Here is a 144,179-nt window from a genome sequence, read left to right as displayed (position 1 = left end):
AAGTACTCACTTCAGCTGATGGCTGGTTTAAAACCTAAGGCAACTCTCATTAGGAAATATGTTTTCATCAAAAGATCTATTCTAGATCACAAGTGTGAAGAGGCATATTTGGAAGATCTCCATGTTTCCCAGTGTTTGTGGAAATCTGGAGCTCTTCTTTCTTTATATGCTAGAAGCTTTTCCATGAGAATTTGGTTATTCACTCTGGCTATTACCACCTCTAGGGATGGTGGCGTAGGTGACCGCCATTCCTTCGCCAATGAGATGCAAGCAGCATATAAAATATTTACCACTATTTTTCTCAGCTCCGGAGGGAAGTGTTCAATACCAATGCTGAGCAGTGCTAACTCTGGTTCAAGGGTAATTATAGTTTGCGTAACTTCCCTAAGTAAGGATTCTATATTTTTCCAATATGGTATTATAGCCTTGCAGCTCCATAGAGTGTGGAGGAGGCTCCCAGTGTTTTGACAATTCCTCCAGCAAATTGGGGTTATATTTGGGTGCATTTCGTGGAGGCGAATCGGTGTTAGGTACCACCGATGAAGGATTTTTTGGGCGTTATCCCAGTGATCTATGCAGGCAGAGTATTTACCATTATATTTAATTGCGGGACGCCATTGACTAATTGAGTATTCTTTCCGCAATTCCTGTTCTCAGCGTACCATGCAGGGCAATTTGGAGTTCATGTAGAGAGGGTTCGCAATGTTTTTTTTTTTAAACACAAACCTTTACAACCCCTGTAAACCTGGAAATGTGTTTATTCTGTGATGATCCTGCTATCATATACTTATCCCGTAGCGAACAACAGATTCTACACAGCTTGTTACATCACTACTGTATGCTGTAAAAATGTAGTGCTCAAGGCACAGCACACATGGGGCATCCACAATCTTAATGTGTTTTTTTTTGTCAGCTTTTTGCCTGCGTAACACACATGTGCAGCAACAAAAAGTTGGGCTTTAATGTTCACACGCCACACGGGGCGGCTGATGTTTTTGTACTGAGATGGCGCTCACAGCACAGTGACTGAGCTATTGATCCCCACCAACAATCAGTAGCTGATGGGACCAATGATCATGTAAACCAGGGGTGGGCAACATGTGGCCTTCCAGCTTGTTTTGGAACTACATTTCCCACGAGGCATTGCAAAACTGACAGTTACTCCAAGAGGCATGATGGGACTTGTAGTTCTGCAACAGCTGGAGGGCCACAGCCTGCCTACCCCTGATGTAAACACTGTGACAGCCAAACAGTGGTCACATGATTTCTGAACCTTCTTGCCATGCCCCCTTCCAGCGTATGAACCCTATTAAAGGGATGTTGGGGCTGGAAGGGTTTAAATAAGTCTCTTAGGTAACAGCTTGTTGAAAAAAATGTATCTTATTAACTGCTTGTTCCAGTTTTGTTTTTTTGTACTGTTTCTAGAATAAAAGGGAAATACAACATTTGAATCTCTTAGTTTAAATATCTTCTCCACATTTGGGGTCATAAATACAAGAACAGCAGAACAAAAGTTAGTACCTACAGATTTACAAAGTAAATATTATTTCTCTCTCATCCGCGGAGGGGCACAGGAAGTCCTGAGCCCTGGGTTAGATTGCCACCCACAGGAGAACTGAACAGTGGCAAACTAGGCTAGTCCAGGATAACGCCTCCCACTACCAAAAGCTACCTCAAAAGCTTAGGTTGCTGGGTGCATTTATTCCTGGTTTCTGACAATTTTGACACAGAAAGGGTTAGCACTGTCAGACCAAGCGCTGACCTCATCTACTTAGTAGAGATTCACATGCGTTCTCTTTACAGGGTCAAGGAAGCATCTCACCGCTGCTGCCCCTGCTTGAAAGGGAGCTGCATGGAACTTCACTCTGTTCCTACGGTACTGCTTGCCTGCAGTCACTTCATCACTTCCAGCCATCTGGGTTTAACCACTTAACAACCGGCCCATAGCCGAATGACGGCTACAGGGCGGTTGTTTAACTCTGGGAGGCCGTCATATGACGTCCTCCCAGAATTCCGCTCTCGCGCGGCCGTTTGCCACGTGATCGCTCCGTCAAATGACGGAGCGATCACTTGTAAACAAACCGGTGTCATGTTATGACGCCGGTTCCTCCCTCCCCCTCTCTGTACCGATCGGTACAGCGGAGGGGGAAGAGATCGGTGTCAGCAGCGCTGTGGGCTGCATCTGCAGTGCCCACATCGCTGCTCACCGAAAATTAACCCCATCATACCCTGCCATTACTCTGCTGCAATACACTGCTGCAATACTCTGCTGCAATACTCTGCAATACCCTGCAACAACACTCTGCAATGCTCTGCAACACCCGCCAATACCCTGCAACACCCGCCAATACCCTGCAACACCCGCCAATACCCTGCAACACTCTGCAATATCCTGCAACACCCGCCAATACCCTGCAACACTCTGCAATGCTCTGCAACACCCGCCAATACCCTGCAACACTGCAATGCTCTGCAACACCCTGCAACACTCTGCAATGCTCTGCAACACCCGCCAATACCCTGCAACACTCTGCAATGCTCTGCAACACCCGCCAATACCCTGCAACACTCTGCAATACCCTGCAACACCCTGCAATACTCTGCAACATCCTGCAATACCCTGCAACACTCTGCAATACCCTGCAACACTCTGCAATGCTCTGCAACACTCTGCAATGCTCTGCAACACTCTGCAATGCTCTGCAACACCCGCCAATACTCTGTAACACTCTGCAATGCTCTGCAACACCCACCAATACCCTGCAATACTCTGCAACGCCATACTCTGAGATATCCAGTCATACTCTGAGATACCCAGTCATAGTCGGAGATACCCAGCCATCCTCGGAGATACCCAGCCATACCCAGCCATAGTCGGTGATACCCAACCATAGACATCCCCCCCCCTCCCACCGCCCTCCGGTGCTTCTACCGACTCGCCAATACGATCAAAGCCAGAATCTTTTATTTTTTTTATTTTTTTTTCAGGCTTCCCAGCTTAGAGGTGAGATGCGGGGTCTTATTGACCCCATATCTCACTGTAAAGGGGACCTGTCATGCCATATTCCTATTACAAGGGATGTTTACATTCCTTGTAATAGGAATAAAAGTGATCAAAAAATTTATTTTTGGGGAAAAAAATGTCAAACTAAAATAAATAAAGTAAAATGAACAATACATTTTTTTTTTTTTAAAGCGCCCCTGTCCCCATGTGCTCGCATGCAGAAGTGAACGCATACGTAAGTCCCGCCCACATATGAAAGCGGTGTTCAAACCACACATGTGAGGTATCGCTGCGAACGTTAGAGCGAGAGCGATAATTCTAGCCCTAGACCTCCTCTGTAACTCAAAACATATAACCAGTAAAAAAAATTTAAATCATCGCCTATGGGGATTTTTAAGTAGCGACGTTTGGCGCCATTCCACGAGCGTGTGCAATTTTGAAGAGTGACATGTTAGGTATCTATTTACTCAGCATAACTTCATCTTTCACATTATGCAAAAATTGGGCTAACTTTACTGTGTTTTTTTTTTAAGCACAAAACTGTTTTTTTTCCAAAAAAAAGCATTCGAAAAATTGCTGCGCAAATACCGTGCAAGATAAAAAGTTGCAACGACCACCATTGTATTTTCCAGGGTGTTTGCTAAAAAAACATATAAAATGTTTTGGGATTCTATGTAATTTTCTAGCAAATAAATTATGATTTTTACTTGTAGGAGAGAAATGTCAGAATTGTCCTGGGTGCTCCAGAACGCCTGATGGCGCTCCCTGCATGTTGGGCCTCTGTATGTGGCCACACTGTGTAAAAGTCTCACACATGTGGTATTGCCGTACTCAGGAGTAATAGCAGAATGTGTTTTGGGGTGTAATTTGTGGTATGCATATGCTGTGTGTGAGAAATAAACTGATAATATGACAATTTTGTGAAAAAAAAAAAAAAGTAAAAAAAATCTTGATTTTGCAAAGAATTGTGGGAAGAAATTACAACTTCAAAAAACTCATCATGCCTCTTACTAAATACCTTGGAATGTCTTCTTTCCAAAAAGGGGTCATTTGGGGGTATTTGTACTTTTCTGGCATGTTAGGGTCTCAAGAATTCAAATAGGCCGTCAGTACTTCAGGTGTGATCAATTTTCAGATATTGGCACCATAGCTTGTGGACTCTATAACTTTCACAAAGACCAAATAATATCCACCAATTTGTACTTATTTTTACCAAAGATATGCAGTAGTATAAATTTTGGCCAAAATTTATGAAGAAAAAATTACTAATCTGCTAAATTTTATAACAGAAACAAAGAAAAATTCATTTTTTTACAGAATTTTCTGTATTTTTTCTTTTATAGCACAAAATATAAAAAACCGAGCGGTGATTAAATACCACCAAAAGAAAGCTCTATTTGTGTGAAAAAAAAGGACAAAAATTTCATATAGGTCCAGTGTTGCATGACTGAGTAATTGTCATTCAAAATGTGAGAGCACCGAAAGCTGAAAATTGGTCTGGTTATTAAGGGTGTTTAAGTGCCCAGTGGTCAAGTGGTTAATGAGTATCTGAGGCCTTGCCTCTTACCCTCAGCCTATACGTTGCCTTAATGTTATATGGTCACAGCATTTCTGATTGTAGACACAGAGGGGACAGTACCAGGTGCCCCCCAGGTCACATACTACTAGACGTTCTGGTGCTGCTTGCAGACCCTTATGTGCCAATGTCTGCAGATTGGAATTACATTATCTTATTGTTCCATTCTCAGTGTCACAATTCCCCTCTCAGCTGAGGTTTTTCCAGTCATGTAAGATTTTTTTGACCATAATCACCCAGTTATTTGTTGGCTCTGGAAAGTGGTTAATGCATGAAACTAGAGGATCAGCCTGTTTCTACCAGTGCTATCGCCATCCTTGTTTTTATTTTTTAAATACCTCCTAAGCTGCAAGGACCCTTTCCACCCACTTTTCCAAAAGTTTCTCTTTGGAGATTGGAAACATCCTGATAAGCTGTTTGCTTGGCCTTACATCTATTCAGTGAAGATTTTGTACACTGTGGATCCAAGCAGGGTCCCACCTTCACAAGGCACTTACTATTCCAGGACCCAACTGACAAGCAATAGGAAGCCCTTTCTAGAGCTGTGTTCTGCTCCCATTCAAATCTAGCTGTGACTTTAACTTTGTCAAACCATGTCTGACAGGTCTAAATCCTTTAACCTTTTCGCTACCAAGAAGGTAAAGCCTTTAGAGAAACACCACTGGCTGGCTCCGTATGCCTTATGTTCTGTATACAGTATTACTTTCTATAAGCTCACAATATACCACAAATTAGTGAAAATGGCGTAGGGGACCCTTCTGTTATAATAAATAGCTGTGATTACCAACCAGCAAGCCGCTGATTGCAGTCATACATTAAAAAATTATGGCTTTAGCTCTGTTCCCTCAATCTCTTTATCAAATTTTAAATGTCAAGGGCCTGTTGGGATCCCAGATCTATCACTAAAGCAACCCCCCCCCACAGAAGAAAAAACAAATCACATTTATATAACCTTATTCGCAGCAGCATGTTCCCATAAAATGTATGCCTGGGGCATTTATTATCGCTGCACAGCACTGCAGATCGAATATTACCACAAGGGACAGATGTGTTGCTTATGTTCAGTTTTCTGTACCTTTTGATTTTCTCAGTTTCTCAAAAAGGTTCAAATTAAAATCTACAAATACTTGTTATTTATTAACTCAATACAGGCATCTTTTACAATCAGTAGGAAATTCGCAAGTTGTATTGTATGTGTTATTAATAATTTTAGTATGTTTTTATTGAAAAATAGAATTTTTGTACTCACCGTAAAGTCCATTTCTCTGAGTTCATTGACGGATACGTTAACCACTTGCCGATTGAGTCATAGCCGAAAGATGGCTGCAACATGGTCGGCTAGTTCTGGAATGGCATCCAGGGATGTCCTCCTGAACTTACGGACCCGGTGCATCACAGATCGGTGTAAAGGCCCGATGACATCGGCACTTTACCACATCATCAGTTCATCCAATGACGGAGCGATCACTTTTAAACAAGCCGGCATATGTCCGGTTCAGCTTTCGCCAATCAGTACAGTGTGTGAGGAGAGGAGCTGCATCTGTGGGCTGGATGTGAAGTGCCCACCTCGCTGATCTGTGCCCCTTCTTGTTCATGCTCTCAACCAAATTGTTAAACCATCAAATGGCTGGTGTCAAAACGAATTACGTGTGCAGTACCATGGCAATTACAGATCAGAGGCTGAGATGGCAGCTTCTTTGAAAAGAATAGGAGGGTTTCGTTTCACTTTAACCTCTGCCGCTGCCATGGTGCTGAACAGTTATGATATCAGCCATTGGATGGCTTGGCAATTTGAGTGAGAGCACAAGTAACTGTGACCGTTATCATTCACGCCATGCCTTGATTGTAAGGCCCCTTTCCCACTGGGGCGGGAGCATTGTCGGCGGTAAAGCGGCGCTATTTTTAGCGTCGTTTTAGCGGCGGTATTCGGCCGATAACAGGGCAGTTTTAACCCCCGTTAGTGGCCAAAAAAGGGTTACAACCGCCCGGCTGCCGCTGCTGTCTGATTTCAATGGGTAGGAATGATGAATACACCGCTCCTTCACTGCTCCAAAGATGCTGCTAGCAGGACTTTTTTTTACCGTCCTGCTAGCCCTCCGGCTTTCACACTGGAGTGAAAGGGGCCGGATTTTTTCAGGCGCTATTTTTAGCACTGTAGCACCTGAAAAACGCCTCAATGTGAAAGGGACCTAATTGTTTTGGGCAACAGTTAAATCGATGTGCTGAGCAGTGTAATACCCATCTCACATACACCCAGCTTTACTTATGAGCATTGCAAATCATTGCATTCTTTTTTTATGAATATTTTACAGTGTCCCTACTTTTTGGGAATTGTTGTACAAATACAGTATTGTGCAAATGTTTTAGGGTCAAGGGTCATAGTTAGAGTCAAAGGTCAGTGTACTTTAGGTAGCATGAAAAAAATTAACAAAAAAGAAAAATACGCACTATTATTTCTGAGCCCTATTATGGGTGCAAACAAAAAATATTTACAGCTAAATTTTAAAAGTTAAATTATTTTGCTAGTTTTCCTTTAATAAAAATAAAATAAAAAATCTAACGATATCCATGACTATATAAACAAGGCCTTATGGCTTCACAGCCCGTTTCCTACTGTGCATGCGCGCTGCGCTTTGTGAATGGCCTAGCGGCAGGGGAAGGAGGAGGGGGGGGTAAACCTCCTGCTGACTTTGCTGTGGCGAGATCAGCCAGAAGTGGGAGCGGGTACCTGTCTAAACTATGTACCCCCCCCAAAGGTGCCAAATGTGGCAACAAAGGAGGGGGTCGCTTTTGGTTGGAGCTCCACTCTAATACTGTGACCTAGAGTAGTGAAGTGGCTTCTGACCTGTCCGTTTTGAAAAGTCAGTTGACCACAGCAGTACAGCCAACTGTCAGTTCAGTAGAGGGTTGTCACGGATAGAGCGAGCAGGACCTCCAAGCACTAGCTCGGGGCTCTATCATCCTGTTTCAATACAGACATCCTTGAACAGACAATTAGAAGAATGGCCTGGACCACAGTTGAGCTGCAACTGGAAGACAAATTTTGTGATGTAATCATTGAGGTGGATGATGTCCAGTTCAAAGCCCATAGGAGTATTCTCTCTGTATGCAGCACTTATTTTAGGTAAGCATATATAAACCATTACTGCCACAAAAATTAGATCCATTTAGCTCTAATCAACTGCAGCCAACATTAGCACTCAGTGAGAATCGACCTCCATGTTGTAATGGCTTCCCATTGCCTTCTCCTGTATAGTGACAGCTGGCTTTTACTGTTCGCCGACTCAGTCCAACAAGTATGGCCTAGCCATAAGGTCAGGGATGATTAGGCCCCAGCATCTAAGTAAAGCTAAATGGCATTTCTGGCCAATAAAAGTGAATAACAATGTAAGATCTTCATTTAACAATCCCAGGCTGGAGCTGAAGGCTTGCTGAAATCTCATGCAATGCTTTGTAGACTGCTGTATGAGGCTCCTCAGGTTGGCATGCCTAAGCTTTGTCAAAAGTTTTTATCAGTCTTTCATCCAAAAGCAATCAAATACTGTATTTATTGGCGTATAACACTCACTTTTTCACCTTGAAAATCATGTGCAAATAGCACGTGCGTGTTATACGCCAATACAAAAATTTAAGTTGTTTCCTGAAACTTCCCTCTTAAAATGAATGTGCGTGTTATACGCTGCTAAATACGGTAGATTAATACAACCTTCCACTGACTGTGTGAAATTATCTAACATTTTTTGGGTTATGATTTGATCTGTTTGGCTGTTTTTATTGCTGGTTGCAGGGCTCAACAAATTTGCTTTGCGTCTAGGAGCCAGCAAAAAAAAGTTAGGCGCGATTCCAGTACAGGTTTCCGCATAGCATTCCTCCCACAGGCAGTTCACACTGCCCTATGCAGTCAACTATTGTTATGTCATTGTTAGAGGATACAAAGATATATAAGATAGAAGGTGAAGAGCAAGTGAACCTGTCTGAGGTAGAAGAGTCTAATGCAGCATTAGCCATGGCCCAAACAAATACATCCCAAACAAATGAACTAAGACGTTCAGAACGTATCAAAAAACCGACCCTAAAGATGCTGGAAAACTTGGAGCAAGAAGCAGCATTAAAAGGAAAAAAGTTCACCAGAATGTATGATAGGTGGAAATCTTACATTAAAGATGTTCGTAGAAAGCTAAAGCAAGTAAGTATAAAAGGAAAGTTGAGTGATATGATAGAGACTGTAGAAGAATCTGAATCAGAGCTTATGGCAGCATATGTCAACCTGCGGTCATCCACGACACCTCCCCAGGATATTGTAAGGAACATGGACACATGTCCTGCAGTCACTAAAGATTTAGTAAAGCTCACGAGAGAACTATCATCTGAAGCTAAATATGATGAAGTTAAGGCAAGAAAGAGAATGAACAAGCTTTTTATGAGAGCCTATGCTAGGTCTTTAGGAGGAACTACAATCACAAGTAGGACTTCTTCCACTAGCAGAAGTGCCAGTAACATGTTAGAGTCCTCAAGTACTTTAATAGCAAAAAGAAAGGAACTTGTTGAACAACTTGCTGTCAAGAAAGCAGAAACTGAGATGGAATCTGCAATCGAGGTGCAGCGTATGCGAATAGCAGAAATGGAAAGGCTGAAGGAAGTCAAAATTATATAAGCCAGACTAAGAGTACACGAAGAGGACATGAATAATAATCATAAATCCAAATCTGTATTAAGTGAAGATGCAGACTCCTACTTCCTTTCATACGCCCAGGAGAATGGAAGGAAATCGCCAGCATGTAATGAAGAAGAAAGTCATTGCCCTTCCATCCCTGCTCAGGAAAATGAAAAGAGAGACTCGATTCAGAACTAAATGAAAAAATAAAACAGGATAATTCTGTTCCTAGATGTCACTGCAATGATCAGGAGAATGTTGCGACTATGGTCCCAGCAAGACGACAGAGAACAGTCCCAGCAAGACTTCCTGTTCCAGAACCTACGGTATTTTCAGGAGACATGCTGAAGTTCATAGAGTGGAAGGCAAGTTTTGAAATGATCATTGAGCATTATTGCTCCAGGTCAGTTGACAAGTTATTCTACCTTCAGAAATATGTTGGTGGAGAAGCAAAGAAAGTTCTCGAAGGTAACTTCTATAGAACAGATGAAGAAGCATACAAGCAAGCTTTGGAAAAGTTAAATGCAAGATATGGTCATCCTTTCTTAGTACAAAGATCCTTTAGGGAGAAATTGAATAACTGGCCTAAAATAGGTCCTAAAGAACATTTCAAACTCCAAGAGTATGGTGACTTGCTGCAAGCATGCAGCAATGCCATTCCACATGTACGAGGACTAGAAGTACTGAACGACAATCTAGAAAATCACAGGATGCTAGCTAAGCTACCTGAAGAAGTGGCTTCTAGATGGAATCGCTATGTGACTGAACAGTTAGATCTAAGTAAGAACTTCCCAAGTTTTGAAAAGTTCATTGAGTTTGTTAATAAGGAAGCACGAATAGCATGTAATCCAGTAACAGCATCTTATGCCCTAAAATCCTTAGAAGAAAGGCCTGCGAGAGATATAAGACGTGCAAGAGCAACTATATATATATATATATATATTTTTTTTTTTTTTTCTCTTTCTTTCCTTCTTCCTCTTCTTCTGATACCTTGTGGGATCCCCCGTAGTGTATGGAGTAATATATCCCCTACTTGAAATTTAACATGGAGGGGTTAAAAATTTGCTCTTTCAATGCAAGAGGCCTTAAAGTGTTTGTATGGTCAATTTTTTAACTTTTACCTACAGGAAAGCCTATAATAAGGCTTACCTGTAGGTAAAAAAAATATCTCCTAAACCTGTACGGTTTAGGAGATATTCCCCTCGGTATGCGCCGCTGACTGCAGCGGCGCATGCGCACAAGGGGGTTCTCTCCGTGGAAATCCGGCAGCGCTCGTGCGGCCGGACTGAAATCTCCCGCGCGCATGCGCGGGAGTGACGATATCGCGGCTCCGGCCACTCACAGCGCCGGAGCCGCGATACCCGGAAGAGACGTCGAGGGAGCATGTCGGCTCCCTCGGCGTGGATCAGGCCAGATGTCGGGGCCTCGTTCTAAGGTAAGTATTTCATAATGAGCTAGTATGCGGTGCATACTAGCTCATTATGCCTTTTGCTTTGCAGGTTTAAAAAAAAAAAAAAAAAATTGCGGGTTTACTACCGCTTTAACTCTCCCTCAAAAAGAAATCAAATTTTAAACTTCTTCCATAAACGAAAGGTAGATATAGTCCTTCTACAGGAAACGCATTTTCATTCAGATCACATTCTGAAATTAACTAATAAGAACTATGTTAATTGGATTCATGATACATTTCCATATTCCAAGTCAAGAGGGGTATCAATAGCGTTCCATAGAGATATGTTATATCAAATAGTTCAGGAGTATAAAGGGAAAGATGGTAGATCTTTAGTTGTAAAGGTTAAAGCGGAGGTCCACCCTAAAGTGGACCTTCCGCTCATTGGAACCCCCCCCCCCCCCTCCGGCACCACAATTGGCACCTTTCAGGGGGGAGGGGGGTGCAGGTACCTGTACAGTACAGGTATCTGCACCCACTTCCGGCGTAGATTCTGCAGAAGGTAAGCCCCTTTCCACAGAATCTACTCCCCTTTCCCAAGGTCCCCCGCTGCCTGCTGGGAAACACACCGATCCCAGAGACAGCGGGGACCATCCTTATTGAGCAGCGTGACTCGCGCATGCGCAGTAGGGAACTGGGAAATGAAGCCAAAAGGCTCCACTTCCTGATTCCCATACCCAACATGGCGGCAGCACCCGAGAGACAATCGAGAGATCGGCTTCGGGTGCCGACATCGTGGGCGCGCTGGGCAGGTAAGTGTCATTATTTTAAAAGTCAGCAGCTGCAGTATTTGTAGCTGCTGGCTTTTAAAAAAAAAAAAAACGGCGGACTCCCGCTTTAAACTATTTGATAGGATGTTTACAATTATTAATCTCTATTTACCAAATTATGAACAAGTTAAAACTGGGATAAATATTTTAAGGAACGCAATGGACAGTGCAGAAGGAACAATAATAATTGGTGGAGATCTGAATTTTATAATGGATATGAAAATAGACACTACTAATACCCACCCTCAGAGGAAAAATAAACAACTAAAAGAATTTAAAGAACTACTAGATAAATATTAACTGATTGATATATGGAGAGCACAACATCAAAAGGAAAAGAACTACACATACTATTCAAATATTCATGATTCTTATCATAGAATAGATTTTTTTTTTTTAATCAAACTGGACTACTGATGACTCCAATAACAGACATAGGAAGATTTTTATGGTCAGATCATGCACCGATATATCTGGAATTAAAAATAACGGAATATAAAAAAAACAAGAGGGATGTGGAGTTTGAACGATAATCTACTTAAAGATAAAAAATGTGAGGAGGATATTCAGCGAGCGATAAAGGAATTTCAGTTAATTCATGATAAAGATGATACCTCACTTCCCATGCAATGGGAAACATTAAAATGCGTGTTGAGGGGACTGTTCATCAAGCACGGATGTAGGGGAAAAAGAACAAAAAAAAAGATCAACTGTTGTTGGAAATTGGGATATTGGAAGGTAAACATAAACAGAGCTTGAAGTCAGAGGATAACATACTTTTAAAAGACAAAAGAATCGAGCTGCAGGCCATGCTTGATGAAGAGTCCCTTCCTTTAAGGGACAAGAACAGAACACAATGGTATCAATATGGAAATAAAACAGGGAAATTACTAGCAAGAACATTGAGAGAACAACAATCCACGACATCTATAGTAAAGATTTTAAAAACAAACGGGTAAATAACATACGATCCAATTGAAATTATAAAAACATTCCAAAATTATTATGATAAATTATATAATATAGAATTACAACAGGAAAATAAAAAAGAGGAAAGGGCTGAAGAGATTAGAAAATATGTCAATGAAACAGCTTTACCCAGATTCCCTAGAGAAATAACTGAGGAAATGGAAAAAGAAATTACAACAGAGGAGGTTCAACAGCCAATAGTCGAACTGGCCCTGGGGAAGAGCCCAGGACCAAACGGCTATACAGCAAGGTTTTATAAACGATTTCAAGATCTAATTATACCTTTACTTAAAAAAACATATAATTCTATAACTAAAACGCAGACTTTCGTACCACAGAGTACTGAAGCTCATATTATACTTATTCCAAAACCAGAAAAAGACCATACATTAAGTAAAAACTTTTGTCCTATTTCATTAACAAATATTGATATTAGATTATATTCAAAAATTATCTCTAATAGATTAACGCCAATTTTGCCGAAATATATAAAGCTGGATCAAACGGGGTTCACAAAGGGGCGAGAAACCAGGGATAATATAATAGACATTAACGTTGATGGAATATGCTCAGAGGGCCGCCATCCCAGCCTGTCTTTTAACTATAGATGCTGAGAAAGCTTTTGACAGGGTGGGATGGCGGTTCTTAGAGGAGGCATTAATACAGATAGGACTGGGCCCAAGAATGCTAGGTAGGATTATGGCACTATATGCCAACTCAAGAGCTAAAGTAAGAATAAATGGAATACTTTCAGAGTATATAAAGGTATCAAATGGGACCTGTCAAGGTTGCCCCCTATCCCCTTTATTATATATAATAGTGATTGATATAGTGATATAATAGTGAATTACTAATTAATGCAATTAGGAAAAATAAAGATATACAAGGGATCAAAATTAAGGATAATGAATATAAGTTGGCAGTATACGCAGATGATTTATTACTGTATGTAACAAACCCTATTATAACAATCCCTATTATAATAAAAGAATTTGATAGATTCGGGGAATTAAGTAATTTTAAGGTAAACTACGATAAATCAGAAATGATGAATATTACATTAAAAGAAGAAATGCAGTTACTCTTACAAAAAGATTTCCCGTTTAAATGGCAGAAAGAGTCGATCAGATACTTGGGAATCATGATTCCGAAGGATTTGAAGCAGATACAGGAATTAAATCACAATATGGTTATACGCACAATAGTAAAACAAATGCAAAAATATGAAAAAATAACATACTCATGGTTAGGGAGAATCAATATAGTAAAAATGGAGTTATTGCCAAAGATACTATATGTATTGCAAACATTACCTATTGTTCCATCCAGGAAGATAATGATAGATTTAAGGAAAGCTATAAGCAGTTTCGTATGGGCAAAAAAAACCTCCCGAATAAAAAGAGAAACACTAACCAGAACAAAAGAAAATGGAGGTTTGGCATTGCCCGATTTTTTAAAATATATGCAAGCAGCATCACTGGTTAGAATTATAAACGTATAAACTGGCAACATGATATGAAAAATAAACAATGGGTAAAATTTTTGCCTTGGATAAAACCTGAATTAAGAATAAAAAAAAAGAAGGAATTGCCAATTTTTGTGAGAGCTACTTTAAAAATCTGGGATGCGGTGTTGAAAAAAGGAAAGCTATCCTCCAGGACTGAACCTCTGACTCCATTGATGTCCAATCCGGAATTTAAGCCAGCATTGGAAAGCATAAGCTATTTGAAATGGAACAAGATGGAGAATATAAGATTGGTCCAGATCCTGGTGGATGGAAATATGCCAAGTTTAATTGATCTTGGATTAGAATCTAAAAAATATTGGTTACAATATCATCAACTAGAAACATTTATTGAAATAAACAAAAATTCAATAAATAGACCATTAACTAAGTTTGAGCAGATAATATTGAAGGAGCAGAACCAAAAGAATAAACTATCTAAAGTATATGAATTGTTGTTACCCACGGGAGATATTAGAGATTTAATAGGAATAAGAAAATGGGAAGAAGAATTAGAAGAGATAATTACAGAGAAAGAATGGAATTTTTTTTTTAGGAATAATACATAAAACCTCAACAGCGTTAAAACATCAAGAAAGAAACAATAAAGTGACACTGAGGTGGTATTGGAGTCCAGTGGCATTAAAAATAATTAATAAAGGAAATACAGAGAAATGCTGGAGGTGCGGGATAGAAAAAGGGACATTGGAACATATTTGGTTTGGCTGCAAGAAAGTGAGAAATTTTTGGATAAAAGTTTTTGAGATATACCAAAAAGTGACTGGAAAAGAATTAATTCCAGATGTAAAGGTAGCATTATTCTCTCTTACGACAGATACATTGGATAGTATGAAAAATGGGATAATACAACATATGACAACAGCAGCTAGAACAATAATAGCATGTAAATGGAAAGAAACAACTAGTCCAACAGTGTTGGAATGGATATGTGAAATGAACGAAATATGTTTCATGGAAAAACAAATAAGAGAAGAAGGATATATAAAAAGTCAGATACCAGCCGTATGGAAACAATGGGAAGAGTTTCGGTCCTCAAATGGAATGGTAGAATATTTATAATTTAAAAGAAAGGGGGAGGGAAGAAGAGGGAGAGGGTTAAAAAGGAGAAATAATGACATTAGGGGGGAGAGGGGGGAGGGGAGACAGGGGAGGAAGGGGAAAGTCTAAGAAAAGGAATAAGGGTTGCGTTTTTTTTTTTGTGTTTGTTTGTATTTTGGGTGGTAACAAATGAGGAGTATAATGGTTGTGTTTTATGTATGATGTTATAAATGGATCAGTATCTATTATGGTTATTATAAAAATAATAAAAAGAAGATTTGAAACAAATCTTAAAAGGAAGAATAAAAAGGTATATGCCTATGCACTACTGGATGCCCAAAGCGATGTCACCTTCATTGATCAAGAAATCTGCAAGAAATTACAAGTGGCTACAGAACCAGTGAAGCTCAAACTCACCACAATGACGGGGAGAGACAAATTAGTGAACAGTCAAAGGGTCAAAGGATTGAGAGTTAGAGGACTTCATTCAAACCTCACATTGGATCTACCTCCAGCTTATACGAAAGACAATATACCTCTAGATTGAGATTGCATACCTACTTGTGAAACAGCCAATAAATGGGAACACTTATCTGTCATATCTCAAGAAATGTCCCCACTGAATGAGTTTGGTGTTGGACTGTTGATAGGTTATGATTGTCCCGAAGCTTTGGTACCACGAAGGGTAATCGCAGGAGGACAGGGTGAACCCTACCCTGTTCAAACTGATCTAGGATGGGGCGTTGTTGGAGGAAAACAGCAGATTGCAAACTCAAGACAGGTGACAGGATTGTGTCATCAAATATCTGTCCAAGAGTTACCAGCTGTAAGTTCAGCGGCAGTAATCAAGATTCTTGAATCTGACTTTGCAGACATAAGTTCTAAAGAAAAGAGTGTATCCCAAGAAGACATAAAGTTCGTACACATTCTAGAAGAAAGTATTCAGCAGAACCAACAAGGTTATCTTGAAATGCCCTTACCCTTTAGGGAACGACCTCTTATGCCAAATAACAAAAATCTTGCCCTAGCGAGATTGAAATGTTTGAAGAAAAGGATGGGACGAGATCTCAAATTCAAGCAGGATTATTTGAAATTCATGGAAGGCATCCTTGAAAAAGGACATGCAGAAAAGGGTAATAACCAACCTAAAGAAGGAGAAGTGTGGTACATCCTACATAAAGGTGTTTACCACCCAAAGAAACCAGATAAGATTAGAGTAGTATTTGATTGCTCAGCAAAGTATGATGGTGTTGCATTGAACGATCATCTACTAAAAGGACCAGACCTTACAAACACTCTGCCTAGAGTACTCTGTAGATTCAGAAAGTATCCCGTAGCGGTCATGTGTGACGTTGAAAAGATGTTCCACCAGTTTCATGTGAAGAATGAAGATAGAGACTTCCTGAGATTTCTATGGTGGGAGGACGGAGATACAGATACAGAGCCAGCAGAATACAGAATGAAAGTATACTTGTTTGGAGCAGCGTCGTCTCCAGGTTGCGCCAATTATGGTATGAAGTACCTGGACAATAAAAATGAAAAGGATTGCCCATCAGCAGCAAATTTTCTTAAGAAAAACTTTTACGTAGATGATGGTCTTATAAGTTTAGAGTCCTCAGAATCTGCAATCAAACTAGTGAAAGAAAGCCAAGAGTTAAGTGCAAGAGGAAACGTGCGCCTTCACAAATTCATCACAAACAACAGAGAGGTACTGGAATCCATCAGTGACACTAAACGTGCATCAACAATGAAGAATGCAGATCTCAATTATGATCATCTTCCAGTTCAGAATGTACTTGGATTGGGATGCAATGTAGAGAATGACGAGTTCTTCTTTGAAACACCCAGAAGAAATGTACAAGTTGGTGACATAGTATTAGTGAAAGATGAAGATTTACCTAGAAGTCCATGGAAATTGGCCAAAGTTCTAGAAGTTCAAAAAGATAAAGACAGACTCGTAAAAAGAGCATTGTTACAAATAGGAGACTCAAAACTTGACAAAGAGGGAAAAGGTCTCAATACTCCGCTCAAGTTGGAACGTCCTATACAGAAGTTAGTTGTTCTTCTTGAGAGTGATAAAAGACACTTGGAAGTTGAGAATCTGATGGAAAATTCTGTTCTCCACATTATATACTGTATATACTCAAGTATAGGCCGACCCGATTATAAGCCAAAACACCAAATTTTACCACAAAAACCTGGTAAAATGTATTGACTCGAGTATAAGCCTGGGGGTCAACAATGCCCATCTGCACCCTCACTGTACCCATTTTCAGCCTCACTGTGCCCATGTACCTCATCTGCCAGGTCAGTATTGATGTGGAGGGAAAGTCATATTATGCTGTACATTGTCCCCTCCGATTCATAGCAGGGCTGTGTGTATAGGAAGTCCGTGGCATCCACTGTAACAAAGCTCCGCCTCCTCCTCGCCACAGATGGACGAGGAGGGGGTGGGACGGCGCAGACTTCCTATACACACACTTCCTATACACACAGCCCTGCTGTGAATTGAAGGGGATAATGTGTGGCGTAATATGGCTTTCCTTCCCTCTGCATCAATACTGACACAGCGGCAGATAACCTGACTCGAGTATAAGCCGAGGGGGGCATTTTCAGCACAAAAACTTGGCTTATGCTCGAGTATATATGGTACCTGTGGCTTGCAAGAGGTACTGCTGCGGCTTGCCAATTGATTGCAGCAGTACCAAATGCAGCATGGGCTCAGTCTTAAGCGTATGCAAAGCCATGTGATTTATTATTATACACAGAAGTGCCATCCTCCAAGCCTATCGGAAGATCCATACCTCTGTACAGTCCTGGGGTTGGGGGTAAACAATGCAAGAGTCTGTTCATTGCACCCATGATGCACTGATTGTGATTGTAACACCCTGCAGGCCTTAATGCGAACATTTAATAAATGCACTTTTTTTGTTACATTTTATTAACCCTTTTCCAATGGCTGTGCGCATATATGCAGCCTCACAGAAGTGGGTCTTTACCTGCCACATATGTATGCCAATGTTTAATCTATTTAATCTATCAATTTAATCTATTCACTGAGACCTGTGAAATGGGATGACTACAAGCCCATCTTCCATCACGGCAGGCAGCGTTGCAAAATGCATTGCACGAATGCCATACTCCAACCCTATCTGAAGGTCCATACCTCTGTATGCTCCTGTGGTTAGGGTTAAACCTATTTTTATTGAACCGGCTGATGTCTCTCGACACTTGGCCTGTGTGTACTAGGCATTACCACTGTCAGTCTTGCACTCTGTCAGGAGTCTTGCAGACCTGTGAAATAGGATGACTACAAGACACATCTTCCATTACGGCAGGCAGCGTTGCAAAATGCATTGCACGGATGGCATACTCCAAACCCTATCTGAAGGTCCATACCTCTGTATGCACCTGGGGATAGGGGTAAACTCATTTCTCTTTCGTTCATTGATGGACACAGCACCAGTAATCTTGACCGTAGGGCTATTACTCCACCTTCAGGAGACGACTAGGCAGAGCATGTAATACATGTGAAAACAACAGAACTTTACAGTTCCGCCCAGGGGACAGTCTCTCTGGTAATAACCCCTCAGCCTGCTTCCTGCAGCTCAGTTTTTTTCTTTCTAGTGAAGGAGAAGGACCTAGGCTCCCTGCTGGGACCATCGTCATGCCCCTCAGGCTCCAGGGGTGGCCAGTGAGCGCAATGCTCCGGGGCACACATATGACTGGACTACTGATGTCTTTGTCACAGTGTGCCATGACCAGCAGCCACCCCGTACTGCTCGCGTGTGGGTCTGTAATGGGATGTCCCATGCTCGTCCGGATGGTAAGTACAGCTCTTCCTGCCTCGGTGGGATTGAGCAGCTGGGCATTCCCTGGGAGGTTGATTAGGGGATCCCTCTCCTCCCCCTCTTCTCTCCCTGTCCCTACTTTACCTCTTCCCCCTCTGTGGGGGATGTTGCATGACTGGGCTGCTGAGCGGTGTGTGTACCCGAGCCAGGGGTCCTCCAGGAGGCTCTGATCCTGGATTGGGGGCTGCGCTGGTTGTCTGTGTCCCTGGGTTGTCTGTGGTCTCTCTGCTGGTGTCTGTGGGCTCTGCATGTGCTGTCGCCATAGCGCTGTCTGCCGCCATTATCTCTGTTCATTCTCTGTGTACAGTTACTTGTCAGCCATTTTCTGTGAGTCTATGTGGAAAGCATGATCGGCGGGCATTATCCCGAAGTTCGGTGGCCATTTTCCCTGTGATTGTCCCTTATACAGGGTGCCCGGTGGCCATTTTTTTTGTAGCCTCAGCATGATTTTTCTCCCCAGCGCTGGTTCCTGTACCTCAAAACAACGCGCTTTTTTTGCTCTGGACACCTGGGAGCTGACACTGGACACAGGCACCTGTAACAGCATGGCGCAGCACTCGGTCGGGGTGGTGAGTCCAGCGGTGGAGGCCCCTCAGTCTGCAGCAGCTAGGAGGGTGGGATTGAGCTCCATGTCTCAAGTCCCCAAGGGTGGCAGACAGGTTGGGTCAGCATGGCATCAAAAACTGGTGTTTCTTCCCCAGATCCCTGCAATTGCAACCAGCAACAGTGCAGTGCAGGTCCTTTAAACGTTCGTTGCCAGGGTGGAGGCGGTGTGTGGTCGCAAAGGTAGTAAAAAATGGCCCCTGCCCTGTCCTCCAGGGAGAGTTCTGACTCACACTCGGGCCCCACAGTGACTGGCGGCCCCTGCTCTGATGTGTCAAAAGACGCTGACCAGGACCGATCGGACAATGAGGATGATTCCCCATCCGGGTCCGCGCAAGACAAAGTGCTAGTTGGAGCACTTATCACAGCTGTGCGTGATACTCTGAAAATTCAGGATACAGCAGGATCCTCTGCTGAAGTAGCGGTCCCTTTTGGGTCCCGTAAGCCAGCCCGTACACCTAAGGTGTTCCTGTATCTGACTTATTTCGATAAGTTCATATACAAGGAATGTGGAAGCCCGTACCGGACCTTTTCGGTCCCAAAAAGAATGGTGGTGCTTTACCCCTTTGAGGAGAGCCTTCTTAAGAAATGGTCCACCGGTCATGGACCCCTCAGTATCCAGGTTAAACAAAGTAACCACGATCCCGGTAGAAGGGACTCCTGCATTTAATGGGTGTTGAATCCTGCATTTGGGTGGGTGTTGAACCTCAAAAAGTCGGTCCTTATGCCGACTCAGCACCTGGGGTACCTAGACACTGCTGGACTCTGTGGAAGCGAGAGTGTTTCTCCCTGCAGACAAACTGCAGACTCTAAGAGCCGTGGTGAAGCTGTTGATGAACCGCAGGTGGTCGTCACTGCGCTTCTGCATGCGAGTCCTGGGCCTCATGGTGGCCTCCTTCGAGGCAGTATCGTACGCCCAATTTCAAACCAGAGTCTTGCAGAAGGAGATATTGACAAAATGGGACAAATCTCCATTATCCCTGGATCGACAGATTCAGGTGAGCCAGATAGTCAGGGATTCTCTTCTCTGGTGGCTGAGATCTCCGGTCCTTCGGACCGGGAAGTCGTTCCTACCTCTGCATTGTACAGTGATCACAACGGACACCAGCCTGACTGGCTGGGGTGGAGTACTGGGAGTACAGTCGACCCAGGGCCTCTGGTCGAAGGGAGGAATCCAAGTTGCCGATCAATGTGCTCAAACTTCTAGCGATCAGGCTGTGCCTCTCCACATGGTCGATGTGACTTCATTTTATCAGGATCCAGTCAGACAACGCCACGGCGGTGGCATATGCCAACCATCAAGGAGGAACAAGAAGCCTGGCTCCAGCATGGGAAGTTGCCCGCATCCTTCGGTGGGCAGAGCGGCATGTACCGGCCCAGTCGTCCATATACATCCCGGGAGTAGAAAACTGGCAGGTGGATTACCTAAGTCGTAAGATTCTGGACCCAAGGGAGTGGTCATTGCATCCGGAGGTGTTCAGGTTTCCTTGCCTGCGGTGAAGCACACCAGATGTGGATGTCCTGGCCTCTCGGCTCAATCAAAAGGTGCAGAGGTTCGTATCCAGGACAAGAGATCCTTGGCCGGATGCGTCAGACACGTTGGTGGCTCCGTGGGCACAGTACCGACTGATCTATGCCTTTCCTCCACTAAAACTATTACCACGTCTGCTCCAGTGATACTGATTGCCCCAGATTGGCCTTGGGGTCCTTGGTACGCCGACCTACTACGCCTGGTGGCGGACTCTCCCTGGAGGTTACCAATGTGAGAAGACCTTCTGTCTCAAGGTCTGATTCACCATCTTGCTTTACCGTCGCTGGTTTTAAGGGCATGTCTGATTCAGTGATTTCAACTATGTTGAGGGCACAAAAATCTTTGTCTTGGAAGATATACCATTGTACATGGAAGGCTTATATCTCCATGTGTGAGGAGATGGGGTGGCGTCCATGCACTTATTCTGTTTCCAGGATCCTGCTGTTCCTACAGCGAGGAGTAGACCAGAAACTGGCTTTAAACCCCATCAAGGGACAGATATCAGCCTTGGCTGTCTTTTTCCAATGACCCCTGGCGTCTCATTCTCTAGTGAGCACCTTTGTACAAGGGGTCCGGCATGTAGTCCCTCCGGTGCCTCCACCCTTTCTTCAGTGGCATTGGAACCTGGTGCTAGCGGTACTTCAGAAACCGCCATTTGAGAACCTCAGGGAAATTCCCTTGTTGACTCTTTCTCAGCTGCTGACTTTCACTTTTTTTTTCAGAGAGAACATCTTCTTTAAACTGAATAATCTTAGGCCGAGTTCACACTGGGGCAGCTTCAAAGTCACGCGACTCTGAAGCTGCCTCATACAGAGTGGCTTGCAAACAACTTCTGTAATAGAAGTCAATGCAAGCCGCTCCGAAGTCGCCTCAAGTAGAACAGTTTTTCTCAGTTGGAGCAACTTGAGTCACTCTGATTAGAATGGTTCCATTGCACTGCATGGAGCACAACTTGTCAGGCGGCTAAGTCACCTGACAGGTTGCCTTAGTGTGAACTTAAGGTACCTTTCAATATCCGAGAGTGTTTACCATTAATGGCTAACTCAAGTTTGTTTCTCTATGGGCTCCCTGACCATAGTCAACATTCCTTGCCAGAGCTTTCTTGGGGAAATTCATTTGACAATGTTGGATTTTTGCCAACTCCGACCAGTATGTAAGCAGGGGCAAGCTGCGGTACATCCTTCAATCTGAAGGTGGTACTGGGCTATGTCTTCAGGTTGGCTGGAGTCCAGTGGAGAGGAAATGTATCCTATCTTGAGCTCTGGGTGGCCATCTTGGGGAGTCCTACCAAATTATCATGCCCTTCTGGACAAAGTATAGGGCAAATGTCATTTGCCCCACCCACTTTGAGGTAGTAAGGTAGGGAGAGAGTTCAACTGGTTAGAAAAAGCGCAGGTGCACATATAGGGAGAAGTTCCAGAGGAGCGGGGACGTGTAGGTTAGCTTTTGAGGATGTCTCCATTGCACCAGTCTTGAACAGGCGGCCTCTGACCATCATATACTGCAGAGGCCTAGCGGAAGCCAGTATGACAGAACCTTACCACCACTCCTCCGATGAAGCACTCCTCTGGTACTTTTATTATTTTGCAGTATTTATATAGTGCCAACAGTTTTTCTCTGCATTTTACAACATGAGGGTAGACAATACAGTTATAATACAATACAATACAGGAAGAATCAGAGGGCCCTGCCAATTAGAGCTTAAAATCGAAAGCCACTGTAAGGAATGAGCTGAGAAAGTGGAAATACAGTTGTTAGGTAGAGGTGGGATAGGCTTTTCTGAAGAGATGAGTTTTCAGGGATCGCTTAAAAAGTGGACAGAGTAGGATATAGCTGGACAGATTGGGGTAGGGAGTTCCATAGTTGACCTGGAGTTAGTCTGGTTGCAAAAAATACAAGTCCATCTAGTTCAACCAATAAAATAAAATAAAAATATACAATACTATATACACAATCCTATACCCACAGTTGATCCTGAGGAAGACAAAAAAATCCCATTTGTGAAACAAAAAAAAAAAAAAAAAAATCCCAGTAAAGCATTATGCAAATTGCTCCAGAGGAAAAAATTCCTTTGTGATCTCCTAAGAGTCAATTGGATATTTCCTGCATCAATTTTACCTATGTTAATATCAAGTAATATTATGTACATTTAGGAAAGAATCCAGGCCTTTTTTTTAAACAATCTACTGAGCTGGCCAGAACCAGGGTGGCAGAGAGAAGTCCTGGAAGCAACCATGGCAGGAGATCACAAGGGAGCTATAGAGCAGGAGATCTTGGGAAGAATGAAGAGAACAATCAGGTTGGTATTTTGAGACTAAGTTAGTGATGTAGCTGAAGGCCGGGTTGTGGATGGCTTTGTAAGTTATTGTTAGTATTTTGAATTTAATTCATTGGGAGAGTGGCAGCCAATGAAGGGATTGGCAGAGAAGGATGTCAGATCACTGAGTCGTTTGTAAGATGAAGGGGAAATAGTCTATGGAGAGTTAAACAAATGAGGAGGGAGTTGCAGTAGTCTAGGCGAGATATAGCCATAGAGTGAATTGGAAGCTTTGTGGTGTCATTGGTTAGAAGGGGCGTATTTTAGAGATGTTGCGGAGATTGAGACAGCAAGCTTCGGACAGTAATTGGATGCAAGGCCAAAAAGAGAGTACAGAGTCCAGGGTAAGCTAGCACAGTGGTTCTCAACCTGGGGGTCAAATTATGGATTTCCAGGGGTCAACGAATCCTGGGCCGTTCCTGATGTCTGCACCACTCTCCCAGCCTTTTTGTGGCCACCCAGCAGGGCTGTCCCTGGAGCCTGTGGCCTCCCAGCTGGGCTGTTCCTGGAGCCAACAGCCGCCCACTCAGCCTCTTTGCAACCACCCATTCAGTTTACGGCATGGCTGGGGGACAGAGATTAGAGGTCAGCTGACTGGTGAAGAATGTGAAGTGGAAGGGATTGGAGAAGACCCTATCTCCTGATTTCTGGATAGGTGTCACTGCTATGAGACACCACAAAGTTGGAGACACAATGAGTAACACTACCTGTGATTATAGTTGCCATTAAAAGTCCCCACTACAGTTCTCAGATCAGCAGATGACCTTGATCAAGAGCACCTAAGTTGGCTGATCAGGACTCCCCCCCCCCCTCAGCATTGCCACTCATTCCAACTCCCCGCCAGAACTGCCACTCATCCCATTCCCCCAAGCAGTAAGAGAAGGAATAAAAATAGAATACATGGAAGGGAAAGGAAAAGAGGGGGAGGAACACAGAAAAGGGAGAGAAAGAATAAGAGAAAGAACAAGAAAGACGACTAGAGAGTGATAGGGGAAAAAAACAAGAAATTAGGATAGAGACAGATAAAAGGGAAAGAAAGGAGAAAAAAGAGAGTGGTACATCCTAAAATGTACCATAAGAGCTTTTAATACTGTATGAGTGGAAGGAACTCAAGGAACCTTAAATGTCCATGGTTTAGGGGCGCAGATTACTTGTCTTGCCTTGGGAGCTGACAACCCACGCTATGAAAATAAGTTTACTGTTAGGGGTCCCCACAACTTGGGAAATTTTATCAAGTGGTCATGGCACTAGAGGGGTTAAGAACCGCTGATCTAGCACAAGGGGATGGGTTGATGGTTTTGTCATTGATACTGTGAAATTATAAATGCAATTTGTAACACCATTGAGTAAAGTCAACTTCCTTACCAGTATTCTTTAGATAAGGAAACTGTATACTTCACAGCTTATGTGATGCCAATGTTATATTGGACTGTTGAAGCTCGATGATTGCCTGTTGAGTTTTGTTGACCTCTACAATATAAAACCCATTTTCTCTTCTTCCTCAGGTTCGATTGGCCTTAATACACAGGGAATATTTATTAAAAAGTGTGATGACCAACATCCACATAAAAGACAATGAACAATGTAAACATATTGTCATCAGTGTGCTGAGGCTAAAGGATGAATTAAATGTGAATAGACCCTCCAGGTCAAACTTTAGTAACCCGCTGACAAGGCCACATCTGCCCAGCACAATTCTGTATGCCATTGGTGGCTGGAGCTGTCAGAACACTACCAAAACCATGGAGGCCTATGACTGCAGAGCGGACTGCTGGGTTGACATTACCTATGACATGGAAAGCCCCAGGGCCTACCATGGCACAGAATATATGACTGGGTATGTCTACCTGATTGGAGGGCTTAACGGCAAAGAATATCTTAACAGTGTAAGAAAGTTTGACCCAAGGAGTGTGGTTTGGGGCTGCATGCGGTGAGATGGGCATAAGCTGAGCTCCGCTGGAGGTGATAATTTTCTTTGATCCAGACCTCAACAAACAGAGCCATCGGACCGGCAACTTATCTCCAACCCCGCAGAATACCAATATACAGGGACAGCCATCCGTGGATGCATAGAGGGACATTATCTCCCTCCTTCCTACCAAGCAGGACTGTCAGGAAAGGCTGGCTGGGGACAGTGGTCCGTCACCTGTCTGTGCGCGCCTGAGCGTGTCCGCGCTGGTGCGCGTGTTCGCGATCGCGCAGTTGCGTGGGTGAGCGCGTGTGTGCGTGCGTTCGCGTGCGCGCGCGCACGGTTACCGGCGCCAGGCGGGCTATTTAAACCCAGTTCTCCCTTCAGATCTTGCTGCTTGATCTACAGCGTTCCTGAGACTATTACCTGAATCTGATCTGTTTGTGTATTGACCCGGCCTGACCTGTGACCTTCCCTGCCTTCTGCCTGCCTCTGACCTCCGGCTTGTCTACGACTCTGCACCTGTCTCATCCTCTGGTCCATCCGTGCTCATCCGTTACCGACCCGGCCTGCTCCACGTACCTGCCTTTGTCTGCTGCATCTGTTCCTGTACTGACTGTCTGATTTGACCCGGCTTGCCTGACTTTTCTGCGTGCCTGCCCCTGAGTGATCCACCTGTTCCTGTTGGTCTCCTGCTGTCTACTGGTTCCTGTCCACTGCCACTGGGGCCTGCTTGTCCAGCTACAGTTCCTGAAGCCCGCTTGATCCATCCTCCGGCTGTTGATCCTGCCAGGCACTCGTGCTACCTTTTTCTCCCGTGCCTCCTGTCACCACTATCAGGGGCCGTGAGTCGGGGACACAAGAGAGGTCTCCTTCTGCATTCCGGGCTCACCACTAGGTACGTGACAAGGACATTGCAGATTTGGCAGCATCCATAGTAAGTACCCTCTCCAGAGAGATCCATGACCTTAAGCAAAGAATAGATACTGTGGACTTGTGGGTAACCACGGTTGAGACCCCCTCAGTTGCCTTGGATTCCAGAATGGCGGCACTGGAGGAGTCGCAGACCAACTACCAGCAACGTTTAATCATGCTACAGCTATCTGTCGATGATGGGGAAAACCGTTGTCGCATAAATAATATCAGGCTGCACGGTCTTCCAGGAGCCACCTCTGGGGGTGATCTTAGAGCTACTGTCACAGCCATTTTTAATCGTCTGTTGGACAAGCCGCCCACGGCAGAGCTGGAGTTAGACCAGGTACAAAGAGTACAGGGACCCTGAGGGGGGACACACTTTCTCCGAGAGACGTTCTGGCCAGGGATCATTTTTATACAGTTAAGGAGGAAATAATGCGGCAAGCATGGGCAAAAGGCCGGTGCACTTTGATGGCGCAGCTGTACATCTATTTCCGGCTCTTTCACTGCTTACTCTTAGGATGAGAGGTGTGCTACGCCCATTACTGGAAGCCATAAGGAATGCAGGGGCCACGTACAGATGAGGTCACCCTTTTCATCTTGCAGTCCTCAAAGAAAATGGCTCCTTCATCCTGCGCTGGCCCGACCAGCTCCCAGATCTGTTCCCCTTCCTGGAAATCCCGGAGGTACCCATTCCTGACTGGCTGGATTTTCCTATCACATTTGGTAATACCTGGCCTGCATCTCTGAGACCCCAAAGACCCAGAAGACGACAACAGCACTCTGGTGTACCAGGTGGCCTTTGGAGGGAGACGACCGTGAGCTCCGTTCTCCCTGTAACTGGATAGGCTATAGGTATCTTTAGTACTGTCAAATCAGGCCAAGGTCTGCCTAACCAAGTAGATGGTCTGCACAACTCTGAGCCTTTAGAACATTCTTCATGTCAGGTTTTTGCTTCTGGGGCTGGACGGGGACTGACTTGCTGCACCCACCCCCAGTCACTATATCCCAGGTATTTTGCTTTTTGTGTTTTCCTGGCATGTCACTGGGGCGTGTGGTGGGTTATCCCCGAAAGGTTATGGAACACTGAGTTTTGAGTTTTCTGTATTATCTGTATTCATTGAGTTCACATCCAAGCCGATTGTGATTGCACAAGATAAATATCAGAAGGGGTAAATTGCTACTCAGTTTCCCACTTGAGCCAGTACTCTGGTTTGAGTGAGGTACATCTGAGGCCCCAGTCTAGCGCTTCCCCATCATGGGTTTTCACCTGACAGCACGTCTCCCATTGCTTTACAAGGTGAGTCTTCCACTCCCCGCATATAGGCCGAGCATACTTGCGCTAGGCTTAATATAGCCAATACTAGAGCACCCTATACATTTTCTCTCTCTCTTCTGTGAGGACTACTCCACGTCATTCTGGTCACATGATTAAATTTACTTCCCTCAAAGTCCGGGGTCTGTTCATGCCTAAGAAGCGATCTAGACTTCTCTCTGATCTCAAAAAATGTCATACCCAGGTGGCGTTCCTGCAGGAGACCAACTTTAAGCAACAGACAGTCCTCAGGATTTACAATCGAGACTTCCCAAATGCATACCATGTACCCTCTCCAAGGGTGCAAGGGTGTCAGTTTTTTGTATTGCTAATTCGGTCCCATGGACCCTCCTGGAAGAATGTGCCGACCCCCAGGGCCGATACTTGCTCTTAAAAGGAAAGATCAGAAGTACAACAGTGACCCTGGTAAATATTTATTTTACAAATTCAGACCACCTGGCCTTTCTGCAGTCTCTAACCCCAATTATATTGGAATTCCGTGAGGGTATCTTTCTGTTGGGTGGGGATTTTAATTATGTGCAGGAGCTATTACTCAATGTTTTGATAGGAGTGTCTCACTTTTCCTTCTCCTATCTTAAAAAAACTAAAAAGAAGAATTGTTTAGTCTGAATCTGGTCGATTCATGGAGAATTATGCACCCAGAAGATATGGACTACACCTATTTTTCTTCTGTGCACCATACATATTCCAAGATTGACTTCTTCCTGATTCAGCATAAGCACTTACCTCTTGTTACCTCCTTTCAGATTGATTACATATCTTTTTCTGATCATGCCCCAACCCATGTGACTTTGAGTTGGGAAGCTGCCCCCCTAACCCCCCCAACTTGGAAACGCAATGAATCATTGCTACAAATCCCCGAAGTACGTAGTGACTTAGAGAAAATTCTCTCAAATTATTCCTCTGAAAATGCTGACCCGTCACTGAGCCCGATGACCATATGGGAAGCGTATAAATGTGTGGTACGGGGTGAGTTCATAAGGATGGGGGCTTTAAAGAAGCAGGAAAGATGTAGTCGGATTGATTCGCTAATATCTCAGGTGCGCTCTCTCGAGCTATTACACAAAGGTTCTTTGGCAGAAGCTCATCTTAGGGCCTTACTGAAGGCCAGAGGGGAGCTGAAAGATCTGCTCTATCAAAAGACTGCTCAAAGCTTTGCCTGGGTGAGACGCTCCCTATTTGAATTCTCGAATAAACTGGGTTCGATGCTTGCTAGAGCTCTACCTGGCCCAAAGAAGAGCACCTTCATCCCATATATTACAACTAGACAGGGCTCCAAAGTACATACCTCCAAGGACATAGCAGGGGAATTTTGCGACTTCTATCAGAAGTTGTATAACCTGCACCCAGGGGAGTCTGCCGAGACCTCAGCAGCCAAGACAGAGTCAGCTAGTGAATACATCAGAGCCTCTGGTATGTCCACACTCCTGGACGAAGTACGAGACTCTTTAGAGTCTGAAATTAAAGCTGAGGAATTCTATGTAGCCTTAGCTCAAACAAAACCATGGAAAGAGCCGGGGCCTGATGGCTTCACTCTGACTTATCATAGCTTTGCGACCTCTTTGGCATCACATTTCTTGACAGCCTACAACACTCTGAAAGGGGATAGTTCCATGCCAGTGGATTCATTGAGGGCATATATATCTTATAACCAAAGAAGGGAAAGACCTGTTCCAGTGTGGGAATTACCGTCCAATTGCACTTCTCAAACCGACTTCTACAGCATATCCCAAAATTAATACATCTAGACCAGGTTTCGTGCCGATGAGAGAAGCAAGGGACAACACAGTTAGGGTCTTCAATCTTATCCACACAATCTGTTCCACCAGAAGGCCCTTTCTTTTGCTTTCAACAGATGCAGAAAAGGCCTTCGACAGGGTGGCCTGGAATTTTATGCGGGCCACCCTGGCCACATTGGATTAGGCCCCAATATGCTCAGATGGATTTTATCTCTCTATTCCACCCCGTCAGTGGCTGTATGGGTAAATGATTGGCGCTCTTATTTTTTCACAATGGTGAACGGGACAAGATAGGGTTGCCCACTGTCTTCCCTCATTTTTATTTTGACCCTTGAGCCTTTTCTTTGCTACATAAGAGATGACCCAAATATTATGGTTGTGCAGAAGCCCTCAGGGCATTATAAAATTGCGGCCTACACCGATGACTTGATCTTCTTCGTCTCCAACCCATGCGTTTTGCTTCCCAATATTCTAGCGGCTCTTCGGGTGTATGTAGAATTGTCAAACTTTAAGATCAATTGTGCCAAAACTGCAGTGCTGAATATAACGGTCCCTGACTTTGAAGTTCATAGCATGCGCACTTCCTTTGCGTTTCATTGGGCAGACAAATCAATTGGGCATTGACATCACTCCGGACTTGGCACACCTGTATCCCTCCAATTATCTACCCCTGCTACATAGACTGAAAACTGACCTCTGCAACTGGCACTCCCTGACCTTGACGTGGATTGGGCGGTGCAACGCCTTGAAGATGACGGTCCTCCCGAGGACTTTGTATATACTCCAAGCTATGCCGATTCGGGTTCCTTTGACATTTTTCAAACCTCTTCGGGCGATAATTAGAGACTTTATTTGGGCCCATAAGTCACCCAGGACTAAAATGCAATTATTATCTATGCCAAAGGAGAAAGGGGGCATAGCTCTCCCCGATTTCTTCAAGTACTACAGGGCAGTGCACCTCTCAAGGACAGTAGACTGGCATTGTAATAAGGATTCCAAACAGTGGGTGGGGATGGAGATTGAGGATCATCCTTCTCTTGATATCTCCTTGGCTCACTTCCCCACCTCCAGAAGTCCTGAGGAATCATCCCATGATTGGCGCCACCCTCATGGTAGTCAGGTCGATCTTTCGCAACATGGGTCTCTAACGGCTGCCTTCCCCTATGACCCCTGTAATAGGAAATCCTGATTTTATACCAGGTCTCACCAGCAGAAGGATGAGACAACTGATTTTATTAGGGAAACACCACCTAGTTGATGTCTGCCCACGGGGGGAGTTCCCCTCGCTGTCAGCTATTTCTAGACTCGCAGATCCACCATTAGATAATCTAAGCCTCAACCAACTCGGACATTTCTTGCAGTCTCTGCAGAAGGCATCACATACCCCATGTGATCTCACCCCTTTTGAATCATTATGCAGTACAGGGTAACCTTCTCGACATACGCTTTCTCTGCTATATAGCTACTTGACAACTCAGACCGATGAGCCGGCCCTGACATTTGTTCGCCAATGGAGAAAGGACTTAGGGATTCAGTTTTTACCATTGCAGGTGGAAAGAATCCTAATCTTGGCACACAAGTCCTCCATTGCGAACCTAAGTTCACCTTTAGAACATTGTACACCAATATTTAGGATGTAACATGTAACATGTTCCAAGCTCCTGCTCCCCTCTCCCCCATGATCTCCTGTGACAGCGGGTCGGAGTTCTCCTCTGCCTGCACAGCCATGCACTAATGCATAGAGATCTGTGGATGAATAAACTACAAGTCCCATGTTCCACTGCAACAGATGGCTTGAAGTTCTCAATTGGCTAAGGTTGTGCTGATCAATGCACAGGAGCACAGTGTGCAGGAGCCTGGCATTGAAACATAAAACAGCAAGGGGTGTGGCCTTGAAAGGAAGGGGTGGGTCATATTTAAATGAGATTGTGCACAAGTTTAGTCAGGTCTAGGGCAGCACAAAACCTAAATACAATACTGCAGTGGGGTGCAATGCATTGCAGGAGCCTGCAGGAAAAAACTAAAATATAGGCATTCATTATTTTTTCCTAAAAGTTAAACTCTTTAACATCTCATAAAGCACAATATATGTTCTCCAATAGTGCTTGACTGTCCACTTATGGATTGTTTATAAAGCTGGCCATATACAGAGCAAATTTCAGCCTGTTCCTGATTCATATCCCTCAAATAAAAAACCAAAGCAGCCAGTCAGAAAATTGTCAGCAGAACAGCAGCTGCATCTAAATCAGATGTTAACCAGGCAAAACAGCCGCAGCAGGAGATTTATCCATTCACACTGTAGAGCATGGCTGGAAGAATGTGTTAGATTCATATGAAATCTATCTGTGTATTATCAGCTTAAACGAGAAGTCCAGTTGAAGCTCATTTGGCTGGTGACCCATTTTCAACAGAGAGTGGACTGAAGCCAGCTCTCTGGTGACATCACAGAAATCAGTCCAGCGTGCCGCTGAGAGCCTGAGATGGGATTTCCCTGTCCCTCCACAGCTCAGCACTCCAGTGAGTGAGGAGGGAGCAGAGCGGAGAGCTGCTGATTGACAGTCAGCGGAGAGCTGCTTGGGGAGCTGCGAGAACCGAGCCATCGGCGGTGTTCGATCGCTTGGTTCTTAGTGTAGAAGCGCCGGGAGACAGTTGCTGCATCCACTGACGTAAGTATGAAACTGCAAAAAAAATAAAAAAATCCCTTCTCTTTTAAGTCTGTTAATCCTTTCTAAATTAAGATCTACAGCCTTTTCTCTCTAGCTGTAGCATTTCAGTGATCACCAACCCACCTCTCCAGTGAAGCCTGCTAGAAAGCCTGTTAACCTATTCTATACCATGCTCACCCACATTCTGTCAGGCATTTCTTAGACAAGACAAGTAAAGAAGATGTACCAAAGCCAGTGAGAAGAAAACTGCAGTAATTGCCAAAAGCAACTGTAGCGCTAACATCCTTGTTTATTGATGTGATAATGCATGCTTTAATGTGAGGTATATGGACATTACTGTGGTTTCGCACTAGAGCCATCTAGTGACCAAATATGGGTAATGCACCTGTTAATCATTTACCTGAGAACAACCTAAAGACTTGTACAGGAAGTGACTGTCTGTTTTGGATTCGGAAGGTTGACCTCGTTACCCAGGAGTCCGTGTGTGACCTACCCATGAACACTCTCTTATGCAGTGCATGCTGGATAGGGGATATAAGGGATAACAGCGGCCATTTTAGGTCTCTTGGGACCACGCTACCTGCCTGTGCGGATCTGTGGAGGGGTGTCCCGAGAGGCAGCGGCCGACAGCTATCGCAGAGCGCTGGCCTGTTTGTTCTTGTGAGGTGACCTGACGGAGCCTGAGAGAGGGTAGCCTGATTGAGAAGGCCCAAAGATATTCAGCGGAGAATCGGAGAACCAGATCGATTCGGTGGAGCGATACAGAGCATCTGGCTCAGCTGACGGAAGGACAAGCGACAGTCACCGTACCAAAGTGATCACACTGAACTCTGATCCAATTGGTGAGTGGGTTACGACCCACTGTTTGTTAATCTTTGCACGTAGTTAGACTCGCATACAGGCCTCACGGGAATCTGCAGTTCCACGGAGGCATAGCAGAGGCACCACTGACACTGAGCAAGCTTGGGGCCTATTTACTTTGGCGCCTCAAAGCATGTAAATAAGTTACTGGAATTACATCAGGGGCATTTCAGCTTAATCTTCCACATTACTTGGGATTACAAATACAAAGGAGTGACTTGAGCTAGTGAAGAAGAAAAACCCCCCCCTGGATTGAAGTACTTTAAGTGAGGCCTCACGTATAGCCTTTTAAAGCAAGGGGAGCTCCCAGGTTTATATAAATAGATTTACATATATATGTTATATTCTGTCTTATTGAAATATATTGTGCCGTCGTCCTATGTTGGGATGACAGCACAATTACTGTAACCACCTGTTGAAATAATTACAGTAAACAATATTTTTGGTTAAGTATCCAGTTGTGTGGTGTATTGCTTTTCCCCACCAGGTGGAGCCAGTGGATCCTGAGGGTACAATAGAGGTACTTTGCATTGTTGTATATTGTACTGTGTTACATTGCACCACAGCTGTGCCAAGGGGATTGAGCCAAGATAGTGGGGTTTCTAGGTAGAGTGCAGGCCCAATTAAAACCAGCAGCTCCTTCGGGGGTAAGTGCTACACAACTATTTTGTAACTGCCAAATGTACAGTATATTGTATTCTTTGCTAAATTTAGTGTTTAATACAGATTAACTGTAAATTGTTATCTTAAAATGTTTGATTTGTAAGGCTCGGGTATCAGTCATATGGTACAGTCATGTCAGGCCTTGTGGAAAAAGGTTAGAGAATTGCTGCTGTAGATATCTGCTTTATTCTTGCTTCACGTTCCTTTGGACCAGTCTTTGTAAATCAGCCACATTGGTTGGGATTGATGAAGTATACTAAAAAGCCCACTAAAGCATCCATCCATGTTATAGCGGAGCTCCACCCAAATGGTGAAGCTCTGCTCATTTGCCTCCTCCCCCCTGCACATTTCGGGGGGGAGCGGGTACCTGATTTTGACAGGTACACATTCCCAATTCTGGCTGACTTTGCCACGGCAAACGCAGCCGGAAGGCTTCATTTACAGTTTCCCTTAGCCGAGATGGCGGTGGCGGCAGCACCTGAGAACCGTTTGAAAAATCAGCTTAGGTGATGACACCGCTGGATTCATGGACAGGTAAGTGTCCTAATATTAAAAGTCAGCAGCTGCAGTATTAAAGTATTTGTAGCTGCTGACTTTTATTTTTTTTCTGAAGGAGCCTGGAGCTCCGCTTTAAACAAAGTTTGGATAAATTTCCTGCTGCCAGCTATTATATTCTGACAGCTGGCACCTGCGGCTGACAGAATACCAGAATAGTGACTACAATCACTGTTCGCCCAACTTTTTTTCATGGATGACCAACACGACTGTGTGTTTTCTCCACTGTCAGGTATGTCAAAGCTCATTAGTCACTGAATAAAGTTGAAAAACATGTAGTGTTACGAAGCCTTGAGAAGCAGACTAGTTAAGGTGAAAGACAAATGCCTGGGGAGAGAGATGCGTGACAGATTGCCCCTGGCAGAGTGAAAAAAGGTTGTTGTTTTTTAGAGACATTTATTTGTGGTTATGTAATTTAATTAACTGCTTACCTGTCCCAGTCCATCTGAATACCCGAGTACCTGTCACAGTTCATCTGAGTATCTGTCAAAGTCCATATGAGTACCTGAATACCTGTCACAGTTCATCCGAGTACCTGAGTACCTGTCAGAGTTCATCTGAGTACCCGAGTACCTGTCACAGTCTATATGAGTACCCGATTACCTATCACCGCCCTTCAGAGTACCTGAATACCAGTCACCAGGCCATCAGAGAACTGGTCACCAGGCCATCAGAGAACCGGTCACCAGGCCATCAGAGAACCGGTCACCAGGCCATCAGAGTACTCAAGTACCTGTCACCAGCCCATCAGAGTACCCAAGTACCTATCTGCAGCCCATCAGAGTACTGAGTACCTATTTGCAGCCCAAGCCTCATAGAGTATACATTGGGTTGTTTGCTTTCCAAAATGGGGTCATTTTGTGGGTAATTCCATTGTCCTGGTGCTCCAGGACCATCAAAAGTGTGATGGGTAGGAATGAAATGAAATGTGTCATTTATGCGTTTTCATTTTTTTCCAAATTTTCCAAAAACTTCTGGAAAAAAATGAACCGTTCAAAAGACTCATTATGTCTCATAGATTATACATTGGGGTGTTTGCTTTCCAAAATTGTGTTATTTTGTGGGCAATTCCATTGTCCTGGTACTCCATGGCCTTCAAAAGTGTAATAGGTGGTTGTGAAATGAGATGTGTCATTTTTGCTCGTAGAACGCCTGAAGGTGCCACTTCAATGTTGGTGCACGGTATGTGGCCAGGCTGTGTAAAAGTCTCACACATGTGGTATCGCCATACTCGGGAAGAGTAGCAGAATGTATTTGGGAGTGTAATTTGTTGTATGCATATGCTGTGTGTGAGAAATAACCTGATAATATGACAATTTTGTAAAAAAAAAAAAAAAAATCTTCATTTTGCAAAGAATTGTGGGGAAAAAATTTCAACTTAAAAAAACTCACCATGCTACTTACTTAATACCTTGGAATGTCTACTTTCTAAAAAGGGGTAATTTGGGGGTATTTGTATTTTCCTGGCTTGTTAGAGCCGGTTCACACAGGGGCAACTCAGGATCCGACTTCAGGTCGCCCCTAGTCGTGCTACATGTAAAAAACGATGTAAGTGAATGAGAGCTGTCTTAATGCCCACTACTGAAGTCGCTCCAACTTCAGAAAAGGTTCCTGTACTACTTCTATCCGACTTCTAGGTGACTGGTACCCATTGATTTCAATGGAAGTCGCCTCCAAGACGGATCTTTATCTATATTGAGGTGACAATGTCACCTCTCATAGAATAATCAGCTCTCGAGAGGGAACTCCACGCCAAATTTTAAATAAAAAACCAGCATGAGTTCCCCCTCCGGGAGAATACCAGGCTCTTATGTCTGGTATGGATTTTAAGGGGAAGCCCCCCTAGGCTGAAAAAATGGTGCGGGGTCCCCCCAAAATCCATACCAGACCCTTATCCGAGCACGCAGCCTGGCCGGTCAGGAAAGGGGGTGGGGACGAGCGAGAGCCCCCCCCGTTCCTGAACCATACCAGGCCACATGCCCTCAACATGGGGGGGTTGGTGCTTTGGGGAAGGGGGCACCCTGCGGCCCCCCCCCACCCCAAAGAACCTTGTCCCCATGTTGATGAGGACAAGGGCCTCTTCCCGACAACCCTGGCCATTGGTTGTCGGGGTCTGCAGACAGGGGGCTTATCGGAAACCGGGAGCCCCCTTTAATAAGTCGCCCCAGGCCAGGCGACTTTGGCCGTGGCCAATCAGAGAATAATGAGCTCTCAAGGGGGAACTCCACGCCAAATTTTAAATAAAAAACCGGCAAGGGTTCCCCCTCTGGGACCATATCAGGCCCTTAGGTCTGGTATGGACTTTAAGGGGAAGCCCCCCTATGCTGAAAAAATGGCGTGGGGGTCCCCCCAAAATCCACACCAGACCCTTATCTGAGCAACCTGGCCGGTCAGGAAAGGGGGTGGGGACGAGCGAGCGCCCCCCCCCCCTCCTGAACAGTGCCAGGCCCCAGCCCTCAACATGGGTGCTTTGGGGAAGGGGGCACCCTGCGGCCCCCCACCCCAAAGCACCTTGTCCCCATGTTGATTAGGACAAGGGCTTCTTCCTGACAACCCTGGCCGTTGGTTGTCGGGGTCTGCGGGCGGGGGGCTTATCGGAATCTGGGAGCCCCCTTTAATAAGGGGGCCCCAGATCCCAGCCCCCCACCCTATGTGAATGAGTAAGGGGTACATCGTACCCCTACCCATTCACCTGGGGAAAAAAAGTGTCAATAAAAAAAAACAAAAAAAAACAGCATGCCCCGGGACTTGACATCATAAAGGGGCGGGGTCACCATGTGACATCACCCGGTGACCACACCCCATACCTATATAAGTCACCGCGCACGCCGCACTTTATGATTTTTCATTGGATACTTATCACATTAAATTAATTGATCATTTATCACACATGCTTTTTATATGATTTGCTTTTATTATAATGGTACGGTAATTGTACAGTATTTATACATAGAAGGGAAGTGCAGCAGTTTATTGGATATGTCACTTGTGTGACATCACCCTTTAGGATGAACTTGAGACAGATAGAAAAAACCTTTTAATTAAGATATGCATAATTTAAAATTCCGGTCAGGGCTCTACTGTTTGCCACAGTGCTGTCAGTCCGCAGTTTGAATATGATTACAGTAGGAGAAGACAGATTTCTGACTTCACCAGTGTGCACAGGCTTCAGGCAGGTTGTTGACTGTCTGCCATAGAGAAGAATTTGGAGACTGACCATGCTATCTGGCCGGTGTGCCTGAAGTAAACTCCCCTGTTTTCTTTGTAGTTATAGGTAAGCCTATAATAAGGCTTACCTATAGGTACTGTAAATATCTCCTAAACTTTAACAGTTTAGGAGATATTTACTGTATACACCACCAACTACATCATCAGGGCATGCACTCTGAAGGAACGGCCACCCGTGCCGTTTCTCCAAGGCCCTGTGATGCGAGTGACATCATCAGCCAATCACAGTGCCAGAGCCCACGAACCTGGAAGAAATACTGGGGAAGATGTCAGCCGTCTTAGTGGTGTGTGGGCGCCACTGAGAGGGCTTTGTTCTATGGTAAGTATTTCATAATGAGCTAGTATGAGATGCATAGTAGCTCATTATGCCTTTGTCTTAAATGTTTTTTTGTGGGCTTACAACCTCTTTAAAGGCTGGATAAACACAATTAAAAATCCTTGGGTAAAAAAAAAAAACCCTAATGTATGTATGTATTTCAACTGTGTATTTCCTAAAGCTGATCTTCAAAATGCATGTGCGTTTCTTCAAGATGAGTAAATTGTGACCTCAACTCAACAGTAGACACTTAAGCCGCGTACACACGGGCGGACTGTCTGGCCAACTAAGTCCGTCAGACAATCCGACGGACAGTCCGTCCTACTTTCGAATGAACGGACTTGACCACACACGATGAACAAACAGTCCGTTGAAAGCTTGCGCGATGACGTGTACAGCACGTACGACGGGACTAGAAATAGGACGTCCAATACACAGCAATGCAACCTTCCGCCGTGTAAATCCTTTCTGAGCATGTGCCATACTTAGTCCGTCCAACTAGCCTACTCACGAGCGGACTGTCCGCTGAAACCAAAGTTGGACGGACAATATTACGGAAATTCCGAAATACTTAGTCCGCCAGACTGCACGCTGAAAAAGTCCGCTGAAGCCCACACACGAGCGGACTGTCCGCTGAAATGTGTTTCGGCGGACTAAGTTGGACAGACAGTCCGCCCGTGTGTACGCGGCTTTATATGTAGTCGTATGGGTATAAGCTAGACATGTGCAAAAGGAAAAAATTAGTTTAGTTTAGTTTCGTTTTAATTAGTCAATTAATTTCGTTTAGTTATATTCATTAAATTCTTTTCGGATTTTGTTTCGTTTTCTACTGCATTCGAAAAATTGGTCGCATTCGAAAATATTTCAACCAAATTCGAAAATATTTCTACCGGATTCAAAATTATTTCAACCGCATTCGAAACTATTTTAACCGGATTCGAAAATATTTTGCGACCCGATTTTAGGGCCATGCATCTCGGGGTCACTTGGTGCTAGAAACCCCAAATTTGAATGTGAGAATGTGCAAAGTCGGGTCGCAAAATGTAATTCTCTGCTGCAGAAAAGTGCTTGACATTTTGTGACCTGAATTTGGGGCCACTTATCTCGGGAGAAACCCCAAATTTGGGGATGTTGTAGTGCTAGGTCTACTGTGTTTGTATACCTAATTTGGGGTTTATAGCTATAAGTGGCCCTGAGATACGTGGCCCCAAAGTCGGGTCGCAAAATATCATTCTCTGCTGCAGAAAAGTACTTGGCATATTGCCCATATGTGGGGTCACTTGGTGGCAGGTGACGTGGCAAGTGGACAATCCACAACTTGGCCACGTGGCACTCGTGGCCGGTCACATGGCACTTGTGTCAGGTCACTTGGCACTCGTGGCCGGCCACGTGGCACTCGTGGCAGGTCATGTGGCAGGTGTCGTGGCAAGTGGACAATACACAACTTGTGGCAGGTGACGTGGCAAGTGGACAATACACAACTTGTGGCAGGTGACGTGGCAAGTGGACAAATACAATACACAACTTGTGGCAAGTGGACAATGACATACAGCATATGCATTTGCCTTGCGATCGACATCCGTGACTTCTTCAATCAGGCATGCTGACAAATTCATTGATACCATAAATATAGATGAAATAAGATGTGTGTGTTTTTTTTTTTGCACTGGTACACTGCAAGTATGAAAAGTTGATGTGACAGATGTATATAAGTAAGTAACTAACCATCTTCCAAAATTTCTAATTCAAATAAAAAAATTAGAACAGAATAGAAAAAATATATCATTTTATAGAATAAAGTAGAATATACAACCATCTTCTGAAATTCAAATTTGAATAGAATAAATTTGAATTTCAAATAGTATGAATTCAAATTTTTAAATTAATTAGTTTTAAATTTGGATAGAAAAGATTATAATAAAATAGAAAATAGACTAGAAAAATGATAGAACAGAACAGAATAGAATATATTATAGTTTATTCTGTTCTGTTCTATTGTTTTTCTAGTCTATTCTTTTATATTCTATTAAAATCTAAATCATTATATACTAAATTCGAATATCGGAAGATGGTTTATATATATATATATATATATATATATATATATATATATATATATATATTTCTTTCCGACATTCGAATTTCATATAGAATGAATTCGAATTTGAATATAAAAGATTAGAATAGAAATAGAGAATATACTAGAAAAATGGAACAGAATAGAATATAGATACTATCTATTTAATTTTAAATTTTTTTGAAGATTACCATTTGTTTTAATAAGATCTCCTGCAGACTATTAGCATCTATTTCATTTTTTTGCAGATCTCCTGTAGACTATTAGTATCTATTTTGTTTTTCCACCAGATCTCCTGCAGACTATTAGTATCTATTTCATTTTTATTTTTATTTTTTTTGCATTAGAACAGCCATTTCCTTTAGTTCAGCAGATCTCCTGCAGACTATTAGCATCTATATCATTTTTTGCAGATCTCCTGCAGACTATTAGCATCTATTTCATTTTTTTTTTTTTGCAGATCTGCTGCAGACTATTAGTATCTATTTCATTTTTATTTTTGTGCATTAGAACAGCCATTTCCTTTAGTTCAGCAGATCTCCTGCAGACTATTAGCATCTATCTCTTTTTTTTTGCAGATTACTATTTATTTCCATCAGATCTCCTGCAGACTATTAGCATTTATATATTTTTTTGCAGATCTCCTGCAGACTATTAGTATCTATTTCATTTTTTCATCAGATCTGCAGACTATAAGCATCTATTTATTTTTTACTGGTCTCCTGCAGACTATTAGCAGCCATTTCCCTGTGAATAGAGATATAAGCGGTGATGTCTTTCTTGTTGTCTCTTCCTCATACCGTTCCTCCATTCATAAATGAAATAGATGCTAAGAGTCTGCAGGAGATCTGCTAAAATAAAAGAAATGGCTGCTCTAATGCAAAATAAGAAAATAAAAATTAAATAGATGCTAATAGTCTGCAGGAGATCTGCAAAAAAAATGAAATAGATGTTAATAGAATGCAGGAGATCTGATGGAAATAAATAGTAATCTGCAAAAAAAAAATGAAATTGATTCTAACAGTCTGCAGGAGATCTGCAAAAAAAAAAAAAGAAGAAGTGAAATGGCTGTTAATAGTCTACAGGAGATCTGCTTAAAAAAAGAAATAGATGCTAATAGTCTGCAGGAGATCTGGTGAGAAAACAAAATAGATACTAATAGTCTGCAGGAGATCTGCAAAAAAATGAAATAGATGCTAATATTCAGCAAGAGATCTTATGGAAACAAATAGTAATCTGCAAAAGAAATTAAAAATGAAATATATAGTATCTATATTCTATTCTGTTCTATTGTTTTTCTAGTCTATTCTCTATTTCCATTCTAATCTTTTATATTCAAATTCATTCTATACGAATTTGGAATGTCGAAAAAAAAAAGAATAAATAAATATATATATATATATATATATATATATATATATATATATATATATATATATATATATATATAAAACCATCTTCCGAAATTCACATTTAGTATATAATGATTTCGACTTTAATAGAAAAGATTTTAATAGAATATAAAAGAATAGACTAGAAAAACAATAGAACAGAATAGAATAAAATATAATATATTCTATTCTGTTCTATTGTTTTTCTAGTCTATTCTCTATTTCTATTCTAATCTTTTCTATTCAAATTCAAATTCATTCTATACGAAATTCGAATGTCGGAAAGAAATATATATATATATATTATAAAACCACCATCTTCCGAAATACGAATTTAGTATATAATGATTTTGATTTTAATAGAAAATATTTTAATAGAATATAAAAGAATAGACTAGAAAAACAATAGAACAGAACAGAATAAAATATAATATATTCTATTCTGTTCTGTTCTATCATTTTTCTAGTCTATTTTCTATTTTATTATAAGCTTTTCTATCCAAATTTAAAATTAATTAATTAAAAAAATTGAATTCATAGTACTTGAAATTCAAATTTATTCTATTTGAAATTTGAATTTCAGAAGATGGTTGTATATTCTTTCTATTTTATTCTATTAAATTATATTTTTTTCTAATCTTTTCTATTTGAATTAGAAATATTGGAAGATGGTTACTTACTTATAAACATCTGTCACATCAACTTCTCATACTTGCATTGTACCAGTGCAAAAAAACACACACATCTTATTTTATTTATATTTATCACATCAATGAAGTTGTCAGCATGCCTGATTGAAGAAGTCACGGATGTCGATCGCAATGCAAGTACATATGCTGTATGTCATTGTCTACTTGCCACGTCACCTGCCACAAGTTGTGTATTGCCCACTTGCCACATCACCTGCCACAAGTTGTGTATTGTCCACTTGCGATAACACCTGCCATGAGTGCCACGTGACTGGTCACGAGTGCCATGTGACCTGACACGAGTGCCACATGACCAAGTTGTGGATTGTCCACTTGCCACGTCACCTGCCACAAGTTGTGGGGTTCTTAGCACCAAGTGACCCAGAGATATGGACAATATGTCAAGTACTTTTCTGCAGAAGAGAATGACCTTTTGCGACCCGACTTTGGGGCCACGTATCTCGGGCCACTTGTAGCTAGTAACCCCAAATTTGGTATGCAAACACGGTAGAACTAGCACTACAAAATCACTAATTTTGGGGTTATTTCAACCAAGTTCGAAAATATTTCTACCGTATTCGAAATGATTTCAACATGATTCGAAATTATTTCAACCGCATTTGAAACTATTTCAACCGGATTCGAAAATATTTTGCGACCCAACTTTAGGGCCAACTTGGTGCTAGAAACCTTGGTGTTTCTAGCTATAAGTGACCCCGAGATACGTGGCCCCAAAGTCGGGTCGCAAAATGTCATTCTCTGCTGCAGAAAAGTGCTTGACATTTTGCGACCCGACTTTGGGGCCCCGTAACTCGGGGTCACTTGGAGCTAGAAACCCCAAATTTGTAGGGCTAGGTCTACTGTGTTTGCATACCAAATTTGGGGTTTCTAGCTACAAGTGGCACCGAGATACGTGGCCCCAAATTTGGGTCACAAAATGTCATTTTTCGAATTTGATTAGAATTTCGTTTTAAATTTGTTAGCATTGTAATTCGGTAATTCGGATGCATCCGAATGTCCGAATAATGAAAATTCGTCCGAATTTCGATTCGGAACGAAAACGAAGTGCACATGTCTAGTATAAACCTTTCCATTGAAATGTGTAGGTAAGTGGGTGGCGAGTCAGTGCTTGGTCTTCTGATCTACAATTGGTGTTTACATTAGCGTAGCGTTTTCAAGCAGAAAATCTCGCGAATTTACCACGATTTTGCAGTGTTTTTTACATCGATTTGCCGCGATTTTGTGCAGGGCAAAAGGTCACCAATGTTAAAAGAAGAAAAACGCCCAAATCTGCTCAATTCGAGCGACAAAAAAGGGTCCGGAACTTGTTTGAGCTTCAGGCGTTCGGCTTCAGGCGACAAGGAGTGGAGATGTGAACCATCTCCATTGAGAATAATGGATTTTTTCCCCTCTAGCTTTTTGTAGCTTCAGGCTTCAAGCTACAAAACACTCAGGTGTGAATGGGGTCTTAGACATTTGGCAGGGACTGACACTTCTCTGCCTTCTGGTCACATTTCCAAATTAATTGACAGTTAATGTGTAGCACCCTCACTGCCTGTTTTAACCCCTTAAATGCCCCACTAAGATGGCACAACCGCTTGCATTGTGTATGGTTGTGGGGCGGTTGAATGGGCATCTTTCTGTGGGCTGTAGTGTCTGCTAAACGTAACAGGAGGTTAAATTCATTTTGTTATTGGGAAGTAAAACATTGCAGTCAAGACATGTGCACACCACTGGCTACTGCTTTTGCAGCTTAAGGGGGAGCAGTTGGGGGTAAAAATGCAGCTCAACCAGGGCTGGGACAAGAGGTGGGCAGGAGGGAAGGCTGCCCCTAGCACAATAGTTTATTGCAAGGGTAGGGGGCACCCTGACCCTAAGGGAACCCGGTGTCCTATCATATTGTGTCCCCCATCGGATAGTGTCCGCTGTGTACTGCACATGCGCAGTACACAGCACACACAGATTCCGAAAATAGCCAAAGATGAGCGGCGCCTGCGCCGTGAGTCCAGATTCTAGCCCCACCATCCAAGTGGACACAGAGTTATAATGTAAAAGAGCTGAGCGCAGCGAGGCCGTGCCCAAAGCGTGGCGAGCGAAGCGAGCCCGCGAGGGGCCCTCTAATATCGGCAGCCCTATGTCCACTTGGATGGTGGGGCTACCATCTCCACTCACGGCGCAGGCGCCGTTCATCTTCAGAGATTTTCTGAAGATCCTTCTGCTCTGTGCTGTGCCTGCGCAGTACGGGGCGGACAGTATCCGAAGGCCGGACTGAATATGCCAGAACACCGGCACTGAGCTCAACCATGTGTTTTTACAGGCCCCCAACCATAAACTGAATGCTCTATAAAAAGGTAAACCGGAAAGCAGGCATTTATAGATGTACTGTATGCCGTTTCACTGATATGGTAGTTCACCAAGACCCCTTTCACACCGAGGGCATTTTACAGGAGCTATAGCATTAGAAATAGCGCCTGCAATCCGCCCTCAAACTGCTGCTCCATTCATTCCAGTGCGCAAGCCCGAGGGCTTTCACACTGGATCGGAGAGCGCTGGCCGGACGTCAGGAAAAGTCCTGCCTGCAGCTTCTTTGGAGCGGTGTGTTTACCGCTCCTCCCCATTGAAATCAATGGGGCTGCGCTGTATTACCGCCGGCAAAACACCAATATTGCGGGCGGTTTTAACCCTTTCTCGGCCGCTAGCGGGGGGTAAAAGTGCCCCGCTAGTGGCCAAAATGCGCTGCAAATCCGATAAAACGCAGGTAAAAATAGTGGCGTTTTACCGCCGATGCTATGGTCGGCTTGGTGTGAAAGCCGTCTAACATTGGAGTTGTGTTTTAAAACATTCCTGATTTGTTTTCTTAAACAAAATGTTGCTGAAATTTTTAACATATTTCAGAACCAGAGTTTGAGTCATAACCACGTTTCTGGAAGCATGCTTGAACTATTTCTGAACTCTGTTTATGGACCTAAGCATTCCTCACCATACTCACCATACTACCATTGTCTCACCTTTAATATTGCATTCACACTTGAGCATTCACAGGCAATTGTGAAGTGCTTTTTTTTCAGTGCATTTGTGCAGGTTTTTCAGAACGTGTGTTTCAGACGATGATAAGCTAGTTCCATTGCTTTTTAATACCTTTATAAATGATATTGGGTCTGGGATTAAAAGTAACATTTCAGTCTTTGCAGATGGCACCAAGCTATGCAGTGGAAAAACATCTCGTCCTCATCTCCACCACCCCCCCCCCCCCCTCGTCTCCTCCTCATCTCCAGATGAGGGGGGTGTGGAGATAAGGATGAGATGAGGGAGGGGTGGAGATAAGGATGAGATGAGGAAGGAGTGGAGATGAGGATGGGATGAGGGAGGAGTGGAGATGAGGATGAGATGAGGGAGAGGTGGAGATCAGGATGAGATGGGGGGGTGGAGATGAGGATGAGATGAGGGGGGGTGGAGATGAGGATGAGATGAGGGGGGGTGGAGATGAGGATGAGATGAGGGGGGGTGGAGATGAGGGGGGGTGGAGATGAGGATGAGATGAGGGGGTGGAGATGAGGATGAGATGAGGGGGGTGGAGATGAGGATGAGATGGGGGGGGTGGAGATGAGGATGAGATGAGGAGGGGTGATGAGGATGAGATGAGGGGGGGGGGGGTGATGAGGATGAGATGAGGATGAGATGAGGGGGGGTGATGAGGATGAGATGAGGGGTGATGAGATGAGGGGGGTGGAGATGGGGGGGTGGAGATGAGGATGAGATGAGGGGGGTGGAGATGAGGATGAGATGAGGGGGGTGGAGATGAGGATGAGATGAGGGGGGGTGTAGATGAGGATCAGATGAGGGGGGTGGAGATGAGGGGGGTGGAGGTGAGGATGAGATGAGATGAGGGGGGGTGGAGGTGAGGATGAGATGAGATGAGGGGGGTGGAGATGAGGATGAGGTGAGGGGGGGTGGAGGTGAGGATGAGATGAGGGGGGTGGAGGTGAGGATGAGATGAGATGAGGGGGTTGGAGGTGAGGATGAGATGAGATGAGGGGAGTGGAAGTGAGGATGAGATGAGGGGGGTTGGAGGTGAGGATGAGATGAGATGAAGGGTGTGGAGATGGGGGGGTGGAGATGAGGATGAGATGAGGGGGGTGGAGATGAGGATGAGATGAGGGGGGGTGTAGATGAGGATGAGATGAGGGGGGGTGGAGGTGAGGATGAGAGGAGGGGGTGGAGATGAGAGGAGGGGGGTGGAGATGAGGGGGCGGGGGTGGAGGTGAGGATGAGATGAGATGGGGGGTGGAGGTGAGGATGAGATGAGGGGGGTGGAGGTGAGGATGAGATGAGGGGGGTGGAGATGAGGGGGGTGGAGGTGAGGATGAGATGAGATGAGGGGGGTGGAGGTGAGGATGAGATGAGATGAGGGGGTGGAGATGAGGGGGGGTGGAGGTGAGGATGAGATGAGGGGGGTGGAGATGAGGGGGGGTGGAGGTGAGGATGAGATGAGATGATGGGGGGGTGGAGGTGAGGATGAGATGAGGGGGGTTGGAGGTGAGGATGAGATGAGGGGGTTGGAGGTGAGGATGAGATGAGGGGGGTTGGAGGTGAGGATGAGATGAGGGGGGTTGGAGGTGAGGATGAGATGAGGGGGGTTGGAGGTGAGGATGAGATGAGGGGGGTTGGAGGTGAGAATGAGATGAGCGGGGGTGGAGGTGAGGATGAGACGAGGGGGGTGGAGATGAGGATGAGATGAGAGGGGTGGAGATGAGGATGAGTGAGAGGGGTGGAGATGAGGGGGGGTGGAGGTGAGGATGAGATGAGATGATGGGGGGGTGGAGGTGAGGATGAGATGAGGGGGGTTGGAGGTGAGGATGAGATGAGGGGGGTTGGAGGTGAGGATGAGATGAGGGGGGTTGGAGGTGAGGATGAGATGAGGGGGGTTGGAGGTGAGGATGAGATGAGGGGGGTTGGAGGTGAGAATGAGATGAGCGGGGGTGGAGGTGAGGATGAGACGAGGGGGGTGGAGATGAGGATGAGATGAGAGGGGTGGAGATGAGGATGAGATGAGGGGGGGGTGGAGGTGAGGATGAGATGAGGGGGCGTGGAGATGAGGGGGGCGTGGAGATGAGGGGGGTGGAGCTAAGGATGAGATGAGGGGGGGTGCTGAGGATGAGATTAAATGAGGGGGGTGATGAGGATGACATGAAATGGGGGGGGTGATGAGGATGACATGAAATGAGGGGGGGCTGATGAGGATAAGATGAAATGAGGAGGGGTGATGAGGATGAGATGAGATGAGGGGGGTGATGAGGATGAGATGGGGGGTGATGAAGATATGAGGGGGGTGATGAGGATGAGATGAGATGAGATGAGGGGAGGTGATGGGGATGAGATGAGGGGGGTGGAGCTGAGGGTGAGATGAGGGGGGTGATGAGGACGAGATGAGGATGAGATGGGGGGTGATGAGGATGAGATGGGGGGTGATGAGGATGAGATGGGGGGTGATGAGGATGAGATGAGGGGGGTGGAGATGAGGATGAGATGAGGGGGAGTGGAGATGAGGATGAGATGATGGGGAGTGGAGATGAGGATGAGATGAGGGGGTGGGGATGAGGATGAGATGAGGGGGGTGGAGATGAGGATGAGAGGAGGGGGGTGGAGATGAGGATGAGATGAGGGGGGTGGAGATGAGGATGAGATGAGGGGGGTGGAGATGAGGATGAGATGAGGGGGGTGGAGATGAGGATGAGATGAGGGGGGTGGAGATGAGGATGAGATGAGGGGGTGGAGATGAGGATGAGATGGGGGGGGGGGTGATGAGGATGAGATGAGGGGGAGTGATGAGGATGAGATGAGGATGAGATGAGGGGGGTGGAGGTGAGGATGAGATGGGGGGGTGGAGATGAGGATGAGATGAGGGGGGTGAAGATGAGGATGAGATGGGGGGTGGAGATAAGGATGAGATGAGGGGGGTGGAGGTGAGGATGAGATGAGATGAGGGGGGTAGATGATGAGGGGGGGTGGAGGTGAGGATGAGATGAGGGGGGGTGATGAGGATGAAATGGGGGGGTGATGAGGATGAGATGAGGGGGGTGGAGATGAGGATGAGATGAGGGGGGTGGAGGTGAGGATGAGATGAGGGGGGTGGAGGTGAGGATGAGATGAGGGGGGTGGATATGAGGGGGGGTGGAGATGAGGATGAGGTGAGGGGGGTGGAGGTGAGGATGAGATGAGATGAGGGGGGTGGAGGTGAGGATGAGATGAGGGGGGTGGAGGTGAGGATGAGATGAGATGAGGGGTGTGGAGGTGAGGATGAGATGAGGGGGGGATGATGAGGATGAAATGGGGGGGGGGGTGATGAGGATGAGATGAGGGGGGTGGAGATGAGGATGAGATGAGGGGGGTGGAGGTGAGGATGAGATGAGATGAGGGGGGTGGAGGTGAGGATGAGATGATATGAGGGGGGTGGAGGTGAGGATGAGATGAGATGAGGGGGTTAGAGGTGAGGATGAGATGAGGGGGGTGGATATGAGGGGGGGGTGGAGATGAGGATGAGATGAGGGGGGTGGAGGTGAGGATGAGATGAGATGAGGGGGGATGGAGGTGAGGATGAGATGAGATGAGGGGGGTGGAGGTGAGGATGAGATGAGACGAGGGGGGTTGGAGGTGAGGACGAGATGAGACGAGGGGGGTGGAGGTGAGGATGAGATGAGATGAGGAGGGGTGGAGGTGAGGATGAGATGAGGGGGCGTGGAGATGAGGGGACGTGGAGATGGGGGGGTGGAGCTAAGGATGAGATGGGGAGGGTGCTGAGGATGAGATTAAATGAGGGGGGTGATGAGGGTGACATGAAATGGGGGGGGGGGTGATGAGGATGACATGAAATGAGTGGGGGCTGATGAGGATAAGATGAAATGAGGAGGGGTGATGAGGATGAGATGAGATGAGGGGGTGTGATGAGGATGAGATGGGGGGTGCTGAAGATATGAGGGGGGTGATAAGGATGAGATGAGATGAGGGGAGGTGATGAGGATGAGATGAGGGGAGGTGATGAGGATGAGATGAGGGGGGTGGAGCTGAGGATGAGATGAGGGGGGTGATGAGGACGAGATGAGGATGAGATGGGGGGGGGGTGATGAGGATGAGATGGGGGTGATGAGGATGAGATGAGGGGGAGTGGAGATGAGGATGAGATGAGGGGGAGTGGAGATGAGGATGAGATGAGGGGGAGTGGAGATGAGGATGAGATGAGGGGGAGTGGAGATGAGGATGAGATGAGGGGGAGTGGAGATGAGGATGAGATAAGGGGGTGGGGAGGAGGATGAGATGAGGGGGGTGGAGATGAGGATGAGATGAGGGGGTGGAGATGAGGATGAGATGAGGGGGTGGAGATGAGGATGAGATGAGGGGGTGGAGATGAGGATGAGATGAGGGGGTGGAGATGAGGGGGGGGGGTGATGAGGATGAGATGAGGGGGGTGATGAGGATGAGATGAGGGGGGTGATGAGGATGAGATGAGGGGGGGTGATGAGGATGAGATGGGGGGGTGATGAGGACGAGATGAGGGGGGTGAAGATGAGGATGAGATGGGGGGTGGAGATGAGGATGAGATGAGGGGGGTGGAGGTGAGGATGAGATGAGATGAGGGGGTGGAGGTGAGGATGAGATGAGGGGGGTGGAGATGAGGGGGGGTGGAGGTGAGGATGAGATGAGGGGGGTTGGAGGTGAGGATGAGATGAGATGAAGGGGGTGGAGATGAGGGGGGGTGGAGGTGAGGATGAGATGAGATGAGGGGGGTGGGTGATGAGGGGGGTGGAGGTGAGGATGAGATGAAGGGGGGATGATGAGGATGAAATGGGGGGGGGTGATGAGGATGAGATGAGGGGGGGTGGAGATGAGGATGAGATGAGGGGGGTGGAGGTGAGGATGAGATGAGGGGGGTGGAGGTGAGGATGAGATGAGGGGGGTGATGAGGATGAGATGAGGGGGGTGGAGATGAGGATGAGATGAGGGGGAGTGGAGATGAGGATGAGATGAGGGGGAGTGGAGATGAGGATGAGATGGGGGGAGTGGAGATGAGGATGAGATGAGGGGGGTGGAGATGAGGATGAGATGAGGGGGGTGGAGGTGAGGATGAGATGAGGGGGGTGATGAGGATGAGATGAGGGGGGTGGAGATGAGGATGAGATGAGGGGGAGTGGAGATGAGGATGAGATGGGGGGAGTGGAGATGAGGATGAGATGAGGGGAGTGGAGATGAGGGGGTGGAGATGAGGATGAGATGAGGGGGTGGAGATGAGGATGAGATGAGGGGGGTGGAGATGAGGATGAGATGAGGGGGGTGGAGGTGAGGATGAGATGAGGGGAGGTGATGAGGATGAGATGGGGGGTGATGAGGATGAGATGAGGGGGAGTGGAGATGAGGATGAGATGAGGGGGAGTGGAGATGAGGATGAGATGAGGGGGAGTGGAGATGAGAATGAGATGAAGGGGTGGAGATGAGGATGAGATGAGGGGGGTGGGGATGAGGAAGAGATGAGGGGGTGGAGATGAGGATGAGATGAGGGGGGTGGAGATGAGGATGAGATGAGGGGGATGAGATGAGGGGGTGGAGATGAGGATGAGATGAGGGGGTGGAGATGAGGGGGGGTGATGAGGATGAGATGAGGGGGTGGAGAGGATGAGATGAGGGGGGGGGTGATGAGGATGAGATGGGGGGGTGATGAGGACGAGATGAGGGGGGTGAAGATGAGGATGAGATGGGGGGTGGAGATGAGGATGAGATGAGGGGGGTGGAGGTGAGGATGAGATGAGATGAGGGGGGTGGAGGTGAGGATGAGATGAGGGGGGTGGAGATGAGGGGGGGTGGAGGTGAGGATGAGATGAGGGGAGTGGAAGTGAGGATGAGATGAGGGGGGTTGGAGGTGAGGATGAGATGAGATGAAGGGGGTGGAGATGAGGGGGGGTGGAGGTGAGGATGAGATGAGATGAGGGGGGTGGGTGATGAGGGGGGTGGAGGTGAGGATGAGATGAAGGGGGGATGATGAGGATGAAATGGGGGGGGGGGTGATGAGGATGAGATGAGGGGGGGTGGAGATGAGGATGAGATGAGGGGGGTGGAGGTGAGGATGAGATGAGGGGGGTGATGAGGATGAGATGAGGGGGGTGGAGATGAGGATGAGATGAGGGGGAGTGGAGATGAGGATGAGATGAGGGGGAGTGGAGATGAGGATGAGATGAGGGGGAGTGGAGATGAGGATGAGATGAGGGGGAGTGGAGATGAGGATGAGATGGGGGGAGTGGAGATGAGGATGAGATGAGGGGGGTGGAGGTGAGGATGAGATGAGGGGGGTGATGAGGATGAGATGAGGGGGGTGGAGATGAGGATGAGATGAGGGGGAGTGGAGATGAGGATGAGATGGGGGGAGTGGAGATGAGGATGAGATGAGGGGAGTGGAGATGAGGGGGTGGAGATGAGGATGAGATGAGGGGGTGGAGATGAGGATGAGATGAGGGGGGTGGAGATGAGGATGAGATGAGGGGGGTGGAGGTGAGGATGAGATGAGGGGAGGTGATGAGGATGAGATGGGGGGTGATGAGGATGAGATGAGGGGGAGTGGAGATGAGGGGGAGTGGAGATGAGGATGAGATGATGGGGAGTGGAGATGAGAATGAGATGAGGGGGTGGATATGAGGATGAGATGAGGGGGGTGGGGATGAGGAAGAGATGAGGGGGTGGAGATGAGGATGAGATGAGGGGGGTGGAGATGAGGATGAGATGAGGGGGGTGGAGATGAGGATGAGATGGGGGTGGAGGTGAGGGGGGTGGAGATGAGGATAAGATGAGGGGGGTGTAGATGAGGATGAGATGAGGGGGGGTGAAGGTGAGGATGAGATGAGGGGGGTGGAGATGGGGGGTGGAGGTGAGGATGAGATGAGATGGGGGTGTGGAGGTGAGGATGAGATGAGGGGGGTGGAGGTGAGGATGAGATGAGGATGAGATGAGGGTGGGTGGAGATGAGGATGAGATGAGGGGGGGGGGGTGGAGATGAGGATGAGATGAGGGGGGGGTGGAGATGAGGATGAGATGAGGGGGGGGGGGTGGAGATGAGGATGAGATGAGGGGGGGTGGAGGTGTGGATGAGATGGGGGGGTGGAGATGAGGGGGTGGAGGTGAGGATGAGATGAGATGGGGGGTGGAGGTGAGGATGAGATGAGGGGGGTGGGGATGAGGAAGAGATGAGGGGGTGGAGATGAGGATGAGATGAGGGGGGTGGAGATGAGGATGAGATGAGGGGGTGGAGATGAGGATGAGATGGGGGTGGAGATGAGGGGGGTGGAGATGAGGATAAGATGAGGGGGGTGTAGATGAGGATGAGATGAGGGGGGGTGGAGGTGAGGATGAGATGAGATGGGGGTGTGGAGGTGAGGATGAGATGAGGGGGGTGGAGGTGAGGATGAGATGAGGATGAGATGAGGGGGGGTGGAGGTGTGGATGAGATGGGGGGGTGGAGATGAGGGGGTGGAGGTGAGGATGAGATGAGATGGGGGGTGGAGGTGAGGATGAGATGAGATGGGGGGTGGAGATGAGGGGGGACAATAGAAAGAAAACCTGGACCTAGAAGGGGGAGAAGAGAAAACCAGGACCTAGAAAGGGGAAAGAAAGAAAACCTGGAATGGGGAAAGAGAAAACCTGGACCCAGAAGAGGGAGGAGAGAGAAAACCTGGACCTTGAAGGGGGAGAAGAGATAAAACCTGGAATGGGGAAAGAAAAAACCTGGACCTAGAAGGGGGAAAGAAAGAAAACCTGGACCTGGAATGGGGAAAGAGAAAACCTGGAATGGGGAAAGAGAAAACCTGGACCTAGAAGGGGGAGAAGAGAGAAAACCTGGTCCTGAGAGAGAGAACCTGGACCTAGAAGGGGGAGAAGAGAGAGAAAACGTGGACCTAGAAGGGGAGAAGAAAAAAACCTGGACCTAGAAGGGGGAGAAGAGAGAAAATATGAACCTAGAAGGGGGAAAAGAGAAAACATGAAGCTAGAAGGGGGAAAAGAGGGAAAATCTGGACCTAGAAGGGGGAGGGGCCTAACCCTGGACCTTGAAGGGGGAGAAAAATAGACCTAGAGTGGGAAGGAAATGACGGGCAAGAAAGGTTTTTTAGATCACAATACATCTCTGCACATCAGTTTAATGTTGGTCAATAACATTTATATTTAACAGTTGCCAGTGGGATAGAAGGTCTGTCAGTGATTTAAATCTAGTCAATATTTTCCAAAGCCTTTGATTTGAACCAACGTTGTTCCGAAGAAATTCGCCTGTCCCTCTACATAATGTACCATGGGCATAAATACCGAGCAACTCTCCTGTCTTTGCCGAATACATATCTATGAATTAATATGGTGGAGAGTCCAGGGACCATCAAGCAGGCATTCATGATGGCACACCAGGGGTCAAGTCCTGGGGAAAAAAGTGTGGGAACTCCCACCCAAGATCCACTCGCCCCTGGTGAGTTTAATTTCTCTTTCATTCCCTGCAAAGGTAAAGCATAATGGACTGCTATGCATCGCATAGTAGCTCATTATGTGTCACTTACCTGACACAGGAGCCAGCGAAGTCGCGCTGTCCCCTGTAGTCCGGAGCATCCATCTTCTCGGTGGGTCTCGCTGCTCCGCTGCTGTCTTTCAACGAAGCCGCGATGACATCACTCCCGCGCATGTGCACGGGAGCCGCCACTCGCAGCATATCGCCGTTGACAGCGGCACACTCAGTGCCCCTGCGGTGCCTGTATTTTGGCAAATATCTCCTAAACTGTGTAGGTTTAGGAGATATTTCTTGGACCTACAGGTAAGCCTTAATCTAGGCTTACCTGTAGGTCAAAGTGGTTTGTAAGGGTTTACAACCACTTTAATATGTATTCCCATTTCTTAATGATTTTGATGCCTCCGTCGCCGATAAAATGTCTCCTCTACCAGGAAGTATCTCCTAGAGAAATCCTGTTGTAACGACACACTCAGTGGCCATTCGCATTTTGCTACTGAAGTGAGGTTCCATTGCCGCCATCTTGCTACACCCCACATTCGTCCACACTAAGAAAACACTATGAAGGGGGAAAGCGGACATCTTGTTGCACCCACCGGATAATTAGCATTTTACACTTATTATAACAGTAATGTCAGTTTATTTAGTGAAATACAGTACTTACAAATCCGTCTGACTACTTAGATCTTGAATTTTAAAATTCAACATCTAAGTAATCAGACGGAGTTCTAACTAAGTACGGTATTTCACTATAGAAACTCACTTTACTGTTATAAATACGTGTAAAATGCAAAACTCCGGTGGGTGTAGCAAGATGTCCGCTTTCCCCAATTTTTTGTGTGTCCCTACTTTGGACGAGTGTGGGGTGTAGCAAGATGGTGGCGACGGAACGTCACTTCCGCGGCATAGTGTGATGGGTCGCCGAATATGTCATTACACCGCTATCACGTGTATTGTAACCACAGCCAGGGTCCCGTCTAGGTCACATGACTGGTCATGGCGGCAGAGATCCACTCCCGGTCTCCGCGCGGCCCTGTACTCCTCACTAAGATACCTGGACACCGGGAGCAGGTCACCTCCGCCTGCTTCATCCCGAGAGAGGACGGCGTCATCACCGCCAGCGACGACCGGTAATTATACAGAGCGGCGGGGGCCCATATCACCCTCTGACGTCACAGGACACTACACAATAAATCCCCTCCTCCCCCTTCCCTGCTAGATCTTCACTGTAAACACTGACTGCTTATTCCTTGGAATACATAGAGTTACACACACTGCTCTTCCCCTCATCTACTGACACACACACTCTATAAGCGGGACAGAAGTAGAATAGGACAGCTCTGTACTGCAAAGTATGTCATAGGCCACTCTTCTCTCATACAGTGATACTCCCTTCCCTTCTACTGCCTAGGATGATACTCCCTGCCCTTCCCTGCTACCTCTGCCAGCTACTGCCTAGGATGATATTCCCTTCCCTGCTATCTCTGCCCGCTACTGCCTAGGATGATACTCCCTGCCCTTCCCTGCTAGCTCTGCCCGCTACTGCCCAGGATGATACTCCCTGCCCTTCCCTGCTAGCTCTGCCCGCTACTGCCCAGGATGATACTCCCTGCCCTTCCCTGCTAGCTCTGCCCGCTACTGCCCAGGATGATACTCCCTGCCCTTCCCTGCTAGCTCTGCCCGCTACTGCCCAGGATGATACTCCCTGCCCTTCCCTGCTAGCTCTGCCCGCTACTGCCTAGGATGATACTCCCTGCCCTTCCCTGCTACCTCTGTCCGCTACTGCCTAGGATGATACGCCCTGCTACCTCTGCCCGCTACTGCCTAGGATGATACTCCCTGCCACCTCTGCCCGCTACTGCCTAGGATGATACTCCCTGCCCTTCCCTGCTACCTCTGCCCGCTAATGCCTAGGATGATACTCCCTGCCCTTCCCTGCTACCTCTGCCCACTACTGCCTAGGATGATACTCCCTGCCCTTCCCTGCTACCTCTGCCCGCTAATGCCTAGGATGATACTCCTTGCCCTTCCCTGCTAGCTCTGCCCGCTAATGCCTAGGATGATACTCCTTGCCCTTCCCTGCTAGCTCTGCCCGCTAATGCCTAGGATGATACTCCTTGCCATTCCCTGCTAGCTCTGCCCGCTACTGCCTAGGATGATACTCCTTGCCCTTCCCTGCTTGCTCTGCCCGCTACTGCCTAGGATGATACTCCCTGCCCTTCCCTGCTACCTCTGCCCGCTACTTCCTAGGATTATACTCCCTGCCCTTCCCTGCTAGCTCTGCCCGCTACTGCCTAGGATGATACTCCCTGCCCTTCCCTGCTAGCTCTGCCCGCTACTGCCTAGGATGATACTCCCTGCCCTTCCCTGCTAGCTCTGCCCGCTACTGCCTAGGATGATACTCCCTGCCCTTCCCTGCTAGCTCTGCCCGCTACTGCCTAGGATGATACTCCCTGCCCTTCCCTGCTAGCTCTGCCCGCTACTGCCTAGGATGATACTCCCTGCCCTTCCCTGCTACCTCTGCCCGCTACTGCCTAGGATGATACGCCCTGCTACCTCTGCCTGCTACTGCCTAGGATGATACTCCCTGCCACCTCTGCCCGCTACTGCCTAGGATGATACTCCCTGCCCTTCCCTGCTACCTCTGCCCGCTAATGCCTAGGATGATACTCCCTGCCCTTCCCTGCTACCTCTGCCCACTACTGCCTAGGATGATACTCCCTGCCCTTCCCTGCTACCTCTGCCCGCTAATGCCTAGGATGATACTCCCTGCCCTTCCCTGCTACCTCTGCCCACTACTGCCTAGGATGATACTCCCTGCCCTTCCCTGCTACCTCTGCCCGCTAATGCCTAGGATGATACTCCTTGCCCTTCCCTGCTAGCTCTGCCCGCTAATGCCTAGGATGATACTCCTTGTCCTTCCCTGCTAGCTCTGCCCGCTAATGCCTAGGATGATACTCCTTGCCCTTCCCTGCTAGCTCTGCCCGCTAATGCCTAGGATGATACTCCTTGCCCTTCCCTGCTAGCTCTGCCCGCTACTGCCTAGGATGATACTCCCTGCCCTTCCCTGCTACCTCTGCCCGCTACTTCCTAGGATGATACTCCCTGCCCTTCCCTGCTAGCTCTGCCCGCTACTGCCTAGGATGATACTCCCTGCCCTTCCCTGCTAGCTCTGCCCGCTACTGCCTAGGATGATACTCCCTGCCCTTCCCTGCTAGCTCTGCCCGCTACTGCCTAGGATGATACTCCCTGCCCTTCCCTGCTACCTCTGCCCGCTACTTCCTAGGATTATACTCCCTGCCCTTCCCTGCTACCTCTGCCCGCTACTGCCTAGGATAATACTCCCTGCCCTTACCTGCTACCTCTGCCCGCTACTGCCTAGGATAATACTCCCTGCCCTTACCTGCTACCTCTGCCCGCTACTGCCTAGGATAATACTCCCTGCCCTTACCTGCTACCTCTGCCCGCTACTGCCTAGGATGATACTCCCTGCCCTTCCCTGCTACCTCTGCCCGCTAATGCCTAGGATGATGCTCCCTGCCCGCTACTGCCTAGGATGATACTCCGTGCCCTTCCCTGCTACCTCTGCCCGCTACTGCCTAGGATGATACGCCCTGCCACCTCTGCCCGCTACTGCCTAGGATGATACGCCCTGCCCTTCCCTGCTACCTCTGCCCGCTAATGCCTAGGATGATACTCCCTGCCCTTCCCTGCTACCACTGCCCGCGCCCACTACTGCCTAGGATGATACTCCCTGCCCTTCCCTGCTAGCTCTGCCCTCTACTGCCTAGGATGATACTCCCTGCCCTTCCCTGCTACCTCTAAGTGGGCAGTAAATAAGTATTAACTTTGAGAACTGGAATACAGTGGATATAAAAAGTCTACACACCCCTGTTAAAATGTCAGGTTTCTGTTATGTAGAAACATGAGACAATAATTAATAATTTCAGAACTTTTTCCACCTTTATTGTGACCTATAAACTGTACAATTCAGTTGAACAACAAACTGAAATCTTTTAGGTGGAGGGAAGTAGGGCTGCAACTAACGATTATTTTCATAATCGATTAATTGGCCGATTATTGTTTCGATTAATCGGTTAATAACCTTAAAAAAAGAGTGGGTCAAATTGACGTTCATTTTCAACCACAGTGACGGGAAAATTTGGAAATAATAGAAAATGTCTTAATCAAAGGAATTTTCAGACAGTGTATGTGTGTTTTGTTCAGAAATGAAGTGAAAATTTCACAAAATTCTTTCATTCAGCGAATGTACAAAGATTTTTTTATCTGAATATTCTCATCTGAAAATTGATCAGTGAGGCCAGCATAAGGCTCGTTGCACGCCAATTTAGTTTTTGCTTTTGATCTGTTTCTGCAGTGCTTTTTTGCTGTACGTTTTAATTTTTGCGCACTTGATTTTACCGCAATTTGAATTTTTTTTTTTTTTTTTTTTGGGCTGATTAAAAAAAACACAAATTGCTGCAAAAACACATTACATTCTTTTCTGCAGCTTCTCCATTGAAGATTATTGAACCAAAAAAGCACCGTTTTGCATTATAAGTCCCTTTCCAAATACGCAGCGGCTGAAAAAGGCACAGATATGAACTTGTCCCATAGGAAACCATGTAAATGAACTCTAGTGCGTTTCTGCAAAAAGCACCAATAAACACATAGATGTGAACCAGGCCTATAACGTTTAGTAACATAATGGGGTTAAAAAGACTAAAATTAGCCCTTTATAGTACAAAAAAGCAGAAAATCACTACTGGAAGGGGTTCATTTTGTACTGTAGAACAGTGAAAGTAATATTTACAGTAGTGATATTTTTGTACTATAAAGGGATCATTTTACCGTATTTTTCGGACGATAAGGCGCACCGGATTATAAGGCGCACTAGCAACGACCGGCTAATATAATGGATATTTCCATATATAAGGCGCATCGGACTATAAGGCGCACTGGATTATAAGGCGCATTTAATGAAACACAACTCGGATGCGGTACTGTAAGTCAAATTTTATTCAACTCTTTAGCAATAACCATAAAATGGTCTATAACAATAACTCTTAACACTGTTCAATTAAATACAAAACCAGACAATTATTTTTTCACTTTATTCTTCAATAACTATTAACACTGTTCAGTTACCGGTGAATACCGTACAAAACCAGACACTCACTTTTTCACTTTATTCTTCTCCCGCAAATCCATCAAATTCTTCATCTTCAGTGTCTGAGTTTAACAATTGGGCGATTTCGGCATCAAGCACGCCCGTATCCCTCTCATCATTCTCATCAGTATCCGAGTCAGGCTCGTTGCTGTCATCGGTACCGGTACTTAGCTGTTCAGTGATAATTCCGGACTTCTTGAAAGCTCGGATTACACTGGTGACTGATACCTTCGCCCAGGCATCCACGATCCACTGGCAGATAGTGGCGTAACTCGCCCGGCGTTGCCTCCCTGTGTTGGTGAATGTGTGTTCGCCTTCTGTCATCCAATGCTCCCACGCAGCTCGCAGTTTAACTTTAAACGACCTGTTGACACCTATATCTAGTGGCTGCAGTTCTTTGGTTAATCCACCTGGAATGATGGCAAGCACCGAATTAGTTTTCTTCACTTGGGCTTTGACAGTATCTGTCAGATGGGCGCGCATGGAGTCACAGACCAATAGGGATGGAGATTCGTGGAAAAAGCCGCCCGGTCTCTTGACGTAAACCTCTCTCAGCCACTCACTCATCTTCTCCTCGTCCATCCAGCCCTTCGGGTTAGCCTTGATGATGATGCCAACCGGAAACTTTTCTTTTGGCAGAGTCTTCCTCTTGAAAATTACCATGGGTGGTAGTTTCTGGCCATTAGCCTGGCAACCGAGAACTACAGTGAAGGATGACTTTTCGTTTCCTGTAGTGCGTATAGATACCGTACTGGTCCCTGTTCTCTCGACAGTACGGTTTACAGGGATATCAAAGGTAAGGGGGACCTCGTCCATGTTGGTGATGTGCTCTGGTCGGATTTTCTGTTCATTGATCTTGTTCTTGCAGTAGGTATGGAAAATGGCCAGCTTTTCTTCGTAATCCTTTGGCAGTTGCTGTGACATAGTGGTTCTTGTGCGGATAGAGAGATTCCGCCTTTTCATGAAACGGAAGCACCAAGAGGGACCTCCTCGAAAGTCGTTGATCTCCATGTCGCGTGCGATCGCTGTTGCTTTGAGTCGAATAGAGACAGTAGAGACGCTTCTACCTGCGGTTCTCTGTTCAATAACCCACTGTTCAATTTTGTCCTCCAACCGTGGCCATCTTGCTTTGTTTCCTCGGAAACTCAGTTTGGTCTTCTTTACCTGGCGCAGGGCATCTTCTTGCTTCCTCCACTTTCGTACCATTGATTCATTAATGTTGAATTCTCTCGCAGCTACTCTATTTCCATGCTCTACTGCATGACTGATAGCCTTCAGTTTGAAATCCGCTTCGTAAGCATGTCTCTTAACAGGAGCCATTTTTGGGGCAGCGGGTATACCGTAGAAAATGAACGAATGAATGCGCACACCTCCTGACTAAGATGGCCGTAATGCTCACGAAGCTGCACTGCTTGGATTGGGCATTACGGCCATCTTAGTCAGGAGGTGTGCGCATTCATTCGTTCATTTTCTACGGTATACCCGCTGCCCCAACAACCTGAGAGAGGTTTACGGTACGTCAGTTTACGGTAAGAGACCGGGTGGCTTTTTCCACCAAGGTTATATATAAGGCGCACCGGATTATAAGGCGCACGGTCGATTTTATGAGAAAATTTAGGCTTTTACGTGCGCCTTATAGTCCGAAAAATACGGTAGTTTTTTTTAACCCCATTATATTACTGGCTGATTAATCGACTAGTTGTTTCAGCCCTAGAGGGAAGTAAAAATAAAATATGGTTGCATAATTGTGCACACCCTTAACCACTTCCCGGAAGTGGTTGTGTTATCCTGACTGGGCGTCATATGACGTCCTTCAGGATAACAGCCGCTGCGCGCCCGTGGCATCGCACGATCAGTGGAGTGATGTGTCAGTCTGGCACACCGCTCCGCCGATCTCAGTAAAGAGCCTCTGGTTTCATTAGACCATCACACATTTTCCCACATGCTTTTGGGAGACTTCAGATGTGTTTTTGCAAAATTTTAGAAAGGCTTGGATGTATTTCTTAAGAAAAGGCTTCCATCTTGCCAATCTATCCTGTAGCCCAGATATATGAAGAATACATGAGATTGTTGTCACATATACCACACAGCCGGTACTTGCCAGATATTCCTGCATCTCTGTTAATGTTGCTGTGGGCCTCTTGGCAGCCTCTCTGACCAGTTTCCTTTTCATATTTTTCATCAATTTTGGAGGGACGTCCAGTTCTTGGTAATGCACTGTTGTGCTATATTTTCTTCACTTGATGATGACTGTCTTCACTGTGTTCTATGGTATATCTAATGCTTTGGAAATTCTTTTGTACCTATTTCCCGACTGATACCTTTTAGCAACGAGATCCCTCTGATGCTTTGAAAGCTCTCTGTGGGCCATGGCTTTTGCTGTAGGATGCGACTAGGGCTGCAGCTAACGATTATTTTCATAATTGATTGAATTTGTTGACCGATTTATTGTTTCAATTAATCGGATAAAATCATTAAAAAAATAAATGAATATGACATTTTTTTCGTTTTTTTTTCAAATAATAATGAAAAAACGGAGCGTTGCACTCAAACTACTAAAGTAAATTTATCATTTGTTACTGACAATGCAGTGAGGGGTCTGGCCCTGAATGGGGACTGTACTAGAGGGTGGGAGGAAGTTGGCTAGTTTGGAGACTAGGCATTAGAGGGAGTAGGTTGGGAGGGGATTTGGAAGAGAGGCATGTAGGACAGGAACTGGACCAGAGGGGGTTGCGATAGAAAGGGAGATTGTTTGGACAGGGAACCAGACCCAAAAGGGGGAGAGCGGGCTGTAGAAACTGGACCAGAGTGTGGGAAGGAGAGGTCTGTGTATTCCTCAAACTGACACCAATGATGAGGCACTATTCAGCGACCCGCCCCCCAGGAACACCAATGATGGGGCATCATTCTCCCCCAGAACACCAATAATGGGGCACCCCCCCCCAGGAACACAGATGAGGCATGCCCCCCCAGGAACACCAATGATGTGGCACTTGTCCTCACAGAAATACCTAAATTAATGTTTTGCCAAGTTCACTCTCACAATACAGTACACTGAATAATAGCTGCTACCTTATATACAGGTGCAGCTCAGCGTTCATGGCTGCGTCTCTACAATCTACTCAGCAGCGGGTGGGGCTGAGAATATCCCGCGGACGTCAGCAAGGAGGAGAGAGGCAGACGTGCCTGGTCACATGAGCACTGCTGTATTCTCATGAGAATACAGTGGTGCTGCCGGCTTGTACACGGGATTGTAACACTGGGACGGAGGCGGGACTGGCAGGGAGGAAGGTGCGTGTGCCATACCTCCCAACTTTTTGAGATGGGAATGAGGGACGCCTATCGGCAAAAGTATGTAGGCATAAGGCACACACCCATACCACGCTCCCTTAAAGGAGAATTGTACAAAAAATAGGATTGGTTAAACCCACAAGTGCTTCTTCTTCTTCTTCTTCCTTCTTCCTTCTTCCTTCTTCCTTCTTCCTTCTTCCTTCTTCCTTCCTTCTTCCTTCTTCCTTCTTCCTTCTTCCTTCTTCTTCTTCTTTCTTCTTCTTCTTTCTTCTTCTTTCTTCTTCTTCTTTCTTCCTCTTTCTTCCTCTTTCTTCCTCTTTCTTCCTCTTTCTTCCTCTTTCTTCCTCTTTCTTCTTCTTTCTTCTTCTTTCTTCTTCTTTTTTTTACCATTACTATTTCTTTATATTGGCTTTTGGGATTTACAAATGCAGCAATTTACAAATCGGATAAAAAACACGTTCTATCTATTTAGCCAGCGGCTGCTAATCACAGTGGTGGCTCAGTGCTGTCTGCCCCTTTCAAATATAACTGGTAATATGTAAATGGACCAGAAGAAAGGGAAAGTTGTTTGTTCTTTGGCATGAACAAGGATCTCTTGTATAATTCACAACATGTGAAGTGAGGAGTCACATGTAACACCCCCCCCCCCCTTCCCCTCTCATATGATCAGCTTTATGGGGTCTGTTTTTGTCTTGGGCATGGTGAGTTTTTTGCATGTGGACTTAATTCTCTCCTTCTGAAACCAGAAAACCAAAAAAGGTATCCAGTGACATGATTTTTGGTATCGGTGACCTCAAAATCATTAAAGAGGAAGTACAGCCTCTGAAAAAAATAAATAAATACACCCTGCAAGACAAAGGCATAATGAGCTAGTATGCATAGCATACTAGCTCGTTATGAATTCCTTACCTGAGATTGAAGCTGCATCGGCCCTTGTTCGCCTCCGCCGCCGCCATCTATCCCGGAGTGACTTCTGGGTATCTCGGCTCCGGCGCTGTGACTGGCCGGAGCCACGATGAAGTCACTTCCATGCATGTGCGCTGGTGCCGCATGCCGTTAGTGGCAACACCAGTGCGCATGCGCGGAAGTAACGCCATTGCAGCTCCGGGTTAGATGGCGGGGGCTTCGATCTCAGGTAAGTAATTCATAATGAGCTAGTATTCCTGCAAATATCTCCAAACCTTTTAGGTTTGGGAGATATTTCTTGCACCTACAGGTAAGCCTTTATCTAGGCTTACCTGTAGTTTTTAAAGTGGTTGTAATGGGTTTACAACCACTTTTTAAAGTGATATTAAAGGTAAAAATATATCAAACATGTTTTATACTTGCCTGCTCTGTGCAATGGTTTTGCACAGAGCAGCGCCAATCCTACTCTTCTCATGTCCCCCACTTGCAGTGGAGGCACTTGTGCTTGCTCGTTCCCGAGCCCCGCTCTGTATGTCAATAAGACACAGATTAGGTCTCAGCCCTGTTTACTGGCTGTTATTGACCACAGCAGAATCAGGCTCAGGAAAGTATTAAGGATGGTCTTCAGAGGGAGCTGCATAATTAAAATGGTTGTAAACGCAGATGTTTTTTTTTATCTTAATGCATTCTATGCATTAAGATAAACATTCTTTTGTGTGCAGCAGTCCCTGTCAGCCTTCCATAAGGCTGCTTTCACACTGCAGCGGGAGCGGCGTCGGCGGTAAAGTGCCGCTATTTTTAGCGGCGCTTTACCGTCGTTTTAGCAACGGTGTGCGGGCGCTAGCGGGGTGGTTTTAACCCCCGCTAGCGACCGAAAAGGGGTTAAACCCGCCCGCAAAGCGCTGCTGTAGCGGCGCTTTGCCGGCGGTATTGCCGCGGTGTCCCATTGATTTCAATGGGTAGGAGCGGTGAATACACCGCTCCTTCACCGCTGCAAAGATGCGGCTAGCAGGACTTTTTTCACCGTCCTGCCAGCGCATCGCTCCAGTGTGAAAGCCCTCCGGCTTTCACACTGGAGTTAAAGGGGCCGGTTTTTTTCAGGTGTTACACAGGCGATATTTTTAGAGCTGTAACGCCTGAATACCGCCCCAGTGTGAAAGCAGCCTTACTTACCTGAGCCCCTTCTAGATCAAGCAATGTTGCAGCAGCATGTTGACTGCCTGGGACTCCCCTCCTCAGTGGGCAGCAGTGCGGCGCCATTGGTGTGGTCAGTCAGCCAATGAGAAGAAAAAGGGGGCAGGGTCTTGGCTCCCTGTCTGAATGGAGACGGGGAGCTGTGACTCGGCTCAGGTGCCCCCATAGCCAGCTGCTTGCTGTGGGGGTACTTAACGGGAGGGAGGGGCCAGGAGCACAAAAGGAAGACCCGAGAAGAGGAGGATCCGAGCTGCTTTGTGCAAAACCACTGCACAAGACAGGTAAGTATAACATGTTTATTATTTTTAACAATAAAAAAAGGAGACTTTACAATCACTTTAAGTGTTTTTTTTTTTTTTCCCCCTTCATGTATAGATTGTATAGAGTGTATGAAGGTAAAACACCTTCAGTCTTTACAATCACTAATCTAAAAGACTCCTAGCCTTATTTGCAAGCTGTGTTTTGTCAGTCCAGTCAAAATAAACATTTCAATGGCTGGTGGACACTACTCAAAAGATTCCCCTACCTGCTTCTTCTCCTTAAAGTGAAAAAAGCCCAAACTTTATTTGGATAGAGTGGTAAAAGTTTAGAACCCCTGCCAAGTTTTGCTTGTCCCGGTGATCTCTCTTTCTAAAACTGGTTAAGTTAAGGAAAAATCTAAAAAAATGTAAGTTGCCCCCAGAGCAGGAATAGAGAGAGAATCTAATGGGAACACTTAAATCGGTAGTAAAACACTGAGAGAAAAAAAACCTGCATGACAATAGCATAATGTGCTAGTATGCATCGCATACTAGCACGTTATGAAATACCTTAAAAAGGAGCTACCACAGTTTGCCTGGTCACCGCTGAGGGAGCTGACATGTTCCCTTTGCGCTTCTCCCGGGATCGCTGACTCCGGGACTATGACTGTCTGGAGCCGCGATGATGTCAGTCCTGTGCATGCGCGCTGAAGCCTTTTGTTCTGGTAGGATGTGCCACTTACATAAGCGGCTGCATGCAGGGTCGATATCTCCTAAACTTTGCAGGTTTATGAGATATTCTTTTTACCTTATTATAGGCTTACCTGTACTATAAGCCTTATTATAAGGTTTACCTGTACACTCTACGCCTGTATACTCTACGCTCCACCTAAGACCTCCTGCTCTCAAGCTCCCTTGTCCCATGCTCATCTCCAGGACTTCTCCACTGCCTCTCCCATTCTCTGGAATTCTCTACCTCAATTTGTCCAGCTATCCCCTACTCTGGCTGCCTTTAGGAGATCCCTGAAAACTTGCCTATCCAGGGAAGCCGATCACACCTCCAATTAACTGAACCTTTATCACTTCCATTAGCTCTTCTCCAAAGTTATAACCTTCTGTATCACTTGCCTCACCCTATTAGAGTGTAAGCTCTTATGAGCAGGTCCCTCCTAACCCTCTTGTATTTTATTGCATTGTAACTGTACTGTCTCCCTTTACATGGCAAAGCACTGCGCAAACCGTTGGCGCTATAGGTAAGCCTTATTATAGGCTTACCTGTACAAATCGCCAAGCAGGCAATACAAAAACTCTGAGAGGGTATCCTTCACTTTAGAGTATGGGTGTCCAAGCTGCGGTCTTCTAGCTTTTGCGGAACTACAGGACCCATGAGGCATTGCAAGGCTGACAGTTGCAAGCATGACTCCCAAAGGCAGAGGCATGATGGGACTTGGCGTTTTGCAACAGCTTGATGGCTGCAGGTTGGACACCCATGTTTTATAGAGAACTCCTTTTCACTTCCTGTTGTGCATGTGACAGGAGGGGGACGTAATTGTTTCATTGGGGAGATTTACTTTCACTTGGAAAGTAATTTAGAGTAATTTTCCCAAAAGATAGGATCTGCATTTGTGACCACTGCAGTCAGTGTGATCTTTTCTCATGGTTTTTAAGATGGCATTCAGCAGTGAAACCAGATGACTTCTTGATAACCAGAGTAGCTATACAGACATATACCTGCCTAAAATTCTGCAAAGGTTTTAGAAATGTGTGAAGAAATGCTGTATTTAAAAAAAAAAAAAAAAAAAGATTTAAAAAAATCTATTTTTAATTTTGTTTATTTTTATCAATTTAAAAAATGCAAAATGAGCGAACAGTAGAAAAATCGAAAACAAATCAATATTTGTTGTGGCTAAACTTTTTGGCTTAAAACCAGCATCAATTCTTACACTTGCATACTTTGTACACTTGCACAAAGTTAGGGATTTTGTAGGATTCCAGTCAGGTGCATGATTAACCACCAATTATACCAAGTAATTGGTAATGATCATCAATTTTATATGTATGTTGAAACACAGTCATTAAAGTGGGGTGCCGCCTAAAAAAAAAAAAAAAAAAAAAAAATTAAGTCAGCAGCTTCAAATACTGCAGCTGCTGACTTTTAATAATCGGATACTTACCTGTCCCAGGGTCCAACAATGCGGGGGAACAAAGCCCCCCCCCTCATTCCCCGCTCATGGCGCCGTCATTCTTACTGTGTGAAGCCACAGCCGGGCACCCACTGCGCATGCGCGAGCGGTGCAGGGTGCCGTGATACGCCGCACAGTCATCTGGGACACGTGACAGGTCCCAGATGATGACTGTGCGGTGTGAGAGGAAGTGATGTCAACAGCCCGGGCAATGAAGAAGGCAGACTACGAGGGACCCCCTAGCAACAGGTATTTAGAGGTGAGTAAAAAAAATTTTTTTTTTTCCAATTTTTTTTTTATTATTCATTTTTTAAGAATTTTAAACTATTTTTTATTTTTTGGTGGCAACACCACTTTAACTAAAACAGAAACAGCTGTGTAGGAGGCTTAAAACTGGGCCATGAACAGCCAAACTCTGTTAGTAAGGGGAGGTTGTGGAAGTCCGTTTCATGTCACAGGTTATACACCATGCAAGACTGAGCACAGCAACAAGATACAAGGTAGTTATTCTACATCAGCAAGGTCTCTCCCCGGCAAACATTTCAAAGCACACTGGGGTTTCAAGATGTGCTTTTTTGAGCTCTTTTGAAGAAGCACAAAGAAATGGCCAACATTGAGGACCATAGACGCAGTGGTTGGCCTTGTAAACTTAATGCAGTAGATGAGACGCATCATCCTGACTTCCCTTCAACATCAGAAGATGTCCAACAGTCCAATCAACACAGATCTTGCAGAAACCAGAAGGACCCATCTACTGTCCAGAGAAGTCTGGTCAGAAATTGTCTTCATGGAAGAATTGCAGCCAACAAGCCATACCTCCGACATGGTAACAAGGCTTAGTGGCTTAACTATGCACAAAAACATAGGAACTGGGGTGCAGAAAATTGGCAGCAGGTGCTCTGGACTGATAAATCGAATTTGAAGTATTTGTAGCAGGAGGCAGTTTCTTTGTCAGAGTGCTGGAGAGCTATACATTAAAGTTGTGTTCCACATACAAAAAAAATGCTTAAAATTCCTAAAAAAATAAATAAAATTAAAAACATTTGGACATTTTTTTTTTTTTTTTTTTAACTTGCTTCTAAATGCCTGTTGCTAGGGGGACCCTCGTAGTCTGCCTCCTTCAGTGCCTGGGCTCCTGACGTCATTTCCCCTCAGTGCAGAAAGGTCAATTCGCGCAGTGGGTGCCCGGCTGTGAAGCCACAGCCGGGTGCACACAGTTGACAGAAAACGCACCCCCAGTCTTCGTTCCTCCTACCAAAACCTCCTTCTCGTTCCCAAATCTCAGTACAAATCTAAGGGGGAATGGAGATTCGCTGTCTAAGGACCACGGCTATGGAACGCTTTACCAACCAACATCTGCTTGGAAGAAAACCTCCAGGTCTTCAGGAAAAAACTCAAGACCTTCCTCTTCTAGAAGCTGGACAACAAAGCTCAGCACAGCGCCTTGATGCGATTCAGTTCGCTTTGAGCGCTATACAAATTATTCATTCATTCATTCATATAAAATTGTCTTATTATTCATTATAGTATTCATATTCAACTGAATCATTAATTTTATGAATAAAAGAATAGTCCAGTAATGTAAATAACAATAGTACTTTAATAAAGCAACCCAAATAAATTGGGCAGTGGACACAGAAGATAAAATCTAATAAAATGCAAAATGATAAATTAAAGTTACTACAGCATATCCTGCAGTGCAGACTGCAGTCAGTGCACATTGAACCATAAAAAAAAAAAAAAAGAAAAATTAAATATAAATAATATAAAAATAAAATGACTAAGTCTAAGAAGACTTAAAGTCTTAGACTTTATTAATTTTCAACTTAAATCAGAAGAACTAGTAGTAATTCAGTTCACTCTCCCTAAGGTGTCAGCGGCTGCATGTGTAATAAGTGTATGTATGTAGCTGCGGGTTACATACATAGTCATACAGTAGACCACACTGTTTTCCGGCCCCCGGGTAGGAGCAGAGACATCCCGGAACACAGACTAGTCTACAGTCTGGTCTACAGCAGAGGTGCTCAGCCATTCACAGCAAGCAAGCAAGCAATGTAGACTAGTCTGTGTTTCTGGAAGTCTCCACCCATATCTGGAACACAGTGTGGTATAGTACTGGAGTATGTAGACAGCCACAGATACAGAACATACAGTTTTGCACATGCAGCAGGCTGAAAGCTTAGGGAGAGACAATCAATGACTGACATAGTTTGTCCCAACAACAAACTATGTCTAAAGAATAACAACATAATATGGCAGAAGGCTGTTATTCTGTTTCACAGTATCTGTAAAATATATAAGTATGCAAAATCAGGGCTTGACAAATTTTGCTTGGAATCTAGGAGCCAGCTAAAAAAGTTAGGAGCCAGGTCCGTAACGGCGTTCTGGACCTGTCCCTGGCCTGATATGGAGACGAGTGAGGGGAAGATAGTGCCACCTGTCTCCAAGTCATTGCCCATAGCTCTTAGAGGGACATTTTATTTATTTTCAAATTACATTTTTTTTTTTTTTTTGCGTTTTAGTGTAAATATGAGTTGTGAGGTCTCTCTGACCCCAGATCTCATATTTAAGAGGACCTGTCATGCTTTTTTCTATTACAATGGATTTTTACATTCCTTGTTTAAAAATAAAAGTGACACAATTTTATTATTATTTTTTTTTTTTTTCAAGAACAGAAATAAAAGTAATAAATAAAAAATAAGAATTTTTTTTTTTTTTTAAATGCGCCCGGTCCCACCTGCATATGAAAGCGGTGTTCAAACCACACATGTGAGGTATCGCCGTGATTGGTAGAGAAAGAGCAATAATTCTAGCCCTAGACCTCCTCTAACTCAAAACGTGCAACCTGTAGAATTTTTTAAACGTCGCCTATGGAGATTTTAAAGGGTAAAAGTTTGTCGCCATTCCATGAGCGGGCGTAATTTTGAAGCATGACATGTTGGGTATCAATTTACTTGGTGTAACATTATCTTTCACAATATAAAAAAAAATTTTGCTAACTTTACTGTTGTCTTATTTTTTTTTTTATTAAATTATTTTTCCCCCCAAAAAAAGTGCTCTTGTAAGTCCGCTGTGTACGGTGTGACAGACAGTATTGCAACGACCACCATTTTATTATCTAGGGTGTTAGAATAAAAAAATATTGTTTAGGGGTTCTAAATATAATATAATGTTTACGGGTTCTAAATAAAGGGAAGGAGATAGGCAGGCAAGGAATAGAGGCAGGGGAAGCTCCATTAACATTGCTGGTTGTCATGCCAATGGCCACCACAAGAGGGCGCCAGATTCCAGAAGGAATCATAGGACTGCAGAAGGCCCCAAGGCCCGGCCTCAATTACCGGCCGCCGGCGGAACGGCCCAACACGATCACGCCGCGGGGGGGGGGGGTCCACGGAGACATGATACCCCCAGCTGTGCTGCCCCAGGTCCATAATTCTAGTCGCAAATGTGACCTGGCGTTCGGGTTTTGTCGAGCCCTGTGCTAAATGCAATAAATATTTTTTAATTATTTTATTTTCAACTTGAGAGAACTGTAGTAATTTTATTTTTTCCCCCCAAGTTCACAGCAAGCAATGTAGACTAGTCTGTTTCTGGAAGTCTCTGCCCATATCTGGAACACAGTGTGGTATAGTGTATAGTACTGGAGTATGTAGACAGCCACAGATACAGAACATACAGTTTTTGCACATGCAGCGGGCTGAAAGCTTAGGGAGAGACATAGTTTGGCCCAACAGCAACAAACTATGTATGTGTGTACAGTACTAAAGCTGGAGTTCTCTCTTAAATTGAAGAAGTGCAAAAAACTGTAGAAGAACTACAATGAACAACCAACTAATGGCAGTATGGCACAACTAGACAATTGGAACATACTGGTAGTCAGTCATACTATGTTGTATGTTCCAATTGTCCAGTAGCACAGGCCAATGCCAATTCATTTACTATGTTCAACAGCATGGTAAATGAATTGGTCTATGCTACGGATTTACAAATCTATTTCAGTAAAAGTGGCAGATTTCGCTTTAAGAACAAAAGTTGCTTAGGTTTCTCTTCTCGTCAAGAATATGAGATGCTAGATAGAGATGCACCGAAATTTCGGCTCGCCGAAGCATATCAGCCGAAAATGCCCTTTTCGGCAATTTGCCGAAAGGAAAAAATGGCCGATAATTGAGCCGAAAATGGGGCGGGGCGGAGCCCGCCCCTGCCCCTGCTGCCACCCATCATGGGAGATCTATAACGCAGGAGAGCCGCCTGGCTCAGTAGAGCGCCTGGAACATCACAGCTTTAATTTCAATAGCTGTGTGTTCCCCGTCGCGCGCCGTCGCATACAGCCCTTTCCCCTTGTCCGGGGAACTGTGATAGACAGATTACCCTTCCAGATTGGACGCTGGCTGCACAGGGGACAAACACACTGGCTGCACGGGGACAACACACTGATCTCTTTTATCATGCCGCCAGTCTCTGACCACCTCCTGTACCATTTCGCCAGTCTCTGACCACCTCCTGTACCATTTCGCCAGTCTCTGACCACCTCCTGTACCATTTCGCCAGTCTCTGACCACCTCCTGTACCATTTCGCCAGTCTCTGACCACCTCCTGTACCATGTCGCCAGTCTCTGACCACCTCCTGTACCATGTCGCCAGTCTCTGACCACCTCCTGTACCATGTCGCCAGTCTCTGACCACCTCCTGTACCATGTCGCCAGTCTCTGACCCTCTCCTGTACCATGCCGCCAGTCTCTGACCCTCTCCTGTACCATGCCGCCAGTCTCTGACCCTCTCCTGTACCATGCCGCCAGTCTCTGACCCTCTCCTGTACCATGCCGCCAGTCTCTGACCACCTCCTGTACCATGCCGCCAGTCTCTGACCACCTCCTGTACCATGCCGCCAGTCTCTGACCACCTCCTGTACCATGCCGCCAGTCTCTGACCACCTCCTGTACCATGCCGCCAGTCTCTGACCACCTCCTGTACCATGCCGCCAGTCTCTGACCACCTCCTGTACCATGCCGCCAGTCTTTGACCACCTTGCTCACCGGCGAATAGTAGTAATGGTAGCCATCCAGGAGGGACAGTGCCCACTCTTGTACTTGAGTATGCTATGTGCAGCCCTCTATGAAGCCGTCTCTCGGGTCCCAGCAGCTTCTCACAAGCATGAGGAGCGTCCGCGGGGAAGGTGCCAGCGTCTCAGCAGGGAACGTGCTTACGGATGCGGCGTCTTATCCACGAGGAACGTGCAAGCCACCCACCGAACGAGTGATGTCATCCGAAGTTTCTCCCACCGCTACTACGCATGTGCGATTTTCGGCGCCATTATTGACAAGAATTCTCTTTCGGCCTAAATTTCGGTGCATCCCTACCTGTTGGACACCTCTGAAAAATGATCCACTGCTTCAGCGGGTTGGCAAAAGCTGGTGTATGTGTAAACCTAGCTATGAAGAGAGGATATAAGAGTGGATTATAAGACTTCCAGTCTATCAATTCATTAGAGCGATAAGAGAAAAATTATGCATTGATGTCTTTTAGTTTCAGCATTTAGTGTATTCATGCAGTGTCTGTATATTTGTGTTTTCAGTATGTGGATATTATATAATCTGAGCAATTTTTCTGTGTTTAGGACAATTCGAGTATGGCTGAAGAGAGACAGCGGGCAGTATTGGCCAAGTATCTACCACACCATGTCATGTGAGTTCAGCTGATACTCTACCTATACCCTACCTACACTATCGCTCATAGCAACAAATCAGAATCAGGTTAGAGACTTAAAGAAGGCGTCTGATAACCCACATGATCCCTGTTATTCCATTGCATATAATGGCAAGAGAAAGTTGCTTAACTACTTTAGCCCCGAAAGATTTTACCCCCTTCCTGACCAGAGCACTTTTTACAATTCGGCACTGCGTCACTTTAACTGACACTTGCGTGGTCATGAAATGCTGTACCCAAACAAAATTTGCATGCTTTTTTTTCCCCATATATAGAGCTTTCTTTTGGTGTTATTTGATCACCCCTGCGCTTTTTATTTTTTGCGCTATAAACAAAAAAAATGTCAATTTTGGAAAAAATATATTTTTTACTTTTTTTTTTTCTATAATAAATATACCAAAATTTAAAAATAATAAAAAAAATTCTTCACCAGTGTAGGCCAATATATATTCTACATATTTTTGGCAACAAAAAGCGCAGTAAGCATCTACAAACTATGGGAAAGATTGGCATTTTTATTTTATTTTTTACTACTAATGGTGGTGATCTGTGATTTTTTTTTTATTGCGGTATTGCGACGGACATATCGAACACTTTTGATACTTTTGTGGGACCATTGACAATTCTACAGCAATCAGTGCTATAAAAATGCACTGATTACTGTGTAAATGTCACTGGTAGGGAAGGGGTTAACACGGGGGGGGGGGCATCAAGGGGTTAACTGTGTATTTCCTCAGTGTGTTCTAACTATGTGGGGATGGGAGTGACTAGGAGAGTAGAGGTCAATAAAGACACAAGAAATTAGAATTGTTTGAGTGTAAAGCCTCGTACACACACTCGGATATTCAGCAGGGAATTGTGTGATGACAGACTGTTTGCCTAAAATCTGACTGTTGGTACGCTCCTTCAGACAATTGTTCAACTTTCAGGCCAACAAATGTTGGCTGGCAGGCTAGTATATTTTTGGTGGACAATGGTCTGTTGTCAGATTTTCTGATTGTGTGAGCTGAAATTCCACGTAGTATGTCACTACATTCGTGTTTGTTGGCCGACAATTGTGTGCCGTTTGCATTCAAGACAAGTTCATGGCCAACGCCCTTCGTTCAAAAGTCTGATGCTTTGTCTGCTGAAAATCCAATTGTGTGTACGAGGTTTTAAGCTCATTATGTCTGTCTATTGTGACTTAAGATGAGGATCAGGTCACATTTTATGTCAAATTACTGCAGAAAAGCAGTTCATTCTAAGGGGGTCACATACTTTTTCCTGCCTCTGTATAAAGTGTGATTTGATGGTGGATGGATAGTGCTAACTGAACAAAAATAAAAAACTACTTTGATATAATCTGCAGTCACAAAACCACGATTCCCACTGTGTATTCACCTCAGTCTTGGGTTACTTGCACAAATGTGAAGCTGCACGCTGATGATCTGTGTACAATCCAATAACTACTTTTATTGTTCCAACTACAAGGACATTTCACCCTTTGCCAGGGCTTAATTGTTCTCAGCGATAACTGGGAACATTGTAACTTAAATGAATGCAGCACAGCCAGCAGATTTAGAAAGTTATTAGCTGATAGTTTTTTTTTTTTTTTTTTTTTAACACATTTAACAAACCCTGGTATATTTAAAAAAAAAAATATATTGTCTAAATACAAGAGGCATATGTATTCTTACTTGAATTTTGGTTGCTTTTGTATATTTTTTCAGATCTGTGCAGTAATCCCATACTTCACCTCTGTTCAAGAGCTTCCTTTAATAAAGACTAATCACTGCTGCTCTCTCTCCCTGAGCAGGTGATGGTCTTGTCTCCACCCGCTCCTGTAGTGGGTGGGGCCTACTGGGTCCCTCCCACAGCTCTTCTCTGCACAGGCTATGCACTGTGATTTATGTCCCTGCTATAACTTGGTTTGCAAAAGCATTTGGACAAAAAGTGGATTTATATAATTTGCTGAGGGATAGATTTAAAGAGGAAGTAAACCCTGATGAGTTTACTTCCTCTTTGTCTCCCTGCAAAGGTAAAGCATAATTGGCTACTATGCATCGCATAGTAGCTCATTATGTGTCACTTACCTGACACAGGAGCCAGCGATGTCACCACTGTCCCCTGTAGTCCGGAGCATCCATCTTCTTCTGGGTATCGCTGCTCCGGCCACTCAGCGCCAGAGCAGCGATGACGTCACATGCGCACGGGAGCCGCCACTAACGGCGTATCACCGCTAGCAGCGGCATGCTGCTAATGGCGATAGTGCGCCTGCGTGCCGCTGTCTACGGTGCATGCGCCGTAGACAGCTGTCACTGTCTTTTAGTAAATATCTCCTAAACCGTGTAGGTTTAGGAGATATTTCTTGGACCTACAGGTAAGCCTTAATCTAGGCTTACCTGTAGGTCAAAGTGGTTTGTAAGGGTTTACAACCACTTTAAGTGAATATGTGAGCAAAGTTCAGTTTTAACAGACCTAATAAGAGAAGTTCATTAAATGCTTTTTAAAAATGTGTTCTGGCACATACTGTGTCTGATTTTGTAAGTGTGTCATAGAGTCCTTGACACTGCCCATGTAAATCTGTGCTCACTGGAGGGTATCATGGCAGTATTGTCACGTGTTCCCCTTCTCTTCTGCTCTTGGCTTCCTGGCATTCATGCTAGTACCTCCTTTCTGCAGGCATGTCCTTGCAGCACTTTACACTTCCTGTCAGCTTGTAGGCCGTGTGACACCCTATGAGGCAACAGGTGCAGCCACAAGACCCATGAACAGCAGTGTGCTCGTAGTCTGTGCTGGCAAATAAGCAAAGCAGATTTCTTGACTTTAGCATAAGCTGCAGTGTAAGAGAAGTGATTTTTTTTTTTTTTTTTAAGAATTATACTTGCCTAGATGGATGCTGCATCTGTCCCCCACCAGCTCCAAGATTGAAAACCGAGCCATCAAACACTGCTGAACTCTTGATTCTCACAGCTCCATGAGCAGAGAGCCCAACCCATACGGTCGCAGTCTTTCTCCAGCCTTGACCGGCTCTGTGCCCTCATCCAGCAGTGGGCATAAACTGAAAATGGGTCACGGGAGCGCAGAACGAACTGCACTCCTGTGATCCACAGGAGAAGCAAACGAGCTTTAACTGCAGATCACTGGTGGATTTTGCCTGTTGTCTTGAGTTGCCTATTAAAGCGGAGGTCCACCCTAAAGTGGAGATTCCGCTCATTGGAACCCTCCCCCCCTCCGGCGCCACAATTGCCACCTTTCAGGGGGGAGGGGGGTGCAGATACCTGTACAGTACAGGTATCTGCACCCACTTCCGGCATAGATATCTGCAGAAAGTACGCCCCTTTCTACAGAATCTATGCCCCTTTCCGAAAGTCCCCCGCTGTCTGCTGGGAAACACACACGTATCCCAGAGACAGAGGGGACCATCCTTATTGCGCAGCGTGACTCGCGCATGCGCAGTAGGGAACCGGTAAATGAAGCCGCAAGGCTCCACTTCCTGATTTCCATACCCAAGATGGCGGCAGCACCCGAGAGACGATCGAGAGATCGGCTTCGGGTGCCGACATCGCGGGCGCGCTGAGCGGGTAAGTGTCATTATTTTAAAAGTCAGCAGCTTCAGTATTTGTAGCTGCTGGCTTTAAAAAAAAAAAAAAAAAACGGCGGACTCCCGCTTTAAGGCCTCATGTACACTACAGATACTAAACTGAAGTTTTGGAGCAGTTGGGCGTTTTTTCCATGTACATGTACACAGTAGTTTATAGTTGAGGCAGTTGAGTTTACTGGCATTTTTTATTTTTTTTTTAAGCAGAAATTGCGTTCAGGACTCGAGGTCAACCGATATATCGGCCGATATTTGTTTTTTTTTTAATTAATCGGCATCAGCCGATTGTGCTGATAAAAAGGCAGATATATCTTCTGTAATAGAAGTCAATGCAAGTTGCCTGAGTCTTCAGTGAAGCGGCTTGTTTTCTCTCTGGGCAGTCTGCCAAGAAAAAAAGCAGAGATACAATGTTTACACTTATGAATGAATGGAACTCCATGTGTAGGAGTTCTCGGTTTAACAATTTAAAGACTAAATCTTTTCTGACACTTGTTGCTTACTAGTAAAAATCCTGTATTTTCTGCTAGAAAATCACTTGGAGCCCTCAAAAATTATATATATATATATATATATATATATATATATATATAATTTTAGCAGAGACCCTAGGGAATAAAATAGCGGTTGTTGCAATATTTTATGTCGCACGGCATTTGCGCAGAGGTCTTTCAAACGCAATTTTTGGGGAAAAAAGACACTAATGATTTAAAAACTAAAACAGTAAAGTTAGCCCATTTTAGTTTTGATTACCTGTTTTTGTGTATTTAATATTTAATATATAGTTTTTTTTTTTTTTTTTTTTTGTTTTTTAATCTAAATTATACATACAAGTGAACTGATTGGAGGTTTTTTTTGTTTAATAAATGTTTAAATGTAAGAAATTTGCTGTAAGGCCTCTTTCACACTGACGTCCCGTTCAGGCCCGCCTGTCAGTTTTTCAGGCGGACCTGAACGGGTGCTCCATAGAGCTCTATGGAGCGTCGGATGTCAGCGGTGACATGTGCGCTGACATCCGACCCGCTCTGATCTGAAAAAGTGTAACGGAGGAAAAAGCTATTTTTCCATCCGTCTGCGGATCGGATCGGGTGACGACGGGCACTGCGGTCCGTCGTCATCTGATCTCCCATAGGGGAGAGCGGCGCTGTGACAGGTCCGTCCCTGCGCAGTGTGCAGAGACTGACCTGTCATCTCCCTGCTCAGCGGGGATCGGCGGAGTGATCCCCGCTGAGCAAACGGATATCCACGGGGCGGATCAGAACTGATCCGCCCCGTGTGAAAGGACCCTATCACTTATTACTTAGAGTCCACTGGAAAAAAAATTATTAAAAGCCAGCAGCTATAAATACTACAGCTGCTGACTTTTAATAAATGGACACTCGCCTGTCCCAGGGTCCAGCGATGTCGGCAGCTGGGGCCGATCGATCTCTCAGCTGCTGCCGACCACCATTCTAGATGAAGGAATCAGGAAGTGAAGCGTTGCGGCATCACTTCCCAGTTCCCTACTGCGTGTGCGCGAGTGGCGCAGCGCAATGGGAACGGTCCGCGCTGTCTCTGGGACCCGTGTGTGTCCCAGCAGACAGTGCGGCGGGACAGTAAGAAGCATAAACTCCCGTGGGAGTCTATGCTTGGAAGTGGGTGCAAATACCTGTCTTAGACAGGTATCTGCACCCTACTCCCCCCTGAAAGGTGCCAACTGTGATGCCGGAGGGGGGGGGAGGGTTCCAATGAGCGGAAGTTCCACTTTAGGGTGGAACCCCGCTTTAAGGCTGCTTTCACACTGGAGCGGGCAGGCATTGACGGTAAACCGCTGCTAGTTTTAGCTGCGCCTTACCGTCATTTTAGTGGCGTTATTCGGCTGCTAGCGGGGCACTTATAACCCAGCTAGTGGTCGAGGAAGAGGTTAAATATGCCCGTGAAGCACCACTGCCAAATCACATTTCAATGGGCAGGAGTGGTGGAGGAGCGGTGTACACCGCTCCAAAGATCCTGCTTGCAGGACTTTTTTTTTTTTGTAGCGCTTGGGCTTTCACACAGACTGCAAGGGAGCCGTTTTGCAGGCACTTTACAGGTGCTATTTTTAGCACAAAAGCGCCTGAAAAATGCCCCAGTATGTAAGGTGTCTGTTAGATTTTATGAGATGAAGGGGGGAAAAAATTAATAAATTCGGCCTAACGTATCGGCCCAAAATAATTGCCATTATATATCGGCCGCTACGATTTCTAAATATTGGCATCGGCCAGAGAAAAACCCATATCGACCTCTATTCAGGACTGTAGTTTACCAGCAATTTAAACGCCAAATGCTTGTAACCGCGCATTTACATTTATAATTTTTGAACATAAAATTTTTGGAAAAAAAACTAATTTCACCACATGCTGTTGCCTGCATCAATGGGTGAGTACAGTAGCAACAAATGCTCATCCTTGCACACAATTTTTTACGTTTTCGGAGCCTCAGCAACATCAGAAACATTTCTTCACACATGCTCATGATAGGATCCATAGTGAAAACACAAAAATAAGTGCCGCTATCTACAAGTGCGCTTCTCTCTGCTGCTGCTCTTCTCTCATGGCTGAAATAGTTAATAATTTACGTGTTTTTCCTGCATTGCGGGCATTTGGTAGGGTCCCCTGAGGTTACCTTTGAAAAAGCTTTTTACCTAAAATGCTCATAACTGCTGCTAAACTCGCATAAACTCAGTATGTAAAAGCTGTAGACTGAACATTTTTCACCATTGGTTTCCAGCTGTCAGTTTCCAGCGTTCAACTGCCCTGTGTACATGAGGACTAACATTTTCGTTTCTTTTGGGAATTATGTAGATGGGAGAAAAGATTTCTGTGCTTTTGGTTGGATTGACATGGATAAAGCTAAACAAACGTTGTGTCCTTGTAATATCCTGGAAACTTGGTTGTAAACTAACAGCAAGCAGTAACAAACATCAGCTGGATAGCTCCTGGGTTTTAAATCATTGTACTCTATCTGAAGGAAGTCATAATTTTTACAGAGTCCAAAATATCTGGTACAAAGTACATCGATTTTTCAACTGCCGTGTTCAACTGCAATGTCAGGATCTCTTCAGGATTCTCCTTTAAAATGACCAGTACATTTTAAACTACTTGAAGTCTGGGGATTTTTTTACTTATTTTTTTTAAATTCTCACCTAGTTATATATGAAGCCATTTATTATCAATCAACTGTGTTTACTCTTAAATCATAATGGCAACAGAAACTACCCAAATGGCCCTGATCAAAAGTTTACATACCCTGGTAATTTTGGCCTGATAACATGCACACAAGTTGACACACAGGGGTTTGAATGGCTATTAACCACTTGGGACCCGCGCTATTGCAAAATGACGGCAATAGCGCGGACCCACATTTTCGGGACTACGTCTATTGACGTAGTCCCGGTTACGAGCGGCCTGCGCGCCCCCTGAGGGGCGCGCGCGGCGCGCTCTGTGATCGGCGAGTCCGTGAGACTCGCCTGATCACCGATCCGTGTAAGGGGTCGATCCCGACCCCTTATCACGTGATCAGCTGTCAGCCAATGACAGCTGATCATGTGATAAAACGGAGCCGGTAATCGGCTAGTATTCCTCCTCGCGCTGACAGCGCGAGGAGAAAAAAAAAAAGCCGATCGCCGGCGGCCGTGTTCGGGACATCAGTCCCGATCACGGCCAGCAATTTAAAAGGACACCTGCCCCCTGCCAGTGCCCACCTGCCACCCGCAGTGCCATCCTGAATAAAGTAAGTGCCCCCCTGTCAGTGCCACCCAGCAGTGCCCATAGTGCCCACAGTGCCACCCAGCAGTGCCCACAGTGCCACCCACAGTGCCACCCAGCAGTGCCACCCACAGTGCCACCCAAAATCTGCCTCAGGTGCTGCACCCCAGTGCCGCCCATCAGTGCCCAGCAGTGCCGCCCATCAGTGCCCAGCAGTGCCGCCCATCAGTGCCCAGCAGTGCCGCCCATTAGTGCCCAGCAGTGCCACCTATCAGAGCCACCTATCAGTGCCACCTATCAGTGCCCATCAGTCCCATCTATCTGTGGTACCTATCAGTGCCCATCCGTGCCACCCATCCGTGCCACTTATCCGTGCCACCCATCCGTGCCATCTTATCTGTGCCCATCTTTGCCCATCAGTGCCGCCTTATCTGTGCCCATCGGTGCCGCCTTATCTGTGCCTATTAGTGCCGCCTTAACTATGCCTATCAGTGCCCACCAATGCAGCCCATCAGTGCCCACCAATGCAGCCCATCAGTGCCCACCAATGCAGCCTATCAGTGCCGCCTAATCAGCGCACTTCAATGAAGGAGAAAAATGACCCGTTTGCAAAATTTTATAACAAACTATTAAAACATGATTTTTTTTTTTTTTTTTTTTGCATCTTTTTTTGTTTGTTTAGCAAAAAATAAAACTCCGAGCTGTAACTAAATACCACCAAAAGAAAGCTCTATTTGTAGGAAAAAAATGATAAAAATTTCATTTGGGTACAGTGTTGTATGCCCGCGCAATTGTCACTCAAAGTGCATCAGCGCTGAAAGCTGAAAATTGGTCTGGGACTGAGGGGGGTTTAAGTGCCCAGTAAGCAAGTGGTTAAAGGTAACCATCCTCACCTGTGATCTGTTTGCTTGTAATTAATGTGTGTGTATAAAAGATCAATGAGTTTCTGGACTCCTGACAGACCCTTCCATCTTTTATCCAGTGCTGCACTGACGTTTCTGGATTTCAATGCTGGCCATACACTATATGAAAAATCGGGCGAACCCAATTTTGAAAAACGTTCAGCCGCAAGCTCAAACTATGCTGCCATCATGTAATGACCGATAAATCGTTCAGTGGATATAAATACATTTCTCTTATATTCGCCAACCGACACAGCTCCTCTCTTAGCCATTGGGTTGTTTGCCCTATTACTAGGAGATACTAGGCATTAGTTGTGATACAACACTCAGAACTCTTAGTTCCGACCAAGGGGGTGGTCCCTTGGGCAACAACCCTCCACCCTGCCATGCAGCCATCAGTTTTATTTTGCCTAGTGAAGGAGAAGGACCTAGGAACCCTGCGGGCCCATCGGTCCGTGCTTTTTTTTTTTATGCAGAAGCATGACTTTTTGCGCAAGATGAATGATCGTGTGATCTATTATCAACAGCTGGCTGGGTGACAGGCTGGATACCCTTATCCTTGTAGTCTCCCCAGTCTGGCCATTGAGCGTTTGCAGGCCGCAGCTGGTGGTCGGCGAGCTTTTATGCTCCGGGGCATACATATGACCGGGCTACTGATGTCTGCGTCACAGTATGCTGGGCCAGCAGCCACCCTGTACTGATCAGTGAGTGGGTCTGTGATGGAATGTCTCCTAGCTCTTCAGGACTGGTAAGTACAGCTCTCCCTGCCTCGGCAGGGCTGAGCAGCTGGACATTCCCTGGGAGGTCGATCCGAGGGTCCCTCATCTCCCTCTCTTCTCTCCCCTGTCCCTATCTTCCACCCCCCCTGGGGGAGATGCTGCATGTGGCTGCTGAGCGGTGTCTGTGTCTATACAGGGGCTCTCTGGGGGGGCTCTCACCTGGGTTGGGGGGCTGCGCTGGCTGGTGGCATCCTGGGTCCTGTTCCTCATGCACCTGGAAGGTGTCTGTGATGTTTTGTACAGCGCTGTGTTCACTGCCATTGTTTTCTCCTTGACCTCATGGAGCTGCTTTGGCGGCCATTTTAGGTGTGGGCAAGGACAGCATGCTTTCCTGGGCTTCAGTGGCGATTTTCTTAGTGATCTCCTATACTGGCGGCCATTTTCTAGAAGCCTAAACACTTCAGAGCGGTTTGGTGCTGTTTTTTTCAGTGTTCTCTAGCAGCAGCATGTGCTCTCACAGCCATTTTCCCTGTGTTTTATGTCTTTGTACTGAACACAGGGCGGCCATTTTATTGAAGCCTGAGCACACTTCAGAGCGGTTTGGTGCTGTTTGCAGCGGCTGCCACCTACACAGCTTTTGTTTCCTCTGCACCTGGGAGCCCACAGGCACTGCTTATTGGATAGCGCAGAACTCCTCAGGGTGGTGAGTCCAGCGGGAAAAGCCCCTCAGCCAGCGGCAGCTAGGAGGGTGGAACTGTCACTGTCCTAAGTCCCCTTCGGGTGGCAGACAGGGTAGGGTCAGCATGGCTGACCCTTCAGTTTCTTCCCCCGAAATCCAGGCAATTGCAACCGGGTCACCTGCAGTCTGTGCAGTGCCCATGGACACCCTGATGGCGATCCTCAATTCGTTCGTTGCCCGGATGGAGGCGGTGCGTGGGAAGAAAGGTGCACTAAAGCAGCCCCTGCCCCCCCCCCCCCCCCCCGTCCTCTGGGGAGAGCTCTGACGCAGACTCAGGTCCTGCTGAGGCTGGTGACTCCTGCTCTGTTTTGTCAGAAAACGCTGACCAGGACTGTTCGGACAGTGAGGATGATGCCCCGTCTGGGTCCGTGCGAGACAAAGCGCTTGTTGAAGCACTTATCACAGCTGTGCGTGATACCCTGAAGATTCAAGAGCCAGCTGATCCCTCTGCTGATGTACCGGCCCCTTTTGGGTCCCGCAAGCCAGCGCGTTCACCTAAGGTGTTCCCGTATCTGACAAGTTCATTTACAAGGAATGGGGTCACCCGCAACGGACCTTTTCGGTCCCCAAATACATGGCGGTGCGTTACCCCTTTGAGGAGAGCCTTCTCAAAAAATGGTCAGCTCCTCTGGTCGTGGACCCCCCAGTATCCAGGTTAAACAATGTAACCATGATTCCGGTTGAGGGGACTCCTGCATTCATGATCCCACGGACAGGAAGGCCGAGGCAGTGGCTCGTTCCTTGTTTACGGTTGTGGGGTCAGCCGTGCCACCAGTACTGGCATCCGCACTTGTGTTGCAGACACTGACTGAGTGGGAAAAACGTTTGCACCGCGAATTGGGAGAGCAACAGGCTTCTCCTGGCTGCATGCAACTAGCAGACCAACTAGTGCAAGGCCTTAAGTACGTCTGTGACACGGCCCTGGATACTCTCACTCTGTTATCCAGGGCTTCAGTATCAGCTGTGGTGCTGAGGCGCCTGATTTGGCTAAAATGCTGGTCTGCTGACCAGGCATCCAAAAAAGCCCTGACGAATCTTCCCTTCCTTGGCGACCGGCTCTTTGGAGCCTTCTTGGATGACATTATTAAAAATGCCACCGGTGGTAAGAGTACCATACTCCCAAAGGCCAGGAAGGCTAAGGAGCCACGCCGTAGGCAAGTGCCCTCCTTTTTTTTCCGCTCAGAAACTGCTTTTTCTTCCGCCCGGAGCATCGGCAAAACACCCCCAGCCCGACAGGATGACCACGGATGGTCAAAAACGTCCCTGGAACGGCAAGCCTGTGAATAAAAGTGCTACCGCATGAAGGTTTACCCCCACCCATGACTCTTCCTCTCCAGCATACCGGTATCCCCAGCTCGCCGGGAGGCCCTCTTGGGGGCAGTAAGGGACCTGCTGAATTGCGGGGTGGTTGTACCGGTTCCGGAATTGGAAAGCTTCCAGGGATTCTACTCAAATCTGTTTGTAGTTCCCAAGAAGGAAGGAGTACGTCCAATCTTGGACCTAAAAGCCCTCAATCACTTTGTAGAAGTGTAGAGGTTCAGAATGGAATCTGTTCGCTCAGTAGTCACTGCACTCCATCAAGGGGACTCCCTGGCGTCCTTGGACATCCAGGATGCGCATACCCATATGCCTTCGGCATCAAAAATTTCTGCGGTTTGCAGCTGGAGAAGCCCACTACCAGTTTGTGGCTCTTCTTTTTGGTCTGGCATCAGCCCCCCGAGTCTTTACCGAGGTATTGACTCCAGTTTTGGCATTGCTGCGGCAATGTGGGATTGCGATCGTGGGATACCTAGACGATCTCCTCCTGAGGGAATCTTCCGCCTCAGAGTTAGAGGAGGATGTGGCAATCGCCACGCAGACCCTGCAAGAATTTGGGTGGCTGTTGAACCTAAGAAAGTCGATTATTTTACTGACCCAGCGTCTGGAGTACCTAGGCTTGCTGCTGGACTCCATGGAAGCGAGAGATTTTCTCCCTTTAGACAAACTGCAGACTCTCATATCCGCGGTGAAACTACTTATGAGCCGCAAATGGTCGTCGCTCCGACAGATGCTGGACCCAGGAGAATGGGCATTGCATATGGAGATATTCAGGTTACTGTGCCTGAAGTGGAGCACACCAGACGTGGATCTTCTGGCCTCCTGTCTCAATCGGAAGGTGTCGAGATTCGTGTCCAGGACAAGAGATCCGTGGGCAGACGTGCTGGTGGCTCCGTGGGATCAGTGCCAGCTGATCTACGCCTTTCCTTCACTGAAACTGTTACCACACCTGCTTCGCAGAGTGGAAGCCGAAGGGATCCCAGTAATACTGGTTGCCCCAGATTGGCCTCAGTGTCCTTGGTACCCTGTGCTCCTTTTCTATTTCCAGTACCCTGCTGTTTTTTCAGCAAGGAGTAGACCAGAAATTGGCGTTGAGCACCATTAAGGGGCAAATTTCAGCCTTGGATGTCCTTTTTCAGCGACCCCTGGTGTCTCACTCATTAGCGAGTACCTTCAATCAGAGGGTACGACATGTAGTCCCTCTGGTGCGTCCACCGTTACCCCCATGGGATTTGAGCCTGGTGTTATCGGCGCTTCAAAAACCGCCGTTTGAAAATATCAGGGAGATTCCCCTGCTGACTCTTTCCCAGAAAGTGGTCTTTCTAGTGGCCATCACATCGGCCAGGAGGGTTTCGGAACTGGCGGCCTTGTCTTGCAAGTCGCCTTATCCGGTTATCCACAAGATAAGGTGGTGTTGTTTCCGCAACTGTCTTTTCTACCAAAAGTGGCTTTTCATATCAATGAGGACATTGTATTACCATCTCTGCGTCCTAAGCCGAAGCACCCTAAGGAGGTGGCCCTTCATGCTCTGGACGTGGTTCGGGTGTATTTGTCTGCCACTGCTCCCTTTCAGAAGTCAGACTCGCTGTTTGTATCGTGGCTGGTCCCAAAAAAGGCTTGGCGGTGACCTGGTCGTCTGTCCACACGTTTACCAAGTTCTACAAGATAGACGTCGGTGCATCGGCTGATGCCTGTTTTGGCCTCAAAGTTTTGCAAGCGGCCGTATAGTTGCAATTGAATATGCAATATATAGTTCCTTTTTTCCAGTTTTTTCGATAAAAACACAGAACCATTAAGTTAATGCACTGTTGCATTACATTCCACAGCTTTTGGTGTGGTTATGGGTAGTCACTCCTGTTGAGGGTACCCTGGTTTTTGTGGTGGCTTTTTCCACGCACTGTTGTTTTTTGTGGGTTAAGTTTCACTAGTTTCCACTTGCCATGGTGGATGAAGTTTCTATGCTGCTTTCCCACCCCACGTTTGGCACTACTTGGGGACGTCCCAATGGCTAAGAGAGGAGCTGTGTTGGTCGGTGAATATAAGAGAAAATAGGATTTTTTTTATACTCGCGGTAAAATCCTCTTCTCTGTAATTCACCGACTGACACAGCACCCGCCCCTCCTTTTTTATCTTTATGTTTATATTGCTTGTTGACGTACCGATGGCTGCATGGCAGGGTGGAGGGTTGTTCCCCAAGGGACTGCCCCCTGGGTGGAACTAAGAGTTCTGAGTGTGGTATTACAACTAATGCCTAGTATCTCCTAGTAATAGGGCAAACAACCCAATGGCCAAGAGAGGAGCTGTGTTGGTCGGTGAATTTGTTTTGTCTTTTTAAGACAAACACTTTTGGGATTAACCCTTTCCCGCCGAGCGTACGCAGATCTGCTTACTCGGCTTCCGGGGGGTATACCGGGATGATGCCCGCACCTGCAGGCATCATTCCGGTACCGTTTTCTTCAGCAGGCGATTGGCTTTCCAGCCATAACAACCGATGCGGCTAAAAGATGCTCGGCTGTTATGCCGGAGGAGCGGGAGGGGACGTCCCCCCCTCCCGCCGCTGTAACCGGTGCTCCCGTTCCATCGGGAGCACCGATTTCAAGTTGCGCTGCCTCCGGCCACTGGGGAGGAACTGGAACGAAGCCGTAATCGGCTTCGTTCCAGTCTCCTCATAGTAAACACGGAAGCGACGTCATGATGTCACTTCCCGTTTACTCGGCTGCCAATGGCGCCGGTTTTAAAAAAAATATACGGTATTCAGAATCGCCGTTTTCGGCGATCTGAATACATTGAAGTGTAAAGGAGGCATGGGGGGTCTTTTAAACCCCCGATCCCTCCATAAAGAGTACCTGTCACCACCTATTACTGTCACAAGGGATGTTTACATTCCTTGTGACAGCAATAAAAGTGAACAAATTTTTATTTTATTTTTTTAAAACAATTTAGTCATTTTAAAATAAATAAAAAAATAAAAAAAATTTTTTTAAAGCGCCCGCCGTCCCCGCGAGCTCACGAAGCAAAGAAAACGCATACGGAAGTCGCGCCCGCGTATGTAAACGGTGTTCAAATCACACATGTGAGGTATTGCCGCGATCGGCAGAGCGAGAGCAATAATTCTAGCACTAGAGCTCCTCTGTAACGCTAACCTGGTAACCGTAAACATTTTTAAAGCATCGCCTATTGAGATTTTTAGGTACCGTACTTTGTCGTCAATCCACAAGTGCGTGCGCTTATAAAGTGTGACATGTTTGGTATCTATTTACTCGGCGTAACATTATCTTTCACATTATGCAAAAAAATTGGGCTAATTTTACTGTTTTTTTTTTAATTCATGAAAGTGTCCCTTTTCCCAAAAAGTTGCGTTTAAAACACCGCTGCGCAAATACCGTGTGACATAAAATATTGCAACAATCGCCGTTTTATTCTCTAGAGTCTCTGCTAAAAAAAATATATATATAATGTTTGGGGGTTCCAAGTAATTTTCTAGCAAAAAATATGGATTTTAACTTGTAAACACCAAATGCCGAAAATAGGCTTAGTCATGAAAGGGTTAAAGTAGTAACATGTCATTGTCTGTCTGTCTTTTTTTCAGCTCCATGTTCAGCACTGACATACCACCATGAGAGCAGGAAGATTTTTGTGGGACAGGATAGTGGAGCCAATGTGGTGAGTCAATCTATTGTTGCCAATACAGTTAGAACTGAGCTGGATAATCGGCAGCACAGAAAAAACTAGGTGTTGCCCTTCAGTAGCTAACCACAAAAGCTTATATGTGATTGGTTACTGTGGGCAGTAGCTCTACTTTTTCTGTGCCCCCCTTTCTGTTTTTTTCCCTCTTGAAGCTGGTTTTAGTTTTGCTCAGATAAATAGTTAAAGTGGTGTCGTCTCCCCCGTCCACCCCCCCCCCCCCCCCCCACACACACACACACACACACACACACTCGGCACTGCAGCTGATGTTTCCATCAGCTGTTGGGTGCTGCCGCCGCCATTGCGGTTAAGGGAACCCAGCAGTCTAGCCTTACATCTTCAGAACCCTACTGCGCATGCACGAGGCCCTTCTCCTCTCTCCTACTGGCCCGGCGACAGGGAGAGGAGTCACGAGCTGCAGCACGGACTCCCAGAAGTGGAAACAGGATACTTGTCAAAGATGGTTATCCTGCCCCCCAAAAGGTGCCAATTGTGGCACCGGAGGGGAGAGGAGACAAATGAGTCGAAGTTCCACTTTTGGGTGGAACTCCGCTTTAAACACATTCATGAAGCAATTAGAAACATAAGGGCTTATGCACATGGATGCAAGAGGGCAGTATAGTGTACATTCAGGTGTAATTCTCTGTTCAGCCTGCTGCCAGCAGCCTCAAATGCAGACTGTTAAAGGATAAGTTCACCTTTTCAATAAAATTTTTTTTTATTTTTTTGCAGGTAAAAGAAAATTTGCTTTTTTTTTTTTTTGGAAAGCATTGCATCAGAGATCAGCAGATCGCTGATTCCATGCAGGTCTCCTGCAGACTGTCGGTGTAAGCTGTCTGCCCATACATCATACGGACAGGCAGTTTCCCACCAACATGAAGAATTAATGAACTACCACAGCACTCAACGGAGCCATGGTAGTTCATTGAGCACTTCAATCCAACAGCCGCAAAGGGTGTGGGTAGTTTGTACATTTATTCACAGAAGACTGTGAATGAATGAGGCTTCCAGGTGGGCAGAGTGCTGCACAGTCGCGTTTTCTTCAAATTGTGTCAGCAAGTGGGAAGAGAAGATACTGGCTGCCTACAGGGGAGTGCAGGGGAGGGGGGTGCATTTGTAACATTATACAGCCGGAATATGTTACAAAAGGTGAACTTATCCTTTTAAATGTTACTATTTGATCACAAGTATGTGTGTCAAATTGCAGTGTATTTCCTACGCAGCCTTTTGTTGGAGACCCTATTATGTAGGACCATACACAGAAAATACCCCACATGTTGGTATTATCATCTTTTTTGCAAACTTGCACAATATTTTACCTTAGAGTATATTGAATAATTATAGTATATTGCAGGGGTATCTAAACTTTTCAGTACGGAGGCCACATAAATTTTGTGGGCCGAAAAAAAATTACTTATTTTATATATAAATTTAACCACCTCGCACCCACGCTATAGCCGAAACATAGCTACATCGCGGGCCTTCATTTCTGGGAGGGCATCCATGTACGTCCTGCCAGGAAAAAACACTCCTTGCAGGTGGGCATCAGGGAAAATCTGTGACGGCTGTGTCCCCCAATCACAGCGACCATTTACCACGTGATTGGTGTGTCCAATGTGAGAGATTCTCAAATGTAAACATATGAAATCATCTCTCATTGATGGCTCTCCCTCCTCACACAGACTGCGGGTGAGGAGCGTGAGTGATCTGTGCTCGGAGTAAGTTTATTTTACAGCTTGTTACCTGCCAAAGCAGTGCCCATCAGTGTCAGTGCCATCAGTGCTGATTAGTGGCCATCAGTGTCATCATTTTTTTTTTGTTTGTTTTGTTTTGTTTTCCACATTTAAATAAAAAAACTTGTGGCAAAAAATGACATTTTCAAAAAACTTATTATGCCTGATAGGTTATACGTTGGGGTGTTAGCTTTCCAAAATGGGTTCATTTTGTGGGTGTTGTGGATTGAGAAATGAGATGTGTAATTTCTGCTCTTGGAAGGCCTGAAGGTGTTACTTCAATGTTGGCCCTCTGTATGTGGCCAGGCTGTGTAAAAGTCTCACACATGTGGTATTGCCATACTCGGCAGGAGTAGCAGAATGTATTTTGGGGTGCAATTTTTGCCAGGTACATGCTGTGTTGAAAATACCTTTTATAAATGGACAACTTTGTGTGTAAAAAGGACAATGGAAACAAATTGTAACAGGTAGTTAACAAGTTAGATGTGTAATTTATGCTCCTAGAACACCTAACATGCTCCCCGCATGTTGGGCCTCTATGTGGCCAGGCTGTGAAAAAGCCTCACACATGTGGTATCGCCATACCCGGGAGGAGTAGCAGAATGTATTTTGAGGAAAAAAAATCTTACTTTTGCAAAAAATTGTTGGAAAAAATGACAACTTCAAAAAACTCACCATGCCTCTAAATACTTTGGAATGTGCTTTTGCTGGCTTGTGAGTGCCCGTTCACACTACCGCGACTTGTCAGGCGACTTAGCTGCCTGACAAGTCGCGCTCCGTTCTCTACTATGGAACCGTTCTAATAGGAATGACTCAAGTCGCTCCGACTTAGAAAAAGGTTCCTGTACTATTTTTGGGGCGACTTCAGGCGACTTGCATTGACTTCTATACAGAAGTCGTTTTGCAAGTCGGCGCTGAAGTCGTGTGCAAGTCGCGTCTGTGAGTCGCGTTGCAAGTCACGTCGCCCCTGTGTGAACGGGCACTTAGTGCCTCAAAAAATGAGATAGGCCATCAGTACATCAGGTGTGATCAATTTTCAATGATTGGCACCATAGCTTGTAGACTTAAAAAAATATACACTGATTTGGGTTATTTTTACCAAAGCAATGTAGCAGTATACATTTTGGCCAAAAATGTATGAAGAAAAATGACTAATTTGCTAAATATTATAACGGAAAATAAGAAATTATTATTATTATTTTTTTTTTTTTTGTCTCTTTTTCCATTTATAAAAATGAAAGACCCAGTGATGATTAAATACCACCAAAAGAAAGCTCTATTTTTATGAAAAAAAGGACAAATAATTCATATGGGTACAGTGTTGCATGAATAATTGTCATTCAAAGTGTGAGAGCACGGAAAGCTAATTGGTCTGGGCAGGAGGGGGGTTTAAGTGCCCAGTAGGCAAGTGGTTAATGAACAAAATTTAAATAAATACATTTCAAATTGATCTTTTTTTTTGTAATCCTCGTCTTTCCGCACATCAGTGTCCCAGTCATTCTCCTCCATATCTGCCGACAGCTGCAGAGCTTGTAAAGGCAAGCAGACTGGTATATTGGATCTGCTTAAAGAGGTTGTAAACCTCTGAAAAAAATTTCCAAAAAATAAAAACCTGCAAGACAAAGGCATAATGAGCTAGTATGCATCTCATTGGACGGGTCCTGAAAAAGCGGGCAGTTACTTCAGTGCGCATGCGCTGATGACATCGGTGGCAGCGTATATAGTAAATACATCCTAAACGGTGCAAGTTTAGGAGATATTTACAGTACTTGCAGGCAATAGTGTATTTAGGTTTTGTGCTGCCCTAGGCCTGACTAAACTCGTGCACCCCCTAATTTAAATAGGACCCACCCCTCCCTGTCAAGGCCACATTCCTTGCTGTTTAAGACCCGCCCTGAAATTTTTGAGTGGGGGAACTAGTTCTGAGGGGGGCTGGGGGCAATGGATTCCCTTAATTTGCATATATTTACCCTCACTTCCTGTTTGGCTATGGTTCCAAAAGTGAAGGGAAATCTCTGCAATGGGACAGGGGTGGTAAAAAAATAAACTGACAGGGGCTATAACCCTCCATTATTCTATCCAAAATGGAAAAAAAAAAGTGTTGCCTATAGTTCTACATTAAGCACAAATTTCTGATCCTTTTATGGAGAGGACTAAGAAGATACAACCATGCCAATGGTGCAGCAGAAAACATATAGCACAGTGAGGAAGGTTTGTGCTCCAGGATGATAGGACTTATTAGAAGTGGCACGCCCCCCCCCCCCCATGTTGCGAAATGCTGGCCGCTCACATACTGGAAGCATTGCGACTGCTTTATGGGGGCGCTAGACTAATTTGCCTCTCAGCCCAGTCTGCCCCATAAGACTGGCACTACACTAACCGTGTAGAGCAAGATGGTGAGGACTCTTTCCGTGCTGCCCTAGGCCTGGGCCTTGTCGGCCTAGGCCAGGATACAGTGTTGCCTACAGGTAAGCCTTACTATAGGCTTACCTGTAGGTACAATTAAAGAGGAAGACTTTACTTCCTCTTGAAGAATGTACCTCTTTTCCCGTAGACTCCCTGCTATGCCCTAGATTTACCTTGGTACAAAGGGACCTCATTCATATTGTCGAGAGATGTCCAAAACTGTTTAGGTGCTGGCATAATGTGTTTGACATTATTAATCATGCATTCCAACTTCCTTTTTCTCATGAGAAAAAGACAGGACTTTTGGGAATCTTGAACCTCCCCTCTAAAAACCCTAATGAGGGGATTGCGATTTATTTTAGAATGGAATCCTTGAACATACAGAGGTGAGAATTTGGTGACCAGTAGGAAACCGCTGTAGAAGTTTCTCAAACTATGGTCTGTAGACTGCTGGTGGTCCCTGGGCATCTCCTGCACTTTGCTGTAATTGTATGCAGTAGGTAGGGATACATATAGTGACAGGAAAGGAAACAGATTGCAACTCAGAGCCCCATCTGTCTTTAGGGGATGGTTTAGGTCATTCTGTTTACCCCCAAATAGTGGACTTAGGCATAGGTGGCTGCTACAATTTGCATTGTTTTAAAGTGGTCCACAGACTGTAGAGAATTGGAAAACCACTGCTTTAGCAAAGCTTCATGAATGTCTGCCTCATGATGATGTAATTATACACATGCTGTGATGTGGAATGGCAACAGTGCTATAAGCTGCAGATAGGCATGGGAATAATTACAGTGCAATTCATTGTTATGAGTTTGTCCGATATTTTGCTTTGGGTTCCAACAATGTTTATATGTCAATAGAAAAAAGGGAAAACTCTCTGAGACTCAAATTCTGGTATCCAATCTTCTTGAGGAACAACAACATGTGGAACAATGTCTTCTCTGTACGCGGGAGTTTTGCCTACATTCCGTACATACATATAATATACAGTATAATCATTGTTTTCCCCTAGCTATGTTGCGATTGGGCAGCAAGCACTGTTTTCCTCGTCTGTACAGATCTGATAAAAAGGTCTTGCCAGTCAGGAAGTGACTTGCTGTGCCCAGTGTCAAGCTATAATGCTTATATGCAAATAAAATTGAAATAATAGTTTGGCATGTAGGGATGATGAGCATATAAGCAGTGGTTCCTGTAAGGACTCTGCCTCCTGAAACTCCTCCTCTCAGCACTTGTGGAGGTCAGAAGGCAGGCTCTGTGCGATGTGTGACACGCAGTGCCTACTCACAGAGTAAAGTGAATATGTATCACAGAATTCAAAGAAGTAAATGTGCAGGATTCCTCAGAAATTCAGTTTACAAACTTCATGGTCATTCAGATTAATAAGAGTAGGCTAGAAATAATTGAAATTTAATGTTGAAATGAATGTGATTTTAAACTTTGATCATAGATACACTTTAATTCATGCACCTCCTATCCACTATTTCGGGCAGCCTCCAGGTCTTTTGGTTATGTCAGAGACCCCTTCATTTGTTTTTTTGTTCAGCCAGAAAAAAAACAGCTAGTGTGTGCTAGGCTTTATAGCCATTAAACCTATTTCACACTGAAGGCATTTTTCAGGCGCTAAAGGACTAAAAATAGCGCCTGTAAAGTGATTGAAAAACGCCTCCCCTGCAGCCTGAATGTGAGAGCCAAGTGCTTTCACACTGGGGCGGTGCACTTGCAGGACTTTATAAAAAAAATCCTGCAAGCAGCATCTTTGAAGCGGTTTAGGAGTGGTGTATTCCACTGCCCCTGCCCATTGAAATGAATGGGCACCTCTGCCGAGATGCCAAAAAGCTCCGCTAAAACAATGGTAAATTGCCGGTAAAACTGAGTGTGAAAGAGCTCTTAATGAAATGGCTACTCAGTCACTTATTCTTTACTTCTGTGGTAAAGGTCTGGAAAATGAAATCCTGTGCCTATTCATTAAAGTTGATACCTTTTTAATATGTCAAGTTTCCTATTCTAATCTTTTTCTTTCTGTATTGTAGGAGTTTGTAATCTCTGATGACTTCAACAAAATGAACTTTGTGAAAACGTACCCAGGTATGCACATAATCATTGCACAATCGTACTTTGTACTGTCTTTTACTGGCACACTGGAAGGCAAATGGGCTGTTCACATTGCAAAGGAAGTTGCACAGTGCAAGTGAATTTTCTCCAGAGCTTAGTGATTGTGGTGAAATTTCACTTTGCAAGGGATACCCAATCACCTGCAAGGAAAATAAAATAATTAGCATGTTATGCTTGCGCGTGATTGAGTGATGGCAGTCAGCAGGGTTTCATCTCCTTCACCAACTCTCTTGTAAAGTGAACAGTGTTTTTGCCTTTAGTAAATCAGCTCACTGTTTGGCAGCTAGTCTCACTAACGGATAATTCTCTTCTCTTTTGCCCGTACAGCTCATCAGAGCCGAGTGACAGAGGTCATTTACTCTCCTGGACCTGAGTGGGTTATTAGCACTGGGCAGGATAAGTTCATCACTTGGATGTGCACTCAGAGTGGTTCCTTGGTGGGCAGATATGCTTTCTCTGCTTGGGCATCCTGCCTGCAGTATCCTTTGGGGCCTATTGTCATTTATAACCATTCCTCTTACACTGTACAGGCTTTCAGTTAGAAAGGTGAAGGAAGTATCAATGGACTATGAGTGTACGGATTACTGCACTTGTCCATTGAAACTACAAGTTCGTCTGCCACAGATGACAATGAATGGTGTAGCTGTGTGGGCCGAACAGCGCAGTCATGTCAAATTTAAATGCAACAGTGGTAGTGTGGGGTGTGTAGGAACACGTTACTACTTACAGCCTAGATGCAGGAAGTTTGCCTTCAATATTTATTTTGTTGTGTCATTTTATTTATTTATTACAGGTATTTATTACACACCAACAGTTTCGTAACCCTTTACTCATTGTGCATTCGTCCCTGCTCTGTCCTCTACTAACAATCTAAGGTTATAATTTTGGTTGCATAAGTGTGCACACCCTTATAACTGGGGATGTAGCTTTGTTCAGAATTAAGCATTTACATTCAAACTCATGTTAAATAGGAGTCTGTACACACTTGCCATCATTTAAAGTGCCTCTGATTAACCCCAAATAAAGTTCAACTGTTCTTAGGGGTCTTTCCTGACATTTTCTTAGTCGCATCCTACAGCAAAAGCTATGGTTTGCAGAGAGCTTCCAAAGCATCAGCGGGGTCTCATTGTTAAAAGTTATCAGTCCAGGAGATGGGTACAGAAGAATTTACAAGGCATTAGATATACCATGGAACACAGTGAAGACAGTCATTATCAAGTGGAGAAAATATGGCACAGCATCGACATTACTAAGAACTGGATGTGCCTCCAAAATTGATGAAAAGACGAGAGGAAGGCTGCCAAGAGGCCTACAGCAACATCAAAGGAGCTGCAGGAATATGTGGTAAGTTCCGGCTGTGTGGTGCATGTGACGAGTCTCCCGTATTCTTCATATGTCCGGGCTATGAGGTAGAGTGGCAAGACAAAGCCTTTTCTTACAAAGAAAAACATCCAAGCCCGGCTAAATTTTGCAAAAAACACATCTGAAGTCTTCCAAAAGCATGTGGGAAAATGTGTTCTGGTCTGAGGAAACCAAGGTTGAAATTTTTTGGCTATAGTTACAAAAGATGAGGTTTGGCACAAAAGCAACACTGCACATCACCAAAAGAACACCATACTCGCTGTGAAGCATGGTGCTGGCAGTATCATGCTTTGGGGCTGTTTTTCTCCAGCTGTAACAGGGGCCTTAGTCAAGGTAGAGGGTATTATGAACAGTTCCAAATACCAGTTAATATTGGCACAAAGCCTTCAAGCTTCTGCTAGTAAGCTGAACATAAAGAGGAATTTCATCTTTCAGCATGACAACACCCCAAACCATACATCCAAATAAAAGGAATGGCAGATTCACCAGAAGAAGATTAACGTTTTTTGCAATGGCCCAGCCAGAGCCCAGACCTGAATCTGATTGAAAATCTGGGGTGATCTGAAGAGGGCTGTCCATAGGAGATGCCACTCGCAATCTAACAGATTTGGAGTGTTTTTGCAAAGAGTGGGTAAATATTGCCAAGTCAAGATGTGCAATGCTGATAGACTTGTGCCCAAAAAGACTGAGTGCTGTAATAAAACCAAACGGTGCTTCAACAATGTATTTGTTTAACCATCTGCCGACCAGCCGCCGTCATTATACGGCGGCAGGTCGGCTCATTCAAATCGCTGTAGATGCCACTGTACATTGGCTTCTTCTAAGCCATAGCAGGCGTGTGCACCTGCTGCAAGTGGCTGGCGGCCGCGATGTCCGCCAGCCACCAGCAATCTCAGGAAAAAGAGCCAGAACGGGGGTCTTTCAATGTAAATGGGACAGATCCCCATTCTGACAGGGGAGGGGAGAGAAGTCTGCTGTTCCTAGTGATTATAAACGGCAATCTCTCTCCTCCAGTCAGTCCCAGCCCCCCACAGTTGGAAACACCTCCCAGGGAACACATTTAACCCCTTGATCGCCCTATAGTGTTAACCCCTTCCCTGCCAGTGACATTTACACAGTAATCGGCGCATTTTTATAGTGCTCATCGGTGTATAAATGTCAGTGGTCCCAAAAAAGTATCAAGTGTCTGATCTGTCCGCCGCAATTTTGCAGTCCCAATACAAATTGCAGATTGTCACCATTACTAGTAAAAGAAAAAAAATGCCATAAATCAATCTCCTATCAATTCTTCTAAATCGCTTATTGCGATTTATTTTATTTTTTTCTACCAAAAAAATGTAGAAGAATACATATTACAAAGATAGAAAGATGTGATCAAATACCACCAAAAGAAAAGCTCTATTTGTGGGGAAAAAAAGGATAACAATTTTGTTTGGTTACAGCATCGACCACGCAATTGTCGGTTAAAGCGACTCAGTGCTGTATTGCAAAAAATGGCCTTGTCATTATGGGGGAAAGTGGTAAAGGGTGTGCACATTTATCCAACCATATTTTATTTATTTTGTTATTTTTACTTTCATCCACCTAAAAGATTTCAGTTTGTTGTTCAACTGAGTTGTACAGTTTATAGGTCACATTAAAGGTGGAAAAAGTTCTGAAATGATTTATCTTTGTCTCCTCTTTTTTTTTTTTTTTTTTACATCAAAGAAACCTGACATTTTAACAGGGGTGTGTAGACTTGTATCCACTGTACCTAATAAGGACCAGTTTAGATAGTAACCAATTGAACTAGCAGATTGTCTTTACAGCGTGAGAGGGAACAAGCGTACCCAAAGGAAACCCTTGCAAGCACAGGGATAACATGCTTACTCCATGCAGGTAGTGTCATGGATGAGATTAACGCATCCCGTTTACAATTCCAGTTCTTGCAATGACTTCATAGAGGTACATGTACACACACGTCTCTTATTGCTTTTCCACTCTAAGCAACTAATTGGAATTGTCATTTAACAGATTGGTTCTAAGCTATTTTATCCAACATCTGTATGATTCCTCATGTGTAAAAACACCACCAGCTATGCTCGAACTCTGATCCCTGTATCTTCCTGGGAAATCCAGAATTTGCATGTTGAGAATATGTAAATATATGATGATTGTATGGTTTCTCTGAGTGCATAAAGTGTTGCTTCCTCATCTTAAAGTGGAAGTAAACCCTCCTATCATTTTCCATCAAGGAAGCTGCCATCTTGGCCTCTAATAATTCTTCAACTGCCGTAATGCTGCACATGTGATCAGTTATGACACCAGCCATTGGATGGTTTAAAAGTTTGGTTGAGAGCACAACCAATATGAAAGTTAGCATTTCCGGCATGCCGGGAATGTAAGTATTTTTTGAAACTGGGTTTACTCCCACTTTAAGAAATATTTTCCTTGTCCTCTCCATTTGTTCATACGTTTTAATCCTCTGTAAAGGTGTTGACGTTTATCTTGCTCTCTATTTTTGGGTTATCATTTGTCGGTTCTATTGATACAGCTTTACTAAGGACTAGAACTGTCTCCATGACAACTTGCAGTTTATTAGGAGGTTAGTATTATATCTTGTCCTTTCTGATCTCTGTAATAAGCCAGGTGATCCTTAACAAAAGTCTTGTTCAGATACGATGAAGAAACCAAATATGCCTTTGTTGGTGATTTTTCTGGGCTGATTACACTGCTAAAGCTGGAGAAAGACACCTGTTCTGTGGTATCAACACTTAAGGGCCATGAAGGTAATTGCTCAAATAACTTTATCGTATTGTCTTTAAACTGGGCGTCCAGTACTGACCAATATAGAAATGATATACCGTTTATAAAAAAGACCTGGTTACTGTGAAGTTCCTGTTCTACAATTCATGAAGGAAGAATATCAGTTTCCACCTAGGAAAAAGGCAGTGACAAAAGCAAGATTGCACCTACACATTAATGCTAAAATAAAGCTATGTTAAAGGCCAAGTTCACCTTTTGGAGCATTTTGCACATTATACCCATATTTAGGGTGTAACATGCTCCAAACTTGCCCTCTGCTTCCTTGATGCCCCCCCCCCCTCTCCCTGCACAGATCCAACAGCCGTTTTTCTTGAAATGTGTACATGGGGAACATTGCATTTTGGATTCATTTAGAGGCGCCTCTGAATGAGAAAATTACAAGTCCTATCTTCCACAGCATCAAATGGCTTGTAGTTCTCAATGGACTACAAGCATGCTGATTAGCATACTTGTAGTCCATTCACACACTGTCTTCAGTTTTGTAACATCCTGTGCAGAGGTAAGGGCAACAAAGCTGCAGGCAATGTGTGTAGGAGCCGGACGTTGCATCTGCGATTCACTGATCGCAGATGCAATGCTCTGCAGGCTCGTGAAAAAAATTAATAAATACGATTTTTTTTTTTTCCTTCAAAAAGGTGAACTTATCCTTTCAATAGTTTTGCTGGGGAAGGGAAATTAGATAAAGGGTTGCTTTAATAAAGGCAAATAAACTGTTCACTTTACAAAGGAAGTTGCACTATGCAGAGGACATTTCTTAATCATAAATCATGGGACACAGAGCCATAGTTGTAACTATATGCGCTATATAGGCCACCTTCAGGTGATGGACACTGGCACACCCTAGACAGGAAGTTTACTCCCTATGTAACCCCTCTCCTTACCGGGAGTACCTCGGTTTTTTCGACAGTGTCTAAGGTGTTGGTCATGAGTAAATATGTGCTGTGCTGTGCTGAGCTCCGCTGGAGTAATCTTTACTGGAGCAAGCTATGCAGCCGGATCCATTCAAAGTGTCTATTTAGGCCAAATTGTGTTTTTCTGTCAGTACCTCAGCATTTGTGCTTGGCACTATGGTTGGCAGAAGGGGAGGTGAAAACATCCCAAAAAAGATCTCAAAGGTGTCACCCTCAGGCTCTGAGGACCCTGGTCTTGCCTCTGCAACACTATCCCCCCTGAAGGAATTGGGGGGGGGGGCTGCTCAGAGTGGGCCATCGGGTTCGGCAAGTGTTGCTATTGTGGCCAACATTTTGCCCCATGTCTATATTACTGAGGAGGTTTTCTCCTCGGCCTTGGTGGGATTTGAGGAAAGGTTCACAACTTTAATTGCATTTTCCCAGAGTGGAAGAAAGCGCGATAGGTCCTCTTCTACCACCTAGAGCCCTCAAACAAAGGAACAGTGGGAGGGAGAAGATGAATTCCCCTCAGGGGATCATGAAGAGGCTGATGACTCCTCTTCCGAGAGGTGAAGTGTAGATGAATCTTCTTCAGCTTCACAATCTGAGAAATTGCTGGCGCAATCTCTTACTGCAATGGTCCGCTCCACATTTAAGCTACCCTTAACCGAGTCGGCCAAAAAGCCCACTTCTTGTTTGGGTTCAATAAAGCCTCTTCAAGCTTTGCGTGCCTTTCCAGTCCATTCATTGCTGGAACAACTTATATATTCTGAGGGGGATCACCCAGATAAGCATTTTCTTCCTCCTAAAAAGTTTTCAACACTTTATCCTATAGAGGAAAAATGTACTAAAAAGTGGGGTATACCAGCAGTTGATGCTGCTATATCCTCTGTGAATAAAAGTTTGACTTGTCCGGTTTACAACGCTCAAATGCTTAGGGATCCAATCGATAAGAAGTTGAAATTCCTGTCAAAAAATATTTTTTCTTTGGCAGGTTCATTGGTTCAACCTGCAGTTGCAGCAATTGGGGTATGTCAGTCCTTGAGAGACCAGTTGAGACAGGTGCTCAAGGTTATCCCTGATCAGCAGGCCCAGAATTTAGCCGAGTTGCCAGGGGCTTTTTGTTTTGCAATTGACACAATGAGAGATTCTATTCTAAAGATCTCGTCTTACTTTTGGGTTGGTGCATATGCGTAGAAACTTGAAAAAGTTGGTCAACTGAAGCGCATGCAAAAAGCTTCTGGCTGGTTTTCCTTTCTGCGGTGAAAGGCTGTTTGGGGATGATTTGAACAAATATATCCAAAAATATCAAGTGGAAAATGTACCCTTTTGCCAGGTAAGAAAAGGAGTAAACGTCCCTCGTTTAAACGGGCACTATCTCCAGGGCCGGGGGCATCAGCCTCCAGGCAGTCATGACGGCCTCCGCCGTCAGGTTCAAGAGGTAAACTTCAGGGTAAACCCCAGGGACAAAAGAAGTCCTGGAGCAGGAAACCTACACGACTGAATACTAAAACCTCTTTATGAAGGGCCTCCCCCGCTCACTTGAGTGTGGGGAACACTTCTGCAGTTCTCAAGGGTCTGGCAGGAAGAGTTTCGAGACAGATGGGTGGTCTCCACAATAGCTCTAGGAAACAAACTAGAGTTCTGAGAGTTCCCATCTCCTCATTTCCTCAGGTCAAGAAGTCTCTCTTCCATGCATTAGACCGACTTTTGTCTCAAAAAGTGATTATGGTGGTCCCCATGGAAGAGCAGGGGTTGGTGGTTTAATTCAAACCTTTTCACTGTGCCAAAGCCGAATGGAGATGTCAAACCCATTCTAGATCTCAACGATCTAAACCGATTCCTGAATATCCACTCTTTTCACATTTTCACATTTAAATCAATCCGATCAGTTGTCTCCATCCTACAAGGAGGAGAACTTCTGCCAACAATCGACAAGGCAAGACAAGACATACCTGCATATGCCTATTTATTTATCGTACATTGTGGGACACAGAGCCTTAAGTAATAACTTAATGGGTTATAGGCTACCTTCAGGTGATGGACACTGGTATACCCAATCCGTGAAGTTCACTCCCTAGATAACCCCTTCTCGTTCCAGAAGCACATAATTTTTTTCGCCAGTGTCTAAGGTGTTGGTCATGAGTGAAGATGTGCTCTGAGGAGCTCCAGGAGGGATCCATGCTGGATTTAAATAGCCTCCATTGACCAGATCCATCCAAAGTGGATGGTACCTGGGCCTTGTATCCGAAGCACAAGGTTTTGCCTGTAACACCTCTCTTTGTAGGGCTGGACCCAGGTCTTAGGTCATGCTACATTACCTAAAGCTTTCCTGGTGGGGTGCTTTTACGGGTCCAATGGAGTAGAGCCCTGTTAAGGGACCCGGTCCTTGAAGGTTTGCTAAACGCAGCCCGTCGTGATGGGTGAAGGTTGGTATGTCTGTTAATTCAGCAAATCCTCCGGCAGGGATAAGGTAAGGGAAGAAACGTAGGAACTAAAAAGTCCACCTATGCTTTCTTCTTTAAAGGAAAAAATGTTGTCATGCCTTAATTCTCCACCAGGAGGAGTCTATGCACATATCCTAATCTGTTGTCTTCACTGTAAAGCTCAGTCTCTGGCCGCAGCAGCTTGTGCAGGGGGATTTTTTAAAGTAAAAGAAATCTGCCAAAGCGCTTTTCTTTGTCGTCCCCCCCCCCCCCCTGAAGGGACCGGAGGGTTAGGAGAACATCAGCGGGGGGTGCAGAGGTCCCGTGGTTACTGTTACTGCTATTGTTGCTGTTACTGGTTTTTCCTTATCCTGCTGGTAACATTTCAGCCCCTGTATACACGACTGAAGATGTCCTTTCCTCCACCCTGCATGGTCTGGAGGAAAGATTAGCTGCTTTAATCGCATCCTCCATTCAAAGGGATAGGAAGCATGCTAGATCCCCCTCCCCCACTTCAGACCCTTTTCAAGGGGAACAGTTGTCACAGGATGAGGTGTTACTCTCAGACGATCATGGGGAAAAACAAATCGATGATTCTTCTGTGGAGGAAACAGTAGGTGAACCTTTTTTCAGCCTCTCAATCTGAGAAATTGCTGATACAATCTCTTACGGAGATGGTTCATTCTACATTCCTGCTACCGGAAAGCTTGATTTCTTCCTTGGGTTCCTTAAAACCCTCACAGCTTTTGCATGCGTTTCCTGTGCATGCATTACTAAAACGGCTTATTTTTTGTGAATGGCGTCACCCAAATAAGTATTTTTTCCCTCCAAAGAGATTTTCAGTTCTCTATCCCATGGAGAAGAAATTCACCAAGAAATGGAAAGTACCAGCAGTTGATGCTGTGATTTCCAGCGTGAATAAAAGCCTAACTTGTCCAGTAGACAATGCACAAATGCTTAACCACTTCAGCCCCGGACCAATTTTCAGCCTAAGGACCAGAGGTCTTTTTACAATTTCGCACTGCACTGCTTTAACTGGTAATTGCGCGGTCATGCAATGTTGTACCCAAACGAAATTTGCGTCCTTTTCTTCCCACAAATAGAGCTTTCTTTTGATGGTATTTGATTGCCTCTGCGATTTTTATTTTTTGCAATGTAAATGGAAAAAGACCGAAAATTTTGAGAAAAAAATATATTTTCTACTTTGTTATAAGAAAAAGCGAATAAACTCAATTTTAGTCATACATTTAGGGCAACATTTATTCAGCCACATGTCTTTAGTAAAAAAAAAATGTCAATAAGCGTATATTTATTGGTTTGCGCAAAAGTTATAGCGTCTACAAACTAGAGTACATTTTCTGGAATTTACACAGCTTTTAATTTACAACTGCCTATCTAATTTCTTGAGGTGCTAAAATGGCAGGGCAGTACAAACCCCCCCAAATGACCCCATTTTGGAAAGTAGACACCCCAAGGAAATTGCTGAGGGGCATGTTGAGTCCATTGAATATTTTTTATTTTTTGTCCAAAGTGATTGAATAATGACAAAAAAAAAAAGTTTACAAAAAGTTGTCACTAAATGATATATTGCTCACACATGCCATTGTTATATGTGGAATCGCACCCCAAAATATATTCTGCTGCTTCTCCTGAGTACGAGGATACTACATATGTGGGACTTTTTGGGAGTCTAGCCGCGTACGGCACCCCGAAAACCAATCACTGCCTTCAGGGTTTCTAAGGGTGCAAATTTTTGATTTCACTCCTCACTACCTATCACAGTTTCGAAGGCCATAAAATGCCAAAATAGCACAAAACCCCCCCAAATGACCCCATTTTGGAAAGTAGACACCCCAAGCTATTTACTGAGAGGCATGTTGAGTCCATGAAATATTTTATGTTTTGCCACAAGTTGCAGGAATATTACAATTTTTTTTTTTTTTTTTGCACAAAGTTGTTACTAAATGATATATTGCTCACACATGCTATGGGCATAAGTCAAATTACACCCCAAAATAAATTCTGCTGCTTCTCCTGAGTACGGGGATACCACATGTGGGGGACTTTTTGGGAGCCTAGCCACGTACGGGACCCCGAAAACCAAGCACTGCCTTCCGGATTTAAATATAAAACGCTACCAAAAAAACTGTTGGCGATCGCAGGGATCAGGCCTGACTCTGCAATCGCTGCAGTTATGTGTTTAGTGTTTTGTAAGTGACAGTGATCGATCGATACTGCACTTGGGTGGGCTGGGCGGAGGGGCAAAACGCAGGTGCTAGCAGGTATCTGGGCTGATCCTGCTAACAATGCGTTTTTTTGGAACCCTAAACTGCTAGTATAGATCTGATCAGTCAGATATTGATCTGTTCAGATTCTATACCACTACGGGAGGTTTATGCTTTGCGCATGGGTGTTAGCGGTACTGGCACTAACCTAGCGCTGCCTGGGGCGACGCAGACCCTGACCCTAAATCCTAATTGATATCACCCGCCGGGTGATCAGGGGGTTAAACCTTTATTGGGTAATAAATGGTGGGTGCCCTGATGCTATAAAAAGCAAACTAACCAGTCACCCGTAACACATACGGTGATCACTGGTGAAAGGGTTAACTAGGGGCAATCAGGGGGTTCAAATTTTTATTAGGTAGTATATGGGGGTCCCTGGCGCTATATAAAAACCTGACGGGGAACCTAAATAACTAACTGGCTAATCAGCGTCACCAGTGACACTTATACTGTGATCACTGGTGAAAGGGTTAATTAGGGGCAATCAGGGGGTTAAAACCATTATTGGGTAGTATATCGGGGTACCTAGCGCTATAAAAACCTGGCGGTGAACCTAAAAAAATAACTAGCTACCTAGCGACACTAATGCAGCGATCAGAAAAATGAACGCTTAGTGACACTGGCAAAAGGGGGTGAAAGGGTTAACTCTAGGGGCAATCAGGGGGTTAAACCTTTATTGGGGGGGTGGTAGGGGGCTACCCTGGACCTAACACTAACTGCCCTGACAGTTTTTAATGCAGTGATCAGTAAATAAATGATCACTGCAATCAGTGACACTGACTGGGGGGGGTTTGTGTGCCTGTGTGTGCCTACATGTCAGTTTAGTGTTGGTGCACACTTACTTTCTGTCTTCTCCTCTCCCATGTAAACCTCCTAACTGGGTTCCCTTTTCATGGGGAGCGGCTATTTGGGGAAGATTTGGACAAATATATCCAAACAATTTCTAGTAGGAAAAGTACTCTTTTGCCAGTCAAAAGAAAGTATAAATGCCCTTCAATTAAACAGGCTCTTTCCCCTGCGGCAGGGGCTCTAGGCAGTGGTGACTTCCTCCACCGTCACTCTAGAGGAAAACCTCAGGGTCAGCCCCAGTCTCAAAAGAAGTCCTGGGGCCGGAAACCTGCAAAGCCAAATCCTAAAGGCTCATCATGAAGAGGTAACCCCCCTCATCAAGGTGGGTAGAAGACTTATGCAGTTTTCAGAAGTCTGGCAAGAGGAAATCCAGGACAGTTGGGTCATCTCCACAGTAACGCTGGGGTACAAATTTAACGGCTTGAGACCCACGTTCTGAAGAAACGTGGGCTTTCCGGGTCCGTTATCTCTACCCTGATTAATGCAAGGAAGCCAGATTCCAGAACTATTTATTATAGGGTCTGGAGGTCTTATGTTTCCTAGTGTGAATCCATGGTTGGCACCCTCGGAGATGTATCATAGGCACAATTCTTGCCTTTCTACAATTAGGGGTAGAAATGAAATTGGCCTTGAGTACTATTAAAAGCCAAGTCTCATCTTTATTGGTCTTATTTCAAAGACCACTTGCTACACATTCTTTAGTCCAGGGTTTTATGCAAGGGGTAATCCACCAGTCAAACCTCCCTTGAACCCTTGGGACTTGTACTTGGTTTTGTCTGTGTTACAAAAACAGCCATTTGAACCAATATAACATATTCCCTTAGTCCTTCTGACAAGGAAGGTGGTATTTTTTGTTGCTATATCCTCAGGAAGGAAGGTTTTGGAATTGGCTGCTCTTTCTTGTAAAGAGCCATATTTGATTATTCCTGAGGAGAGGGGGGTGTTACGCCCTTATCCAAACTTTTTGCCAAAAGTGGTTTCAGGTTTTCACCTGAAGCAAGATATTGTCCTGCCATTGTTTTTTTCCAAAACCATGTTCCAGGGAAGAAAAGTCACTACGTTGTCTTGATGTGGTGAGAGCAGTGAAAATCGATTTAACCGCTTTCTGACCGCCTCACGCAGATATACTGCGGCAGAAGTGCACGTACAGGCAGATAAACGTACCAGTAGGTTGCCCTTTAAGAGGCGGCGCGCGCGCGCCGGGAGCTCCGTGACTGCCATTGTGGGTCCCGTGGACCCGATGTCCGCGGGGATACCCGCAATCATCTCACGGTGAGGAAGAATGGGGAGATGTTAATGTAAACAAGCATCTCCCCATTCTGTCTAGTGACACAGTCACTGATCAGCTCTCTCTGTAATCGAGAACGCTGATCAGTGACGTGTCACACACTGCCCCTCCCCTCCACAGTTAGAATCACTCCTTAGGACACACTTAACCCCTACAGCGCTATCTAGTGGTTAACCCCATTCACTGCCAGTGACGTTTTTACAGTAATCAATGTAATTTTTTTTTTTTTTTTTAGCATTGATCGCTGTATTAATGCCAGTGGTCCCAAAAATGTGTCAAAATTGGCCGATGTGTCCGTCATAATGTCAGTCACAATAAAAATCGATGATCACCGCCATTACTAGTAAAAAAAAAAAATCTATCAATAAAAATGCCATAAAACGATCCCCTATTTTGTAGACACTATATAACTTTAGCGCAAACCAATCAATAATCGCTTATTGCGTTTTTTTTATATATATATATATATATATATATATATATATATATATATATATATACCAAAAATATGTAGAAGTATACGTATCGGCCTAAACTGAGGAAAAATGTATTTTTTTAAATATTTTTTGGGGATATTTATTATAGCAAAAAGTAAAAAATTTTTTTTTTGTTTTATAACTCAAAAAAACTAAAACCACAGAGGTGATCAAATACTACCAAAAGAAAGCTCTATTTGTGGGAAAAAGGATGTTCATTTTGTTTGGGAGCCACGACCGCGCAATTTTCCTTTAAAGAGATGCAGTGCCGAAACGCAAAACGTGCTCTGGTCAGTAAGGGGGTAAATTCTTCCGGGGCTGAAGTGGTTAAAGACGACTGCTTAGATTTGTAAGACTGATGTCTTATTTATTCTGCCAGAGGGTCCTAAGAAAGGACAGGCAGTGTTGAAATCCACTGTCGCTAAGTGGATTCGGCAAGTTATAATTCAAACTTAGAACTTAAGGGGTAAGATTCCCCTTTTCAAGTTAAGGCGCACTCTACCAGGGCGATTAGAGCTTCTTGGGCACTGCGTCACCAGGCCTCCATGGCTCAGATCTGTAAGGCCGCAACTTGGTCTTCAGTGCAAACATTCACAAAATGTTATCAGGTGGATGTAAGGCGGTATGAGGATATCGTCTTCGGGTGCAGTGTGCTGCAGGCAGCAGTATAGGTCCTCATGTCTGGGGGTACCCTCCATGTTGTGTCTACCTCCCCTCAAGTATCCTTGTTTTGGAACGTCCCATAAAGTTATTACTTAAGGCTCTGTGTCCCATGATTTACGATAAAGAAAATAGGATTTTTATAACAGCTTACCTGTAAAATCCTTTGCTTGAAGTGCATCATATGACACAGAGGTCCCTCCACCCTTTTGGGATTTAAGTATATTGCTTTGCTACAGTAACTGATGTGCTCCTGGAAGTAGGAGGGGTTATATAGGGAGTGAACTTCCTGGACTGAGTATACCCATGTCCATCACCTGAAGGTGCCCTATAACTCATTAACTTATTACGTGGTAGACCGGTCGATGGGCCGCTTAGGCCAAAGTGTTGTCACCACAGTCAACTACCTGGAATACCTAGGTTGGATCCTCAACCTAGAGAAATCTTCTTTAAAACCATTAAGAAGACTAGAGTACTTGGGTGTGATCATAGATACAGCCCAGAAAAAGGTGTTTTTACCCCAGGCAAAAATCAGCTCCATAAAGGAGCTGGTTCAGGTGGTCAGGGTGAAGAAGGATCCTTCTAATCCCCTTTGCATGAGGTTGATGGGAAAGATGGTGGCTTCATTCGAAGCCGTTCCCTATGCTTAGTTTCATTTGAGACTGCAGCAAAACAGTATCCTATCTGCTTGGAACAAGAAGGTCCAAGAGCTAGATTTCCTATGCGTCTGTCGCCAAAGGTGCGCCAGTCTCAGTTGGTGGAGGATATACAAGAATCTGCAGAAGGGGAAATCCTTTGTGCCAGTTACCTGGAAGGTGGTAACAACAGATGCCAGCCTTTCCGGTTGGGGAGCAGTCCTGGAAGAAGCGACTGACAAGGAAAATGGTCCAGGACCATTTATTTATTATTTTTATTTTTTATTTATTATTTATTTTCAAGCCTTCACAGTGAGTACAGTCAGCAGCAGTTTCGGCGATAAGCCTTGTTCACAGCACTCCCCCATGTTGCCCATCAACATTCTAGAGATTTGGGCAGCACGCTTAGCCCTAAGGGCCTGGATGTTCAGGTTGCAGAATTGTCCAGTCAGGATTCAATCCGACAATGCCACAGCAGTGGCTTATATTAATCACCAAGGGGGCACCAGAAGTCATGCAGCCCAGGGAGAGGTAAATCATATCCTAGCCTGGGCAGAAAAGCATGTGCCGTGCATATCGTTACTCTTCATTCCAGGGATAGAAAATTGGCAGATGGACTACTTCAGTTGCCAGCAGTTGTTCCCAGGGGAATGGTCCCTTCACCCCGACGTTTTCCTGGTTATATGCCAAAGATGGGGGGGGTCCCGGATGTAGATCTGTTTGTGTCCATGTTCAACAACAAAGTCGTCAACTTTGTGTCAAGAACAAGGGATCCGCTCGTATGCGGAACTGACGCCTTGGTGACCCCGTGGGATCGGTTTTCACTGATTTATGCATTCTCTCCTATTCGGATGCTACCTTGTCTTCTTCACAGGATCAAGCAGGAAAGGAAGTCAGTGGTTCTTATGGCCCCAGCGTTGCCCAGAAGGTCTTGGTATGCAGAGATCGTAAAGATGGCAGTAGGGGACCCATGGACCCTACCACCACCTCCAGACCAGTATTCTATCCGACCTTACAAATGCTAAATTTAACAGTTTGGCTATTGAAACCCACATTCTGAAGAATTGTGGGCTGTCAGGTTCAGTGATATCTACCTTGATTAATGCAAGGAAGCCAGCTTCCAGAGTCATTTATTATAGAGTCTGGAGAGCATATGTTTCCTGGTGTGAATCCAGGGGTTGGCATCCGAGGAAATATGTTATAGGTAGAATCCTTGCCTTTTTGCAAATAGGATTAGAGATTAAGCTTGCCTTGAGTACCATCAAAGACCAGGTCTTGGTCTTATTGGTAGTATTCCAACAACCGCTTGCTTTGCATTCTCTGGTCCGTAATTTCATACAGGGGGTAACATGACTTAATTCGCCGGTTAGGTCACCCTTGAATCCTTGGGACTTGAATTTAGCTTTGTCGGCTTTAAAAAAAAAAAAAAGCCTTTTTAGCTGATACAGCATATTCCCTTGATCCTTTTGACAAGGAATTTCGTTTTTCTGGTTGCTATATCTTCTGCAAGAAGAGTATCAGAGTTGGCTGCTCTTTCTTGTAAAAAGCCATACTTAAAAAAGCCTCATCCTAGCTTTCTGCCGAAGGTGGTGGCAGGTTTTCATCTAAACCAAGATATTGTTCTACCTTCATTTTTCCAGAACCCTGTTCTATGGAAGAAAAGTCGCTACATGCTCTTGATGTATTGAGAGCAGTCAAGGCCTTTTTGAAGGTGACTGCTCAGATTCGAAAAACAGATGTTTTGTTTGTGTTGCCTGAAGGTCCTAGAAAAGGATGGGCAGCGTCAAAATCAACTATTTCTAAGTGGATTTGGCAAGTAATTGTTCAAGCAACGGTTTGAAAGGGAAGGTTCCAGCTTTTCAAATCAAAGCGCTTTCCACCAGGTCTGTTAGTGTTTCGTGGGCAGTGCATCACCAAGCCTCCATGGCTCAAATCTGCAAGGCCGCAATTTGGTCTTCAGTCCATACTTTCACCAGATTCTATCAGGTGGATGTAAAAAGAAAGGAGGATATAGCCTTTGGGCGCAGTGTACTGCAGCCAGCAGTATAGGTCCTCAGGTCTAATGGCTCCCTACGTTTGTTTGCGTCTCCCTCCCGTCAGATAGCATTGCTCTGGGACATCCCATATAGTTACTACTATGGCTCTGTGTCTCGTGATGTACGATTAAGAAAATAGGATTTTTATAACAGCTTACCTGTAAAATCCTTTTCTTGGAGTACATCATGGGACACAGAGGTCCACGTGTATTGCTTTGCTACAAAAACGGAGGTACTTCCGGTAAGGGGAGGGGTTATATAGGGAGTAAACTTAGTGTCTATGGTGTGCTAGTGTACATCACCTAAAGGTGGCCTATATAACCCATATAGTTACTATGTCTCTGTGTCCTGTGATTTACTCCAAGAAAAGGATATTTACAGGTAAGCTGTTATAAAAATCCTATTTTTCACAGAGGTTAGTGAATGAGGTGAGGCTCTGCTGACATCATCCAATCATGTGCAAACACAAAATGCAATTTATTTATTTTTTCCTACCATTGCACGTCATTAGGTGTTCTTGCAAAGTCATATTCACCTAGCTCTGGGAAAAACTCCCTTGCAAAGAGGAACTGCCCTTGCAAAGAGAACAGACTATTTAAATTGAAAATTCTCAGTCCATCAGATTTCAGTCCCACCCCTCTATTTCATTTAGACATAGTTGGGGTTATTTACTAAAACTATAGAGTGCGTAATCTGGTGCAGCTCTGCACAGAAACAAATCCGCTTCCAGGTTTTATTGCCAAAGCTTAATTGAACAAGCTGAAGTTAGAAGTGGATTGGCTACCTTACACAGCTGCACCAGGTTCTGCGTGCTCCAGTTTTATTAAATCTACCCCATTGTGTGACATTATTCATCTTTGTATATTTGTCTGAAATGACTAAATTATTTAATTCATTGTATTTCATAAAAAATGCGTTTTGTATATGCTTTGGTGTTTATAGAGGACTTGACCATGACATGTGTTTTGCGTTTTGTTTTATTTAGGTAGCATCTCCTGTATGCACTGGGATCCCGTGCAACGGTTTCTTTTTTCAGGGTCAGCCGATCACAGTATTATACTGTGGGATATTGGAGGGAGACAAGGACGAACAATAATTCTCCAAGGACACCAGTAAGGATCATTCTTTGTCGCATCCTTTCACTATTTGGTGTGTGATGCTGCTCCATTCAGTGCTGATGTGTCTGAGCTGCATGAAGATGATTCTGGCCCCAAGCCAAGCTTCAGTTTAATGTAATAGAAAGCCCTAGAGTGATGTACTCTAAGTCACTGACTATGTACATGGCATGTGAGACAGGATGATGGCCAACATCAGGACCATATTGTTATCTATAGAAAGATTTAGGAATTGATGGACTGAAAGTTATGACATTACTTGTCATTAAATGGGGGGGGGGGGGTGCATGTAATTACAGTGATGCCAAACGAATTCTGCATTGTGTGCTCATCAGTTTGAAATTGATTTAGTAAACTTTCAGAAAATCTGTGAACAATATTAATAGACTGTATGAGAAGCCTGTGATAACTATCAATATGTTTTTTTTCTTTGCCCAGTGACAAGGTGCAGGGACTCTGCTACCTGCAGCTCACACGCCAGCTGGTGTCATGTTCTGTTGATGGAGGAATCTGTGTATGGAATATGGATATTGATAGAGAAGAGGTATGTCTTTATTTCCGTGTTGCTTTATTTGTAATCAAATTTTTAAAAACTGAACAATACCTCATGTTAGCGTTTCTTAAATTTTGGTGTGCTCTGTTCTACCATCACAGCCCACCTGTGAATCTAAAAGTGATCAGCACAGTAAAGAGGTGCTCAAACTTGCTTTACACCAAAGGGGAAACCGTATTTAATGCTTCTAAAATTGTAGACAAATGTCGTTTATGCTTACAGTTGAAAATACATTTTGTAGATATGCATACTTCAAGGCACAACTGTACAATCAGTCTTGCTGTAATCTATGGGTATTCCAGGAAAGGGGTATCGCTTACATGTTACACTGTACTACCTTAACCCTTTCGTGACCTGAGGTCACTGAATCCTAGATGCAAACATTTTATATCATTAGCACATTTGGGTATAGAGACCTTATTAACACTTAAACATTTTTTGCTCATTTCCCTATGCCTGACTACGCTCAGCACGCAGAATCCCGTTGTTTTTAATCGTTGCCATTTACAGTCCTACGCCCAGTAGCCCTGGGCGTTAAAATTAATGTAAGTTATTTCTTTATCGTACATCATAGGACACAGAGTCTCAAGTAATTACTTGGTGGGTTATAGGCCTACCTTCAGGTGTTGACACTGGTATAACCAATACAGGAAGTTGACTCCCCTATATAACCCCTCCTCCCAGGAGCACTCAGTTTTTTCGCCAGTGTCTAAGGTGTTGGTCACGAGTGAAGATGTGCTCTGCGGAGCTCCAGGAGGGATCCATGCTGAATTTAAAGAAACCTCCACAATCAGATCCAGCCTCGCCACTGAGGCCATAGGATGGTACCTGGACCTTGATGCAAGAACGAGGTTTTGCCTGTAATGCTTCTCTTTGAGAGCTGGACCCTAGGAGCCAGGATTCTTTTTGGTCTTGCTACATTTCCTAAAGTTGTCCTGAGGCCCAAAGGAGCGGAACCCCTTTTAAAAGTCTTTGAGCGTGTTTAAACGCAGCCCGCCGTGATGGGTGAAAGTTGGATCTGTCTGTTAAATCAGCAGTATCCTGCAGCGAGGACAAGGTAAGGGAAGAAGCTTTTCCTTCAATATACCTTATATGCCTTTATAAATGTCTCCTCTATAAGGAGTAACTTACACTACCTATGATGTGTCTTAGTGCAGCTCTGTCTCAGAACATGAGTGGTCCCAGCGGCAGAGGGGGTTCTTACTTAAATAGATCTTGTGGGATTTGGTAAAAAATACAGCAGATTGGTTGATGCAGCTGCTTTAGCTGCATGGTTTAATTACAACCCAGCACTTCCACCTAGTAACATTGGGAAACGCCCTATGCTTCTGTGGTTTTTAAAAAACTATAAATCTGCTGTAAACAGGCATTTCCAGACAGGAAAAACTATTGTTACTTAGTAGCAAAAGAACTGTTATTTTGTGTGTACCTCTGCTCTGGTGACTGAAGATGCATTTTCCTCTGCCTTGCAAGGCTTAGAAGGAAGATTAGCAGCTTTAATCGCATCCCCCATCCAGTGTATAGGAAGTGTCCTAGTCCCCCCTCCCCCACCTTAGACTCTTTACAGTCAGTGGAGGGTCCAAGAGAATTATGGGGACAGGATGGGGTATTGCCCTCAGATGATCGGGAGGAAAGACATGCGATTATTTCTCTGCGGAGGAAACAATACTTGAAGTTCCTAAGGATCCCTACTTCACAATCTGAAGTACAGAGGCTTGCAGAGATGGTTCGCTCTACTTGCTTGGGTTCTTTGAAGCCTTTACAGCCTTTGCATGCGTTTCCCGTCCACGCATTACTAAAAAAGCTTCTTTATACCAAATGGGATCATCCGGATAAGCATTTTTTCCCTTCCAAAGAGACTCGCAAAGCTCTATCTTATGGAAGAAAGATTCACTAAAAGATAGAAAGTTCCAGCAGTTGACGCTGCAATTTCCAATGTGAAAAAAATAATACATTTTTTTTTACCCAGTGGACAATGCGCTTATGCTTAAAGATCCAACAGATAAGAAGTTGGAAGGTCTGTTAAAATCCTTTTTTTTTTTTCCTAGCAGGTACTGTTGCTCAGCCTGCAATTGCAGCTATAGGCATCTGTCAGTCCTTAAAGGACCAGTTCACAGATGCTCTCAGATGAGCTCCTTGTACAGGAACTGGCCGGGCTACCTAAAGCATTATGCTTTGCTGTAGATGCTATGAAGGATTCTATTCACCAGGCATCACGCCTTGCTATTTTACTTGTACATATGCGAAGGACCCTTTTGGTTAAAAGGTTGGTCAGCTGAGACGCCTTGTAAGAACCTTCTAACTAGTTTCCCCTTTAAGGTTATTTGACGATAGTTTGGATAAATACATTCAAACAATTTCCTGCGGAAATAGTACTCTTTTGCCAGTCAAAAGAAAATATAAGTGTCTTTCATTTAAACTGTTGGGCCTCTGCCATCAGACCAGGCATAAAGGAATACCTGGGGCTACAAGTCTGCAAAACAGAATACAAGACCTCCTTATGAAGAGGCATCACCAAGGTGGGGGGGAAGACTTCTGATGTACTCAGAAGTCTGACAAAGGGAGATTCAGGACAAATGGACTCTCTCCACAGTGTCTCTAGGATACAAGCTAGAGCTTTAAGAGTTTCCACCATCTCATTTTCTGAGATCAAACGTTCCCAAGGATCCAGGGAAAAGGCATTCCCTGTTGCAAGCATTAGACCGATTATTTGCTCAAGGGGTGATCAGACAGATTCCCAAACAAGAGCAAGGTTTGAGGTTTTACTCATACCTAATTACGGTGCCAAAGCCAAATTGGGATATCAAACCAAGTCTAGATCTATGTAATCTAAATCGGTTCTTGAAAATCCGCTCCATTTGCATGGAGTCAATCAAGTCAGTCGTTTCAATCCTGCAAGGAGAAAAACTTCTGGTGTCCATCGACATCAGAGATGCATAGCTGGTTGTCCATATGTTTCCTCCTCACCAGAGGTTTCTGCTGTTTAAAGTAGAACAGAAGCATTTTCAGTTAATAGCCTTGCCCTTCAGGCTTGCTACAGCACCTCGGGTATTCACTAAGGTATTAGCCCCACCTCTAGTCAGGTTAAGGGCACAGGGCATAACTGTCTTGGCTTACTTAGACGATCTATTGTTAATAGACTAGTCAGTGGCTTGCTTGAAGCAAGGTGTAGCCATCACAAGCAGTTACCTGGAAGGTTTGGGTTGGATTCTCAACCTAAAGAAATCCTCCTTAAAGCCACTAAGAAGGCTGGAGTATCTGGGCCTGATCATAGACACAGCCCAGAAAAGAGGTGTCGTTGCCTCCTGCAAGGATCAGCTCCATACAGGAGCTGGTGAGGATGATCAGGTCGAAGAGAAATCCTTCAATTCGCCTTTGCATGAGGTTGTTAGGGAAGATGGTAGCTTCATTTGAAGCAGTTCCCTATGCTCAATTTCATTTGAAACTGAAAGCAGTATTCTGTCTGCTTGGAACAAAACGATTCAAGCTTTGGACTTCCCAATGTGGCTGTCCCCATGAGTGTCCCAAAGCCTCGGAAGACACTCTTTGTCGAAACGCGTCGGGCTCGCATCTGGTACCCCACATTGCTTTTACCCTGTTTTTTGTGATCACTAGTCATAATTTTTGTCCATTTTTATGACCTTTTAATAAAACCTGATGGTTAATATGTTTTTGACCTGCACCATTTGGAGCTTTCTTTTTTCTTTGTCTTAATCTCCGTAAACCCCCTCCCCCTTCATTTGGGGTTGGAATTCCAACTGAGCTACATCCGATTTGGATAACCTGAGGAACATTCCGAAGAACACTCTTGAGAGATGCCCCCCAAGGTCTTCCGCCATTTGGAGTCTTCCTGAAATCCGGTCTGACCACCATCAATCTACCATCTGGTCCTATGTCTGGATCCTAAGCGTTTCCGACTCAACCGTCGTAAGACCGTGTGAGTCCAACATATCTGGTAAGAGTATTCTATCTACCTTCTAGATCTCTTCAGACAAGTTGATATATTTGGTTGCACTCGATCAGTGAAACGTCCATTTCTTCTGAAGAAGTTTTATCACAATTCTTTGTGCATCAGTCATATTACAGAGGACTTTACTCACTGTTTTTCTTATTATTTATGATTGTACACAGATCTTTTCTTGTGATTACACTATCACTTAAATTAGCGCTACACTATTTGTTGTTCTAAATTGTTTAACTTTATTTGAAGTGTTGGCAGCTGTTTTTTGCATGTTTTTTTTGCTAGTTAGACCTAGCGCGGTGTTTCCCCTTTTTTCTTTATCAACTTTGCATCCAGGACAGGGGACCCACTCACATACGGAACAGATGCATTGGCGACACCCGTGGGATCAGTTTTTACTGATCTATGCACTTTTCCCCAATTCAGTTGCTACCTCAAGTTCTTTGCAGGATCAAGCTGGAAAGAAAATCGGTAATACTGGTAGCACCAGCATGGCCCAGAAGGTCATGGTACGCAGAGATTGTAAGGATGGCAGTAGAGGGTCCAGGACTCTTCCCACTAAGGCCAGACCTGCTATCTCAGGGGCCGATATTCCATCCTACTTTACGAACGCTAAATTTAACGGCTTGGCTATTGAGACCCACATTCTGAATAAATGTGGGCTTTCCAGCTCAGTTATCTCTACTTTGATTAATGCTAGGAAGCCAGCTTCTAGAGCTATATATTATAGAGCATGGAAAGCTTATGTTTCCTTGTGTGAGTACCCTGGGTTGGTGCCCTCGGAGATATATCATAGGCAGAATTCTTACCTTTCTACAATTAAGTGTAGAGATGAAGTTGGCCTTGAGTACTATTAAGGGCCAAGTCTCAGCCTTTATCAATTTTTATTTCAAAGACTGCTTGCTATGCATTCTTTAGTCCAGGGTTTCATGCAAGGAGTGCTGCGGATTAATCCGCCAGTTAAATCACACTTAAGCCCTTGGGACTTAAATTTAGTTTTGTCAGTGTTACAAAAACAGCCATTCGAACCGTTGCAGCATGTTCCCTTAGTCCTTCTGACTAGGAAGCTGATATTTTCGTTTGCTATATCCTCAGCAAGGAGGATTTCAGAATTGGCTGCTCTTTCTTGTAAGGAGTCATATTTGATTATTCATGAGGACAGAGTGGTGTTACGCCCTCTTCCAGGTTTTTGCCAAAAGTGGTTTCAGGCTTTCATCTGAATGAAGATATTGTCCTGCCAGGGTTTTTCCCAAGACCTTGTTCCAGGGAAGAAAGGTCACTACATTGTCTTGATGTAGTGAGAGCAGTGAAAATGTATTTAAGAAAACTGCTCCGATTCGTAAGACTGATGTCTCATTTCTTCTGCCAGAGGGTCCTAAGAAGGGACAGTCAGCGTCAAAATTCACTGTCGCTAAGTGCATTTGGCAAGTTATAATTCAAACTTATGATTTAAAGGGAAAGATTCCCCCTTTTCAAGTTAAGGCACACTCTACCAGAGCGGTTGGTGCTTCTTGGGCAGTGCGTCACCAGGCCCCCAGGTCTCAAATCTGCAAGGCCGCGACGTGGCTTTCAGTACATATGTTTTCAAAATGTTATCAAGTGTAAGATGGAATGAGGATATCGCCTTCGGGCGCAGTGTGCTGCAGGCAGCAGTATAAGTCCTCAGGTCTGGGGGTTACCCTACGGGTTGTATCTCCCTCCCCTCAAGTAGCATTGCTATGGGACATCCCACCAAGTAATTACTTGAGACTGTGTCCTATGATGTACGATAAAGAAAATAGGATTTTTAAAATGGCTTACCTGTAAAATCCTTTTCTTGGAGTACATCATAGGACACAGAGCTCCCGCCCCTCTGTTTTATGGGGTGAGAGTATATTACTTATATTGCTTGGCTACAAAAACTGAGTGCTCCTGGAAGGAGGAGAGGTTATATAGGGGAGTCAACTTCCTGTATTGTTTATACCAGTGTCAACACCTGAAGGTAGGCCTATAACCCACTACTTGAGACTCTGTGTCCTATGATGTACTCCAAGAATTTTTTTTTACAGGTAAGCTGTTTTAAAAATCCTATTTTTTGAGAGTGTTCAGTCCATTTTTGTCCCATAAACTTTAGTGGAAACAATATTTGAATTTTCACACCAAAAACTCCTCCCCGCCCCGCCTAGCCCAGGAACAAAGTTATGAAAGTTGATACATGTGCAAAAATGCTTGTAAAACATTTCAAAATCACCAGGAATATGCTCTGCTCAGATGTGAATGCAGGCTTAAGTGGGGTACACACTATAAGAAAATCGGGAAAATGATCGTCCGATTTTTCCTCTTTTCATAGCAAATCTGAACCGATGAACAAAAATTCTAGTATGACAAAGGCTTTTTTTTTGTTCGTTTCTGATCATTCGCAGTCTTTCTTTCCTGATTTTTCTTGGAAAATCATACGAAAAGGTACACATTAAGCAAAAATCGTTCATTCTGTTCCCATACAAGAAAATTTGGGGAATTTGTCCCTTTGGGAATTTTCGTACGAAAAGTCAGAATCGGCTGTCGAACGTTGTGTACATACCATACAAAAGTCGTACAAAAATTCGTTAGACGAAAATGTTCACCCAATTTTCTTATAGGGTGTACAAGCCATTATTTTATGAATAATTTGCATACCTGAACTTTAACCCCAAATCTCTTTGTGCGCCATCCACAGTAAAGACAGGTAAATAAATTTGCACATTGTTTCTGAATGGTTTCTTTTCTCATTTGAATTCCATGTCTTAGAGTTTTTTTTCCTGAATGTAGGACCCATCAAAGCAAACACTGCAGTTTAAATTGCAATGCACTTTCTCATGCTTGCCAACTGTCACTCTGGTAAAGAAGCTTTCCCCCAAGCACCCAGGATTGCTTAAAGGCCAAGTCCACCTTATGCAAAAAAAAAAAATACATATATTTGCAGAAAAAGTGAATTTACTATTTATTTCACAAATGTAACTGCAAAGCTTTGGAACTGTGGTCATTATGGGAGGGGCAGGGTTTCGCTTGGCAGCATGTCGCATATTGTACTCTTAATATAGGTGTAAAATAGTCTAGACTGAAAGCATCTGCCTCTTGGCTCCAGGGTTTATTTTGGACTAACCAGTCAATTGGAAGCAAGGAAACTTTTAAAGCAGAGTTCTAGCCATTTTTTGTGTTTATTAAAAGTCGTCAGCTACAAAAAGTGTGGCTGCTGACTTTTTTAATAAACGCACACTCACCTGTCCCACGATCCAGCAATGCGTCCACTCGAACCCTTGGCTGCCCTCGGCGCCAGAATTACAAGTGTGGGCACCCAGTTGTGAGAGCTTCCGGCTTCACAGCCGGGTGAGCATTACGTATGCACGAGTCACGCTGCCCCTCCTGAATGGCTGGCCAATCTTCTGGGACATGTGACATGTCCCAGAAGACTATAGTGAGAGAGGGGGAGAGGATAACTTTCGCTTGAGCGGCCCGAGCGGAAGTGGGAGCAGGTACCTGTCAAAACCTAGGTACCTGCTCTTTCCACCCCCCCCCCCCCCCCCAACAAAATGACATGCCAAATGTGGCATGTCATGGGGTAAAGAGTGCTTAAAGCAGAACTTCCACTTTTGGGTGAAACTGCTTTAAAGTGTCAGAAATAGCTATTAGCTCAAAACAGACTTGGCTTATTCTGTCTTTACTTATATTTTACTGCTTACTGCAGTTCACATATATGCTTTTGATGCATTACAGGCTCCTCAGTGGCTAGAAAGTGATTCCTGTCAGAAATGCGCACAGCCTTTCTTCTGGAACATTAGGCAGATGTGGGATACGAAGACACTTGGATTACGACAGGTGTGTAATGTGACAATCTCTTCTCTATAACTATTTTGATTTCTTGCATTCAATTTCACTTTGTCTTCTTTCTGATTACTGAGCAAAATGTGCCTGTTTCTTTATTTCAGCATCACTGCAGAAAGTGCGGCCAAGCTGTTTGTGGTAAATGCAGCTCCAAGAGATCCAGTTACCCCATCATGGGCTTTGAGTTCCAGGTTCGGGTCTGTGACTCTTGCTATGAAACCATCAAAGATGAGGAGTGAGTATTGGGGTGGCGGGGGCAACAGAGGACACTTTTAACTATTGGAGCTAATTGTCCTTCGTGCTTGCAAATATGTTTCTACTTGTTTTTTTTGTTTTCTATATATTTTTATTATCTGTCTCCTTTTTTTTTTTTTCTACCTGAGTGAAAAGTGGCATTGTCTATTTTTAATATTCAGGATGTGCAAAAATGTAGCTCTTACAGAGGTGGCAGCATCTGTTGATATACACAAGAAGTTTCTGTCGAGCTTCTGAGATTTGACTGGTAAAAGTCTGCACTCTTGGGTCCCAACCTGGGGCCCTTTGACACTTATTGTGCGTCCCTTGGCGGCCTCTGCGCATGTTAGTCTGTGTCTTGGTGTTTGCTTAACCACTTAAGCCCCGGACCAATTTGCAGCCAGAGCACCAGGCCCCTTTTTAGCGATTCGGCACTCCATCGCTTTAACTAACAATTGCGTGGTCATGCGATGTGGCTCCCAAACAAAATTGGCGTCCTTTTTTTCCCACAAATAGAGCTTTCTTTTGGTGGTGGTTGATCACCTCTGCGGTTTTTATTTTTTTGCACTATAAACAAAAACAGAGCGACAATTTTGAAAAAAATGCAATATTTTTTACCTTTTGCTATAATAAATATCCCCAAAAAATATATAAAAAAACATATTTTTTCCTCAGTTTAGGCCGATGCGTATTCTTCTACATATTTTTGGTAAAAAAAATATTGTAATTAGCTATTGATTGGTTTGCGCAAAAGTTATAGCGTTTACAAAATAGGGGATAGTTTTATAGCATTTTTTTTACTAGTAATGGCGGCGATCAGCGATTTTTTTTTTTTTTTTTTATTTTTTTTTTTTTTTTTTATTGTGACTGCGACATTATGGCGGACACATCGGACATTTTTGACACATTTTTGGGACCATTGTCATTTATACAGCAATCAATGCTATTTAAATGCATTGATTCCTGTGTAAATGACACTGGCAGTGAAGGAGTTAACCACTAGGGGGCAGTGTAGTGTTATGTATGGCATGTTTATTTTATTTTTTATTGTAGGGGGCGTGGCCTGGCATGTGACGTCACTGATCGTCATTCCTTATAAAAGGGAAGAGACGATCGTGATACCCACACAGGGAAGCACGGGGAGAGGTTTGTTTACACAGACCTCTCCTCGTTCTTCAGCTCTGTGACCCGATCGCGGGACACCATCGGTGATCGGATCCGCTGGTCCCACGGCCATGGTCACGGAGCACAGGACCGGCACCCGACCCACGGCTGGGCACTTAAAGAATCACGTACCGGTACGTGATTGTGGCCAGCCGTGCCATTCTGCCGATGTATATCGCCGTGAGGCAGTCCTTAAGTGGTTAAACCAGAGAAGAAAAATTTGTATTTATAATGACTTATAGTAGTTAAAACAGTTTGGTTTAATTCTTTCACACAGTCCTTTTTTTCTTTTTCTTTTTAAACATGCTTTATTTACTAAAGGATCTCCATTACAAACAAAATTTAGCAGGAAAAAATATTCCATCAGCTTAAAGAGGAAGTAAACCCTGATGGATTTACTTCCTCTTTCATTCCCTGCAAAGGCAAAGCATAATGGACTACTATGCGTCGCATAGTAGTCCATTATGTGTCACTTACCTGACACAGGAGCCAGCGAAGTCACCGCTGTCCCCTGTAGTCCGGCGCATCCATCTTCTCGGTGGGGTCTCGCAGCTCCGCCGCTATTATTCGGCGAAGCCGCGATGACGTCACTCCCGCGCATGCGCACGGGAGCCGACACGCGGCATCTCCGTCGTTGAAGATGCCGCGCTCAGTGCGCCTGCGCGCCGCTGTCTACGGCGTATGCGCCGTAGACAGCTGTGCCTGTCTTCGGGCAAATATCTCCTAAACCGTATAGGTTTAGGAGATATTTCTTGGACTTACAGGTAAGCCTTAATCTAGGCTTACCTGTAGGTCAAAGTGTGTTGTAAGGGTTTACAACCACTTTAATAGTACACAATGTCCACAACAATCGGATATAAACATGAGTACTGGATGGTTGAACTGCTGGTTCTCTGCACATGTACATGCCATTTCCAAGTATTGGTCAGAACTAATTACTTGGGATGCTTTTAAGGCAGTTTATATGAAACGAGTTTCAGACATTAAAAGTTACGGGGAAAAGGTATCTACATTGGCTGCTGCAATGAAATGGGCGGAGGATTCCTATGTTGATGATCCCGCTTCCTTTAGTTGCCAACGGTGGGGAGCTGCTTATGAATTGGCTCTGGTGGTGAAGATTCAGAAGCTTCTCCTGTACCAACAACAAAGAGTCTTTGACACGGTGACAAAAATGGAAAACTACTTGCTTTCTTGGCTAAACCCATACCTAATCCCATCACTATATCTAAAATCTGTGACTGTTCAGCCGTCCTCCATTCAACACAGAATAAGAGTGTTAAGCCGCATACACACGGGCGGACTGTCTGGCCAACTAAGTCCGTCAGACAATCCGACAGACAGTCCGTCTTACTTTTGAATGAACGGACTTGACCACACACGATGAACAGACAGTCCGTTGAAAGCTTGCGCGATGACGTGTACAGCACGTACGACGGGACTAGAAATAGGAAGTCCAATACACAGCAATGCAACCTTTCGCCGTGTAAATCCTTTCTGAGCATGCGCCATACTTAGTCCGTCCAACTTGCCTACTCACGAGCGGACTGTCCGCTGAAACCAAAGTTGGACGGACAATATTACGGAAATTCCGAAAGACTTAGTCCACCAGACAGTCCGCTGAAAAAGTCCGCTGAAGCCCACACACGAGCGGACTGTCCGCTGAAATGTGTTTCAGCGGACTAAGTTGGACAGACAGTCCACCCGTGTGTACGCGGCCTTACTCCCTTTTTACAGGCAATCGACAAGGCTGTCCACTATCCCCATTATTAGTTGCACTTGCTATAGAACCCATGGCCCAACTTCAAAATTCCTCATATCTGGAAGGTATATGGATTGGTTTGTTGGAAGAATGTTAATCATTATATGCGGATGGCATGCTGCTTTTATCTTTCCAATCCGCATCTTGCGATTCCCCTAGTGCTACAAATCATTACCGGCTTTGGAATTTTTTCTGGGTTTAAATTGAATTGGACTAAGCCCATTGTGCTCGCTGTAGATTCTGCCCTTCCGTTTGACTTGCCCTCAGATTGCCTGCTACAAGTTACTTCATTCAAATATTTAGGGGTTACAGTGCAATTGCCAGTATCCACCTATATTGCAAATAATATACCCTGCATAGAGTCCTTTAAAAACAAAGTAGCTAAGTGGGTTAATTTACCTTTGACGCTAGAGGGTAGGGTCAGTCTCTTTAAAATGGTGTTTCTGACAAAATTCTTGTATATTTTGTCAAATAGTCCAGTCTACATACCTAAATCAATCTCCTAGAAGACTTTCTTCTCTTTTATCAACCTTTTCTATAGTTCCCCAAGAATCCCAGAACCTCCCTTGAGACGCTGCTACTACCCTACATCTCACGGTGGAGTGGGTCCACCAAATATAAACACTAGACGACCAGCCGCCGCAGTTATACTGCGGCAGGTTGGCTCGCCTGGCAAATCGCCATAGGTATACATTGGCTGCACTAGGGGGTGTGCCACGACGACGGAGCCGATGCATGTGCCAGCGGCCGCAATGCTCGACGGGCACCGTGATCGCTCCTGAGAGACACAAGCAGCCCAGCTCCTCGCCAGACCTCATTTTCCACTCGCAAAATGTGAGTAGGCTAATGGAAAATTTGAGGGCTGGGAATGTTATACGTTTTGGTCCAGGTGGTATAGAGTACCTGATAAATTGTCGCAAATATTTCCGTCAGTGCCGAATCTCTGTTGGAGAGGGTGCAGACAGAAAGGTACCTTCCATCTATGGGGGGATTGGCCAATTATTAGTCGCTTTTGGATACAGGTTCGTTATTTAATTAATAAGGTGACAAAACGTCAGATTGCACTGTGTTATGGAATAGGCAATCGGTGGGGTCCTATAAACGCTCCCTGATACCTCACCTCAATGCTGGTAAATGCCTCATGCCTATCCATTGGAAGTGCCAATTGGCTCCCTTAATTAAGGAGTGGTTGCTGAGAGTGCAAGATATTGTGGAGGCAGAGGAGTAGAAGCATCAATGCACCAATGCCTATCCTAAATTCTATAAATGTTTGGTCTTATGGATAGATTTTTATCCTGGGACTTGTATAAATATTGGCATGATCGTTCTAACCTATACAGTTTTGTTGAACTACTTGCGCTCTTGGGACTGGCTGACAGCTTTCCGTACCATTGCATCCCACAGAATATTATGCATGGCACTTTAGTGATTTCGGGGCTGCACTCAAGACCCCCTATATCAAGTAATTTGACTACTGGTCTACACAGTATGCACTGCGCCACTAAATTGGTGCTAACAAGCCCAACATAAGACGTTGAATAGAAAATCAAAAAGTCCAAGCACCAACTAAAGTTAACGTAAAAAACCTTTTTGTTACTCTAAAATATATATCTCTATCTTTATATTCTATCTATCCCCTAACTTGTGAAAAAAAGATTTCTCCAAATACAAAAATGGCAAAAAGCAATAACCCTTTATTCTGGATTTGCACTTTGAACGTGCAACAATTTTTTGTCCTAATTTGATAATAGACTGTTAAATGTGTAACAAGCCTGTAGTGCCACATGTTGGCTGTTAATGAAAGTATGACATATTCTAACAGCACATTTATCTGACTTTAGGACAACAGAACAATATAGAAATAATATACAAAACTATATTACTTTCTTTTAACATGATTATCTGTGATATGAAGGGATCAAGTGTTAACATTTTACTGCCAAAAAAAAAGCTAAAAGGGTAATTAAGGATTAGTACAAAGTCATACAAAATAAAGTATAGCAGAATACATATAGGAAGTACATAACAAAAGTAAAATAAAAAGAATCATAAAAATGTTGTTGACAATAACATTACACAGGGCTTTGTAAAAAAGAACAGCAAATGTAATCATCATCCAATAGCTTAGCCCATCATCACAGGGAGAATTTGAAGGGGTGGTTTGAAAAGATTTGGGGGTGGGGGGTGCATGCCCCCAAGAAGATGGTAGTTAAACAACAGACTAGGAGGGTGATATTAGAAAACACCAGAGTACCATTCCTAAAGTAGGATAACTTTAGTCACAGGTATGCCTTCAGCATTTATCCAGCTTACCCAGATCTTATAAAAATTTCCCAGGTCAGCTTGTATACAGGTAAAACATTGTTAGTTGCCGTCTTCCACTCAGCAATAGTGAGTGATGAGGGTGATTTGTTAATTTGTAATTTAGAGATATCAGTGTCTCTCATAACTGGCTATATAAATATTCTCTAATTTGTCCAATGTTCATCCAGTTATACCTTGACTATTGTAATGTAATATATTTCAAGTTTTATTTTCTAAAGTCGCCTTCCAGGACTGCACCCTGAGAGATGACTGGTCTCACCTGACGGGAAACACAATCAACAAAGCAGTTAAAACCCCCGCCCCTCCCTGTGCTCCTCAGTTCCTGATTGTGTTTCCCAACAGCAAAACTGTTTATTTCTTATTTTTTCTCCCTAAAAAAGACCCGAGGCCTAGTGGACTACCCCTGGGAGCTGGACCGCAAACTTGTGAAGCTTTTTTGGGTCCAGTAGGATTTTTACCTTCCTGGGGGGGGGTCTCCCTATTTTCTCGGCGGGGGGGAGGGGGGCAGCAGACTTCGAAGAGCCCCCTGAGTACTGAAGGACCCTCAGTGGGAAAGGATGTTGCCTCAATGTCCCCACATCCTCCAGATTGTAAGAGAGGGATACAGATTGGAGTTCCTCTCCTCCTCCCCCAAGTTTCCTTTTAAACCACTTTCCCAGGCATCCTCAGCAAGCAGTGGGCTTCTTACACAGTGTCAGACAGCTGGCAGAGCAGGGGGTCATAGTGCCAGCCCCAGCAGGACAGTGCAGACAGAGATTTTACTCCCACATCTTCGAATCAAAATCTCCTTCTCTCAGACCTGGCCAAGCTAAGCGAGTACCTTGGAGTCCCTGGGATGGATCATCAACCAGGAGAAGTCCTCACTGGTTCCTGCCCAGACCAAGCTCTATCTAGGATTCCTGGTGGATTCAACAGCACAGAAGCTTGTTTTGCCCCAGGGTAAGGTAGAGGGCCTTATTTCAGCAGTAACGTCCCTTCTAGATTTAGAAGAGGTCTCTAACGAGGGGTCATGAGAGTTCTTGTGCTGATGACTTCCTGTATCCCAGTGGTCCCATGGGGCTCAGCTCCATTCCAGGGCTTTCCAGCAATTCCGCCTATCCTCTCGGGACGGGAAAAAGAGGAATGCTGGGCAACAGGGTTCCTGTTCCAGCAGGGGTAAAGGAGTCTCTGCAGTGGTGGTTCTATCCTCAGAGGTTGCGGGAGGGCCACCTTTTGGGCACAACTCCAAACCCTAAGGATGACAACGGATGCAATAGCCTGGGGCTGGGGGCCCTCTTGGAACTTCGAGCCCAGAGCCCATGGAACCAGAGTCAGAGGAGCGCTTCCTCCAACTTCTGAGAACTCTTAGCGGTCAGAAAGGCCTTTGAGGAAAGAATCAGGGGCTGAGAGGTCCAGATCCTTTCTGACAATGCATGTGCTGGAGCATTCCTGAATCAAGGAGGCACAAGGTCTCGCTCTCTTCTGAACCTGGCTCTGGAACTCCTCATGTGGGCAGAGCAGCGAATCCCCTCTATTTCAACAGTACATATAAAGGGGGCATACAATGTCGAAGCGGACTACCTCAGTCGGTAGCTGGTTCACCAGGGGGAGTGGGAATTGCACCCCGAAGTGTTCTCCCTTGTGTGAGAGAAGGGGGGGGTTTAGAGGGGGTAGACGCCTTGACCCAGGTCTGGGAATTCCGCTTGGGATATGCCTTTCCCCCCTTAGTTCTAATCCCGAGGATAGTGCAGAAACTAAGTCTCTCAGAGGGCAGACTGATTCTGATCGCCCCATGGTGGCCCAAGAGGACCTAGTTCACTTCCCTCAGAAATTGGTCCATAGCTCCCCCTCAGCGTCTTCTGGACCAGCAGGACCTTCTTCAGAGCCCAGTCTGCCACCCAGATCCCGGGTTCTTCAGGCTGACAGCTTGGTTCTTGAAAGGGAGAGCCTGCAAAAAGGGGGTGTTCTGAGAGGGTAATCAACACCCTTCTTTTAAATAGGAAGCTGGTTACCAGATGTATTTACGCAAAAGCCTGGGGAGTCTTCTCGCGCTGGTGCCAGGCGAAGGGGACATCCCAACAAGAGATCCCTGCCATCCTGGACTTTCTTCAGGAGGGTGCGGATCACGGGCTGGCAACCAAGACGGTTGGGGTTCAGGTTGCAACCTTGTCCTGTTTTTTTGGACAGGAGGTTGATTCTGGACCCCCTGATTAAAAGGTTCTTGCCAGCCAGAGAGAGATTGTCCCCAGTGCAGATGAGCAAGTGTCCGCCCTAGGACCTTACAGTAGTTTTGGAAGTCCTAACCAGGGCACTGTTCGAACCATTACCGTTATCCCTCTCAGGTTGCTTACCCTAAAGACAGCCTTCCTGCTGGCGGTTACAATGTCCAGGAGGAATAGCAACATTCAGGCTTTGTCAATAAAAGAGCATATTTTTCTAATAATTTGATGACAGGGTTGTATTTAGGCAGGACCCCCAACATCTCCCGAAGGTAGCCTCAAAGTTCCACTGAACTCAAGAGATTGTCCTTCCTTTTTTTTTGCACCAATTCTCAGAACGAGAGAGGAAGTTTCTTTCATTTGTTTAGATATCAGACGTTTTCTGTTGACTTATTTAGATAAAGTAAGAGTTTAGAAGGTCCAGCCATTTATTAGTCAATTGTTCTGGCCAGAGGAAGGTTCAGCAAGCGTCTAAAGCATCCATAGCATGATGGATCAAGCAGACTATTAAGCCTATGATCAGGCTGGTAGGACAGCCCCGAATGACCTTAAAACACATTCCACTCAGTCTCTGTCGACCCCTTGGTCAGAAAGTGCCAGAGCATCGGTGGAGCAAATATGCAGAGCAGCTACATGGACAAACCACAAAACCTTCCTGAGACATTACAGGGTAGAGTTGCTGTCACCTCAGGATCTGGCGTTTGGTAGGAGGTCCTACAAGCTGTTGCCCTGCCCTAAGGTAGGCCTGAGCTACTTGCTCTTCTTTCAGGGTACCATCCTGGAAGATGACTTGAGAATATGACCAGTTACACTTACTGGTAACAGTGTTTCTGGGAAGTCGCCCAGGATGGCAGGCCTAGTTTCCACACGCTCTTTTGGTATGTTGGTTTTGTATGGAATTTTGAGGTGTTTCACTCTTGTGCATTGGTATGGGTCAATACTTTTTCACAACTGAGGAGCACAGGGAGGGGTGGGGGTTTTAACCTCTTTGATTGTGTTTCCTGTCAGGTGGGACTAGTCATCTCTCAGGGTTCCGTCCTGCAAGACTTCCCAGAAACACTGTTGCTAACAAGTGTAACTGGTCTTTTTTTTTTTTTTAAGAATATTATTCAGGAATTGACAGTGTTCAACAGCATTTACTTACTTGCACAACTACAGTTGTCAAGTAAGGCCTAAATCACAAGGGCGTGCTACAAGTGTACACCCGTGCGAGTCTGTTTACCTGCATGGGGATGTACAGGTGTTCCGTGCAGGTTGTACTATTCTTGATAGTTGGGGCACAGCAGCTGTATAGACACAGCCACTGCTCAGTTTGACATCCCTGTGGGTGCATGGCCCCGAATGCAGGCTGTGTGTATTCAGGGCCCCACACTTGCATAGCTGTACTTTGTACTATGCCTGTGAGAGTTGCATAACATGGTATCTATCTTGTCACAGTATACCAGGCTGTCATTTGATTGTTATTAACTTTTCAACGGTTTCATAATAATCTCATGTTGCATTGATCAAATAGTATATTTTTTATAATGGCTGAACTGGTCAATTTCATTAAAACACTGTCTGTCTTCTGAAGTCGAACACCATTGGCCACTTTCCATGAGGGCAAACACAACATCTGCTACATGACAATGGATATCTCAAGAGGACTTATGGTCACCTGCGGAACAGACCGGCTGATAAAGGTAATGACAACCAAATTCAATGTTAACTATCCAAATAGGCATATATTTTCCTATGATAAAGGAAACCACAAGCGGTGCTAGATTGTAATCCTTATCCCATGTGTCAAAAAGTGTATACGTGTGTGTGTGTATGTATGTGTGTGTATGTATGTGTGTGTATATATATATATATATATATATATATATATATATATATATATATATATATATATATATATATATATATATATAATGAGATCTCTACTTGAATGTGCTAAATACAAAAAACAATAGTATTATAAAGTTCAATGATCTATATCGGTGATGGCAAACCAGAGCCCTCTCTGTGGGCACACCAGGAAAAAATTAGAAAAGCACACACTGACATCCAATCGTCCACACCGCACCACCCATCGCAAATTACATCCCACAGGTCTCTAGGACCAGCAGGGACGTGTCTGTGGTGGGCGTGACTAAGAAGAAGCGGCGGTGATGTGCTGGTGGAAATCTGCAAATCTCTAGGGTCAGCGGTGATGTGCTGGGCGTGGCTGAGAGAACACGCAGCTGGGATCAGAGGAGACTTGTGGGCGGGAATGAGCTACTGGTGACAGGTGACATGTTAAATGTGGAGTGGACATTATGTACAGTTGTCATCTTATCAGTCCAAAGCAAAAAGGGTTCACACCGCTCCAGGCATGTTATCCCATGAATCCTATAAAAAATTAAAACCATCTACTCACTAAAGTGTGGGCAGTGCGCCACCAGTTGTCTGTGCATATATGGGTGCTGTCTCCGTGACTCAAAATCTGACACACAAAAAAAGGGGAAATCGGGGGTTAGCGACCCCCTGAAAAAGAAGTCACAGGCGGACCAAGCAGCTTAAATAGGGAAAATACTTTATTGCACAAAAATATCAAAATGCAGAAACTGGGTACCCGTCACCAACACCTGAATAATATTAAATGCACTTTTCGGGCATGTACCGTGAAGCTCATAGAAAACGGTGCTAAAGTAGTGCATACAGGGCAAAAACACACAGCACATCCCCAAAGTGAAGCATGGGGGTAGCACCATGGTGTTTTCAAGATGCTTTATACCAATTTGATGTTGCTACAGCGATCTCCTTGCTGTGCTATTGTGTTCTGATGGGGACTGCCTCCCTCCCTCCCCCCCCCCGCCAGAACACAGTGGTCTGATCGAGAGCCAGTCAGCTGCTGGTTTTCCAGCATGCACCTCCGACAGATCCCGGTCCAGCTGCCATACACACGGGCCGAATGTCAGATGGTTTTTATTGAACCAGCCGATGTCCTCTGACATTCGGCCCTTATGTACTAGGTTTTAGTCTGCAAGAGACCTGAGACTAGGGCTTGAGGCCACCTTCCAGCAGGACAGTGATCTCCCATCCCCCCACGCCACACGGACACACAGCTATACTGAAATTGTTACAAAATAAAATGAATGCCTTAGAAGAATCCAATCATTGCTAGAAAATTTGTGTTCGCTACTGGTCCCATCCTAAATGAAAAAACTGTTATGCCATTAAGTGGACAAAAAAATTGCAGAACTGGTAGAGATTTTACCCCGGAACACTTGCTGTATTTGTAGCCAGGGTCGTTCAGTCATGTGTTTACTCACATGAATACTTACGCAGTCAAAAAAATGCTGATTTTATTTATCCGGTAGTTTTCTTTCTTCGAAAATGACTGCAAAAAAATGTAGAAAGTGCAAAAGCCCTTAAAACCTGTGTAAAGTGTTGTAGAATATTAATGATTTGAAAATATAAAAGTTGCCACATTTCCATTTACACAGTTATACACTTGTCCTGTGTGTCAGCAGAACAAATTGGGAATTGTGTGTTTGGAAAGCGGTGAAATTAGATTAAATTCATTAGCTATTGGAAGACTTTGGTGAGTGAGATTTTCAAAGTCCAATTAGTCAGTAGCACCCCACCTATGTGATCTTAACTGGTCTTGCTGGTTAGACAATATCTAATGAATGTTGTAACAGTGGAGAACAAAGCCGAATTCTTATCCAGGTTCCAGCTGACTGACCTTTGTGCAGGTTGCCTGTTATGCTTTTAGATACCAGGCATTCATTTTCCTGACAGACATTGGACAGTGGAATTCTGTGTATGTGTACCTTTAGAAAAATTTCTGGGGTCACATGGCCTTTTATAAATTGAGGATTCAGATCTACTATCCTTTCAGACAAATACAGTGGTGTGAAAAAGTGTTTGCCCCCTTCCTCATTTCCTGTTCCTTTGCATGTTTGTCACACTTAAGTGTTTCGGAACATCAAACCAATTTAAACAATAGTCAAGGACAACACAAGTAAACACAAAATGCAATTTGTAAATAAAGGTGTTTATTATTAAAGGTGAAAAAAAATCCAAACCATCATGGCCCTGTGTGAAAAAGTGATTGCCCCCCTTGTTAAAACATACTATAACTGTGGTTGTCCACACCTGAGTTCAATTTCTATAGCCACACCCAGGCCTGATTATTGCCACACCTGTTCACAATCAAGGCATCACTTAAATAGGAGCTGCTTGACACAGTAAGGTCCACCAGAAGATCCTTAAAAGCTACACATCATGCCGAGACCCAAAGAAATTCAGGAACAATTGAGAAAGAAAGTAATTGAGATCTATCAGTCTGGAAAGGGTTATAAAGCCATTTCCAAAGCTTTGGGAATCCAGCGAACCACAGTGAGAGCCATTATCCACAAATGGCGAAGACATGGAACAGTGGTGAACCTTCCCAGGAGTGGCCGGCCGCCCAAAATTACCCCAAGAGCGCAGCGACGACTCATCCAAGAGGTCACAAAAGACCCCACAACAACGTCCAAGGAACTGCAGGCCTTACTTGCCTCAGTTAAGGTCAGCGTTCATGCCTCCACCATCAGGAAAAGACTGGGCAAAAATGGCCTGCATGGCAGAGTTCCAAAGAGAAAACCACTGCTGAGCAAAAAGAACATCAAAGCTCGTCTCAATTTCTCCACAACACATCTTGATGATCCCCAAGACTTTTGGGACAACATTCTGTGGACCGATGAGACAAAAGTGGAACTCTTTGGAAGGTGTGTGTCCAAGTATATCTGGCGTAGAAGGAACACTGCATTTCATAAAAAGAACATTATACCAACAGTAAAATATGGTGGTGGTAGTGTGATGGTCTGGGGCTGTTTTGCTGCTTCAGGACCTGGAAGACTTGCCGTGATAAAAGGAACTATGAATTCTGCTGTCTACCAAGAGATCCTGAAGGAGAATGTCCGACCATCTGTTCGTGTACTCAAGCTGAAACGAACTTGGGTTCTGCAGCAGGACAATGATCCTAAACACACCAGCAAGTCCACCACCGAATGGCTGAAGAAAAACAAAATGAAGACTTTGGAGTGGCCTAGCCAAAGTCCTGACCTGAATCCTATTGAGATGTTGTGGTATGACCTTAAAAAGGGCGTTCATGCTCGAAAACCCTCTAATGTAACTGAATTAGGACAATTCTGCAAAGATGAGTGGGCCAAAATTCCTCCAGGACGCTGTAAAAGCCTCATTGCACGTTATCGCAAACGCTTGGTTGCAGTTGTTGCTGCTAAGGGTGGCCCAACTAGTTATTAGGTTTAGGGGGCAATCACTTTTTCACACAGGGCCATGATGGTTTGGATTTTTTTTCACCTTTAATAATAAACACCTTAATTTGCAAATTGCATTTTGTGTTTACTTGTGTTGTCCTTGACTATTGTTTAAATTGGTTTGATGTTCCGAAACACTTAAGTGTGACAAACATGCAAAGGAACAGGAAATGAGGAAGGGGGCAAACACTTTTTCACACCACTGTATGTTCTGAAAATGGCACTCTAGGTAAAAATGAAAAATATATATGCACTACATGACAGGGAAAGGGTGAAAATAGTGGGAAAATAATTAGAAACATTTTAATAGCAATGCACAATCAACAATAACTTTGACCACTGAAGGCCAAAGAGAATGACCTTGACCTGACACGTACCACCGACCTAAACATTGTTGTGAACCACGTAAACCCCATCATGGAAACGGTATTCCCTGATGGCAGTGGCATCTTTCAGCAGGATAATGCGCCCTGCCATGCTGCAAAAATGGTGCAAGAATGGTAGGAACACAGCAGCAAGTTCTAGGTGTGACTTGGACTCCAAATTCTGCATAGCGCAATCCAAACAAGCATCTGTGGGATATGCTGAAAAAACAAGTCTGATGCATGGAGGCCCCACCTCACAACTTACAGGAGTTAAAGGATCTGCTACTGATGGCTTGGTGCCAGATACCACAGCATACAGTGAGGTAAAAAAAAAAGTATTTACTCCCCTGCTGATTTTGTATGTTTGCCCACTGACAAAGAAATGATCAGTCTAATTTTAAGGTAATGTTTTTTTTTTCTTTTTTCTTTTTTCTTTTTTTTTTTTTTTCTTTTTTAACAGTAAGACAGAAGAACGCATTTCAAAAAAGTTATAAATTGATTTGCATTTAAACGACTGAAAAGGTTGACCCCTTCACAAAACATGACTTAGTACTTGATGGCAAAACCCTTGTTGGCAATCAGAGGATGGATGTTTCTTGTAGTTGGCCACCAGGTTTGCACACATCTCAGGAGGGATTTTGTCCCACTCCTCTTTGCAGATCCTTTCCAAGTCATTAAGGTTTTGAGGCTGACGTTTGGTAACTCGAATCTTCAGCTCCCTCCAAATATTTTCTATGGGATTAAGGTCTTCATGTGCTTCTTCTTAAGCCAATCCTTTGTTGCTTTGGCCGTGTGTTTTGGGATATTGTCATGCTGGAATACCCATCCATGACCCATTTTCAATGCCCTTACTGAGGGAAGGAGGTCCTCGCCCAAGATTTGATGAAGCATAACGTTTCCACTTCCATGTTTGACGGTGGGGATGGTGTTCTTGGGGGGTCATAGTCAGCATTCCTCCTCCTCCAAACACAGTGAGTTGAGCAAACGTACATAATCAGCAGGAGATCAAATACTTTTTCCATTACTGTACCTACAGAGGTCTAGTGCCATTCATACCGCAGTTTGAGATGGGCGGTCCTAGAGTTATGACTGATCAGTGTATATGCAGTTTCCCTTGCAATATAGGGAGCAATATTTATGAGGCTACCTGGTTTTCGGCTTTAATTGATCAGTTTTTTTTTTTTTGTTTTTTTTTACAGGGAATTCAAAAGTGGGATTTTTGCAGTTATCTGCTTAATAAGCAATTAATTTTTTTTTTACCAGAAATAAAAGAAAAATGGAGTCGTTAAAAGGTGTTCTGTGACCCTCCCTGCCTTCACCATAAGGGTGATGGCCAGCCGTCAGGATCACTGTGCATAGGCACTCTTTTTTTTTTTTTTCTTTTTTTTTTTCCATTGAGATTTAAAGGAGAAGTCCAGCCCAAGCTCATTTGGCTGGGCTTTTCCTATGGGTCACAGGAGTGCAGTCCGTTTTGTACTCCTGTGACCCGTTTATAGCTGACATAACAGGAATCAGTCCAGGCATCGTGTCATTGCGGCAATAAAATCTGGATGTGCCAGGGGTCTGGACTGACGCCCACTGGGAGAACAGAAAAAAGTCTTCCCAGTACATGAGGTCCTGGTAGAGACAGTTAAAAAGGAATGGCAGGATCCCGAACAGAAACCCTTTTTCCAGGTCCCTGACAAGGTTTCAGTTTTCGGGTGACCCGCATCAGCCTGACACAAAAACCCCAAACTGGACGCAGCCTTCTCGAGGGTTTCCAGACGCACAGATCTGGCCTTCAAGGATTTGGGGGTTCTGACAGACACCATGGACAAGAGAATAGATTCCCTTCTAATAAATATCTGTGAATCAACTCTGGATAATCTAAAACCAAAGATGGCAGTCACAGTGGTGGCTCGTAAACTCGAGCACTGGTTTACGCAGATTCAAGCCCACATAGAGGCAGGTACGGCTAAAGAGACCATTTTGTCATCCTTTTCAACTTTATTGTGTATAGTATTCCTTTAACAAGTGCTGGAACAAGTGGCGCTGAATATAGTGTGTATTTCCACCACTAAATCCTATAAATCTGTATCAGTGAACTTAATAATACTTCACTATGTGTTCTGTGATTCAAAACCGAATAAAATACATTTATCTTGTGAAAAGATAACCTTCAAATGAATAATAAAGATAAATATATATAATCTATTGAAGTAAAAACACCCTGTGACTGAGTGATTAACCAAACCATATAATTGATTATACACAAACCCACTTCCTACAGGAATGTTAACAATTAACACAGTGAAAACTTCCTAATGCAATATAAATATAAGGTGTTACAAAGTAAAATAATAGTCCATAAATCTTCAAAACATGCTCCACATAACAAATAGGAACAGTGAAAGCAACGGTGATCAGTGTCTCTTGAAATGGAAAAACAGCTTCCATCTACACTCCTCCACCACACCACTGTGAATGTGACTCCTCTCCCCTTATGTGAACAGACTCGCCAGCTGTATAAGCCTCCCATGCTCTTACCCTTTTTGCAGGACTGTAACTGGAATATCTTAACTTTTCACTTCAGAGAAAAAGAGCTGGTTTTCTTGGCAGTTTCATATAGATGCCCTCATGCAACACAAAAAAGATTTGCTCCCATAGCGTCATAACGTTTAAAAACAGTTTTAATCACACATAAAAACTCATATCATATTGCACTCACATTTGAAAAGTTAATACCCACGCCAAATGTAAAACCACAACACACTTAAACAGCTGATTGCTGAAGCATCAATGGTCACAGCGGACCGAGGATATGCGGGATTGCTAAATAGTCTCTCACCGCTCCTTAGGTTCACCATCACTTTGGTAAGGATCAATGTAAGATGTTCAGCATCCTGTGTATGCTTGTCTCATTCGCCTAGTAGCCACGTGGCTACTAGGTACCAACATCTCTGGATAGAGAATATATACAGAAAGGTGTGTTTTTTTGTTTGTTTTTATTTTGTTTTTTATGGGATTTTAATGGTGCCATAAACATAATGGAACGAACGGGTTTATATATGTAAAAACACATTTTATTCATATATAGTTTAAAAAAAAGTGTCAAAAAGGGCAACTTTTGGGTGTGTCGCAAAGAATATTTTCCTTTTTAAAAGAGCGATGATAATGTGGTGTCTATCCTGACATGTTTCACGACTAAGCTCTTTCTCACATTTTTTATTGTTCAAAAAGACAAAATATGCCATAATAGTATAGAGCAATACAAATTTGGACAATTCCGCTCATCGGAATCCCCCCCCCCCCCCCTCCGGCGCCACAATTGGCACCTTTCAGGGGGGAGGGGGGTGCAGTTACCTGGATAATCCAGGTAACTGCACCCACTTCCGGGATAGCTGTCTGCGGAAAGGGGCGTAGATTACGCCCCTTTCCGCAGCTGCCCGCCCCTTTGCGCAAGTGCCCTGCTGCCTGCTGGGAAACACACAGTTCCCAGAGGCAGCGGGGACCGTCCGGATTGCGCCGCGCGGCTCGCGCATGCGCAGTAGGGAACCGGGAAATGAAGCCGAAAGGCTCCATTTCCTGATTCCCATATCCAAGATGGCGGCGGCAGGACCCGACAGACGACCTAGCGATCGGCTTCGGGTGCCGACATTGCGGGCGCGCTGGACAGGTAAGTGTCACTATTTTAAAAGTCAGCAGCTGCAGTATTTGTAGCTGCTGGCTTTTAAAAAAAAAAAAAAAAACGCGGAGTCCCGGTGGACTCCCGCTTTAAGGAAGACTAAGAACAAGAGCATATAACAAAAAATTATCGATCATTATTGTTGTTTGCCATGTTCAACCATTCTATTGCTTACCCAACACAGTCTCCCAGTACTCCCTGACCAGGGGCATCAAGGCACAGTGGGTGCCATGTGACCACAGAGGGCACACAAAGACCAAGCTATAATATATATAGTTAGTTGTGCATTACTTAAGTTCATAAGATAGTGGACATCAATAAACATTAGCGACACACCAAAAACATATCGGTTTAAAGCATACTCACAAGTTGCTAAAGTAGAATTGACCGAGGGTGCCAGACTGAAATGTCAGTTGTCAAAAAAAACAGCCAGGCAAAGGTTGAAATAATAAAAAATAAATGTAAAAAATGTATAATTATTGACTGTTTTTAGAAATGCATAGATTTAATCCTTTTTATATACACTTTTACACACATCACTGGATAAAAAGTAACCTTTCCATTATGGTATATGACTTCCTCTGTGTGTATAAGTAAAGTATGTCATTGTGTATACCTGTGACAGTAATTCTTTTTATTGCGTTTTTGTAGATCTGGGACATGACGCCTTCTGTTGGTTGCAGTCTTGCCACTGGCTTTTCTCCTCGTTGATCCCTCCAGTTTCAGTTTACTTTGAAGAAAGCACCTTATGTACAGCCACGTACATGCACACCACCTCACCCAGGGCATTGCCCACACTTCTGTGCTTCTACCTTATGTACCCTATGGAAGCAAAGCAATGCAACAGCTCTCCCAAACCAGGAGGAGGTGCCTTAAACCCCACACAGCCGCCCGTCTTTACCTTATCTGCGCTACAAGCTCCAAGCTGCACAGGAACCAGCTGTCTGTAATAATTTCATTATGTAGTTTTATATCATTGTGGAATGATATCTGCTAACTTTTAGAAAATTCTTAAATATCTACCTATAAAGACAGGATACTTTTATTATCAGACAGGACATTTTTATTGTTTAATTGATCTTTCAAAAAAGCTCTTGGTTTTTCTTTTTTGTTTTCTTTCAAACTTCCTTCTATTCCAATTTGCCTATAGGAAAGTCACATTATTATTCTATGTTCTGATATTTTTCAATGACTGTGTTTGTTGTACATTGTCTGTTGTATTATGGTTTGTGAACATATGAAGACTGACCCTAGTATTTTCCTAACCAGATCATTGAATATGTTCCTGTATTACAGGTTTGTTTTGTTTGCAGGTAATGTATATCCTTTTTGGTGCTCATGCATAGGAAGTGACCAGATCAAATACTGAAAGCACACTAGTAAGCTCTCGTAGGAATATTGTTTGGCCCTTATCTTCTCCTTGCTGGTTTTATACGTTTTATGTGCATTAATGAGTTTTACTTCTGGGGTGAAATATCCTGTAATTAGGAATCCTGAAAGTCGAGAACATTCTACAGCCACATTAAACCTCCTTTTGTGCAGTAGTAAGGTTTGTTAACAATAATATAGGGTACTAACAGGTAGTTCACAAATCGAATAGCTAACCATAGCTTATAACCACTGATCCAACCATAGTCTATATGCATCCCAGGAGCTTTGTTGGAGAGATTTATTCATTGGAGTTTCAGGAATCTTTTTATTTGCAATGTCATCAGGCCCCAATCATACCAAGGCACCTGCTGTATCTTTTGGAATGTAAAGCGCTCAGTACATTACTGCAAAGAAATTGGTGTGAATGGGTCCTTGGAAGGATATCTGAGAATGCAGCCAGTACAGTCAGGTTATATGTGACAAAAGCCAGGTTTTTCTCAGCTGAGGGAATCTTTTGGAGTTTTGTTTAATTTATTTTTTAATATTACCTACATTACAATTGATACATAGCAGAATGACAGAAATGGGGTATATCAGTGACTTACCCTAATTCATATCAGCAGCATGTTGGAATTTGTGATGAGGTTTTTGAGGGGGGGTGGGAGCTGCCATTTCTAACTTGTGTAGGTTCAAGTGTAGCCGCCTTCTTTCTTGCTTTCCCTGTATAGGGATGCAAGGATGAGGATGGCAGCCTTAGAACTTGTACTTTTAGCAACAAGTCAACATTGGCATTTCCTCATATTTCTGTCTGGACATATCGCTTTAAATGGCATCACCGCACAAGCAGTAAATACATTTTTACCTTCTCCATGAACTCCTTTCTGGAAGGTACTCATTGATAAAATTTGTAAATGAAGGATATTAGAAAACAGATGCACAGAATGCAATGTATAGAACAATTTGTATATTTTTACATACACAAGATAAGAAATGTGCAGCTATATAGCTAGTTATCTATTCCTCCACATTTTCTCAGTTTTCGTTTATTTTTCTCTTTCATTCTTTGAAATACTGATGTTTTATGCTATCTGCGCATGTCCTCAGCATACTAGCTCACACTTAGGAGCATGCTTGGAATTGTAGTTCTGGCACATCTGGATAGAGACTGGTTTCCTAAGATTGCTTTAGTTTGCAGGGTGAAATAAACATCGGATCATATTTACTTCATAAATAGGCAGCCTGAGAGTTGTATTTATAGATGGAAATTGTATGAGAACATAGGCCTGACAGCTAGCATTTTCAGGAGGTTATCAATAGATGCCTACATTTCTTCAAAACAGGTTTCCTTTAAATCGGGCAAAGGAAAGGTTCGCTTCAAGTTCACTTTATTTAGGTCCTTCTCGGCAGCATACAGGTTCCTTCCTTTTACGTACCGTCACTTCTTGCAGTTACTGGGAGCAGTGGAAAGTCCTATGTAAACTGAGTCTCTGGAGTTGCTGCTCAAACATGGCTATGAACTCTGTGTGACCACTTTTATTGGCCTGGCACTGTCACGTGAAGCAATTCTCATGCTTCTCCAAGTACCGGCTATTTCTTTGGCATCCAGTGCTGTGCAGAATGACAGGGGAGTAAAGGTGAGGGCTACGTTTATACTAGGGAGAGGGGGGATTAAAACAAACCTGTTTTGCCTTGAATAGGTAAAAGTAGAGGAGACATGTTCAAGTTTTTTACACTTTATGTAATTCTGTCCTGCTGAGATCAGATTTCCAGGGTTCACTAGATGGATCCTGTGTGGTACGAATACCACTTGAATCGCTCCTTTCTTTTATTGCTCTGGGCAGCACTTTATTGTAAGATTCACATCTTCATCCATTCTCCGTTAAATTTTGAATTCTACTGTATTGTCCTAAATCTTGCAAGTAGGAAAAGGAAATGGCGATTGCTAATGTACATTGTCTTAAGTTACCGACACATTGGGGCTTTATACGTTTCTGCTGAGAAAATTTGACTCTCAAAACCAGTTTTTCCCTTTTACATGCACTTTTATTGAATAGTGCGTTTCCATTGAGCTCTCAATTACAGGGTGAGTGCAATATTGGCTTACGCTTTCGTCCAGTTGGTTTCTTTAGTGCTGCCATTATTTTTTGCCCATAGACTGTCAATTGGGTGTGCACTAGATTAGGAATTCTTGCTTTTGTAGCTTTAGGGCTCATTTACACCAACTGTGCTAAACACTGCACTATTGCACTGCAAACTTTGACATTTCAAAATTACATTTCATTAAGTTCTGTTGGTGGCTTGCAGAGGATTGCGTCACACCATGTTGTGCTGGAAAGAAAAAATACTGCATGCTTTACTGCAGCACACACCACTGCAGTGGTGAACTGGCATGATGGGGAGCCATTTTTTTGCCTTTTATTACTGTGGAACGGCCCTGTGCAAGGCTACCGAGCACAATCCCAATGCAGCTGGTGAGAACGGGCCCTTAGGAACAGAAAATTGAAGGCAGCATAATGGGATGTCTTGGCTATAGCAATAGGGAGCTGTAACCTATAATAGAATTTCATTTTTGCATAAACTGTTTTTCAGGATAAGTTAGAGCTGCACAGAAATAATGACTAGTTATTAAATGTTATGTTTGTTTGCACCACATTATTAAATAAATGTTATTTTGTATTCTAGACCTTAGTTTGTTTTTACTATTTTTTTTTCCCCTTCATTACTCATATTTTGTATTCATTACTTGGAGTATTTGGATTATATAAATGCCTTGCTCTCTTTTGAACTTTGGGATGCTTACCCACCCACTTTGGAGATATAGGCTTATTAGAGAACTATTTAATAATGTGTTTACACAACCAGTAGTTTGTACTCCTGTAAACACAATATGACAACGTGGAGCTTATAAAACCAGATGTAATGAATGTATTTGCTTATCCACACACACAGTATAACCGCACTTTTTAGTTGGTGCAGACAGCATTCTGCAGTACCGCATAAAATAATCCTGAAATTAAAGTGGCACTATGGGCAAAATAAAAAACGACATATAATGCAGATTGTCAAATAGCAATAATACAACCATCTTTTTAAGTCTCCCCTGTAATATTATTTCATAATCTGCTGATTCAGCCATTAAGTCTGTGATTTTTCTTTTTTACTTCCTTTAACAGATCAAGCGGTCTGTCAAAAGCTGCTGCTGCAGGGATGGAGGTGCTTAAAATGGTCCCACTTTTCATATAGGTAACCCCCCCACCCTTTGACCCCTTTCATATCTTCTCCTTTTTGGGCGACAAGCTTCACGCAATGCGTTTTGCTACAGCAAAACCACACTGTTAGAGGTGCCGTTAAAAATGAATAGGTGCCCAAACACGGGTGGTGCGTTTAGCCACTATTGCGGTGCAATTTGGAATCCCAGGCTGAATCATGGTGAATTTGCCCGTGATCCCAAATAACCACATGTAAACAGGGTCTTCTCATAAGAATCCTTGCTTTAACTGCTTAAAACTTTTTAGGTAGAATTAGGCAGGCCATAGATGGTGCAAATGGTTGCAGGAAAGAAATTTGCATTATTCCCCCCAACGACGCAGACAGTACTGACAGGAGAATCCCTCCTGCGAAACATTGTTCTCTCACAGCGGGGGGAAGTCATCCCAGCCAGGAGAAGACAGTGATTGCTAGCGGCTATAGCAGCTGCTAGCGATAATCACAAGTAAAATTCAGAAGGCTGGTTTTACCCAAGTTGATCGATCAACTTGGTACATTCAGCATGCCCATACACGGTTCAAATCTCGGCTGGTTCCTGCTGATTCAAACCATCTATAGCTGGTCTACAGCTTTAATTTGTAAGCCACTTATGCACAGTTTATATAAACCTACTAGCTCATATAACACTACCCTCTCCAGTTGACAGTGCCGCCGTCCAAGAGGGGCTATGTTACTCCTCAGTAGATGCAGTGGATGAGATAGTGTAGCCACCCTATAAGTGTGTTATTTGCCAGGTAAAAATAAAGGAAAATAAACATTAAATTACAACTCATGCATCTATAGACTGATGAGCAGCAATATGACATTGTTGGGTTTAGATATGCTTTCACTTTCTTTGGCTTTTCTACCCTGATCTGTTAAATGACACAGAGTATGGGTTACTGCATGTCACTATTTGTATCATTTTAGAAAGCTAAAAGGCCATTATACAATTGTTTTTGCACAATTTTCCTTTAGATTTACCAAACCAAATAATATGAGGTAAAACCCAAACACTTTCAATGTATGTGCAATCGGACAGGCCCTTGCCCTACATAGTTGAAGGTACAGCTAAAGAAAATTGTATAATGTATCTCAAGCCTAAAAGTAAGCCAGATGTACTTGTGGCTACTAGTTTAATCTTTCAGAAATCTTGAGGTATTTCCCCATGCATGTTTGACACAAATGCAAGCTGTATTTGCAAGCATGCCCTTCTCGGTCTGTGGCAGAGCAGGTTACATGTCTATAGAAGAGCATGGAATCATCCGGTTTTGCCTTCCACACTATGCAGATGTAGGATTTCTCTGCCTTACATTTGACAGACAACACCCCCCCCTCATACTGAACCTATGATACAAGAATCAAATGCTGACCCTCAGTCAATAAAATGTGGCACAGGGCTACACTTAATGTTTTTACATTCTGATTGAGCATTAGGGCATTGCTTGCATATATAAATTGTGGTGCTGGCCATTTTTGTGAAAACATTACTGGCAAATTTGCCTTAAAGCTTATTATATTGCAGCCTCTTCCTGTGATTTTTTTTTTTTTTTTTCATTTTGTGTTTTTTTTTGTTCTTTTAATTGCCATTATGCAGACCGACAATCCAGCATGGTCCAGCAGAGGATATTGAACCAAAACCATCAAAAAATTACTTATAATTTTTTTTATTTATTTATGAAACACAATTGGTTACGTAGTTACCCATTCAACTGTCATTTTTCATTGTACATCAGAAAAATGTTATCTCCAATGACGGGCAGCACAAAATTTTCTCCACCCGTGTCTTTGGAATCAAAATCAAACCTGTATTTTTGGTCTGATTAAACTGTGTTCTGCACTGCCAAGTTGTTCAGTTCAATTATGGTGTGTCCAGTGAAATAACTCCGTATATATCTTTCCAGTCATGTGCTCTATAATAAAATGTGTAAATGAGTAAATTCTTTACAGCAATAGCAGCCACCAGCCATGTTCTGTCATTTCCACAGTCTCGGTGCATTCTGGGAATGTCTGACATTTGCTAAGCTGCCTTATGTATTCTTGTTCATGGAAATAACAAACTGCCTATTTTAGAAAGTTTGTTCTATGTCGTAACTTTTTTTTTTTTTTTAATAAAATTTTCCTTTCCTTTACAGTTGTCAGGTCGTTTATTTGTCTTTACATATGTCTAGAATAATAGCCAAGTAGAGCTTTCTATGGCGGCACCCGAGCCACAGCTCCCTGTGTCCATTCAAACACAGAACTCCAGCCCTGCTCCCCCCTCTCTCCGTATGGGCTCACTGATTTTGACAGCAGCAGGAGCCAATGAAGCTTTGTTGCTGTCAGCCAATGAAGAGGCACAGTCCCCGACAGTCTTGTGCAACGTTGCTGGATTGAGATGAGGCTGAGGGGGGAGCTGCACACAGAAGGCTTTTTATCTTAATGCATGAAATGCAGTAAGGTATAAAAAAAACTTTACAGCCACTTTAACCTTTTTCCAGAAGCATAACCCATATCTGCAGTGGCAAGAGAAAGGGGCTTTAATGCCCAGCCATCCTACATATCAATCTACAGCCGCTTGAGGTTGTGTGCTAAGAATGCGCTCAACTTGGGCAAGGACGACTGCTCCTGGTCATGGCTTCTGATCGGGGGTCAGCAGGACAGGGTCACAATCACATGATTGCTGTGAGAGCCAATTAGAGGTCACATTATAGAGAAGCCATGCTGCCTCTACCTTAGTATTGCCAGGAGGTAGCATTAAGGGGTTAAATGGATATTTATAAAGTGCTAGCAGTGTAGGAGTACCTGAATTCAACTTTACATCATCCTCTTGCAGACCCTGTACAGCAGAACTTGGGTTGGAAGATGGTACAGGAGCAAACCAGATATGCTGCATAGCAAGAAACATGCTGATTGGAGGAGAATGCAGTCACAGAAATGAGCTCATTATCATGCTGTTTTGTCCCATCTGACCTGTCAGACCCATTTCACACTGGGGCGCTTTGCAGACGCTACAGTGCTAAAAATAGCTCTTGCAAAGCGCCCTGAAAGAGCCGCTCCTCCCAATCCAGTGTGAAAGCCCTCGGGCTTTCACACTGGAGCAGTGCGCTGGCAGGACGGTAAATGAAGGAGCAGTGTGTATACCGCTCCTTCACTGCTCCTGCCCATTGAAATGAATGCGGCAGCGTGGCTATACCGCCGGCAAAGGACTGCTGCAGCAGCACTTTGCGGTGGTTTTAACCCTTTCTTGGCTGCTAGCAGGGAGGTAAAACCGTCCCGCTAGTGGCCAAATACTACTGGTAAAGTAGCGCTAAGAATAGTGCCGTTTTACCGGCGGTGCCCGCACCGCCCCAGTGTGAAAAGGCCCTAAGTGTTACTGAATCACAGCAGAGGAAAAATCAGGGCTACAGTCCTGCCAGACATGGTTATGCTGTGTCTAAGCACTGTGTAAATCTCAGATGTTGGTTGAATGAAATACAAATCCTTTTGCAATCAAAAGAGCTCCCTTATATGTATTCCATCTGTGTCTTTAGCTGTTTGCCTGTAGTTTAGCTTTACCACATTGAATTTTGCAGTCAACCAAAATCACTGAGCTAAGGAGTGTGTGTGTTCCTTATAAATGAGAAATGCCAGCAAAAAATATTTAGTTTTGGCTACACTGGCAAAAAGGTTAGAATCCATCTGGTATTTTATTGACATCTGTGGCTCCTTTTTCACCACAAAAAAAAAAAAAAAAAATCATACCAAAAGGGGAGGCTCTGATGTGTATTATAGCACACTGCTCCCCAAAAAAAAGAGGATAAAGGACCTTATACTAGTAAAACATGCTGTCGTCATTTCTTGTAGCTCCCATAGCTACGAGACTCTGTTATTTTCTACCTGCACACCAACACCATGCTTAGGGCAAGCTAAAGCCAGCCTGTCAATCACAGACCGCACACATAAGTCACCCCTTGTCTTCCCACATCAGCCATATTACTGCTCTCTGCACACTTTGGGGTTGATTTACAAAAACTGGAGGGTTTAAAATCTGCTGCAGCTCTGCATAGAAGCCAATCCGCTTCCAGGGTTCTTTTTTTTTTGGGGGGGGGGGGGTGTCAAAGCCTAATTAACCCCTTGACTCTGGCTGTACACAGGTATGCACCCTCTTGGCGCCTGGTCCTTAGCGCAAAAATTTGCCTGAATTACTGCCACTAAACCTGTGCCGAGAGCACGCACACTGTGCACTCCCGGCACAGTTACCGTAATCTGATTGGCCGCCATGCACAACTGCACCTGATTTTGCACTCTGCAGTTTTAGTAAATTGACCCCAATGTGTCAGGCGTTTGTGACTAAAGTGGTTGAAGAAAATCCCAATACACTGCATGCAAGATAGCTGATTTCACGTATGTGTATTTGGCAGTAGAGCTATACTTTTGTGACATTTCTAAAAAATGAATTCAGTTTGAAAGCCCTTGTCTCTATACAAGGTAAAAGAAGAGACAATTTACCATGCAAGTATTCGGGACATTTTTTTATGGGCTAGTGGCCATTGATAACAGCTCAGCTTGTTAATCATTTTCTAGATGATCAATTGAAACTAACTTTAGTAATACATAGCTTTTCTAGTGTGCACAGTTGCCAAGCAACAGACGATCGATGTAT

General features: G+C 44.5%; 1 protein-coding gene across 1 annotated transcript; it reads left to right on the top strand.

Annotated features, from left to right (window-relative positions):
• Nucleotides 1-54,084: 54,084 nt before the first annotated feature.
• Nucleotides 54,085-138,990, top strand: WDFY1 (WD repeat and FYVE domain containing 1). Its single transcript, XM_077488316.1, has 12 exons — nt 54,085-54,284; nt 71,752-71,819; nt 86,409-86,482; nt 92,676-92,730; nt 93,085-93,235; nt 96,775-96,887; nt 109,455-109,581; nt 110,023-110,128; nt 117,831-117,932; nt 118,043-118,173; nt 127,192-127,300; nt 135,590-138,990. The coding sequence occupies exons 1-12, from the start codon at nt 54,151-54,153 to the stop codon at nt 135,647-135,649; spliced, it is 1,230 nt and encodes a 409-aa protein (XP_077344442.1). The 5' UTR covers nt 54,085-54,150; the 3' UTR covers nt 135,650-138,990.
• The last annotated feature ends 5,189 nt before the right edge of the window (nt 138,991-144,179 follow it).

This window comes from Lithobates pipiens, unplaced genomic scaffold, assembly GCF_037356315.1.
Source record: "Lithobates pipiens isolate NorthernLeopardFrog02 unplaced genomic scaffold, aLitPip1_a1.2 Scaffold_18, whole genome shotgun sequence".
In the NCBI taxonomy this organism is placed as follows: Eukaryota; Metazoa; Chordata; class Amphibia; order Anura; family Ranidae; genus Lithobates; species Lithobates pipiens.
The sequence above is the reverse complement of the archived record's forward strand: the minus strand, read 5'-3'. Positions and strand labels throughout refer to the sequence as shown.

What these genes read in the sequence shown, in the direction of transcription:
- WDFY1 (XM_077488316.1), top strand. Translation starts at nt 54,151, where the DNA reads ATGGCGGCAGAGATCCACTCCCGGTCTCCGCGCGGCCCTGTACTCCTC. An exon ending in AGGATAGTGGAGCCAATGTG is followed by an intron (nt 86,483 to 92,675) that starts GTGAGTCAATCT and finishes TCTGTATTGTAG; the next exon opens with GAGTTTGTAATCTCTGATGA. An exon ending in TGGATATTGATAGAGAAGAG is followed by an intron (nt 110,129 to 117,830) that starts GTATGTCTTTAT and finishes GATGCATTACAG; the next exon opens with GCTCCTCAGTGGCTAGAAAG.